This window comes from Pseudophryne corroboree, unplaced genomic scaffold (genome assembly GCF_028390025.1).
Source record: "Pseudophryne corroboree isolate aPseCor3 unplaced genomic scaffold, aPseCor3.hap2 scaffold_223, whole genome shotgun sequence".
Classification (NCBI taxonomy): domain Eukaryota; kingdom Metazoa; phylum Chordata; class Amphibia; order Anura; family Myobatrachidae; genus Pseudophryne; species Pseudophryne corroboree.
The window spans coordinates 864,455-1,001,446 of record NW_026968879.1 but is presented as its reverse complement, the minus strand read 5'-3'; the positions used below and the strand labels follow the sequence as shown (position 1 = coordinate 1,001,446).

Sequence of the window (136,992 nt, the reverse complement as noted above, 5' to 3'; positions counted from 1 at the left end):
TTCCAATGCCTATCTCTTTGCAAAAGAGAGATATCGGCAAGGAAAAGCTGCATTGTACTTTTACATTTTTCTCCCAAACGAAAGACACTAGAATGAAAATTTTAAAGCCTCCTGTTAGTGCTTCATCTACACGTTATAGCCCTGAATTTTCCAATGCCTATCTCTTTGCAAAAGAGAGATATCGGCAAGGAAAAGCTGCATTGTACTTTTACATTTTTCTCCCAAACGAAAGACACTAGAATGAAAATTTTAAAGCCTCCTTTTAGTGCTTCATCTACACGTAATAGCCCTGAATTTTCCAATGCCTATCTCTTTGCAAAAGAGAGATATCGGCAAGGAAATGCTGTATTGTACCTTTGCATTTTTCTCCCAAACGAAAGACACTAGAATGAAAATTTTAAAGCCTCCTGTTAGTGCTTCATCTACACGTTATAGCCCTGAATTTTCCAATGCCTTACTCTTTGCAAAAGAGAGATATTGGCAAGGAAAAGCTGTATTGTACCTTTGCATTTTTCTCCCAAACGAAGGACACTAGAATGAAAATTTTAAAGCCTCCTTTTAGTGCTTCATCTACACGTTATAGCCCTGAATTTTCCAATGCCTATCTCTTAGCAAAAGAGAGATATCGGCAAAGAAAAGCTGTATTGTACCTTTGCATTTTTCTCCCAAACGAAAGACACTAGAATGAAAATTTTAAAGCCTCCTGTTAGTGCTTCATATACACGTTATAGCCCTGAATTTTCCAATGCCTATCTCTTTGCAAAAGAGAGATATCGGCAAGGAAAAGCTGCATTGTACTTTTACATTTTTCTCCCAAACGAAAGACACTAGAATGAAAATTTTAAAGCCTCCTGTTAGTGCTTCATCTACACGTTATAGCCCTGAATTTTCCAATGCCTATCTCTTTGCAAAAGAGAGATATCGGCAAGGAAAAGCTGCATTGTACTTTTACATTTTTCTCCCAAACGAAAGACACTAGAATGAAAATTTTAAAGCCTCCTTTTAGTGCTTCATCTACACGTAATAGCCCTGAATTTTCCAATGCCTATCTCTTTGCAAAAGAGAGATATCGGCAAGGAAATGCTGTATTGTACCTTTGCATTTTTCTCCCAAACGAAAGACACTAGAATGAAAATTTTAAAGCCTCCTGTTAGTGCTTCATCTACACGTTATAGCCCTGAATTTTCCAATGCCTTACTCTTTGCAAAAGAGAGATATTGGCAAGGAAAAGCTGTATTGTACCTTTGCATTTTTCTCCCAAACGAAGGACACTAGAATGAAAATTTTAAAGCCTCCTGTTAGTGCTTCATCTACACGTTATAGCCCTGAATTTTCCAATGCCTATCTCTTTGCAAAAGAGAGATATCGGCAAGGAAAAACTGTATTGTACCTTTGCATTTTTCTCCCGAACGAAAGACACTAGAATGAAAATTTTAAAGCCTCCTGTTAGTGCTTCATCTACACGTTATAGCCCTGAATTTTCCAATGCCTAGCTCTTTGCAAAAGAGAGATATTGGCAAGGAAAAGCTGTATTGTACCTTTGCATTTTTCTCCCAAACGAAAGACACTAGAATGAAAATTTTAAAGTCTACTGTTAGTGCTTCATCTACACGTTATAGCCCTGAATTTTCCAATGCCTATCTCTTTGCAAAAGAGAGATATCGGCAAGGAAAAGCTGTATTGTACCTTTGCATTTTTCTCCCAAACGAAAGACACTAGAATGAAAATTTTAAAGCCTCCTGTTAGTGCTTCATCTACACGTTATAGCCCTGAATTTTCCAATGCCTAGCTCTTTGCAAAAGAGAGATATTGGCAAGGAAAAGCTGTATTGTACCTTTGCATTTTTCTCCCAAACGAAAGACACTAGAATGAAAATTTTAAAGTCTACTGTTAGTGCTTCATCTACACGTTATAGCCCTGAATTTTCCAATGCCTATCTCTTTGCAAAAGAGAGATATCGGCAAGGAAAAGCTGTATTGTACCTTTGCATTTTTCTCCCAAACGAAAGACACTAGAATGAAAATTTTAAAGCCTCCTGTTAGTGCTTCATATACACGTTATAGCCCTGAATTTTCCAATGCCTATCTCTTTGCAAAAGAGAGATATCGGCAAGGAAAAGCTGTATTGTACCTTTGCATTTTTCTCCCAAACGAAAGACACTAGAATGAAAATTTTAAAGCCTCCTGTTAGTGCTTCTTCTACACGTTATAGCCCTGAATTTTCCAATGCCTAGCTCTTTGCAAAAGAGAGATATCGGCAAGGAAAAGCTGTATTGTACCTTTGCATTTTTCTCCCAAACGAAAGACACTAGAATGAAAATTTTAAAGCCTCCTGTTAGTGCTTCATCTACACGTTATAGCCCTGAATTTTCCAATGCCTATCTCTTTGCAAAAGAGAGATATCGGCAAGGAAAAGCTGTATTGTACCTTTGCATTTTTCTCCCAAACGAAGGACACTAGAATGAAAATTTTATAACCTCCTATTAGTGCTTCATCTACACGTTATAGCCCTGAATTTTCCAATGCCTATCTCTTTGCAAAAGAGAGATATCGGCAAGGAAAAGCTGTATTGTACCTTTGCATTTTTCTCCCAAACGAAGTACACTAGAATGAAAATGTTAAAGCCTCCTGTTAGTGCTTCATCTACACGTTATAGCCCTGCATTTTCCAATGCCTATCTCTTTGCAAAAGAGAGATATCGGCAAGGAAAAGCTGCATTGTACTTTTGCATTTTTCTCCCAAACGAAAGACACTAGAATGAAAATTTTAAAGCCTCCTGTTAGTGCTTCATCTACACGTTATAGCCCTGAATTTTCCAATGCCTATCTCTTTGCAAAAGAGAGATATCGGCAAGGAAAAGCTGTATTGTACCTTTGCATTTTTCTCCCAAACGAAGGACACTAGAATGAAAAATTTAAAGCCTCCTGTTAGTGCTTCATCTACACGTTATAGCCCTGAATTTTCCAATGCCTATCTCTTTGCAAAAGAGAGATATCGGCAAGGAAAAGCTGTATTGTACCTTTGCATTTTTCTCCCAAACGAAAGACACTAGAATGAAAATTTTAAAGCCTCCTGTTAGTGCTTCATCTACACGTTATAGCCCTGAATTTTCCAATGCCTATCTCTTTGCAAAAGAGAGATATCGGCAAGGAAAAGCTGTATTGTACCTTTGCATTTTTCTCCCAAACGAAGGACACTAGAATGAAAAATTTAAAGCCTCCTGTTAGTGCTTCATCTACACGTTATAGCCCTGAATTTTCCAATGCCTAGCTCTTTGCAAAAGAGAGATATCGGCAAGGAAAAGCTGTATTGTACCTTTGCATTTTTCTCCCAAACGAAAGACACTAGAATGAAAATTTTAAAGCCTCCTGTTAGTGCTTCATCTACACGTTATAGCCCTGAATTTTCCAATGCCTATCTCTTTGCAAAAGAGAGATATCGGCAAGGAAAAGCTGTATTGTACCTTTGCATTTTTCTCCCAAACGAAGGACACTAGAATGAAAATTTTAAAGCCTCCTATTAGTGCTTCATCTACACGTTATAGCCCTGAATTTTCCAATGCCTATCTCTTTGCAAAAGAGAGATATCGGCAAGGAAAAGCTGTATTGTACCTTTGCATTTTTCTCCCAAACGAAGGACACTAGAATGAAAATTTTAAAGCCTCCTGTTAGTGCTTCATCTATACGTTATAGCCCTGAATTTTCAAATGCCTATCTCTTTGCAAAAGAGCAATATCGGCAAGGAAAAGCTGTATTGTACCTTTGCATTTTTCTCCCAAACGAAAGACACTAGAATGAAAATTTTAAAGCCTCCTGTTAGTGCTTCATCTACACGTTATAGCCCTGAATTTTCCAATGCCTATCTCTTTGCAAAAGAGAGATATCGGCAAGGAAAAGCTGTATTGTACCTTTGCATTTTTCTCCCAAACGAAGGACACTAGAATGAAAATGTAAAAGCCTCCTGTTAGTGCTTCATCTACACGGTATAGCCCTGAATTTTCCAATGCCTAGCTCTTTGCAAAAGAGAGATATTGGCAAGGAAAAGCTGTATTGTACCTTTGCATTTTTCTCCTAAACGAAGGACACTAGAATGAAAATTTTAAAGCCTCCTGTTAGTGCTTCATCTACACGTTATAGCCCTGAATTTTCCAATGCCTATCTCTTTGCAAAAGAGAGATATCGGCAAGGAAAAACTGTATTGTACCTTTGCATTTTTCTCCCAAGCGAAAGACACTAGAATGAAAATTTTAAAGCCTCCTGTTAGTTCTTCATCTACACGTTATAGCCCTGAATTTTCCAATGCCTAGCTCTTTGCAAAAGAGAGATATTGGCAAGGAAAAGCTGTATTGTACCTTTGCATTTTTCTCCCAAACGAAAGACACTAGAATGAAAATTTTAAAGCCTCCTGTTAGTGCTTCATCTACACGTTATAGCCCTGAATTTTCCAATGCCTAGCTCTTTGCAAAAGAGAGATATTGGCAAGGAAAAGCTGTATTGTACCTTTGCATTTTTCTCCCAAACGAAAGACACTAGAATGAAAATTTTAAAGCCTCCTGTTAGTGCTTCATCTACACGTTATAGCCCTGAATTTTCCAATGCCTAGCTCTTTGCAAAAGAGAGATATCGGCAAGGAAAAGCTGTATTGTACCTTTGCATTTTTCTCCCAAACGAAAGACACTAGAATGAAAATTTTAAAGCCTCCTGTTAGTGCTTCATCTACACGTTATAGCCCTGAATTGTCCAATGCCTAGCTCTTTGCAAAAGAGAGATATTGGCAAGGAAAAGCTGTATTGTACCTTTGCATTTTTCTCCCAAACGAAGGACACTAGAATGAAAATTTTAAAGCCTCCTGTTAGTGCTTCATCTACACGTTATAGCCCTGAATTTTCCAATGCCTATCTCTTTGCAAAAGAGAGATATCGGCAAGGAAAAACTGTATTGTACCTTTGCATTTTTCTCCCAAACGAAAGACACTAGAATGAAAATTTTAAAGCCTCCTGTTAGTGCTTCATCTACACGTTATAGCCCTGAATTTTCCAATGCCTAGCTCTTTGCAAAAGAGAGATATTGGCAAGGAAAAGCTGTATTGTACCTTTGCATTTTTCTCCCAAACGAAAGACACTAGAATGAAAATTTTAAAGCCTCCTGTTAGTGCTTCATCTACACGTTATAGCCCTGAATTTTCCAATGCCTAGCTCTTTGCAAAAGAGAGATATTGGCAAGGAAAAGCTGTATTGTACCTTTGCATTTTTCTCCCAAACGAAAGACACTAGAATGAAAATTTTAAAGCCTCCTGTTAGTGCTTCATCTACACGTTATAGCCCTGAATTTTCCAATGCCTAGCTCTTTGCAAAAGAGAGATATCGGCAAGGAAAAGCTGTATTGTACCTTTGCATTTTTCTCCCAAACGAAAGACACTAGAATGAAAATTTTAAAGCCTCCTGTTAGTGCTTCATCTACACGTTATAGCCCTGAATTGTCCAATGCCTATCTCTTTGCAAAAGAGAGATATCGGCAAGGAAAAGCTGTATTGTACCTTTGCATTTTTCTCCCAAACGAAGGACACTAGAATGAAAATTTTAAAGCCTCCTGTTAGTGCTTCATCTACACGTTATAGCCCTGAATTTTCCAATGCCTATCTCTTTGCAAAAGAGAGATATCGGCAAGGAAAAGCTGTATTGTACCTTTGCATTTTTCTCCCAAACGAAAGACACTAGAATGAAAATTTTAAAGCCTCCTGTTAGTGCTTCATCTACACGTTATAGCCCTGAATTTTCCAATGCCTAGCTCTTTGCAAAAGAGAGATATTGGCAAGGAAAAGCTGTAATGTACCTTTGCATTTTTCTCCCAAACGAAGGACACTAGAATGAAAATTTTAAAGCCTCCTGTTAGTGCTTCATCTACACGTTATAGCCCTGAATTTTCCAATGCCTATCTCTTTGCAAAAGAGAGATATCGGCAAGGAAAAGCAGCATTGTACTTTTGCATTTTTCTCCCAAACGAAAGACACTAGAATGAAAATTTTAAAGCCTCCTATTAGTGCTTCATCTACACGTTATAGCCCTGAATTTTCCAATGCCTAGCTCTTTGCAAAAGAGAGATATCGGCAAGGAAAAGCTGTATTGTACCTTTGCATTTTTCTCCCAAACGAAAGACACTAGAATGAAAATTTTAAAGCCTCCTGTTAGTGCTTCATCTACACGTTATAGCCCTGAATTTTCCAATGCCTATCTCTTTGCAAAAGAGAGATATCGGCAAGGAAAAGCTGTATTGTACCTTTGCATGTTTCTCCCAAACGAAGGACACTAGAATGAAAATTTTAAAGCCTCCTATTAGTGCTTCATCTACACGTTATAGCCCTGAATTTTCCAATGCCTATCTCTTTGCAAAAGAGAGATATCGGCAAGGAAAAGCTGTATTGTACCTTTGCATTTTTCTCCCAAACGAAGGACACTAGAATGAAAATTTTAAAGCCTCCTGTTAGTGCTTCATCTACACGTTATAGCCCTGAATTTTCAAATGCCTATCTCTTTGCAAAAGAGAGATATCGGCAAGGAAAAGCTGTATTGTACCTTTGCATTTTTCTCTCAAACGAAAGACACTAGAATGAAAATTTTAAAGCCTCCTGTTAGTGCTTCATCTACACGTTATAGCCCTGAATTTTCCAATGCCTATCTCTTTGCAAAAGAGAGATATCGGCAAGGAAAAACTGTATTGTACCTTTGCATTTTTCTCCCAAACGAAGGACACTAGAATGAAAATTTTAAAGCCTCCTATTAGTGCTTCATCTACACGTTATAGCCCTGAATTTTCCAATGCCTATCTCTTTGCAAAAGAGAGATATCGGCAAGGAAAAGCTGCATTGTACTTTTACATTTTTCTCCCAAACGAAAGACACTAGAATGAAAATTTTAAAGCCTCCTTTTAGTGCTTCATCTACACGTAATAGCCCTGAATTTTCCAATGCCTATCTCTTTGCAAAAGAGAGATATCGGCAAGGAAATGCTGTATTGTACCTTTGCATTTTTCTCCCAAACGAGAGACACTAGAATGAAAATTTTAAAGCCTCCTGTTAGTGCTTCATCTACACGTTATAGCCCTGAATTTTCCAATGCCTAGCTCTTTGCAAAAGAGAGATATCGGCAAGGAAAAGCTGTATTGTACCTTTGCATTTTTCTCCCAAACGAAAGACACTAGAATGAAAATTTTAAAGCCTCCTGTTAGTGCTTCATCTACACGTTATAGCCCTGAATTTTCCAATGCCTATCTCTTTGCAAAAGAGAGATATCGGCAAGGAAAAGCTGTATTGTACCTTTGCATTTTTCTCCCAAACGAAGGACACTAGAATGAAAATTTTAAAGCCTCCTATTAGTGCTTCATCTACACGTTATAGCCCTGAATTTTCCAATGCCTATCTCTTTGCAAAAGAGAGATATCGGCAAGGAAAAGCTGTATTGTACCTTTGCATTTTTCTCCCAAACGAAGGACACTAGAATGAAAATTTTAAAGCCTCCTTTTAGTGCTTCATCTACACGTTATAGCCCTGAATTTTCCAATGCCTATCTCTTAGCAAAAGAGAGATATCGGCAAAGAAAAGCTGTATTGTACCTTTGCATTTTTCTCCCAAACGAAAGACACTAGAATGAAAATTTTAAAGCCTCCTGTTAGTGCTTCATATACACGTTATAGCCCTGAATTTTCCAATGCCTATCTCTTTGCAAAAGAGAGATATCGGCAAGGAAAAGCTGCATTGTACTTTTACATTTTTCTCCCAAACGAAAGACACTAGAATGAAAATTTTAAAGCCTCCTGTTAGTGCTTCATCTACACGTAATAGCCCTGAATTTTCCAATGCCTATCTCTTTGCAAAAGAGAGATATCGGCAAGGAAATGCTGTATTGTACCTTTGCATTTTTCTCCCAAACGAAAGACACTAGAATGAAAATTTTAAAGCCTCCTGTTAGTGCTTCATCTACACGTTATAGCCCTGAATTTTCCAATGCCTTACTCTTTGCAAAAGAGAGATATTGGCAAGGAAAAGCTGTATTGTACCTTTGCATTTTTCTCCCAAACGAAGGACACTAGAATGAAAATTTTAAAGCCTCCTGTTAGTGCTTCATCTACACGTTATAGCCCTGAATTTTCCAATGCCTATCTCTTTGCAAAAGAGAGATATCGGCAAGGAAAAACTGTATTGTACCTTTGCATTTTTCTCCCGAACGAAAGACACTAGAATGAAAATTTTAAAGCCTCCTGTTAGTGCTTCATCTACACGTTATAGCCCTGAATTTTCCAATGCCTAGCTCTTTGCAAAAGAGAGATATTGGCAAGGAAAAGCTGTATTGTACCTTTGCATTTTTCTCCCAAACGAAAGACACTAGAATGAAAATTTTAAAGTCTACTGTTAGTGCTTCATCTACACGTTATAGCCCTGAATTTTCCAATGCCTATCTCTTTGCAAAAGAGAGATATCGGCAAGGAAAAGCTGTATTGTACCTTTGCATTTTTCTCCCAAACGAAAGACACTAGAATGAAAATTTTAAAGCCTCCTGTTAGTGCTTCATATACACGTTATAGCCCTGAATTTTCCAATGCCTATCTCTTTGCAAAAGAGAGATATCGGCAAGGAAAAGCTGTATTGTACCTTTGCATTTTTCTCCCAAACGAAAGACACTAGAATGAAAATTTTAAAGCCTCCTGTTAGTGCTTCATCTACACGTTATAGCCCTGAATTTTCCAATGCCTAGCTCTTTGCAAAAGAGAGATATCGGCAAGGAAAAGCTGTATTGTACCTTTGCATTTTTCTCCCAAACGAAAGACACTAGAATGAAAATTTTAAAGCCTCCTGTTAGTGCTTCATCTACACGTTATAGCCCTGAATTTTCCAATGCCTATCTCTTTGCAAAAGAGAGATATCGGCAAGGAAAAGCTGTATTGTACCTTTGCATTTTTCTCCCAAACGAAGGACACTAGAATGAAAATTTTATAACCTCCTATTAGTGCTTCATCTACACGTTATAGCCCTGAATTTTCCAATGCCTATCTCTTTGCAAAAGAGAGATATCGGCAAGGAAAAGCTGTATTGTACCTTTGCATTTTTCTCCCAAACGAAGTACACTAGAATGAAAATGTTAAAGCCTCCTGTTAGTGCTTCATCTACACGTTATAGCCCTGAATTTTCCAATGCCTATCTCTTTGCAAAAGAGAGATATCGGCAAGGAAAAGCTGCATTGTACTTTTACATTTTTCTCCCAAACGAAAGACACTAGAATGAAAATTTTAAAGCCTCCTGTTAGTGCTTCATCTACACGTTATAGCCCTGAATTTTCCAATGCCTATCTCTTTGCAAAAGAGAGATATCGGCAAGGAAAAGCTGCATTGTACTTTTACATTTTTCTCCCAAACGAAAGACACTAGAATGAAAATTTTAAAGCCTCCTTTTAGTGCTTCATCTACACGTAATAGCCCTGAATTTTCCAATGCCTATCTCTTTGCAAAAGAGAGATATCGGCAAGGAAATGCTGTATTGTACCTTTGCATTTTTCTCCCAAACGAAAGACACTAGAATGAAAATTTTAAAGCCTCCTGTTAGTGCTTCATCTACACGTTATAGCCCTGAATTTTCCAATGCCTTACTCTTTGCAAAAGAGAGATATTGGCAAGGAAAAGCTGTATTGTACCTTTGCATTTTTCTCCCAAACGAAGGACACTAGAATGAAAATTTTAAAGCCTCCTGTTAGTGCTTCATCTACACGTTATAGCCCTGAATTTTCCAATGCCTATCTCTTTGCAAAAGAGAGATATCGGCAAGGAAAAACTGTATTGTACCTTTGCATTTTTCTCCCGAACGAAAGACACTAGAATGAAAATTTTAAAGCCTCCTGTTAGTGCTTCATCTACACGTTATAGCCCTGAATTTTCCAATGCCTAGCTCTTTGCAAAAGAGAGATATTGGCAAGGAAAAGCTGTATTGTACCTTTGCATTTTTCTATCAAACGAAAGACACTAGAATGAAAATTTTAAAGTCTACTGTTAGTGCTTCATCTACACGTTATAGCCCTGAATTTTCCAATGCCTATCTCTTTGCAAAAGAGAGATATCGGCAAGGAAAAGCTGTATTGTACCTTTGCATTTTTCTCCCAAACGAAGGACACTAGAATGAAAATTTTAAAACCTCCTATTAGTGCTTCATCTACACGTTATAGCCCTGAATTTTCCAATGCCTATCTCTTTGCAAAAGAGAGATATCGGCAAGGAAAAGCTGTATTGTACCTTTGCATTTTTCTCCCAAACGAAGTACACTAGAATGAAAATGTTAAAGCCTCCTGTTAGTGCTTCATCTACACGTTATAGCCCTGAATTTTCCAATGCCTATCTCTTTGCAAAAGAGAGATATCGGCAAGGAAAAGCTGTATTGTACCTTTGCATTTTTCTCCCAAACGAAAGACACTAGAATGAAAATTTTAAAGCCTCCTGTTAGTGCTTCATCTACACGTTATAGCCCTGCATTTTCCAATGCCTATCTCTTTGCAAAAGAGAGATATCGGCAAGGAAAAGCTGCATTGTACTTTTGCATTTTTCTCCCAAACGAAAGACACTAGAATGAAAATTTTAAAGCCTCCTGTTAGTGCTTCATCTATACGTTATAGCCCTGAATTTTCCAATGCCTATCTCTTTGCAAAAGAGAGATATCGGCAAGGAAAAGCTGTATTGTACCTTTGCATTTTTCTCCCAAACGAAAGACACTAGAATGAAAATTTTAAAGCCTCCTGTTAGTGCTTCATCTACACGTTATAGCCCTGAATTTTCCAATGCCTAGCTCTTTGCAAAAGAGAGATATTGGCAAGGAAAAGCTGTATTGTACCTTTGCATTTTTCTCCCAAACGAAAGACACTAGAATGAAAATTTTAAAGCCTCCTGTTAGTGCTTCATCTACACGTTATAGCCCTGAATTTTCCAATGCCTAGCTCTTTGCAAAAGAGAGATATCGGCAAGGAAAAGCTGTATTGTACCTTTGCATTTTTCTCCCAAACGAAAGACACTAGAATGAAAATTTTAAAGCCTCCTGTTAGTGCTTCATCTACACGTTATAGCCCTGAATTGTCCAATGCCTATCTCTTTGCAAAAGAGAGATATCGGCAAGGAAAAGCTGTATTGTACCTTTGCATTTTTCTCCCAAACGAAGGACACTAGAATGAAAATTTTAAAGCCTCCTGTTAGTGCTTCATCTACACGTTATAGCCCTGAATTTTCCAATGCCTATCTCTTTGCAAAAGAGAGATATCGGCAAGGAAAAGCTGTATTGTACCTTTGCATTTTTCTCCCAAACGAAAGACACTAGAATGAAAATTTTAAAGCCTCCTGTTAGTGCTTCATCTACACGTTATAGCCCTGAATTTTCCAATGCCTAGCTCTTTGCAAAAGAGAGATATTGGCAAGGAAAAGCTGTAATGTACCTTTGCATTTTTCTCCCAAACGAAGGACACTAGAATGAAAATTTTAAAGCCTCCTGTTAGTGCTTCATCTACACGTTATAGCCCTGAATTTTCCAATGCCTATCTCTTTGCAAAAGAGAGATATCGGCAAGGAAAAGCAGCATTGTACTTTTGCATTTTTCTCCCAAACGAAAGACACTAGAATGAAAATTTTAAAGCCTCCTATTAGTGCTTCATCTACACGTTATAGCCCTGAATTTTCCAATGCCTAGCTCTTTGCAAAAGAGAGATATCGGCAAGGAAAAGCTGTATTGTACCTTTGCATTTTTCTCCCAAACGAAAGACACTAGAATGAAAATTTTAAAGCCTCCTGTTAGTGCTTCATCTACACGTTATAGCCCTGAATTTTCCAATGCCTATCTCTTTGCAAAAGAGAGATATCGGCAAGGAAAAGCTGTATTGTACCTTTGCATGTTTCTCCCAAACGAAGGACACTAGAATGAAAATTTTAAAGCCTCCTATTAGTGCTTCATCTACACGTTATAGCCCTGAATTTTCCAATGCCTATCTCTTTGCAAAAGAGAGATATCGGCAAGGAAAAGCTGTATTGTACCTTTGCATTTTTCTCCCAAACGAAGGACACTAGAATGAAAATTTTAAAGCCTCCTGTTAGTGCTTCATCTACACGTTATAGCCCTGAATTTTCAAATGCCTATCTCTTTGCAAAAGAGAGATATCGGCAAGGAAAAGCTGTATTGTACCTTTGCATTTTTCTCTCAAACGAAAGACACTAGAATGAAAATTTTAAAGCCTCCTGTTAGTGCTTCATCTACACGTTATAGCCCTGAATTTTCCAATGCCTATCTCTTTGCAAAAGAGAGATATCGGCAAGGAAAAACTGTATTGTACCTTTGCATTTTTCTCCCAAACGAAGGACACTAGAATGAAAATTTTAAAGCCTCCTATTAGTGCTTCATCTACACGTTATAGCCCTGAATTTTCCAATGCCTATCTCTTTGCAAAAGAGAGATATCGGCAAGGAAAAGCTGCATTGTACTTTTACATTTTTCTCCCAAACGAAAGACACTAGAATGAAAATTTTAAAGCCTCCTTTTAGTGCTTCATCTACACGTAATAGCCCTGAATTTTCCAATGCCTATCTCTTTGCAAAAGAGAGATATCGGCAAGGAAATGCTGTATTGTACCTTTGCATTTTTCTCCCAAACGAGAGACACTAGAATGAAAATTTTAAAGCCTCCTGTTAGTGCTTCATCTACACGTTATAGCCCTGAATTTTCCAATGCCTAGCTCTTTGCAAAAGAGAGATATCGGCAAGGAAAAGCTGTATTGTACCTTTGCATTTTTCTCCCAAACGAAAGACACTAGAATGAAAATTTTAAAGCCTCCTGTTAGTGCTTCATCTACACGTTATAGCCCTGAATTTTCCAATGCCTATCTCTTTGCAAAAGAGAGATATCGGCAAGGAAAAGCTGTATTGTACCTTTGCATTTTTCTCCCAAACGAAGGACACTAGAATGAAAATTTTAAAGCCTCCTATTAGTGCTTCATCTACACGTTATAGCCCTGAATTTTCCAATGCCTATCTCTTTGCAAAAGAGAGATATCGGCAAGGAAAAGCTGTATTGTACCTTTGCATTTTTCTCCCAAACGAAGGACACTAGAATGAAAATTTTAAAGCCTCCTTTTAGTGCTTCATCTACACGTTATAGCCCTGAATTTTCCAATGCCTATCTCTTAGCAAAAGAGAGATATCGGCAAAGAAAAGCTGTATTGTACCTTTGCATTTTTCTCCCAAACGAAAGACACTAGAATGAAAATTTTAAAGCCTCCTGTTAGTGCTTCATATACACGTTATAGCCCTGAATTTTCCAATGCCTATCTCTTTGCAAAAGAGAGATATCGGCAAGGAAAAGCTGCATTGTACTTTTACATTTTTCTCCCAAACGAAAGACACTAGAATGAAAATTTTAAAGCCTCCTGTTAGTGCTTCATCTACACGTTATAGCCCTGAATTTTCCAATGCCTATCTCTTTGCAAAAGAGAGATATCGGCAAGGAAAAGCTGCATTGTACTTTTACATTTTTCTCCCAAACGAAAGACACTAGAATGAAAATTTTAAAGCCTCCTTTTAGTGCTTCATCTACACGTAATAGCCCTGAATTTTCCAATGCCTATCTCTTTGCAAAAGAGAGATATCGGCAAGGAAATGCTGTATTGTACCTTTGCATTTTTCTCCCAAACGAAAGACACTAGAATGAAAATTTTAAAGCCTCCTGTTAGTGCTTCATCTACACGTTATAGCCCTGAATTTTCCAATGCCTTACTCTTTGCAAAAGAGAGATATTGGCAAGGAAAAGCTGTATTGTACCTTTGCATTTTTCTCCCAAACGAAGGACACTAGAATGAAAATTTTAAAGCCTCCTGTTAGTGCTTCATCTACACGTTATAGCCCTGAATTTTCCAATGCCTATCTCTTTGCAAAAGAGAGATATCGGCAAGGAAAAACTGTATTGTACCTTTGCATTTTTCTCCCGAACGAAAGACACTAGAATGAAAATTTTAAAGCCTCCTGTTAGTGCTTCATCTACACGTTATAGCCCTGAATTTTCCAATGCCTAGCTCTTTGCAAAAGAGAGATATTGGCAAGGAAAAGCTGTATTGTACCTTTGCATTTTTCTCCCAAACGAAAGACACTAGAATGAAAATTTTAAAGTCTACTGTTAGTGCTTCATCTACACGTTATAGCCCTGAATTTTCCAATGCCTATCTCTTTGCAAAAGAGAGATATCGGCAAGGAAAAGCTGTATTGTACCTTTGCATTTTTCTCCCAAACGAAAGACACTAGAATGAAAATTTTAAAGCCTCCTGTTAGTGCTTCATATACACGTTATAGCCCTGAATTTTCCAATGCCTATCTCTTTGCAAAAGAGAGATATCGGCAAGGAAAAGCTGTATTGTACCTTTGCATTTTTCTCCCAAACGAAAGACACTAGAATGAAAATTTTAAAGCCTCCTGTTAGTGCTTCATCTACACGTTATAGCCCTGAATTTTCCAATGCCTATCTCTTTGCAAAAGAGAGATATCGGCAAGGAAAAGCTGTATTGTACCTTTGCATTTTTCTCCCAAACGAAGGACACTAGAATGAAAATTTTATAACCTCCTATTAGTGCTTCATCTACACGTTATAGCCCTGAATTTTCCAATGCCTATCTCTTTGCAAAAGAGAGATATCGGCAAGGAAAAGCTGTATTGTACCTTTGCATTTTTCTCCCAAACGAAGTACACTAGAATGAAAATGTTAAAGCCTCCTGTTAGTGCTTCATCTACACGTTATAGCCCTGAATTTTCCAATGCCTATCTCTTTGCAAAAGAGAGATATCGGCAAGGAAAAGCTGCATTGTACTTTTACATTTTTCTCCCAAACGAAAGACACTAGAATGAAAATTTTAAAGCCTCCTGTTAGTGCTTCATCTACACGTTATAGCCCTGAATTTTCCAATGCCTATCTCTTTGCAAAAGAGAGATATCGGCAAGGAAAAGCTGCATTGTACTTTTACATTTTTCTCCCAAACGAAAGACACTAGAATGAAAATTTTAAAGCCTCCTTTTAGTGCTTCATCTACACGTAATAGCCCTGAATTTTCCAATGCCTATCTCTTTGCAAAAGAGAGATATCGGCAAGGAAATGCTGTATTGTACCTTTGCATTTTTCTCCCAAACGAAAGACACTAGAATGAAAATTTTAAAGCCTCCTGTTAGTGCTTCATCTACACGTTATAGCCCTGAATTTTCCAATGCCTTACTCTTTGCAAAAGAGAGATATTGGCAAGGAAAAGCTGTATTGTACCTTTGCATTTTTCTCCCAAACGAAGGACACTAGAATGAAAATTTTAAAGCCTCCTGTTAGTGCTTCATCTACACGTTATAGCCCTGAATTTTCCAATGCCTATCTCTTTGCAAAAGAGAGATATCGGCAAGGAAAAACTGTATTGTACCTTTGCATTTTTCTCCCGAACGAAAGACACTAGAATGAAAATTTTAAAGCCTCCTGTTAGTGCTTCATCTACACGTTATAGCCCTGAATTTTCCAATGCCTAGCTCTTTGCAAAAGAGAGATATTGGCAAGGAAAAGCTGTATTGTACCTTTGCATTTTTCTCCCAAACGAAAGACACTAGAATGAAAATTTTAAAGTCTACTGTTAGTGCTTCATCTACATGTTATAGCCCTGAATTTTCCAATGCCTATCTCTTTGCAAAAGAGAGATATCGGCAAGGAAAAGCTGTATTGTACCTTTGCATTTTTCTCCCAAACGAAAGACACTAGAATGAAAATTTTAAAGCCTCCTGTTAGTGCTTCATATACACGTTATAGCCCTGAATTTTCCAATGCCTATCTCTTTGCAAAAGAGAGATATCGGCAAGGAAAAGCTGTATTGTACCTTTGCATTTTTCTCCCAAACGAAAGACACTAGAATGAAAATTTTAAAGCCTCCTGTTAGTGCTTCATCTACACGTTATAGCCCTGAATTTTCCAATGCCTAGCTCTTTGCAAAAGAGAGATATCGGCAAGGAAAAGCTGTATTGTACCTTTGCATTTTTCTCCCAAACGAAAGACACTAGAATGAAAATTTTAAAGCCTCCTGTTAGTGCTTCATCTACACGTTATAGCCCTGAATTTTCCAATGCCTATCTCTTTGCAAAAGAGAGATATCGGCAAGGAAAAGCTGTATTGTACCTTTGCATTTTTCTCCCAAACGAAGGACACTAGAATGAAAATTTTATAACCTCCTATTAGTGCTTCATCTACACGTTATAGCCCTGAATTTTCCAATGCCTATCTCTTTGCAAAAGAGAGATATCGGCAAGGAAAAGCTGTATTGTACCTTTGCATTTTTCTCCCAAACGAAGTACACTAGAATGAAAATGTTAAAGCCTCCTGTTAGTGCTTCATCTACACGTTATAGCCCTGCATTTTCCAATGCCTATCTCTTTGCAAAAGAGAGATATCGGCAAGGAAAAGCTGCATTGTACTTTTGCATTTTTCTCCCAAACGAAAGACACTAGAATGAAAATTTTAAAGCCTCCTGTTAGTGCTTCATCTACACGTTATAGCCCTGAATTTTCCAATGCCTATCTCTTTGCAAAAGAGAGATATCGGCAAGGAAAAGCTGTATTGTACCTTTGCATTTTTCTCCCAAACGAAGGACACTAGAATGAAAAATTTAAAGCCTCCTGTTAGTGCTTCATCTACACGTTATAGCCCTGAATTTTCCAATGCCTATCTCTTTGCAAAAGAGAGATATCGGCAAGGAAAAGCTGTATTGTACCTTTGCATTTTTCTCCCAAACGAAAGACACTAGAATGAAAATTTTAAAGCCTACTGTTAGTGCTTCATCTACACGTTATAGCCCTGAATTTTCCAATGCCTAGCTCTTTGCAAAAGAGAGATATCGGCAAGGAAATGCTGTATTGTACCTTTGCATTTTTCTCCCAAACGAAAGACACTAGAATGAAAATTTTAAAGCCTCCTGTTAGTGCTTCATCTACACGTTATAGCCCTGAATTTTCCAATGCCTAGCTCTTTGCAAAAGAGAGATATTGGCAAGGAAAAGCTGTATTGTACCTTTGCATTTTTCTCCCAAACGAAAGACACTAGAATGAAAATTTTAAAGTCTACTGTTAGTGCTTCATCTACACGTTATAGCCCTGAATTTTCCAATGCCTATCTCTTTGCAAAAGAGAGATATCGGCAAGGAAAAGCTGTATTGTACCTTTGCATTTTTCTCCCAAACGAAAGACACTAGAATGAAAATTTTAAAGCCTCCTGTTAGTGCTTCATATACACGTTATAGCCCTGAATTTTCCAATGCCTATCTCTTTGCAAAAGAGAGATATCGGCAAGGAAAAGCTGTATTGTACCTTTGCATTTTTCTCCCAAACGAAAGACACTAGAATGAAAATTTTAAAGCCTCCTGTTAGTGCTTCATCTACACGTTATAGCCCTGAATTTTCCAATGCCTAGCTCTTTGCAAAAGAGAGATATCGGCAAGGAAAAGCTGTATTGTACCTTTGCATTTTTCTCCCAAACGAAAGACACTAGAATGAAAATTTTAAAGCCTCCTGTTAGTGCTTCATCTACACGTTATAGCCCTTAATTTTCCAATGCCTATCTCTTTGCAAAAGAGAGATATCGGCAAGGAAAAGCTGTATTGTACCTTTGCATTTTTCTCCCAAACGAAGGACACTAGAATGAAAATTTTATAACCTCCTATTAGTGCTTCATCTACACGTTATAGCCCTGAATTTTCCAATGCCTATCTCTTTGCAAAAGAGAGATATCGGCAAGGAAAAGCTGTATTGTACCTTTGCATTTTTCTCCCAAACGAAGTACACTAGAATGAAAATGTTAAAGCCTCCTGTTAGTGCTTCATCTACACGTTATAGCCCTGCATTTTCCAATGCCTATCTCTTTGCAAAAGAGAGATATCGGCAAGGAAAAGCTGCATTGTACTTTTGCATTTTTCTCCCAAACGAAAGACACTAGAATGAAAATTTTAAAGCCTCCTGTTAGTGCTTCATCTACACGTTATAGCCCTGAATTTTCCAATGCCTATCTCTTTGCAAAAGAGAGATATCGGCAAGGAAAAGCTGTATTGTACCTTTGCATTTTTCTCCCAAACGAAGGACACTAGAATGAAAAATTTAAAGCCTCCTGTTAGTGCTTCATCTACACGTTATAGCCCTGAATTTTCCAATGCCTATCTCTTTGCAAAAGAGAGATATCGGCAAGGAAAAGCTGTATTGTACCTTTGCATTTTTCTCCCAAACGAAAGACACTAGAATGAAAATTTTAAAGCCTACTGTTAGTGCTTCATCTACACGTTATAGCCCTGAATTTTCCAATGCCTAGCTCTTTGCAAAAGAGAGATATCGGCAAGGAAATGCTGTATTGTACCTTTGCATTTTTCTCCCAAACGAAAGACACTAGAATGAAAATGTTAAAGCCTACTGTTAGTGCTTCATCTACACGTTATAGCCCTGAATTTTCCAATGCCTAGCTCTTTGCAAAAGAGAGATATCGGCAAGGAAAAGCTGCATTGTACCTTTGCATTTTTCTCCCAAACGAAAGACACTAGAATGAAAATTTTAAAGCCTCCTGTTAGTGCTTCATCTACACGTTATAGCCCTGAATTTTCCAATGCCTATCTCTTTGCAAAAGAGAGATATCAGCAAGGAAAAGCTGTATTGTACCTTTGCATTTTTCTCCCAAACGAAGGACACTAGAATGAAAATTTTAAAGCCTCCTATTAGTGCTTCATCTACACGTTATAGCCCTGAATTTTCCAATGCCTATCTCTTTGCAAAAGAGAGATATCGGCAAGGAAAAACTGTATTGTAACTTTGCATTTTTCTCCCAAACGAAAGACACTAAAATGAAAATTTTAAAGCCTCCTGTTAGTGCTTCATCTACACGTTATAGCCCTGAATTTTCCAATGCCTATCTCTTTGCAAAAGAGAGATATCGGCAAGGAAAAGCTGTATTGTACCTTTGCATTTTTCTCCCAAACGAAAGATACTAGAATGAAAATTTTAAATCCTACTGTTAGTGCTTCATCTGCACGTTATAGCCCTGAATTTTCCAATGCCTAGCTCTTTGCAAAAGAGAGATATCGGCAAGGAAAAGCTGTATTGTACCTTTGCATTTTTCTCCCAAACGAAAGACACTAGAATGAAAATTTTAAAGCCTACTGTTAGTGCTTCATCTACACGTTATAGCCCTGAATTTTCCAATGCCTAGCTCTTTGCAAAAGAGAGATATCGGCAAGGAAAAGCTGTATTGTACCTTTGCATTTTTCTCCCAAACGAAAGACACTAGAATGAAAATTTTAAAGCCTCCTGTTAGTGCTTCATCTACACGTTATAGCCCTGAATTTTCCAATGCCTATCTCTTTTCAAAAGAGAGATATCGGCAAGGAAAAGATGTATTGTACCTTTGCATTTTTCTCCCAAACGAAGGATACTAGAATGAAAATGTTAAAGCCTCCTATTAGTGCTTCATCTACACGTTATAGCCCTGAATTTTCCAATGCCTATCTCTTTGCAAAAGAGAGATATCGGCAAGGAAAAGTGTATTGTACTTTTGCATTTTTCTCCCAAACGAAAGACACTAGAATGAAAATTTTAAAGCCTCCTGTTAGTGCTTCATCTACACGTTATAGCCCTGCATTTTCCAATGCCTATCTCTTTGCAAAAGAGAGATATCGGCAAGGAAAAGCTGCATTGTACTTTTGCATTTTTCTCCCAAACGAAAGACACTAGAATGAAAATTTTAAAGCCTCCTGTTAGTGCTTCATCTACACGTTATAGCCCTGAATTTTCCAATGCCTATCTCTTTGCAAAAGAGAGATATCGGCAAGGAAAAGCTGTATTGTGCCTTTGCATTTTTCTCCCAAACGAAAGACACTAGAATGAAAATGTTAAAGCCTACTGTTAGTGCTTCATCTACACGTTATAGCCCTGCATTTTCCAATGCCTAGCTCTTTGCAAAAGAGAGATATCGGCAAGGAAAAGCTGTATTGTACCTTTGCATTTTTCTCCCAAACGAAAGACACTAGAATGAAAATTTTAAAGCCTCCTGTTAGTGCTTCATCTACACGTTATAGCCCTGAATTTTCCAATGCCTATCTCTTTGCAAAAGAGAGATATCGGCAAGGAAAAGCTGTATTGTACCTTTGCATTTTTCTCCCAAACGAAGGACACTAGAATGAAAATTTTAAAGCCTCCTATTAGTGCTTCATCTACACGTTATAGCCCTGAATTTTCCAATGCCTATCTCTTTGCAAAAGAGAGATATCGGCAAGGAAAAACTGTATTGTACCTTTGCATTTTTCTCCCAAACGAAAGACACTAGAATGAAAATTTTAAAGCCTCCTGTTAGTGCTTCATCTACACGTTATAGCCCTGAATTTTCCAATGCCTATCTCTTTGCAAAAGAGAGATATCGGCAAGGAAAAGCTGTATTGTACCTTTGCATTTTTCTCCCAAACGAAAGACACTAGAATGAAAATTTTAAATCCTACTGTTAGTGCTTCATCTACACGTTATAGCCCTGAATTTTCCAATGCCTAGCTCTTTGCAAAAGAGAGATATCGACAAGGAAAAGCTGTATTGTACCTTTGCATTTTTCTCCCAAACGAAAGACACTAGAATGAAAATTTTAAAGCCTCCTGTTAGTGCTTCATCTACACGTTATAGCCCTGAATTTTCCAATGCCTATCTCTTTGCAAAAGAGAGATATCGGCAAGGAAAAGCTGTATTGTACCTTTGCATTTTTCTCCCAAACGAAGGACACTAGAATGAAAATTTTAAAGCCTCCTGTTAGTGCTTCATCTACACGTAATAGCCCTGAATTTTCCAATGCCTATCTCTTTGCAAAAGAGAGATATCGGCAAGGAAATGCTGTATTGTACCTTTGCATTTTTCTCCCAAACGAAAGACACTAGAATGAAAATTTTAAAGCCTCCTGTTAGTGCTTCATCTACACGTTATAGCCCTGCATTTTCCAATGCCTATCTCTTTGCAAAAGAGAGATATCGGCAAGGAAAAGTTGCATTGTACTTTTGCATTTTTCTCCCAAACGAAAGACACTAGAATGAAAATTGTAAAGCCTCCTGTTAGTGCTTCATCTACACGTTATAGCCCTGCATTTTCCAATGCCTATCTCTTTGCAAAAGAGAGATATCGGCAAGGAAAAGCTGTATTGTACCTTTGCATTTTTCTCCCAAACGAAAGACACTAGAATGAAAATGTTAAAGCCTACTGTTAGTGCTTCATCTACACGTTATAGCCCTGAATTTTCCAATGCCTATCTCTTTGCAAAAGAGAGATATCGGCAAGGAAAAGCTGTATTGTACCTTTGCATTTTTCTCCCAAACGAAAGACACTAGAATGAAAATTTTAAAGCCTCCTGTTAGTGCTTCATCTACACGTTATAGCCCTGAATTTTCCAATGCCTAGCTCTTTGCAAAAGAGAGATATCGGCAAGGAAAAGCTGTATTGTACCTTTGCATTTTTCTCCCAAACGAAAGACACTAGAATGAAAATTTTAAAGCCTCCTGGTAGTGCTTCATCTACACGTTATAGCCCTGAATTTTCCAATGCCTATCTCTTTGCAAAAGAGAGATATCGGCAAGGAAAAGCTGTATTGTACCTTTGCATTTTTCTCCCAAACGAAGGACACTAGAATGAAAATTTTAAAGCCTCCTATTAGTGCTTCATCTACACGTTATAGCCCTGAATTTTCCAATGCCTATCTCTTTGCAAAAGAGAGATATCGGCAAGGAAAAGCTGTATTGTACCTTTGCATTTTTCTCCCAAACGAAGTACACTAGAATGAAAATTTTAAAGCCTCCTGTTAGTGCTTCATCTACACGTTATAGCCCTGAATTTTCCAATGCCTATCTCTTTGCAAAAGAGAGATATCGGCAAGGAAATGCTGTATTGTACCTTTGCATTTTTCTCCCAAACGAAAGACACTAGAATGAAAATTTTAATGCCTCCTGTTAGTGCTTCATCTACACGTTATAGCCCTGCATTTTCCAATGCCTATCTCTTTGCAAAAGAGAGATATCGGCAAGGAAAAGCTGCATTGTACTTTTGCATTTTTCTCCCAAACGAAAGACACTAGAATGAAAATTTTAAAGCCTCCTGTTAGTGCTTCATCTAGACGTTATAGCCCTGAATTTTCCAATGCCTAGCTCTTTGCAAAAGAGAGATATTGGCAAGGAAAAGCTGTATTGTACCTTTGCATTTTTCTCCCAAACGAAAGACACTAGAATGAAAATTTTAAAGCCTCCTGTTAGTGCTTCATCTACACGATATAGCCCTGAATTTTCCAATGCCTATCTCTTTGCAAAAGAGAGATATCGGCAAGGAAAAGCTGTATTGTACCTTTGCATTTTTCTCCCAAACGACGGACACTAGAATGAAAATTTTAAAGCCTCCTGTTAGTGCTTCATCTACACGTTATAGCCCTGAATTTTCCAATGCCTATTTCTTTGCAAAAGAGAGATATCGGCAAGGAAAAGCTGTATTGTACCTTTGCATTTTTCTCCCAAACGAAAGACACTAGAATGAAAATTTTAAAGCCTACTGTTAGTGATTCATCTACACGTTATAGCCCTGAATTTTCCAATGCCTAGCTCTTTGCAAAAGAGAGATATCGGCAAGGAAAAGCTGTATTGTACCTTTGCATTTTTCTCCCAAACGAAAGACACTAGAATGAAAATTTTAAAGCCTCCTGTTAGTGCTTCATCTACACGTTATAGCCCTGAATTTTCCAATGCCTATCTCTTTGCAAAAGAGAGATATCGGCAAGGAAAAGCTGTATTGTACCTTTGTTTTTTTCTCCCAAACGAAAGACACTAGAATGAAAATTTTAAAGCCTCCTATTAGTGCTTCATCTACACGTTATAGCCCTGAATTTTCCAATGCCTATCTCTTTGCAAAAGAGAGATATCGGCAAGGAAAAGCTGCATTGTACTTTTGCATTTTTCTCCCAAACGAAAGACACTAGAATGAAAATTTTAAAGCCTCCTGTTAGTGCTTCATCTACACGTTATAGCCCTGAATTTTCCAATGCCTAGCTCTTTGCAAAAGAGAGATATTGGCAAGGAAAAGCTGTATTGTACCTTTGCATTTTTCTCCCAAACGAAAGACACTAGAATGAAAATTTAAAAGCCTCCTGTTAGTGCTTCATGTACGCGGTATAGCCCTGAATTTTCCAATGCCTAGCTCTTTGCAAAAGAGAGATATCGGCAAGGAAAAGCTGTATTGTACCTTTGCATTTTTCTCCCAAACGAAAGACACTAGAATGAAAATTTTAAAGCCTCCTGTTAGTGCTTCATCTACACGTTATAGCCCTGAATTTTCCAATGCCTATCTCTTTGCAAAAGAGAGATATCGGCAAGGAAATGCTGTATTGTACCTTTGCATTTTTCTCCCAAACGAAAGACACTAGAATGAAAATTTTAAAGCCTCCTGTTAGTGCTTCATCTACACGTTATAGCCCTGCATTTTCCAATGCCTATCTCTTTGCAAAAGAGAGATATCGGCAAGGAAAAGCTGCATTGTACTTTTGCATTTTTCTCCCAAACGAAAGACACTAGAATGAAAATTTTAAAGCCTCCTGTTAGTGCTTCATCTACACGTTATTGCCCTGAATTTTCCAATGCCTAGCTCTTTGCAAAAGAGAGATATTGGCAAGGAAAAGCTGTATTGTACCTTTGCATTTTTCTCCCAAACGAAAGACACTAGAATGAAAATTTTAAAGCCTCCTGTTAGTGCTTCATCTACACGTTATAGCCCTGAATTTTCCAATGCCTATCTCTTTGCAAAAGAGAGATATCGGCAAGGAAAAACTGTATTGTACCTTTGCATTTTTCTCCCAAACGAAAGACACTAGAATGAAAATTTTAAAGCCTCCTGTTAGTGCTTCATCTACACGTTATAGCCCTGAATTTTCCAATGCCTATCTCTTTGCAAAAGAGAGATATCGGCAAGGAAAAGCTGTATTGTACCTTTGCATTTTTCTCCCAAACGAAGGACACTAGAATGAAAATTTTAAAGCCTCCTATTAGTGCTTCATCTACACGTTATAGCCCTGAATTTTCCAATGCCTATCTCTTTGCAAAAGAGAGATATCGGCAAGGAAAAGCTGTATTGTACCTTTGCATTTTTCTCCCAAACGAAGTACACTAGAATGAAAATGTTAAAGCCTCCTGTTAGTGCTTCATCTACACGTTATAGCCCTGAATTTTCCAATGCCTATCTCTTTGCAAAAGAGAGATATCGGCAAGGAAAAGCTGTATTGTACCTTTGCATTTTTCTCCCAAACGAAAGACACTAGAATGAAAATTTTAAAGCCTCCTGTTAGTGCTTCATCTACACGTTATAGCCCTGAATTTTCCAATGCCTATCTCTTTGCAAAAGAGAGATATCGGCAAGGAAATGCTGTATTGTACCTTTGCATTTTTCTCCCAAACGAAAGACACTAGAATGAAAATTTTAAAGCCTCCTGTTAGTGCTTCATCTACACGTTATAGCCCTGCATTTTCCAATGCCTATCTCTTTGCAAAAGAGAGATATCGGCAAGGAAAAGCTGCATTGTACTTTTGCATTTTTCTCCCAAACGAAAGACACTAGAATGAAAATTTTAAAGCCTCCTGTTAGTGCTTCATCTACACGTTATAGCCCTGAATTTTCCAATGCCTAGCTCTTTGCAAAAGAGAGATATTGGCAAGGAAAAGCTGTATTGTACCTTTGCATTTTTCTCCCAAACGAAAGACACTAGAATGAAAATTTTAAAGCCTACTGTTAGTGCTTCATCTACACGTTATAGCCCTGAATTTTCCAATGCCTAGCTCTTTGCAAAAGAGAGATATCGGCAAGGAAAAGCTGTATTGTACCTTTGCATTTTTCTCCCAAACGAAAGACACTAGAATGAAAATTTTAAAGCCTCCTGTTAGTGCTTCATCTACACGTTATAGCCCTGAATTTTCCAATGCCTATCTCTTTGCAAAAGAGAGATATCGGCAAGGAAAAGCTGTATTGTACCTTTGCTTTTTTCTCCCAAACGAAAGACACTAGAATGAAAATTTTAAAGCCTTCTATTAGTGCTTCATCTACACGTTATAGCCCTGAATTTTCCAATGCCTATCTCTTTGCAAAAGAGAGATATCGGCAAGGAAAAGCTGCATTGTACTTTTGCATTTTTCTCCCAAACGAAAGACACTAGAATGAAAATTTTAAAGCCTCCTGTTAGTGCTTCATCTACACGTTATAGCCCTGAATTTTCCAATGCCTAGCTCTTTGCAAAAGAGAGATATTGGCAAGGAAAAGCTGTATTGTACCTTTGCATTTTTCTCCCAAACGAAAGACACTAGAATGAAAATTTAAAAGCCTCCTGTTAGTGCTTCATCTACACGGTATAGCCCTGAATTTTCCAATGCCTAGCTCTTTGCAAAAGAGAGATATCGGCAAGGAAAAGCTGTATTGTACCTTTGCATTTTTCTCCCAAACGAAAGACACTAGAATGAAAATTTTAAAGCCTCCTGTTAGTGCTTCATCTACACGTTATAGCCCTGAATTTTCCAATGCCTATCTCTTTGCAAAAGAGAGATATCGGCAAGGAAATGCTGTATTGTACCTTTGCATTTTTCTCCCAAACGAAAGACACTAGAATGAAAATTTTAAAGCCTCCTGTTAGTGCTTCATCTACACGTTATAGCCCTGCATTTTCCAATGCCTATCTCTTTGCAAAAGAGAGATATCGGCAAGGAAAAGCTGCATTGTACTTTTGCATTTTTCTCCCAAACGAAAGACACTAGAATGAAAATTTTAAAGCCTCCTGTTAGTGCTTCATCTACACGTTATTGCCCTGAATTTTCCAATGCCTAGCTCTTTGCAAAAGAGAGATATTGGCAAGGAAAAGCTGTATTGTACCTTTGCATTTTTCTCCCAAACGAAAGACACTAGAATGAAAATTTTAAAGCCTCCTGTTAGTGCTTCATCTACACGTTATAGCCCTGAATTTTCCAATGCCTATCTCTTTGCAAAAGAGAGATATCGGCAAGGAAAAACTGTATTGTACCTTTGCATTTTTCTCCCAAACGAAAGACACTAAAATGAAAATTTTAAAGCCTCCTGTTAGTGCTTCATCTACACGTTATAGCCCTGAATTTTCCAATGCCTATCTCTTTGCAAAAGAGAGATATCGGCAAGGAAAAGCTGTATTGTACCTTTGCATTTTTCTCCCAAACGAAGGACACTAGAATGAAAATTTAAAAGCCTCCTGTTAGTGCTTCATCTACACGGTATAGCCCTGAATTTTCCAATGCCTATCTCTTTGCAAAAGAGAGATATCGGCAAGGAAAAGCTGTATTGTACCTTTGCATTTTTCTCCCAAACGAAAGACACTAGAATGAAAATTTTAAAGCCTCCTGTTAGTGCTTCATCTACACGTTATAGCCCTGAATTTTCCAATGCCTAGCTCTTTGCAAAAGAGAGATATTGTGCTTCCTAGCTGTTTTTTATAAAATCACTTAATTAAATCTAACTCTGATTACGTCAGAGAAGGCCAGGTACCCTACACCATAAGAGGGGGTTTGAAATTTTGACTTGTCTACTTAAAGATCACCAAAATCTGATGACAAGGTCAATTACATCCCTGGGTGGGATTGAACCTCCAACCTTTTGGTTAATAGCCCATGTAAGTGCAAGAAATCCTGAAGCACTCACTCATCATGGGAAAGTACCAATGTGTATCTTGATTATTGACTTTTTAAAGTTTTTCTAGGAAACGTTCTAGATGAATGATTATTAGCCTTTGTCAGTATTGACTTTTGCAAGGTGTCTCTGTGGCGCAATCAGTTAGTGTGTAAGGCTATTAACCAAAAGGTTGGTGGTTCAATCCCACCCAGGGACTTAATTGACCTTGTTATCAGATTTTGGTGATCTTTAAGTAGACAAGTCAAAATTTCAAACCCACTGTTATGGTGTAGGGTACCTGGCCTTCTCTGATGTTTAGATTTGATTCAGTGATTTTATAAAAACAGCTAGGAAGCACAATTTAGCAGTGGGTTGCAGAGAAAAAGAAATATGCTGGCAGAAAAATCCAATTGAGTGATTAAACAGCTCTTCATTTTCTGGCTTTATTTTTATACTAACAAATTTGTTCTCTGAAAAGTGTCCACAAAGCCAAGTCTCTGATTAACACCTTTGTAGGGATGGTTTTTCACCTATTACTAAATTAAACTTGCTTCATTGGAAAGGCAGCAAGATGCATCCTCATTTCAATGTCTACTGAAATAATACAGGTTGACACCAGGAAACATTAACGCCACTGCATCCTTGCTGCTTTCGCATGTGGAAGTCTGTTTAATGTGAAAACAAGGTGATATCTAATTAGCACACAGGTAAGGAATTAAGAAAATCTTTATTTAAGGGTGAAGATGTTTCTCACAAAATCGTTGCCCCAATGCATCATTGAAATTCAAGCTGGAAAGATGATTTTAATATATCACTTGTACATTTTGCATTGCTCTTCTGGTGACAATGTAGTTTGTTTTGTCAATTACCATTTTAATAATCGGGTAAAGAAAATTAATTGGATTTTTGAAAGAAAACAATACTGTCAATATACTATTAAAACAAATTAAAATGGTAAAAGTTATTGTACTTTAAGTAAAAATAAAAGAGCAAAAATATCAATCCCAGTTTTTGATTACTTTAATTAACAAAAAAAAATGCACATAGCAGAGGATAGTTTCGATCAATCAACCTCTGGGTTATGGGCCCAGCATGCTTCCATTGCACTACTCTGCTGCTCATGGAAGTGTAAGAGATCCTGAAGACTAAATTGATTAAAGGCCTAAAAGTACTGGACTATAAGGAAAGACTTACTAGGCTGAATATTTATACACTAGAAAAGAGGTGCCTAAGAGGAGATATTATTAATATCTTCAAATATGTAAAGATACATAACAAAGAGTTATCAGAGGAATTATTTATTAAACGAACACGTGGTCACTCGCTGCGACTGGAGGAAAGTTCAGAACGCAATGGAGGAAAGGTTTCTTCACTGTTAGGGCAATCAGGATGTGGAATTCCCTGCCAGGGAAGGTGGTAATGGCGGACTCTGTAATTGGATTTAAAAAAGGAATGGATACATTTCTGAATGAAAAAGCTATCCAAGGTTATAATACTTAAAATATCAACATGGTTAATCCGGGGGTAACATGAGTTATAGTAGCTAACTAGTCATAAAACATTATACAGCAAGTATGTAGAATCATCACAACTTAAAACAGGTTGAACACGATGGGCAATTTGCCTCTATTCAACCTCAAAAACTATGTTACTATATTACTATGTTATTGTAGTATACAGAACACCACAATGCAATGAGCAGTGATAGTGAGCACTGATGAGGATACTAGAACTGACACTGAGCAGCAAGATGCAGCACTGGACTATTAGTAATGTACTGTAGTATGCTGAGCACCACAATGCAGCACAAGACAATGAGCAGTGATACTGAGCACTGATGAGGATACTACTGAGAACTGACACTGAGCAGGAGAGACACACTACTAGTATTACTGAGCAGCAATAAGTAACCACTGATACTGAGCACTGATATTGAGATTTCCACTGAGAGAACATAGCCACGTCCTCTCCGCTCTCTCTTCAATGCACGAGTAAAAATGGCAGCAACGCGCAGCTCTTTATATGGAATCCGAATCTCGCGAGAATCCGACAGCGGGATGATGACATTTTCCCTTGTTCAGGTTTTCCGAGTCAGGCGGGAACAACCGAGCCTGCCTCGGACCAGTGTAAACAACGTGGAGTTCGTGGGGAATTCGGTTCTCGGAGAACCGAACCCGCTCCTCTCTACCTTATACCCATCAATTTTTTTATTTTCAATCTAAGCCCCTGCAGTTTTCTGTAAGCATCTGCTTCGCTATGATGATCAACAAGTCACAAGGGCAAACACTCAGGGTTTGAGGCGTAGATCTTAGGACCAGCTGCTACAAGCATGGCAGAGGTGTCACTATCACTGGTGACACCCAGAGAGGTGGCGAGGGAGATTGTAATGCAGTGCGCGCAGATAAGCAGCGCAATGGTAAAAAGGAGGCATGGTTTCATAGGTAGGGGCGTGGCCTGGTGGCCTGAATCTACATTTTGTTGCTCCGGGTGTCCCGGGGGTTGGGGGCTGCACCCGGGGACTAGTGTGTGAGCGGTGCTGGCTCCTGCACAGTGACAGGGCATGGCCACCCAGCATGACGCCTCCCTTCTTGACCATGCTGTAATTGCAGTCGCACTGCAGTTCAGCGTGATCATAAAAAATGGTGTAGGCTCCTGCTGGTGCAGACTGTATGTGCGCGCAGGAAGCCGCCACCATTTTTGTGATCACAGCGGCTGAATGTGATGTCATACAGCCGCTGTGACCACGCCCCCTGTGTCTCCTCCGTTGCAGACCCCATTTTGAAGCCTTGCCCCCGCACCGCTCCATCCCTGACTTGGAAATGGAGTGTTGCTGACCCACCTCTCCCCCCCTTCCCCGCCCCGATTGACAGGCAGAGGCGATCACATTCTCTGCGGGGTGCCGCAGAAAATGCAGGCACATGCGTATGCTCTTAGCAATTTTTGCAGTTGGATCGCTTATTGCGATTGCAATCCAACCTGAATCAGGCCCTATTACCTATCACAATGCGCTGCGGGCAGTACAAAATTGGGTTAATATAGGAGAAAAACCCCCAGACCTGTGCTCCTTAACTGTACCTGGTGGCTAGTGGAGCGGCTGCCCAGTAATCAGTGTCCACCGCAGTGCGCACACGGCCCACCCCCTACGGCCTCGCTCCCCTTCATCAGCGGCCTCGTGATCCGGAAGGGTGGTGTGTGTGTGACTGACCTTAGGATGAAACCGGAGCCTCCGCTGCAGTGACCCAGCAACCAGGGCACGGGAGTATACAGCGCCGCTGGGAGTGATGAAGCTGCAGTAAAGATGTCTATTAGGCCTAGCCTGCTGCAGCCCTTGTAGATTCTCATAAAACAAGTTCTTCTTTTCTTGTCAAAATTAATAGCTAAGAATAGGCTGCCTGAGGCAGGCCCCTGTTAATTGGCCTGCTACTGAAGGCACCAACTACAAACTGAGCTCCCTGTTCATGGAAGCGGGGTTATAGAGGAGAATGCACTGAGCTTCTTGGGAACAGTCAAAAGCTTTGAGCCGGTTGGTGCCTCAGATCAAGATCCTACTCTACACCCCAATGTGAATCCTTGTGGAGTCCAGTGTACCCCACAGAAGAAATTAATGTGTCACACCCATTGGCAGCAACCTTAGAATAGCTGCTGACGGGCACAATTGAGAAAGGAAGGGGGGGGGGGGACATTTGAATCCAGCACATAGATGCAATTCAAATATGTAATTTGTACCTTCCTATTTTAAAATATAATGGATGAACCTCACCCTGTGAGAACAATCTTCATGATCAAGAGATCTAATATGTAAAATAAGTATGAGTTGGGATAGGGCTGGGGAGGGTGGCAGCTCGGGCAGCCCCTCCCCCGTCAAGTTAAGGAGATTCAACTGAGGAAGCACAAGGGAACTCTCGTCTGGGGACAACAACTGCAGGGAGACCACATCTTTTCAGATGAACATGGGAGGGCGGAAGGCTGCCTAATACTGAAGCACCATCAAATATCAAACCATATCCAACAACTAGTACAAGCATTCCTGGGGGAAGGTCTGCAGCAGACGGATTTGCATACGGTGATGTCATCCAAGCAGTGGGCCAAAGTTGGCTGGAACCCTCATCTGCATATAAAAAGAGAAAAGGGGCATGCAGGGCATGGCGGCCTTTTGCAGTGCTTGGATGACCCCTAGTTCGCATTAAACACCCCCACCCTCCTTTGGTGTGGGGCTCATGTTGGCCATGCCCCATCCCCTGAAGCATTCATGCTGATTTCTTGCAGCAGCTGGGCACTGTAACAGCTCCAGAGCTGCTCTGTAAGGCAAGTAAAAGGGTGTGGGCCCTGCAGCACCACCTGTAGTTCGCATTGTGCGTTGGAAGGCACAAAGTAAGCAGACGGGAGGAGAAGTCAGGATAGTACACAAGGGCATCCTTTTCTCTTAGTCCGTAGAGGATGCTGGGGTCACATTAAGAACCATGGGGTATAGACGGGATCCGCAAGAGACATGGGCACTTTAAGACTTTCAAAGGGTGTGAACTGGCTCCTCCCTCTATGCCCCTCCTCCAGACTCCAGTTATAGGAACTGTGCCCAGGGAGACGGACATTTCGAGGAAAGGATTTATTGTTAAACTAAGGTGAGCATCTTACCAGCTCACACCTTAAGCATGCCGCAGAACGTGGCATTCAACAGAACACAAGCCAACGGCATGAACAATTGCAGCAAAAAGCTGACCAGAACCGTAACACAACATGTGTATAACCACAAGTAATAACTGCAGACACAGTATGGACTGGGACGGGTGCCCAGCATCCTCTACGTACTAAGAGAAAAGGATTTACCGGTAGGTATTAAAATCCTATTTTCTCATACGACCTAGAGGATGCTGGGGTCACATTAAGAACCATGGGGTTATACCAAAGCTCTTGAACGGGTGGGAGAGTGCGTACGACTCTGCAGCACCGAATGACCCAACTTGAGGTTATCATCAGCCAAGGTATCAAACTTGTAAAACTTAGCAAAAGTGTTTACTAAATAGCTGCTCGGCAAAGTTGCAATGCCGAGACTCCCCGACCAGCTGCCCAGGATGAACCCACCTTTCTAGTAGAATGGGTCTTCACCTAATTCAGTAACGGCAATCCTGCCGTGGAATGAGCATGCTGAATCTTACCACAGATCCAGCGCATAATGGTCTGCATGGAAGCAGGACACCCAATCATGTTGGGAGCATACAGGACAAACAGAGCCTCTGTTTTCCTAATCTGAACCGTTCTGGTGACATAAATTTTCAAAGTTCTGACCACAGCCAGAGACTTTGACTCAACGAAGGTGTCAGTGGCCAAAGGCACCATGTGGAAAGATGAACCACCTTCGGCAGAAATTGTTGACGTGTCCTCAATTCTGCTCTATCTTCATGAAAGATCAAATAAAGGCTCTTGTGATACTGCATGGTTTGTACTGTTTTCCATGTGCTCCCAGATCTTTCAAGCAAGTAGCATGGTCAAGAAAGTTCTGTTTGAAAAGAAACAAACATTTACTGTCATTGTTATGCAAATAAACTTACATTAAAGCTAACAAGAAAGCACACTCGTTCTGTCTTTAAACTGATAAAAGAAACCCCAATAATATGGGGCATGCAAAAATTGAGATAAAACTCAGTTTTGCTCCTCTCCACGGAAATCTTTAATAAAAGGCGAAATATTTGTTAGTTCTGAAGAGAAACCAGAGCATGACCAAGATTCCACCTGTCGCCTGAGTGCCATGCCAGCAGTTCTCATTCAGCTCAAAGTGAGCACCCAATTTGAATGAAAGAAAGCAGATTTCTCACCAGGCTTCCCCTTGCTATAAACATGGTTTGTACTCTTTTCCATGTGCTCCCAGATCTTTCAAACAATTAGTGTGGTCAAGAAAGTTCTGTTTGAAAAGAAACAAACATTTACTGTCATTTCTATGCAAATGAGCTTACATTAAAGCACACTCGTTCTATCTTTAAACCAATAAAATAAAACCCCAATAAGATGGGGCATGCAAAAATTGAGATAAAACTCAGTTTTGCTCCTCTCCACGGAAATCTTTAGTAAAAGGCGAAAGATTTGTTCGTTCTGAAGAGAAACCACAGCATGACCAAGATTCTACCTGTCGCCTGAGTGCCATGCCAGCAGTCCTCATTCAGCTCAAAGTGAGCACCCAATTTGAAAGAAAGAAAGCAGATTTCTCACCAGGCTTCCCCTTGCTATAAACATGGTTTGTACTCTTTTCCATGTGCTCCCAGATCTTTCAAGCAATTAGTATAGTCAAGAAAGTTCTGTTTGAAAAGAAACAAACATTTACTGTCATTTCTACGCAAATGAGCTTACATTAAAGCACACTCGTTCTATCTTTAAACTGATAAAAGAAACCCCAATAAGACGGGGCATGCAAAAATTGAGATAAAACTCAGTTTTGCTCCTCTCCATGGAAATCTTTAGTAAAAGGCGAAAGATTTGTTCGTTCTGAAGAGAAACCAGAGCATGACCAAGATTCCACCTGTCGCCTGAGTGCCGTGCCAGCAGTCCTCATTCAGCTCAAAGTGAGCACCCAATTTGAAAGAAAGAAAGCAGATTTCTCACCAGGCTTCCCCTTGCTATAAGCATGGTTTGTACTCTTTTCCATGTGCTCCCAGATCTTTCAAGCAATTAGTATGGTCAAGAAAGTTCTGCTTGAAAAGAAACAGACATTTATTGTCATTGTTATGCAAATAAACTTACATTAAAGCTAACAAGAAAGCACACTCGTTCTGTCTTTAATCCGATAAAAGAAACCCCAATAATATGGGGCATGCAAAAATTGAGATAAAACTCAGTTTTGCTCCTCTCCACGGAAATCTTTAGTAAAAGGCGAAAGATTTGTTCGTTCTGAAGAGAAACCAGAGCATGACCAAGATTCCACCTGTCGCCTGAGTGCCGTGCCAGCAGTCCTTATTCAGATCAAAGTGAGCGCCCAATTTGAAAGAAAGCAGATTTCTCACCTGTCTTCTCCTTGCTATAAGCATGGTTTGTACTGTATTCCATGTGCTCCCAGATCTTTCAAGCAAGTAGCATGGTCAAGAAAGTTCTGTTTGAAAAGAAACAAACATTTACTGTCATTTCTATGCAAATGAGCTTACATTAAAGCACACTCATTCTATCTTTAAACCGATAAAAGAAACCCCAAAAAGATGGGGCATGCAAAAATTGAGATAAAACTCGGTTTTGCTCCTCTCCACGGAAATCTTTAGTAAAAGGCGAAAGATTTGTTCGTTCTGAAGAGAAACCAGAGCATGACCAAGATTTTTATCTGAAAATATGTGTTCTCCCTGCAGTTGTTGTCCCCAGATGAGAGTTCCCTTGTGCTGCCTCAGTTGAATCTCCTTTACTTGACAGGGGGATGCTCGAGCAGCGACCCTCCCCAGCTCTAGCCCAACTCCTACTTACCTGCCAGGTGAGATACTATGATCATGAAGGTGCTTCTCCCAGGGCAAGGCTCACCCATTGCACTCTGGGTGTGCTGCTTCTGCGATTTCCCCAAATGTGGGAAACTTGACTGCATAATTTGTGTTTCCCCTGGTCGGCTCTCGTATAATTCAGATCTCTTTGTCTCAGGTCTCTCTCCAGCCTAGTTTGCTGTTTGTTTCTACTTCTCTTTTCTTGAGCCGCTCCCTTCTATGCCCTTGCGCACTATCCTGACTTCTCCCGTCTGCTTACTTCGTGCCTTCCAACGCACAATGCAAACTACAGGTAGTGCTGCAGGACCCACACCCTTTTACTTGCCTTACAGAGCGTCTCTGGAGCAGTTACAGTGCCCAGCTGCTGCAAGAAATCAGCTTGAATGCTTCAGGGGCTGGGGAATAGCCAACATGAGCCCCACACCGAAGGAGGGTGGAGGTGTGTAATGCGAACTAGGGGTCATCCAAGCGCCGCAAAAGGCCGCCATGCCCTGCACGCCCCTTGTCTCTTTTCATATGCAGACGAGGGTTGAAGCCAACTTTGACCCACTGTTTGGATGACATCACCATATGCAAATCCATCTGCTGCAGGCCTTCCCCCAGGAATGCTTGCACTAGTTGTTGCATTTGGTTTGTTGTTTGGGGGTGCTTCAGTATTAGGCAGCCTTCTGCCCTCCCATGTTCATCTGAAAATATGTGTTCTCCCTGCAGTTGTTGTCCCCAGATGAGAGTTCCCTTGTGCTGCCTCAGTTGAATCTCCTTTACTTGACAGAGATGTGCCTGAGCAGCGGCCCTCCCCAGCCCTATCCCAAATCATACTTATTTTGCATAGGCGATACCATGGTCATGAAGATTGTTCTCCCAGGGTGAGGTTCATTCATTGCATTCTGGGTATGCTGACCCCTGTGATTTCCCCAAATGTGGGAAACTCGACTGCATTATTTGTGGTAGTGGGGGACTGTGTTTGTGCTTTCCTCTGGTCAGCTCTGGTAAAAATCAGATTTCTTTATCTCAGATCTTCCTCTAGCCTTGTTCTTCTTTCGAGAGTTCCCTTGTGCTGCCTCAGTTGGATCTCTTTCACTTGACAGGGGGGTGCCCGAGCAGCGACCCTCCCCAGCTCTAGCCCAACTCCTACTTACCTGCCAGGTGAGATACTATGATCATGAAGGTGCTTCTCCCAGGGCAAGGCTCACCCATTGCACTCTAGTTGTGCTGCCCCTGTGATTTCCCCAAATGTGGGAAACTTGACTGCATAATTTGTGTTTCCCTTGGTCGGCTCTCGTATAATTCAGATCTCTTTGTCTCAGGTCTCTCTCCAGCCTAGTTTGCTGTCTGTTTCCACTTCTCTTTTCTTGAGCCGCTCCCTTCTATGCCCTTGCGCACTATCCTGACTTCTCCCGTCTGCTTACTTCGTGCCTTCCAACGCACAATGCAAACTACAGGTAGTGCTGCAGGGCCCACACCCTTTTACTTGCCTTACAGAGCAGCTCTGGAGCAGTTACAGTGCCCAGCTGCTGCAAGAAATCAGCTTGAATGCTTCAGGGGCTGGGGCATAGCCAACATGAGCCCCACACCGAAGGAGGGTGGAGGTGTGTAATGCGAACTAGGGGTCATCCAAGCGCCGCAAAAGGCCGCCATGCCCTGCACGCCCCTTTTCTCTTTTCATATGCAGACGAGGGTTGAAGCCAACTTTGACCCACTGCTTGGATGGCATCACCATATGCAAATCCATCTGCTGCAGGCCTTCCCCCAGGAATGCTTGCACTAGTTGTTGCATTTGGTTTGTTGTTTGGGGGTGCTTCAGTATTAGGCAGCCTTCTGCCCTCCCATGTTCATCTGAAAATATGTGTTCTCCCTGCAGTTGTTGTCCCCAGATGAGAGTTCCCTTGTGCTGCCTCAGTTGAATCTCCTTTACTTGACAGAGATGTGCCTGAGCAGCGGCCCTCCCCAGCCCTATCCCAAATCATACTTATTTTGCATAGGAGAGACCATGGTCTTGAAGATTGTTCTCCCAGGGTGAGGTTCATTCATTGCATTCTGGGTATGCTGACCCATGTGATTTCCCCAAATGTGGGAAACTCAACTGCATTATTTGTGGTAGTGGGGGACTGTGTTTGTGCTTTCCTCTGGTCAGCTCTAGTAAAAGTCAGATTTCTTTGTTTCAGTTCTTCCTCTAGCCTTGTTCTTCTTTCGAGAGTTCCCTTGTGCTGCCTCAGTGTGTATGGTTATTAATCAAAAGGTTGGTGGTTCAATACCACTAAGGGACGTAATTGACCTTGTTATCAGATTTTGGTGATATTTAAGTAGACAAGTCAAAATTTCAAACCCCCTGTTATGGTGTAGGGTACCTGGCCTTCTCTGATGTAATCAGAGTTAGATTTGATTCAGTGATTTTATAAAAACAGCTAGGAAGCACAATTTAGCAGTGGGTTGCAGAGAAAAAGAAATATGCTGGCAAAAAAATCCAATTGAGTGATTAAACAGCTCTTCATTTTCTGGCTTTATTTTTATGCTAACAAATTTGTTCTCTGAAAAGTGTCCACAAAGCCAAGTCTCTGATTAACACCTTTGTAGGGATGGTTTTTCACCTATTACTAAATTAAACTTGCTTCATTGGAAAGGCAGCAAGATGCATCCTCATTTCAATGTCTACTGAAATAATACAGGTTGACACCAGGAAACATTAACGCCACTGCATCCTTGCTGCTTTCGCATGTGGAAGTCTGTTTAATGTGAAAACAAGGTGATATCTAATTAGCACACAGGTAAGGAATTAAGAAAATCTTTATTTAAGGGTGAAGGTGTTTCTCACAAAATCGTTGCCCCAATGCATCATTGAAATTCAAGCTGGAAAGATGATTTTAATATATCACTTGTACATTTTGTATTGCTCTTCTGGTGACAATGTAGTTTGTTTTTGTCAATTACCATTTTAATAATAGGGTAAAGAAAATTAAGTGGATTTTTGAAAGAAAACAATACTGTCAATATACTATTAAAACAAATTAAAATGGTAAAAGTTAGTGTACTTTAAGTAAAAATAAAAGAGCAAAAATATCAATCCCAGTTTTGGATTACTTTAATTAACAAAAAAAATGCATATAGCAGAGGATAGTTTCAATCTGCCTACCTCTGGGTTATGGGCCCAGCATTTTTCCATTGCAGTACTCTGCTGCACATGTAAGTGCAAGAGATCCTGAAGCACTCACTCATCATGGGAAAGTACCAATGTGTTTCTTCGTTGGTTGATGGAAGAAACATCTTACAAAAACTCTCCAGATTATTGACTTTTTAAAGTTTTTCTAGGAAACGTTCTAGATGAATGCTTATTAGCCTTTGTCAGTACGTACGTTTGTAAAGTGTCTCTGTGGCGCAATCTGTTAGTGTGTTTGGTTATTAATCAAAGGGTTGGTGGTTCAATCCCACCCAGGGATGTAATTGACCTTGTTATCAGATTTTGGTGATCTTTAAGTAGACAAGTCAAAATTTCAAACCCCCTTCTTATGGTGTAGGGTACCTGGCCTACTCTGATGTAATCAGAGTTAGATTTGAATCAGTGATTTTATAAAAAAAAACAGCTAGGAAGCACAATTTAGCAGTGGGTTGCAGAGAAAAAGAAATATGCTGGCAGAAAAATCCAATTGAGTGATTAAACAGCTCTTCATTTTCTGGCTTTATTTTTATGCTAACAAATTTGTTCTCTGAAAAGTGTCCACAAAGCTAAGTCTCTGATTAACACCTTTGTAGGGATGGTTTTTCACCTATTACTAAATTAAACTTGCTTCATTGGAAAGGCAGCAAGATGCATCCTCATTTCAATGTCTACTGAAATAATACAGGTTGACACCAGGAAACATTAACGCCACTGCATCCTTGCTGCTTTCGCATGTGGAAGTCTGTTTAATGTGAAAACAAGGTGATATCTAATTAGCACACAGGTAAGGAATTAAGAAAATCTTTATTTAAGGGTGAAGATGTTTCTCACAAAATCGTTGCCCCAATGCATCATTGAAATTCAAGCTGGAAAGATGATTTTAATATATCACTTGTACATTTTGTATTGCTCTTCTGGTGACAATGTAGTTTGTTTTTGTCAATTACCATTTTAATAATCGGGTAAAGAAAATTAATTGGATTTTTGAAAGAAAACAATACTGTCAATATACTATTAAAACAAATTAAAATGGTAAAAGTTATTGTACTTTAAGTAAAAATAAAAGAGCAAAAATATCAATCCCAGTTTTGGATTACTTTAATTAACAAAAAAAAAAATGCATATAGCAGAGGATAGTTTCAATCTGCCTACCTCTGGGTTATGGACCCAGCATGCTTCCATTACAGTACTCTGCTGCACATGTAAGTGCAAGAGGTCCTGAAGCACTCACTTATCATGGGAAAGTACCAATGTGTTTCTTCATTGGTTGATGGAAGAAACATCTTACAAAAACTCTCCACATTATTGACTTTTTAAAATGTTTCTAGGAAACGTTCTAGATGAATGCTTATTAGCCTTTGTCAGTATATACTTTTGCAAAGTGTCGCTGTGGCGCAATCAGTTAGTGTGTATGGTTATTAACCAAAAGGTTGGTGGTTCAATCCCACCCAGGGACGTAATTGACCTTGTTATCAGATTTTGGTGATCTTTAAGTAGACAAGTCAAAATTTCAAACCCCCTGTTATGGTGTAGGGTACCTGGCCTTCTCTGATGTAATCAGAGTTAGATTTGATTCAGTGATTTTATAAAAACAGCTAGGAAGCACAATTTAGCAGTGGGTTGCAGAGAAAAAGAAATATGCTGGCAAAAAAATCCAATTGAGTGATTAAACAGCTCTTCATTTTCTGGCTTTATTTTTATGCTAACAAATTTGTTCTCTGAAAAGTGTCCACAAAGCCAAGTCTCTGATTAACACCTTTGTAGGGATGGTTTTTCACCTATTACTAAATTAAACTTGCTTCATTGGAAAGGCAGCAAGATGCATCCTCATTTCAATGTCTACTGAAATAATACAGGTTGACACCAGGAAACATTAACGCCACTGCATCCTTGCTGCTTTCGCATGTGGAAGTCTGTTTAATGTGAAAACAAGGTGATATCTAATTAGCACACAGGTAAGGAATTAAGAAAATCTTTATTTAAGGGTGAAGGTGTTTCTCACAAAATCGTTGCCCCAATGCATCATTGAAATTCAAGCTGGAAAGATGATTTTAATATATCACTTGTACATTTTGTATTGCTCTTCTGGTGACAATGTAGTTTGTTTTTGTCAATTACCATTTTAATAATCGGGTAAAGAAAATTAATTGGATTTTTGAAAGAAAACAATACTGTCAATATACTATTAAAACAAATTAAAATGGTAAAAGTTATTGTACTTTAAGTAAAAATAAAAGAGCAAAAATATCAATCCCAGTTTTGGATTACTTTAATTAACAAAAAAAAATGCATATAGCAGAGGATAGTTTCAATCTGCCTACCTCTGGGTTATGGGCCCAGCATTTTTCCATTGCAGTACTCTGCTGCACATGTAAGTGCAAGAGATCCTGAAGCACTCACTCATCATGGGAAAGTACCAATGTGTTTCTTCGTTGGTTGATGGAAGAAACATCTTACAAAAACTCTCCAGATTATTGACTTTTTAAAGTTTTTCTAGGAAACGTTCTAGATGAATGCTTATTAGCCTTTGTCAGTATGTACGTTTGTAAAGTGTCTCTGTGGCGCAATCTGTTAGTGTGTTTGGTTATTAATCAAAGGGTTGGTGGTTCAATCCCACCCAGGGATGTAATTGACCTTGTTATCAGATTTTGGTGATCTTTAAGTAGACAAGTCAAAATTTCAAACCCCCTTCTTATGGTGTAGGGTACCTGGCCTACTCTGATGTAATCAGAGTTAGATTTGAATCAGTGATTTTATAAAAAAAACAGCTAGGAAGCACAATTTAGCAGTGGGTTGCAGAGAAAAAGAAATATGCTGGCAGAAAAATCCAATTGAGTGATTAAACAGCTCTTCATTTTCTGGCTTTATTTTTATGCTAACGAATTTGTTCTCTGAAAAGTGTCCACAAAGCCAAGTATCTGATTAACATATTTGTAGGGATGGTTTTTCACCTATTACTAAATTAAACTTGCTTCATTGGAAAGGCAGCAAGATGCATCCTCATTTCAATATCTACTGAAATAATACAGGTTGACACCCGGAAACATTAACGCAACTGCATCCTTGCTGCTTTCTCATGTGGAAGTCTGTTTAATGTGAAAACAAGGTGATATCTAATTAGCACACAGGTAAGGAATTAAGAAAATCTTTATTTAAGGGTGAAGATGTTTCTCACAAAATCGTTGCCCCAATGCATCATTGAAATTCAAGCTGGAAAGATGATTTTAATATATCACTTGTACATTTTGTATTGCTCTTCTGGTGACACTGTAGTTTGTTTTTGTCAATTACCATTTTAATAATCGGGTAAAGAAAATTAATTGGATTTTTGAAAGAAAACAATACTGTCAATATACTATTAAAACAAATTAAAATGGTAAAAGTTATTGTACTTTAAGTAAAAAAAAAAGCTAAAATATCAATCCCTGTTTTGGATTATTTTAATGAACAAAAAAAAATGCATATAGCAAAGGATAGTTTCAATCTGCCTACCTCTGGGTTATGGGCCCAGCATGCTTCCATTGCAGTACTCTGCTGCACATGTAAGTGCAAGAGATCCTGAAGCACTCACTCATCATGCGAAAGTAACAATGTGTTTCTTCATTGGTTGCTGGAAGAAACATCTTACAAAAACTCTCCAGATTATTGACTTTTTAAAGTTTTTCTAGGAAACGTTCTAGATGAATGCTTATTAGTCTTTGTCAGTATGTACTTTTCGCAAAGTGTCTCTGTGGCGCGATCGGTTAGTGTGTTCAGCTATTAATCAAAAGGTTGGTGGTTCAATCCCATCCAGGGACGTAATTGACCTTGTGATCAGATTTTGGTAATATTTAAGTAGACAAGTCAAAATTGCAAACCCCCTCTTATGGTGTAGGGTACCTGGCCTTCTCTGATGTAATCAGAGTTAGATTTGATTAAGTGATTTTATAAAAAAAACAGCTAGGAAGCACAATTTAGCAGTGGGTTGCAGAGAAAAAGAAAAATGCTGGCAGAAAAATCCAATTGAGTGATTAAACAGCTCTTCATTTTCTGGCTTTATTTTTATGATAACAAATTTGTTCTCTGAAAAGTGTCCACAAAGCCAAGTATCTGATTAACATCTTTGTAGGGATGGTTTTTCACCTATTACTAAATTAAACTTGCTTCATTGGAAAGGCAGCAAGATGCATCCTCATTTCAATATCTACGGAAATAATACAGGTTGACACCAGGAAACATTAACGCCACTGCATCTTTGCTGTTTTCTCATGTGGAAGTCTGTTTAATGTGAAAACAAGGTGATATCTAATTAGCACACAGGTAAGGAATTAAGAACATCTTTATTTAAGGGTGAAGATGTTTCTCACAAAATCGTTGCCCCAATGCATCATTGAAATTCAAGCTGGAAAGATGATTTTAATATATCACTTGTACATTTTGTATTGCTCTTCTGGTGACAATGTAGTTTGTTTTTGTCAATTACCATTTTAATAATCGGGTAAAGAAAATTAATAGGATTTTTGAAAGAAAACAATACTATTAAAACAAATTAAAATGGTAAAAGTTATTGTACTTTAAGTAAAAATAAAAGAGCAAAAATATCAATCCCAGTTTTGGATTACTTTAATTAACAAAAAAAATGCATATAGCAGAGGATAGTTTCAATCTGCCTACCTCTGGGTTATGGACCCAGCATGCTTCCATTACAGTACTCTGCTGCACATGTAAGTGCAAGAGATCCTGAAGCACTCACTCATCATGGGAAAGTACCAATGTGTTTCTTCATTGGTTGATGGAAGAAACATCTTACAAAAACTCTCCACATTATTGACTTTTTAAAATGTTTCTAGGAATCATTCTAGATGAATGCTTATTAGCCTTTGTCAGTAAGTACTTTTGCAAAGTGTCGCTGTGGCGCAATCAGTTAGTGTGTAAGGCTATTAACCAAAAGGTTGGTGGTTCAATCCCACCCAGGGACTTAATTGACCTTGTTATCAGATTTTGGTGATCTTTAAGTAGACAAGTCAAAATTTCAAACCCACTGTTATGGTGTAGGGTACCTGGCCTTCTCTGATGTTTAGATTTGATTCAGTGATTTTATAAAAACAGCTAGGAAGCACAATTTAGCAGTGGGTTGCAGAGAAAAAGAAATATGCTGGCAGAAAAATCCAATTGAGTGATTAAACAGCTCTTCATTTTCTGGCTTTATTTTTATACTAACAAATTTGTTCTCTGAAAAGTGTCCACAAAGCCAAGTCTCTGATTAACACCTTTGTAGGGATGGTTTTTCACCTATTACTAAATTAAACTTGCTTCATTGGAAAGGCAGCAAGATGCATCCTCATTTCAATGTCTACTGAAATAATACAGGTTGACACCAGGAAACATTAACGCCACTGCATCCTTGCTGCTTTCGCATGTGGAAGTCTGTTTAATGTGAAAACAAGGTGATATCTAATTAGCACACAGGTAAGGAATTAAGAAAATCTTTATTTAAGGGTGAAGATGTTTCTCACAAAATCGTTGCCCCAATGCATCATTGAAATTCAAGCTGGAAAGATGATTTTAATATATCACTTGTACATTTTGTATTGCTCTTCTGGTGACAATGTAGTTTGTTTTTGTCAATTACCATTTTAATAATCGGGTAAAGAAAATTAATTGGATTTTTGAAAGAAAACAATACTGTCAATATACTATTAAAACAAATTAAAATGGTAAAAGTTATTGTACTTTAAGTAAAAATAAAAGAGCAAAAATATCAATCCCAGTTTTGGATTACTTTAATTAACAAAAAAAAATGCATATAGCAGAGGATAGTTTCAATCTGCCTACCTCTGGGTTATGGACCCAGCATGCTTCCATTACAGTACTCTGTTGCACATGTAAGTGCAAGAGGTCCTGAAGCACTCACTTATCATGGGAAAGTACCAATGTGTTTCTTCATTGGTTGATGGAAGAAACATCTTACAAAAACTCTCCACATTATTGACTTTTTAAAATGTTTCTAGGAATCGTTCTAGATGAATGCTTATTAGCCTTTGTCAGTATGTTCTTTTGCAAAGTGTTGTTTTGGCGCAATCAGTTAGTGTGTAAGGCTATTAACCAAAAGGTTGGTGGTTCAATCAGGACTTAATTGACCTTGTTATCAGATTTTGGTGATCTTTAAGTAGACAAGTCAAAATTTCAAACCCCCTGTTATGGTGTAGGGTACCTGGCCTTCTCTAATGTAATCAGAGTTAGATTTGATTCAGTGATTTTATAAAAACAGCTAGGAAGAACAATTTAGCAGTGGGTTGCAGAGAAAAAGAAATATGCTGGCAGAAAAATCCAATTGAGTGATTAAACAGCTCTTCATTTTCTGGCTTTATTTTTACACTAACAAATTTGTTCTCTGAAAAGTGTCCACAAAGACAAGTCTCTGATTAACACCTTTGTAGGGATGGTTTTTCACCTATTACTAAATTAAACTTGCTTCATTGGAAAGGCAGCAAGATGCATCTTCATTTCAATGTCTACTGAAATAATACAGGTTGACACCAGGAAACATTAACGCCACTGCATCCTTGCTGCTTTCGCATGTGGAAGTCTGTTTAATGTGAAAACAAGGTGATATCTAATTAGCACACAGGTAAGGAATTAAGAAAATCTTTATTTAAGGGTGAAGATGTTTCTCACAAAATCGTTGCCCCAATGCATCATTGAAATTCAAGCTGGAAAGATGATTTTAATATATCACTTGTACATTTTGTATTGCTCTTCTGGTGACAATGTAGTTTGTTTTTGTCAATTACCATTTTAATAATCGGGTAAAGAAAATTAAGTGGATTTTTGAAAGAAAACAATACTATTAAAACAAATTAAAATGGTAAAAGTTATTGTACTTTAAGTAAAAATAAAAGAGCAAAAATATCAATCCCAGTTTTGGATTACTTTAATTAACAAAAAAAATGCATATAGCAGAGGATAGTTTCAATCTGCCTACCTCTGGGTTATGGACCCAGCATGCTTCCATTACAGTACTCTGCTGCACATGTAAGTGCAAGAGATCCTGAAGCACTCACTCATCATGGGAAAGTACCAATGTGTTTCTTCATTGGTTGATGGAAGAAACATCTTACAAAAACTCTCCACATTATTGACTTTTTAAAATGTTTCTAGGAATCATTCTAGATGAATGCTTATTAGCCTTTGTCAGTAAGTACTTTTGCAAAGTGTCGCTGTGGCGCAATCAGTTAGTGTGTAAGGCTATTAACCAAAAGGTTGGTGGTTCAATCCCACCCAGGGACTTAATTGACCTTGTTATCAGATTTTGGTGATCTTTAAGTAGACAAGTCAAAATTTCAAACCCACTGTTATGGTGTAGGGTACCTGGCCTTCTCTGATGTTTAGATTTGATTCAGTGATTTTATAAAAACAGCTAGGAAGCACAATTTAGCAGTGGGTTGCAGAGAAAAAGAAATATGCTGGCAGAAAAATCCAATTGAGTGATTAAACAGCTCTTCATTTTCTGGCTTTATTTTTATACTAACAAATTTGTTCTCTGAAAAGTGTCCACAAAGCCAAGTCTCTGATTAACACCTTTGTAGGGATGGTTTTTCACCTATTACTAAATTAAACTTGCTTCATTGGAAAGGCAGCAAGATGCATCCTCATTTCAATGTCTACTGAAATAATACAGGTTGACACCAGGAAACATTAACGCCACTGCATCCTTGCTGCTTTCGCATGTGGAAGTCTGTTTAATGTGAAAACAAGGTGATATCTAATTAGCACACAGGTAAGGAATTAAGAAAATCTTTATTTAAGGGTGAAGATGTTTCTCACAAAATCGTTGCCCCAATGCATCATTGAAATTCAAGCTGGAAAGATGATTTTAATATATCACTTGTACATTTTGTATTGCTCTTCTGGTGACAATGTAGTTTGTTTTTGTCAATTACCATTTTAATAATCGGGTAAAGAAAATTAATTGGATTTTTGAAAGAAAACAATACTGTCAATATACTATTAAAACAAATTAAAATGGTAAAAGTTATTGTACTTTAAGTAAAAATAAAAGAGCAAAAATATCAATCCCAGTTTTGGATTACTTTAATTAACAAAAAAAAATGCATATAGCAGAGGATAGTTTCAATCTGCCTACCTCTGGGTTATGGACCCAGCATGCTTCCATTACAGTACTCTGTTGCACATGTAAGTGCAAGAGGTCCTGAAGCACTCACTTATCATGGGAAAGTACCAATGTGTTTCTTCATTGGTTGATGGAAGAAACATCTTACAAAAACTCTCCACATTATTGACTTTTTAAAATGTTTCTAGGAATCGTTCTAGATGAATGCTTATTAGCCTTTGTCAGTATGTTCTTTTGCAAAGTGTTGTTTTGGCGCAATCAGTTAGTGTGTAAGGCTATTAACCAAAAGGTTGGTGGTTCAATCCCACCCAGGGACTTAATTGACCTTGTTATCAGATTTTGGTGATCTTTAAGTAGACAAGTCAAAATTTCAAACCCCCTGTTATGGTGTAGGGTACCTGGCCTTCTCTAATGTAATCAGAGTTAGATTTGATTCAGTGATTTTATAAAAACAGCTAGGAAGCACAATTTAGCAGTGGGTTGCAGAGAAAAAGAAATATGCTGGCAGAAAAATCCAATTGAGTGATTAAACAGCTCTTCATTTTCTGGCTTTATTTTTATGCTAACGAATTTGTTCTCTGAAAAGTGTCCACAAAGCCAAGTATCTGATTAACATATTTGTAGGGATGGTTTTTCACCTATTACTAAATTAAACTTGCTTCATTGGAAAGGCAGCAAGATGCATCCTCATTTCAATATCTACTGAAATAATACAGGTTGACACCCGGAAACATTAACGCCACTGCATCCTTGCTGCTTTCTCATGTGGAAGTCTGTTTAATGTGAAAACAAGGTGATATCTAATTAGCACACAGGTAAGGAATTAAGAAAATCTTTATTTAAGGGTGAAGATGTTTCTCACAAAATCGTTGCCCCAATGCATCATTGAAATTCAAGCTGGAAAGATGATTTTAATATATCACTTGTACATTTTGTATTGCTCTTCTGGTGACACTGTAGTTTGTTTTTGTCAATTACCATTTTAATAATCGGGTAAAGAAAATTAATTGGATTTTTGAAAGAAAACAATACTGTCAATATACTATTAAAACAAATTAAAATGGTAAAAGTTATTGTACTTTAAGTAAAAAAAAAAGCTAAAATATCAATCCCTGTTTTGGATTATTTTAATGAACAAAAAAAAATGCATATAGCAAAGGATAGTTTCAATCTGCCTACCTCTGGGTTATGGGCCCAGCATGCTTCCATTGCAGTACTCTGCTGCACATGTAAGTGCAAGAGATCCTGAAGCACTCACTCATCATGCGAAAGTAACAATGTGTTTCTTCATTGGTTGCTGGAAGAAACATCTTACAAAAACTCTCCAGATTATTGACTTTTTAAAGTTTTTCTAGGAAACGTTCTAGATGAATGCTTATTAGTCTTTGTCAGTATGTACTTTTCGCAAAGTGTCTCTGTGGCGCGATCGGTTAGTGTGTTCAGCTATTAATCAAAAGGTTGGTGGTTCAATCCCATCCAGGGACGTAATTGACCTTGTGATCAGATTTTGGTAATATTTAAGTAGACAAGTCAAAATTGCAAACCCCCTCTTATGGTGTAGGGTACCTGGCCTTCTCTGATGTAATCAGAGTTAGATTTGATTAAGTGATTTTATAAAAAAAACAGCTAGGAAGCACAATTTAGCAGTGGGTTGCAGAGAAAAAGAAAAATGCTGGCAGAAAAATCCAATTGAGTGATTAAACAGCTCTTCATTTTCTGGCTTTATTTTTATGATAACAAATTTGTTCTCTGAAAAGTGTCCACAAAGCCAAGTATCTGATTAACATCTTTGTAGGGATGGTTTTTCACCTATTACTAAATTAAACTTGCTTCATTGGAAAGGCAGCAAGATGCATCCTCATTTCAATATCTACGGAAATAATACAGGTTGACACCAGGAAACATTAACGCCACTGCATCTTTGCTGTTTTCTCATGTGGAAGTCTGTTTAATGTGAAAACAAGGTGATATCTAATTAGCACACAGGTAAGGAATTAAGAACATCTTTATTTAAGGGTGAAGATGTTTCTCACAAAATCGTTGCCCCAATGCATCATTGAAATTCAAGCTGGAAAGATGATTTTAATATATCACTTGTACATTTTGTATTGCTCTTCTGGTGACAATGTAGTTTGTTTTTGTCAATTACCATTTTAATAATCGGGTAAAGAAAATTAATAGGATTTTTGAAAGAAAACAATACTATTAAAACAAATTAAAATGGTAAAAGTTATTGTACTTTAAGTAAAAATAAAAGAGCAAAAATATCAATCCCAGTTTTGGATTACTTTAATTAACAAAAAAAATGCATATAGCAGAGGATAGTTTCAATCTGCCTACCTCTGGGTTATGGACCCAGCATGCTTCCATTACAGTACTCTGCTGCACATGTAAGTGCAAGAGATCCTGAAGCACTCACTCATCATGGGAAAGTACCAATGTGTTTCTTCATTGGTTGATGGAAGAAACATCTTACAAAAACTCTCCACATTATTGACTTTTTAAAATGTTTCTAGGAATCATTCTAGATGAATGCTTATTAGCCTTTGTCAGTAAGTACTTTTGCAAAGTGTCGCTGTGGCGCAATCAGTTAGTGTGTAAGGCTATTAACCAAAAGGTTGGTGGTTCAATCCCACCCAGGGACTTAATTGACCTTGTTATCAGATTTTGGTGATCTTTAAGTAGACAAGTCAAAATTTCAAACCCACTGTTATGGTGTAGGGTACCTGGCCTTCTCTGATGTTTAGATTTGATTCAGTGATTTTATAAAAACAGCTAGGAAGCACAATTTAGCAGTGGGTTGCAGAGAAAAAGAAATATGCTGGCAGAAAAATCCAATTGAGTGATTAAACAGCTCTTCATTTTCTGGCTTTATTTTTATACTAACAAATTTGTTCTCTGAAAAGTGTCCACAAAGCCAAGTCTCTGATTAACACCTTTGTAGGGATGGTTTTTCACCTATTACTAAATTAAACTTGCTTCATTGGAAAGGCAGCAAGATGCATCCTCATTTCAATGTCTACTGAAATAATACAGGTTGACACCAGGAAACATTAACGCCACTGCATCCTTGCTGCTTTCGCATGTGGAAGTCTGTTTAATGTGAAAACAAGGTGATATCTAATTAGCACACAGGTAAGGAATTAAGAAAATCTTTATTTAAGGGTGAAGATGTTTCTCACAAAATCGTTGCCCCAATGCATCATTGAAATTCAAGCTGGAAAGATGATTTTAATATATCACTTGTACATTTTGTATTGCTCTTCTGGTGACAATGTAGTTTGTTTTTGTCAATTACCATTTTAATAATCGGGTAAAGAAAATTAATTGGATTTTTGAAAGAAAACAATACTGTCAATATACTATTAAAACAAATTAAAATGGTAAAAGTTATTGTACTTTAAGTAAAAATAAAAGAGCAAAAATATCAATCCCAGTTTTGGATTACTTTAATTAACAAAAAAAAATGCATATAGCAGAGGATAGTTTCAATCTGCCTACCTCTGGGTTATGGACCCAGCATGCTTCCATTACAGTACTCTGTTGCACATGTAAGTGCAAGAGGTCCTGAAGCACTCACTTATCATGGGAAAGTGCCAATGTGTTTCTTCATTGGTTGATGGAAGAAACATCTTACAAAAACTCTCCACATTATTGACTTTTTAAAATGTTTCTAGGAATCGTTCTAGATGAATGCTTATTAGCCTTTGTCAGTATGTTCTTTTGCAAAGTGTTGTTTTGGCGCAATCAGTTAGTGTGTAAGGCTATTAACCAAAAGGTTGGTGGTTCAATCAGGACTTAATTGACCTTGTTATCAGATTTTGGTGATCTTTAAGTAGACAAGTCAAAATTTCAAACCCCCTGTTATGGTGTAGGGTACCTGGCCTTCTCTAATGTAATCAGAGTTAGATTTGATTCAGTGATTTTATAAAAACAGCTAGGAAGAACAATTTAGCAGTGGGTTGCAGAGAAAAAGAAATATGCTGGCAGAAAAATCCAATTGAGTGATTAAACAGCTCTTCATTTTCTGGCTTTATTTTTACACTAACAAATTTGTTCTCTGAAAAGTGTCCACAAAGACAAGTCTCTGATTAACACCTTTGTAGGGATGGTTTCTCACCTATTACTAAATTAAACTTGCTTCATTGGAAAGGCAGCAAGATGCATCTTCATTTCAATGTCTACTGAAATAATACAGGTTGACACCAGGAAACATTAACGCCACTGCATCCTTGCTGCTTTCGCATGTGGAAGTCTGTTTAATGTGAAAACAAGGTGATATCTAATTAGCACACAGGTAAGGAATTAAGAAAATCTTTATTTAAGGGTGAAGATGTTTCTCACAAAATCGTTGCCCCAATGCATCATTGAAATTCAAGCTGGAAAGATGATTTTAATATATCACTTGTACATTTTGTATTGCTCTTCTGGTGACAATGTAGTTTGTTTTTGTCAATTACCATTTTAATAATCGGGTAAAGAAAATTAAGTGGATTTTTGAAAGAAAACAATACTATTAAAACAAATTAAAATGGTAAAAGTTATTGTACTTTAAGTAAAAATAAAAGAGCAAAAATATCAATCCCAGTTTTGGATTACTTTAATTAACAAAAAAAATGCATATAGCAGAGGATAGTTTCAATCTGCCTACCTCTGGGTTATGGACCCAGCATGCTTCCATTACAGTACTCTGCTGCACATGTAAGTGCAAGAGATCCTGAAGCACTCACTCATCATGGGAAAGTACCAATGTGTTTCTTCATTGGTTGATGGAAGAAACATCTTACAAAAACTCTCCACATTATTGACTTTTTAAAATGTTTCTAGGAATCATTCTAGATGAATGCTTATTAGCCTTTGTCAGTAAGTACTTTTGCAAAGTGTCGCTGTGGCGCAATCAGTTAGTGTGTAAGGCTATTAACCAAAAGGTTGGTGGTTCAATCCCACCCAGGGACTTAATTGACCTTGTTATCAGATTTTGGTGATCTTTAAGTAGACAAGTCAAAATTTCAAACCCACTGTTATGGTGTAGGGTACCTGGCCTTCTCTGATGTTTAGATTTGATTCAGTGATTTTATAAAAACAGCTAGGAAGCACAATTTAGCAGTGGGTTGCAGAGAAAAAGAAATATGCTGGCAGAAAAATCCAATTGAGTGATTAAACAGCTCTTCATTTTCTGGCTTTATTTTTATACTAACAAATTTGTTCTCTGAAAAGTGTCCACAAAGCCAAGTCTCTGATTAACACCTTTGTAGGGATGGTTTTTCACCTATTACTAAATTAAACTTGCTTCATTGGAAAGGCAGCAAGATGCATCCTCATTTCAATGTCTACTGAAATAATACAGGTTGACACCAGGAAACATTAACGCCACTGCATCCTTGCTGCTTTCGCATGTGGAAGTCTGTTTAATGTGAAAACAAGGTGATATCTAATTAGCACACAGGTAAGGAATTAAGAAAATCTTTATTTAAGGGTGAAGATGTTTCTCACAAAATCGTTGCCCCAATGCATCATTGAAATTCAAGCTGGAAAGATGATTTTAATATATCACTTGTACATTTTGTATTGCTCTTCTGGTGACAATGTAGTTTGTTTTTGTCAATTACCATTTTAATAATCGGGTAAAGAAAATTAATTGGATTTTTGAAAGAAAACAATACTGTCAATATACTATTAAAACAAATTAAAATGGTAAAAGTTATTGTACTTTAAGTAAAAATAAAAGAGCAAAAATATCAATCCCAGTTTTGGATTACTTTAATTAACAAAAAAAAATGCATATAGCAGAGGATAGTTTCAATCTGCCTACCTCTGGGTTATGGACCCAGCATGCTTCCATTACAGTACTCTGTTGCACATGTAAGTGCAAGAGGTCCTGAAGCACTCACTTATCATGGGAAAGTACCAATGTGTTTCTTCATTGGTTGATGGAAGAAACATCTTACAAAAACTCTCCACATTATTGACTTTTTAAAATGTTTCTAGGAATCGTTCTAGATGAATGCTTATTAGCCTTTGTCAGTATGTTCTTTTGCAAAGTGTTGTTTTGGCGCAATCAGTTAGTGTGTAAGGCTATTAACCAAAAGGTTGGTGGTTCAATCCCACCCAGGGACTTAATTGACCTTGTTATCAGATTTTGGTGATCTTTAAGTAGACAAGTCAAAATTTCAAACCCCCTGTTATGGTGTAGGGTACCTGGCCTTCTCTAATGTAATCAGAGTTAGATTTGATTCAGTGATTTTATAAAAACAGCTAGGAAGAACAATTTAGCAGTGGGTTGCAGAGAAAAAGAAATATGCTGGCAGAAAAATCCAATTGAGTGATTAAACAGCTCTTCATTTTCTGGCTTTATTTTTACACTAACAAATTTGTTCTCTGAAAAGTGTCCACAAAGACAAGTCTCTGATAAACACCTTTGTAGGGATGGTTTTTCACCTATTACTAAATTAAACTTGCTTCATTGGAAAGGCAGCAAGATGCATCTTCATTTCAATGTCTACTGAAATAATACAGGTTGACACCAGGAAACATTAACGCCACTGCATCCTTGCTGCTTTCGCATGTGGAAGTCTGTTTAATGTGAAAACAAGGTGATATCTAATTAGCACACAGGTAAGGAATTAAGAAAATCTTTATTTAAGGGTGAAGATGTTTCTCACAAAATCGTTGCCCCAATGCATCATTGAAATTCAAGCTGGAAAGATGATTTTAATATATCACTTGTACATTTTGTATTGCTCTTCTGGTGACAATGTAGTTTGTTTTTGTCAATTACCATTTTAATAATCGGGTAAAGAAAATTAAGTGGATTTTTGAAAGAAAACAATACTGTCAATATACTATTAAAACAAATTAAAATGGTAAAAGTTATTGTACTTTAAGTAAAAATAAAAGAGCAAAAATATCAATCCCAGTTTTGGATTACTTTAATTAACAAAAAAAAATGCATATAGCAGAGGATAGTTTCAATTTGCCTACCTCTGGGTTATGGACCCAGCATGCTTCCATTACAGTACTCTGCTGCACATGTAAGTGCAAGAGGTCCTGAAGCACTCACTTATCATGGGAAAGTACCAATGTGTTTCTTCATTGGTTGATGGAAGAAACATCTTACAAAAACTCTCCACATTATTGACTTTTTAAAATGTTTCTAGGAATCGTTCTAGATGAATGCTTATTAGCCTTTGTCAGTATGTACTTTTGCTAAGTGTAGCTGTGGCGCAATCAGTTAGTGTGTAAGGCTATTAACCAAAAGGTTGGTTGTTCAATCCCACCCAGGGATTTAATTGACCTTGTTATCAGATTTTGGTGATCTTTAAGTAGACAAGTCAAAATTTCAAACCCCCTGTTATGGTGTAGGGTACCTGGCCTTCTCTGATGTAATCAGAGTTAGATTTGATTCAGTGATTTTATAAAAACAGCTAGGAAGCACAATTTGGCAGTGGGTTGCAGAGAAAAAGAAATATGCTGGCACAAAAATCCAATTGAGTGTTTAAACAGCTCTTCATTTTCTGGCTTTATTTTTATGCTAACTAATTTGTTCTCTGAAAAGTGTCCACAAAGCCAAGTATCTGATTAACATATTTGTAGGGATGGTTTTTCACCTATTACTAAATTAAACTTGCTTCATTGGAAAGGCAGCAAGATGTATCCTCATTTCAATATCTACTGAAATAATACAGGTTGACACCAGGAAACATTAACGCCACTGCATCCTTGCTGCTTTCTCATGTGGAAGTCTGTTTAATGTGAAAACAAGGTGATATCTAATTAGCACACAGGTAAGGAATTAAGAAAATCTTTATTTAAGGGTGAAGATGTTTCTCACAAAATCGTTGCCCCAATGCATCATTGAAATTCAAGCTGGAAAGATGATTTTAATATATCACTTGTACATTTTGTATTGCTCTTATGGTGACAATGTAGTTTGTTTTTGTCAATTACCATTTTAATAATAGGGTAAAGAAAATTAAGTGGATTTTTGAAAGAAAACAATACTGTCAATATACTATTAAAACAAATTAAAATGGTAAAAGTTATTGTACTTTAAGTAAAAATAAAAGCGAAAATATCAATCCCAGTTTTGGATTACTTTAATGAACAAAAAAAAAAATTCATATAGCAAAGGATAGTTTCAATCTGCCTACCTCTGGGTTATGGGCCCAGCATGCTTCCATTGCAGTACTCTGCTGCACATGTAAGTGCAAGAGATCCTGAAGCACTCACTCATCATGCGAAAGTACTAATGTGTTTCTTCATTGGTTGCTGGAAGAAACATCTTACAAAAACTCTCCAGATTATTGACTTTTTAAAGTTTTTCTAGGAAACGTTCTAGATGAATGCTTATTAGTCTTTGTCAGTATGTGCTTTTTGCAAAGTGTCGCTGTGGCGCAATCAGTTAGTGTGTATGGTTATTAACCAAAAGGTTGGTGGTTCAATCCCACCCAGGGACGTAATTGACCTTGTTATCAGATTTTGGTGATCTTTAAGTAGACAAGTCAAAATTTCAAACCCCCTGTTATGGTTTAGGGTACCTGGCCTTCTCTGATGTAATCAGAGTTAGATTTGATTCAGTGATTTTATAAAAACAGCTAGGAAGCACAATTTAGCAGTGGGTTGCAGAGAAAAAGAAATATGCTGGCAAAAAAATCCAATTGAGTGATTAAACAGCTCTTCATTTTCTGGCTTTATTTTTATGCTAACAAATTTGTTCTCTGAAAAGTGTCCACAAAGCCAAGTCTCTGATTAACACCTTTGTAGGGATGGTTTTTCACCTATTACTAAATTAAACTTGCTTCATTGGAAAGGCAGCAAGATGCATCCTCATTTCAATGTCTACTGAAATAATACAGGTTGACACCAGGAAACATTAACGCCACTGCATCCTTGCTGCTTTCGCATGTGGAAGTCTGTTTAATGTGAAAACAAGGTGATATCTAATTAGCACACAGGTAAGGAATTAAGAAAATCTTTATTTAAGGGTGAAGGTGTTTCTCACAAAATCGTTGCCCCAATGCATCATTGAAATTCAAGCTGGAAAGATGATTTTAATATATCACTTGTACATTTTGTATTGCTCTTCTGGTGACAATGTCGTTTGTTTTTGTCAATTACCATTTTAATAATAGGGTAAAGAAAATTAAGTGGATTTTTGAAAGAAAACAATACTGTCAATATACTATTAAAACAAATTAAAATGGTAAAAGTTATTGTACTTTAAGTAAAAATAAAAGAGCAAAAATATCAATCCCAGTTTTGGATTACTTTAATTAACAAAAAAAAATGCATATAGCAGAGGATAGTTTCAATCTGCCTACCTCTGGGTTATGGGCCCAGCATGTTTCCATTGCAGTACTCTGCTGCACATGTAAGTGCAAGAGATCCTGAAGCACTCACTCATCATGGGAAAGTACCAATGTGTTTCTTCGTTGGTTGATGGAAGAAACATCTTACAAAAACTCTCCAGATTATTGACTTTTTAAAGTTTTTCTAGGAAACGTTCTAGATGAATGCTTATTAGCCTTTGTCAGTATGTACATTTGTAAAGTGTCTCTGTGGCGCAATCTGTTAGTGTGTTTGGTTATTAATCAAAGGGTTGGTGGTTCAATCCCACCCAGGGATGTAATTGACCTTGTTATCAGATTTTGGTGATCTTTAAGTAGACAAGTCAAAATTTCAAACCCCCTTCTTATGGTGTAGGGTACCTGGCCTACTCTGATGTAATCAGAGTTAGATTTGAATAAGTGTTTTTATAAAAAAAACAGCTAGGAAGCACAATTTAGCAGTGGGTTGCAGAGAAAAAGAAATATGCTGGCAGAAAAATCCAATTGAGTGATTAAACAGCTCTTCATTTTCTGGCTTTATTTTTATGCTAACGAATTTGTTCTCTGAAAAGTGTCCACAAAGCCAAGTATCTGATTAACATATTTGTAGGGATGGTTTTTCACCTATTACTAAATTAAACTTGCTTCATTGGAAAGGCAGCAAGATGCATCCTCATTTCAATATCTACTGAAATAATACAGGTTGACACCAGGAAACATTAACGCCACTGCATCATTGCTGCTTTCTCATGTGGAAGTCTGTTTAATGTGAAAACAAGGTGATATCTAATTAGCACACAGGTAAGGAATTAAGAAAATCTTTATTTAAGGGTGAAGATGTTTCTCACAAAATCGTTGCCCCAATGCATCATTGAAATTCAAGCTGGAAAGATGATTTTAATATATCACTTGTACATTTTGTATTGCTCTTCTGGTGACAATGTAGTTTGTTTTTGTCAATTACCATTTTAATAATCGGGTAAAGAAAATTAATTGGATTTTTGAAAGAAAACAATACTGTCAATATACTATTAAAACAAATTAAAATGGTAAAAGTTATTGTACTTTAAGTAAAAATAAAAGCTAAAATATCAATCCCAGTTTTGGATTACTTTAATGAACAAAAAAAAAATGCATATAGCAAAGGATAGTTTCAATCTGCCTACCTCTGGGTTATGGGCCCAGCATGCTTCCATTGCAGTACTCTGCTGCACATGTAAGTGCAAGAGATCCTGAAGCACTCACTCATCATGCGAAAGTACCAATGTGTTTCTTCATTGGTTGCTGGAAGAAACATCTTACAAAAACTCTCCAGATTATTGACTTTTTAAAGTTTTTCTAGGAAACGTTCTAGATGAATGCTTATTAGTCTTTGTCAGTATGTACTTTTCGCAAAGTGTCTCTGTGGCGCAATCGGTTAGTGTGTTCAGCTATTAATCAAAAGGTTGGTGGTTCAATCCCATCCAGGGACGTAATTGACCTTGTGATCAGATTTTGGTAATATTTAAGTAGACAAGTCAAAATTGCAAACCCCCTCTTATGGTGTAGGGTACCTGGCCTTCTCTGATGTAATCAGAGTTAGATTTCATTAAGTGATTTTATAAAAAAACAGCTAGGAAGCACAATTTAGCAGTGGGTTGCAGAGAAAAAGAAAAATGCTGGCAGAAAAATCCAATTGAGTGGTTAAACAGCTCTTCATTTTCTGGCTTTATTTTTATGATAACAAATTTGTTCTCTGAAAAGTGTCCACAAAGCCAAGTATCTGATTAACATCTTTGTAGGGATGGTTTTTCACCTATTACTAAATTAAACTTGCTTCATTGGAAAGGCAGCAAGATGCATCCTCATTTCAATATCTACGGAAATAATACAGGTTGACACCAGGAAACATTAACGCCACTGCATCTTTGCTGTTTTCTCATGTGGAAGTCTGTTTAATGTGAAAACAAGGTGATATCTAATTAGCACACAGGTAAGGAATTAAGAACATCTTTATTTAAGGGTGAAGATGTTTCTCACAAAATCGTTGCCCCAATGCATCATTGAAATTCAAGCTGGAAAGATGATTTTAATATATCACTTGTACATTTTGTATTGCTCTTCTGGTGACAATGTAGTTTGTTTTTGTCAATTACCATTTTAATAATCGGGTAAAGAAAATTAATAGGATTTTTGAAAGAAAACAATACTGTCAATATACTATTAAAACAAATTAAAATGGTAAAAGTTATTGTACTTTAAGTAAAAATAAAAGAGCAAAAATATCAATCCCAGTTTTGGATTACTTTAATTAACAAAAAAAATGCATATAGCAGAGGATAGTTTCAATCTGCCTACCTCTGGGTTATGGACCCAGCATGCTTCCATTACAGTACTCTGCTGCACATGTAAGTGCAAGAGATCCTGAAGCACTCACTCATCATGGGAAAGTACCAATGTGTTTCTTCATTGGTTGATGGAAGAAACATCTTACAAAAACTCTCCACATTATTGACTTTTTAAAATGTTTCTAGGAATCGTTCTAGATGAATGCTTATTAGCCTTTGTCAGTATGTACTTTTGCAAAGTGTAGCTGTGGCGCAATCAGTTAGTGTGTAAGGCTATTAACCAAAAGGTTGGTGATTCAATCCCACCAAGGGACTTAATTGACCTTGTTATCAGATTTTGGTGATCTTTAAGTAGACAAGTCAAAATTTCAAACCCCCTATTATGGTGTAGGGTACCTGGCCTTCTCTAATGTAATCAGAGTTAGATTTGATTCAGTGATTTTATAAAAACAGCTAGGAAGAACAATTTAGCAGTGGGTTGCAGAGAAAAAGAAATATGCTGGCAGAAAAATCCAATTGAGTGATTAAACAGCTCTTCATTTTCTGGCTTTATTTTTATACTAACAAATTTGTTCTCTGAAAAGTGTCCACAAAGCCAAGTCTCTGATTAACACCTTTGTAGGGATGGTTTTTCACCTATTACTAAATTAAACTTGCTTCATTGGAAAGGCAGCAAGATGCATCTTCATTTCAATGTCTACTGAAATAATACAGGTTGACACCAGGAAACATTAACGCCACTGCATCCTTGCTGCTTTCGCATGTGGAAGTCTGTTTAATATGAAAACAAGGTGATATCTAATTAGCACACAGGTAAGGAATTAAGAAAATCTTTATTTAAGGGTGAAGATGTTTCTCACAAAATCGTTGCCCCAATGCATCATTGAAATTCAAGCTAGGCTGGAGAGAGACCTGAGACAAAGAGATCTGAATTATACGAGAGCCGACCAGGGGAAACACAAATTATGCAGTCAAGTTTCCCACATTTGGGGAAATCGCAGGAGCAGCACACCCAGAGTGCAATGGGTGAGCCTTGCCCTGGGAGAAGCACCTTCATGATCATAGTATCTCACCTGGCAGGTAAGTAGGAGTTGGGCTAGTGCTGGGGAGGGTCGCTGCTCGGGTACGCCCCTGTCAAGTGAAGGAGATCCAACTGAGGCAGCACAAGGGAACTCTCGAAAGAAGAACAAGGCTAGAGGAAGATCTGAGACAAAGAAATCTGACTTTTACCAGAGCTGACCAGAGGAAAGCACAAACACAGTACCCCACTACCACCAGGAAACATTAACGCCACTGCATCCTTGCTGCTTTCTCATGTGGTAGTCTATTTAATGTGAAAACAAGGTGATATCTAATTAGCACACAGAAAAGAAAATTAAGTGAATTTTTGAAAGAAAACAATACTGTCAATATACTATTAAAACAAATTAAAATGGTAAAAGTTATTGTACTTTAAGTAAAAATAAAAGCTAAAATATCAATCCCAGTTTTGGATTACTTTAATGAACAAAAAAAAAAATTCATATAGCAAAGGATAGTTTCAATCTGCCTACCTCTGGGTTATGGGCCCAGCATGCTTCCATTGCAGTACTCTGCTGCACATGTAAGTGCAAGAGATCCTGAAGCACTCACTCATCATGCGAAAGTACCAATGTGTTTCTTCATTGGTTGCTGGAAGAAACATCTTACAAAAACTCTCCAGATTATTGACTTTTTAAAGTTTTTCTAGGAAACGTTCTAGATGAATGCTTATTAGTCTTTGTCAGTATGTGCTTTTTGCAAAGTGTCTCTGTGGCGCAATCGGTTAGTGTGTTCAGCTATTTATCAAAAGGTTGGTGGTTCAATCCCACCCAGGGACGTAATTGACCTTGTGATCAGATTTTGGTGATATTTAAGTAGACAAGTCAAAATTGCAAACCCCCTCTTATGGTATAGGGTACCTGGCCTTCTCTGATGTAATCAGAGTTAGATTTGATTAAGTGATTTTATAAAAAAACAGCTAGGAAGCACAATTTAGCAGTGGGTTGCAGAGAAAAAGAAAAATGCTGGCAGAAAAATCCAATTGAGTGATTAAACAGCTCTTCATTTTCTGGCTTTATTTTTATGATTACAAATTTGTTCTCTGAAAAGTGTCCACAAAGCCAAGTATCTGATTAACATCTTTGTAGGGATGGTTTTTTACCTATTACTAAATTAAACTTGCTTCATTGGAAAGGCAGCAAGATGCATCCTCATTTCAATATCTACGGAAATAATACAGGTTGACACCAGGAAACATTAACGCCACTGCATCTTTGCTGTTTTCGCATGTGAAAGTCTGTTTAATGTGAAAACAAGGTGATATCTAATTAGCACACAGGTAAGGAATTAAGAAAATCTTTATTTAAGGGTGAAGGTGTTTCTCACAAAATCGTTGCCCCAATGCATCATTGAAATTCAAGCTGGAAAGATGATTTTAATATATCACTTGTACATTTTGTATTGCTCTTCTGGTGACAATGTAGTTTGTTTTTGTCAATTACCATTTTAATAATAGGGTAAAGAAAATTAAGTGGATTTTTGAAAGAAAACAATACTGTCAATATACTATTAAAACAAATTAAAATGGTAAAAGTTATTGTACTTTAAGTAAAAATAAAAGAGCAAAAATATCAATCCCAGTTTTGGATTACTTTAATTAACAAAAAAAAATGCATATAGCAGAGGATAGTTTCAATCTGCCTACCTCTGGGTTATGGGCCCAGCATTTTTCCATTGCAGTACTCTGCTGCACATGTAAGTGCAAGAGATCCTGAAGCACTCACTCATCATGGGAAAGTACCAATGTGTTTCTTCGTTGGTTGATGGAAGAAACATCTTACAAAAACTCTCCAGATTATTGACTTTTTAAAGTTTTTCTAGGAAACGTTCTAGATGAATGCTTATTAGCCTTTGTCAGTATGTACGTTTGTAAAGTGTCTCTGTGGCGCAATCTGTTAGTGTGTTTGGTTATTAATCAAAGGGTTGGTGGTTCAATCCCACACAGGGATGTAATTGACCTTGTTATCAGATTTTGGTGATCTTTAAGTAGACAAGTCAAAATTTCAAACCCCCTTCTTATGGTGTAGGGTACCTGGCCTACTCTGATGTAATCAGAGTTAGATTTGAATAAGTGATTTTATAAAAAAAACAGCTAGGAAGCACAATTTAGCAGTGGGTTGCAGAGAAAAAGAAATATGCTGGCAGAAAAATCCAATTGAGTGATTAAACAGCTCTTCATTTTCTGGCTTTATTTTTATGCTAACGAATTTGTTCTCTGAAAAGTGTCCACAAAGCCAAGTATCTGATTAACATATTTGTAGGGATGGTTTTTCACCTATTACTAAATTAAACTTGCTTCATTGGAAAGGCAGCAAGATGCATCCTCATTTCAATATCTACTGAAATAATACAGGTTGACACCAGGAAACATTAACGCCACTGCATCCTTGCTGCTTTCTCATGTGGAAGTCTGTTTAATGTGAAAACAAGGTGATATCTAATTAGCACACAGGTAAGGAATTAAGAAAATCTTTATTTAAGGGTGAAGATGTTTCTCACAAAATCGTTGCCCCAATGCATCATTGAAATTCAAGCTGGAAAGATGATTTTAATATATCCCTTGTACATTTTGTATTGCTCTTCTGGTGACAATGTAGTTTGTTTTTGTCAATTACCATTTTAATAATCGGGTAAAGAAAATTAATTGGATTTTTGAAAGAAAACAATACTGTCAATATACTATTAAAACAAATTAAAATGGTAAAAGTTATTGTACTTTAAGTAAAAATAAAAGCTAAAATATCAATCCCAGTTTTGGATTACTTTAATGAACAAAAAAAAAATGCATATAGCAAAGGATAGTTTCAATCTGCCTACCTCTGGGTTATGGGCCCAGCATGCTTCCATTGCAGTACTCTGCTGCACATGTAAGTGCAAGAGATCCTGAAGCACTCACTCATCATGCGAAAGTACCAATGTGTTTCTTCATTGGTTGCTGGAAGAAACATCTTACAAAAACTCTCCAGATTATTGACTTTTTAAAGTTTTTCTAGGAAACGTTCTAGATGAATGCTTATTAGTCTTTGTCAGTATGGACTTTTCGCAAAGTGTCTCTGTGGCGCAATCGGTTAGTGTGTTCAGCTATTAATCAAAAGGTTGGTGGTTCAATCCCATCCAGGGACGTAATTGACCTTGTGATCAGATTTTGGTAATATTTAAGTAGACAAGTCAAAATTGCAAACCCCCTCTTATGGTGTAGGGTACCTGGCCTTCTCTGATGTAATCAGAGTTAGATTTGATTAAGTGATTTTATAAAAAAACAGCTAGGAAGCACAATTTAGCAGTGGGTTGCAGAGAAAAAGAAAAATGCTGGCAGAAAAATCCAATTGAGTGATTAAACAGCTCTTCATTTTCTGGCTTTATTTTTATGATAACAAATTTGTTCTCTGAAAAGTGTCCACAAAGCCAAGTATCTGATTAACATCTTTGTAGGGATGGTTTTTCACCTATTACTAAATTAAACTTGCTTCATTGGAAAGGCAGCAAGATGCATCCTCATTTCAATATCTACGGAAATAATACAGGTTGACACCAGGAAACATTAACGCCACTGCATCTTTGCTGTTTTCTCATGTGGAAGTCTGTTTAATGTGAAAACAAGGTGATATCTAATTAGCACACAGGTAAGGAATTAAGAAAATCTTTATTTAAGGGTGAAGATGTTTCTCACAAAATCGTTGCCCCAATGCATCATTGAAATTCAAGCTGGAAAGATGATTTTAATATATCACTTGTACATTTTGTATTGCTCTTCTGGTGACAATGTAGTTTGTTTTTGTCAATTACCATTTTAATAATCGGGTAAAGAAAATTAATAGGATTTTTGAAAGAAAACAATACTGTCAATATACTATTAAAACAAATTAAAATGGTAAAAGTTATTGTACTTTAAGTAAAAATAAAAGAGCAAAAATATCAATCCCAGTTTTGGATTACTTTAATTAACAAAAAAAATGCATATAGCAGAGGATAGTTTCAATCTGCCTACCTCTGGGTTATGGACCCAGCATGCTTCCATTACAGTACTCTGCTGCACATGTAAGTGCAAGAGATCCTGAAGCACTCACTCATCATGGGAAAGTACCAATGTGTTTCTTCATTGGTTGATGGAAGAAACATCTTACAAAAACTCTCCACATTATTGACTTTTTAAAATGTTTCTAGGAATCGTTCTAGATGAATGCTTATTAGCCTTTGTCAGTATGTTCTTTTGAAAAGTGTCGCTGTGGCGCAATCAGTTAGTGTGTAAGGCTATTAACCAAAAGGTTGGTGGTTCAATCCCACCAAGGGACTTAATTGACCTTGTTATCAGATTTTGGTGATCTTTAAGTAGACAAGTCAAAATTTCAAACCCCCTGTTATGGTGTAGGGTACCTGGCCTTCTCTAATGTAATCAGAGTTAGATTTGATTCAGTGATTTTATAAAAACAGCTAGGAAGAACAATTTAGCAGTGGGTTGCAGAGAAAAAGAAATATGCTGGCAGAAAAATCCAATTGAGTGATTAAACAGCTCTTCATTTTCTGGCTTTATTTTTATACTAACAAATTTGTTCTCTGAAAAGTGTCCACAAAGCCAAGTCTCTGATTAACACCTTTGTAGGGATGGTTTTTCACCTATTACTAAATTAAACTTGCTTCATTGGAAAGGCAGCAAGATGCATCTTCATTTCAATGTCTACTGAAATAATACAGGTTGACACCAGGAAACATTAACGCCACTGCATCTTTGCTGTTTTCTCATGTGGAAGTCTGTTTAATGTGAAAACAAGGTGATATCTAATTAGCACACAGGTAAGGAATTAAGAAAATCTTTATTTAAGGGTGAAGATGTTTCTCACAAAATCGTTGCCCCAATGCATCATTGAAATTCAAGCTGGAAAGATGATTTTAATATATCACTTGTACATTTTGTATTGCTCTTCTGGTGACAATGTAGTTTGTTTTTGTCAATTACCATTTTAATAATCGGGTAAAGAAAATTAAGTGGATTTTTGAAAGAAAACAATACTGTCAATATACTATTAAAACAAATTAAAATGGTAAAAGTTATTGTACTTTAAGTAAAAATAAAAGAGCAAAAATATCAATCCCAGTTTTGGATTACTTTAATTAACAAAAAAAAATGCATATAGCAGAGGATAGTTTCAATCTGCCTACCTCTGGGTTATGGACCCAGCATGCTTCCATTACAGTACTCTGCTGCACATGTAAGTGCAAGAGGTCCTGACGCACTCACTTATCATGGGAAAGTACCAATGTGTTTCTTCATTGGTTGATGGAAGAAACATCTTACAAAAACTCTCCACATTATTGACTTTTTAAAATGTTTCTAGGAATCGTTCTAGATGAATGCTTATTAGCCTTTGTCAGTATGTACTTTTGCAAAGTGTAGCTGTGGCGCAATCAGTTAGTGTGTAAGGCTATTAACCAAAAAGTTGGTTGTTCAATCCCACCCAGGACTTAATTGACCTTGTTATCAGATTTTGGTGATCTTTAAGTAGACAAGTCAAAATTTCAAACCCCCTGTTATGGTGTAGGGTACCTGGCCTTCTCTGATGTAATCAGAGTTAGATTTGATTCAGTGATTTTATAAAAACAGCTAGGAAGCTCAATTTGGCAGTGGGTTGCAGAGAAAAAGAAATATGCTGGCAGAAAAATCCAATTGAGTGATTAAACAGCTCTTCATTTTCTGGCTTTATTTTTATGCTAACTAATTTGTTCTCTGAAAAGTGTCCACAAAGCCAAGTATCTGATTAACATATTTGTAGGGATGGTTTTTCACCTATTACTAAATTAAACTTGCTTCATTGGAAAGGCAGCAAGATGCATCCTCATTTCAATATCTACTGAAATAATACAGGTTGACACCAGGAAACATTAACGCCACTGCATCCTTGCTGCTTTCTCATGTGGAAGTCTGTTTAATGTGAAAACAAGGTGATATCTAATTAGCACACAGGTAAGGAATTAAGAAAATCTTTATTTAAGGGTGAAGATGTTTCTCACAAAATCGTTGCCCCAATGCATCATTGAAATTCAAGCTGGAAAGATGATTTTAATATATCACTTGTACATTTTGTATTGCTCTTATGGTGACAATGTAGTTTGTTTTTGTCAATTACCATTTTAATAATAGGGTAAAGAAAATTAAGTGGATTTTTGAAAGAAAACAATACTGTCAATATACTATTAAAACAAATTAAAATGGTAAAAGTTATTGTACTTTAAGTAAAAATAAAAGCTAAAATATCAATCCCAGTTTTGGATTACTTTAATGAACAAAAAAAAAAAATCATATAGCAAAGGATAGTTTCAATCTGCCTACCTCTGGGTTATGGGCCCAGCATGCTTCCATTGCAGTACTCTGCTGCACATGTAAGTGCAAGAGATCCTGAAGCACTCACTCATCATGCGAAAGTACCAATGTGTTTCTTCATTGGTTGCTGGAAGAAACATCTTACAAAAACTCTCCAGATTATTGACTTTTTAAAGTTTTTCTAGGAAACGTTCTAGATGAATGCTTATTAGTCTTTGTCAGTATGTGCTTTTTGCAAAGTGTCTCTGTGGCGCAATCGGTTAGTGTGTTCAGCTATTTATCAAAAGGTTGGTGGTTCAATCCCACCCAGGGACGTAATTGACCTTGTGATCAGATTTTGGTGATATTTAAGTAGACAAGTCAAAATTGCAAACCCCCTCTTATGGTATAGGGTACCTGGCCTTCTCTGATGTAATCAGAGTTAGATTTGATTAAGTGATTTTATAAAAAAAACAGCTAGGAAGCACAATTTAGCAGTGGGTTGCAGATAAAAAGAAAAATGCTGGCAGAAAAATCCAATTGAGTGATTAAACAGCTCTTCATTTTCTGGCTTTATTTTTATGATTACAAATTTGTTCTCTGAAAAGTGTCCACAAAGCCAAGTATCTGATTAACATCTTTGTAGGGATGGTTTTTCACCTATTACTAAATTAAACTTGTTTCATTGGAAAGGCAGCAAGATGCATCCTCATTTCAATATCTACGGAAATAATACAGGTTGACACCAGGAAACATTAACGCCACTGCATATTTGCTGTTTTCTCATGTGGAAGTCTGTTTAATGTGAAAACAAGGTGATATCTAATTAGCACACAGGTAAGGAATTAAGAAAATCTTTATTTAAGGGTGAAGATGTTTCTCACAAAATCGTTGCCCCAATGCATCATTGAAATTCAAGCTGGAAAGATGATTTTAATATATCACTTGTACATTTTGTATTGCTCTTCTGGTGACAATGTAGTTTGTTTTTGTCAATTACCATTTTAATAATCGGGTAAAGAAAATTAATTGGATTTTTGAAAGAAAACAATACTGTCAATATACTATTAAAACAAATTAAAATGGTAAAAGTTATTGTACTTTAAGTAAAAATAAAAGAGCAAAAATATCAATCCCAGTTTTGGATTACTTTAATTAACAAAAAAAAATGCATATAGCAGAGGATAGTTTCAATCTGCCTACCTCTGGGTTATGGACCCAGCAAGCTTCCATTACAGTACTCTGCTGCACATGTAAGTGCAAAAGATCCTGAAGCACTCACTCATCATGGGAAAGTACCAATGTGTTTCTTCATTGGTTGATGGAAGAAACATCTTACAAAAACTCTCCACATTATTGACTTTTTAAAATGTTTCTAGGAATCGTTCTAGATGAATGCTTATTAGCCTTTGTCAGTATGTACTTTTGCAAAGTGTCGCTGTGGCGCAATAAGTTAGTGTGTAAGGCTATTAACCAAAAGGTTGGTGGTTCAATCCCACCCAGGGACTTAATTGACCTTGTTATCAGATTTTGGTGATCTTTAAGTAGACAAGTCAAAATGTCAAACCCCCTGTTATGGTGTAGGGTACCTGGCCTTCTCTGATGTAATCAGAGTTAGATTTGATTCAGTGATTTTATAAAAACAGCTAGGAAGCACAATTTAGCAGTGGGTTGCAGAGAAAAAGAAATATGCTGGCAGAAAAATCCAATTGAGTGATTAAACAGCTCTTCATTTTCTGGCTTTATTTTTATGCTAACAAATTTGTGCTCTGAAAAGTGTCCACAAAGCCAAGTATCTGATTAACACCTTTGTAGGGATGGTTTTTCACCTATTATTAAATTAAACTTGCTTCATTGGAAAGGCAGCAAGTGATGTCATCCAAGCAGTGGGTCAAAGTTGGCTTCAAACCTCGTCTGCTTATGAAAAGAGAAAAGGGGTATGCAGGGCATGGTGGCCTTTTGCGGTGCTTGGATGACCCCTAGTTCGCATTAAATAATGCAGTCGAGTTTCCCACATTTGGGGAAATCACAGGGGTGAGCATACCCAGAATGCAATGAATGAACCGCACCCTGGGAGAACAGTCTTCATGACCATGGTATCTCCTATGCAAAATAAGTATGATTTGGGATAGGGCTGGGGAGGGCCGCTGCTCAGGCACATCTCTGTCAAGTAAAGGAGATTCAACTGAGGCAGCACAAGGGAACTCTCATCTGGGGACAACAACTGCAGGGAGAACACATATTTTCAGATGAACATGGGAGGGCAGAAGGCTGCCTAATACTGAAGCACCCCCAAACAACAAACCAAATGCAACAACTAGTGCAAGCATTCCTGGGGGAAGGCCTGCAGCAGATGGATTTGCATATGGCGATGTCATCCAAGCAGTGGGTCAAAGTTGGCTTCAACCCTCGTCTGCATATGAAAAGAGAAAAGGGGCGTGCAGGGCATGGCGGCCTTTTGCGGCACTTGGATGACCCCTAGTTCGCATTAAACACCTCCACCCTCCGTCGGTGTGGGGCTCATGTTGGCTATGCCCCAGCCCCTGAAGGATTCAAGCTGATTTCTTGCAGCAGCTGGGCACTGTAACAGCTCCAGAGCTGCTCTGTAAGGCAAGTAAAAGGGTGTGGGCCCTGCAGCACTACCTGTAGTTCGCATTGTGCGAGACCCCTAGTTCGCATTAAACACCCCCACCCTCCTTCGGTGTGGGGCTCATGTTGGCCATGCCCCAGCCCCTGAAGCATTCACGCTGATTTCTTGCAGCAGCTGGGCACTGTAACAGCTCAAGAGCTGCTCTATAAGGCAAGTAAAAGGGTGTGGGCCCTGCAGCACTACCTGTAGTTTGCATTGTGCATTGGAAGGCACAAAGTAAGCAGACGGGAGGAGAAGTCAGGATAGTGCACAAGGGTATAGACGGGAGGGGCTCAAGAAAAAAGAAGTGGAAACAGACAGCAAACTAGGCTTCCAATGCACAATGCAAACTACAGGTAGTGCTGCAGGGCCCACACCCTTTTACTTGCCTTACAGAGCAGCTCTGGAGCTGTTTAATCACTCGATTGGATTTTTCTGCCAGCATAATTTTTCTCTTACGTCCTAGAGGATGCTGGGGACTCCGTAAGGATAGACGGGCTCCGCAGGAGACATGGGCACTTTAAGAAAGACTTTAGATCTGGGTGTGCACTGGCTCCTCCCTCTATGCCCCTCCTCCAGACCTCAGTTTACTACTGTGCCCAGAGGAGACTGGGTGCTTTTCAGGGAGCTCTCCTGAGTTTCCTGACAGAAAGTATATTTGTTAGATTTTTTTATTTTCAGGGAGCCTGCTGGCAACAGACTCCCTGCATCGAGGGGCGGAGGGGAGAGATGCACACCTACTTCTGTGAGTTGATAGGCTCTGCTTCTTAGGCTACTGTACAGCATTAGCTCCAGAGGGATCGGTACGCAGGTCTCACCCTCGCCGTCCGTCCCAGAGCCGCGCCGCCGTCCCCCTCGCAGAGCCGGAAGATAGAAGCCGGGTGAGTATGAGAAGAAAAGAAGACTTCAGAGGCGGCGGAAGACTTCATGATCTTCACTGAGGTAACGCACAGCAGTAAAGCTGTGCTCCATTGCTCCAATACACCTCACACACGGCAGTCAGTGTAAGGGTGAAGGGCGCAGGGGGGACGCCCTGGGCAGCAATATAGACCTCTCTTTGGCAAAATAAATATATATGCAGCTAGGCACTGTATATATATATAAGAGCCCCCGCCATTTTTTTACTATATTTCAGCGGGACAGAAGCCCGTCGCTGAGGGGGTGGGGCTTCTCCCTCAGCACTCACCAGCACCATTTTCTCCACAGCACCGCTGAGGGGAAGCTCCACGGACTCTCCCCTGCTTATACCACGGTAGAAAGAGGGTCTTAAAGAAGAGGGGGGCACATAATTAGGCGCATATATATATGGAAATACAGCGCTACTGGGTAAACATAAAATTATTGTGTTTTTTTCCTGGGTCATATAGCGCTGGGGTGTGTGCTGGCATACTCTCTCTCTCTGTCTCTCCAAAGGGCCTTGTTGGGGAACTGTCCTCAGATAAGAGGATTCCCTGAGTGTATGGTGTGTCGGTACACGTGTGTCGACATGTCTGAGGTAGAAGGCTCTCCTAGAGAGGAGCAGGAGCAAATTAATGTGGTGTCTCCATCGACAACGCCGACACCTGACTGGATGGATATGTGGAATGTTTTAAGTGCTAATGTAAACTTATTACACAAGAGATTAGACAAAGCTGAAGCTAGGGAACAGTCAGGGAGTCAACCCATGCCTGTCCCTATGTCGCAGGGACCTTCGGGGTCTCAAAAGCGCCCACTATCCCAAATAGTTGACACAGATACCGACACAGATTCTGACTCCAGTGTCGACTACGATGATGCAAAGTTACAGCCAAAATTGGCTAAATGTATTCGATATATGATTATTGCAATAAAAGATGTTTTGCACATCACAGAGTCCCCTGTCCCTGACACGAGGGTACACATGTATAAGGGAAAGAAACCTGAGATAACCTTTCCCCCCTCACATGAGTTGAACGAATTATGTGAAAAAGCTTGGGAATCTCCAGACAAAAAGCTGCAGATTCCCAAAAGGATTCTTATGGCGTATCCTTTCCCGCCAATGGACAGGATACGGTGGGAATCCTCCCCTAGGGTGGATAAAGCATTGACACGCTTATCCAAAAAGGTAGCGCTGCCATCCCAGGATACGGCTACCATCAGGGACCCTGCTGACTGCAAGCAGGAGGTTACCCTAAAGTCCATTTACACACATTCTGGTACCTTACTCAGACCGGCAATTGCGTCGGCCGGGGTTGTAGCGCGGTGGCAGCATGGACAGATACCTTATCAGCAGAGATTGAGACCCTAGATAAGGATGCTATGTTATTGACCATAGGGCATATAAAAGATGCTGTCCTATATATGAGAGATGCTCAAAGTGACATTAGTCTACTGGGTTCTAGAATAAACGCTATGTCGATTTCTGCTAGACGAGTCCTATGGACCCGGCAATGGACAGGTGATGCCGACTCAAAAAGGCATATGGAGGTTTTACCTTACAGGGGTGAGGAATTGTTTGGGAAAGGTCTCTCGGACCTAGTCTCCACAGCTACAGCTGGTAAATCAAATTTTTTGCCTTATATTCCATCACAGCCTAAGAAAGCACCACATTATCAAATGCAGTCCTTTCGATCACAGAGAAACAAGAAAGTACGAGGTGCGTCCTTTCTTGCCAGAGGTAAGGGCAGAGGGAAGAAGCTGCACAACACAGCTAGTTCCCAGGAACAGAAGTCCTCCCCGGCCTCCACAAAATCCACCGCATGACGCTGGGGCTCCGCTAAAGGAGTCCGCCCAGTTGAGGGCACGTCTTCGAGTTTTCAGCCACATCTGGGTTCATTCGCAGGTGGATCCCTAGGCAATAGAAATTGTTTCTCAGGGTTACAAGCTGAAATTCGAAGAGGTGCCTCCTCGCCGGTTTTTCAAATCGGCCCTACCATCTTCTCCCCAGGAAAGGGAGATAGTGTTAAATGCAATTCACAAATTGTATCTTCAACATATGCAGATGAGGGTTCCAGCCAACTTTGGCCCACTGCTTGGATGACATCACCGTATGTAAATCCGTCTTCTGCAGACCTTCTCCCAGGAATGCTTGTACTAGTTGTTGCATTTGGTTTGTTGTTTGGGCGTGCTTCAGTATTAGGCAGCCTTCTGCCCTCCCATGTTCATCTGAAAATATGTGTTCTCCCGGCAGTTGTTGTCCCCAGATGAGAGTTCCCTTGTGCTGCCTCAGTTGAATCTCCTTTACTTGACAGAGATGTGCCTGAGCAGCGGCCCTCCCCAGCCCTATCTCAAATCATACTTATTTTGCATAGGAGATACCATGGTCATAAAGATTGTTCTCCCAGGGTGAGGTTCATTCATTGCATTCTGGGTATGCTGACCCCTGTGATTTCCCCAAATGTGGGAAACTCAACTGCATTATTTGTGGTAGTGGGGGACTGTGTTTGTGTTTTCCTCTTGTCAGCTCTGGTAAAAGTCAGATTTCTTTGTCTCAGATCTTCCTCTAGCCTTGTTCTTCTTTCGAGAGTTCCATTGTGCTGCCTCAGTTTGATCTCCTTCACTTGACAGGGGGGTACCCGAGCAGCGACCCTCCCCAGCTCTAGCCCAACTCCTACATACCTGCCAGGTGAGATACTATGATCATGAAGGTGCTTCTCCCAGGGCAAGGCTCACCCATTGCACTCTGGGTGTGCTGCTCCTGCGATTTCCCCAAATGTGGGAAACTTGACTGCATAATTTGTGTTTCCCCTGGTCGGCTCTCGTATAATTCAGATCTCTTTGTCTCAGGTCTCTCTCCAGCCTAGTTTGCTGTCTGTTTCCACTTCTGTTTTCTTGAGCCGCTCCCTTCTATGCCCTTGCGCACTATCCTGACTTCTCCCGTCTGCTTACTTTGTGCCTTCCAACGCACAATGCGAACTACAGGTAGTGCTGCAGGGCCCACACCCTTTTACTTGCCGTACAGAGCAGCTCTGGAGCTGTTACAGTGCCCAGCTGCTGCAAGAAATCAGCTTGAATGCTTCAGGGGCTGGGGCATAGCCAACATGAGCCCCACACCGAAGGAGGGTGGAGGTATTTAATGCGAACTAGGGGTCATCCAAGCACCGCAAAAGGCCGCCATGCCCTGCATAACCCTTTTCTCTTTTCATATGCAGATGAGGGTTCCAGCCAACTTTGGCCCACTGCTTGGATGACATCACCGTATGCAAATCCGTCTTCTGCAGACCTTCTCCCAGGAATGCTTTTACTAGTTGTTACATTTGGTTTGTTGTTTGGGGGTGCTTCAGTATTAGGCAGCCTTCTGCCCTCCCATGTTCATCTGAAAATATGTGTTCTCCCTGCAGTTGTTGTCCCCAGATGAGAGTTCCCTTGTGCTGCCTCAGTTGAATCTCCTTTACTTGACAGAGATGTGCCTGAGCAGCGGCCCTCCCCAGCCCTATCCCAAATCATACTTATTTTGCATAGGAGTTTCCATGGTCATGAAGATTGTTCTCCCAGGGTGAGGTTCATTCATTGCATTCTGGGTATGCTGACCCCTGTGATTTCCCCAAATGTGGGAAACTCGACTGCATTAATTGTGGTAGTGGGGGACTGTGTTTGTGCTTTCCTCTGGTCAGCTCTGGTAAAAGACAGATTTCTTTGTCTCAGATCTTCCTCTAGCCTTGTTCTTTTTTCGAGAGTTTCCTTGTGCTGCCTCAGTTGGATCTCCTTCACTTGACAGGGGGGTGCCCGAGCAGCGACCCTCCCCATCTCTAGCCCAACTCCTACTTACCTGCCAGGTGAGATACTATGATCATGAAGGTGCTTCTCCCAGGGCAAGGCTCACCCATTGCACTCTGGGTGTGCTGCTCCTACGATTTCCCCAAATGTGGGACCCTTGACTGCATAATTTGTGTTTCCTCTAGTCGGCTACTCGTATAATTCAGATCTCTTTGTCTCAGGTCTCTCTCCAGCCTAGTTTGCTGTCTGTTTCCACTTCTCTTTTCTTGAGCCGCTGCCTTCTATGCCCTTGTGCACTCTCCTGACTTCTCCTGTCTGCTTACTTTGTGCCTTCCAACGCACAATGCAAACTACAGGTAGTGCTGCAGGGCCCACACCCTTTTACTTGCCTTTCAGAGCAGCTCTGGAGCTGTTACAGTGCCCAGCTGCTGCAAGAAATCAGCTTGAATGCTTCAGGGGCTGGGGCATAGCCAACATGAGCCCCACACCGACGGAGGGTGGAGGTGTTTAATGCGAACTAAGGGTCATCCAAGCGCCGCAAAAGGCCGCCATGCCCTGCATACCCCTTTTCTCTTTTCATATGCAGATGAGGGTTCCAGACAACTTTGGCCCACTGCTTGGATGACATCACCGTATGCAAATCCGTCTTCTGCAGACCTTCCCCCAGGAATGCTTGTACTAGTTGTTGCATTTGGTTTGTTGTTTGGGGTGCTTCAGTATTAGGCAGCCTTCTGCTCTCCCATGTTCATCTGAAAATATGTGTTCTCCCTGCAGTTGTTGTCCCCAGATGAGAGTTCCCTTGTGCTGCCTCAGTTGAATCTCCTTTACTTGACAGAGATGTGCCTGAGCAGCGGCCCTCCCCAGCCCTATCCCAAATCATACTTATTTTGCATAGGAGATACCATGGTCATGAAGATTGTTCTCCCAGGGTGAGGTTCATTCATTGCATTCTGGGTATGCTGACCCCTGTGATTTCCCCAAATGTGGGAAACTCGACTGCATTATTTGTGGTAGTGGGGGACTGTGTTTGTGCTTTCCTCTGGTCAGCTCTGGTAAAAGTCAGATTTCTTTGTCTCAGATCTTCCTCTAGCCTTGTTTTTTTTCGAGAGTTTCCTTGTGCTGCCTCAGTTGGATCTCCTTCACTTGACAGGGGGGTATCCGAGCAGCGACCCTACCCAGCTCAAGCCCAACTCCTACTTACCTGCCAAGTGAGATACTATGATCAGGAAGGTGCTTCTACCAGGGCAAGGCTCACCCATTGCACTCTGGGTGTGCTGCTCCTACGATTTCCCCAAATGTGGGACACTTGACTGCATAATTTGTGTTTCCTCTGGTCGGCTACTCGTATAATTCAGATCTCTTTGTCTCAGGTCTCTCTCCAGCCTAGTTTGCTGTCTGTTTCCACTTCTCTTTTCTTGAGCCCCTGCCTTCTATGCCCTTGTGCACTCTCCTGACTTCTCCTGTCTGCTTACTTTGTGCCTTCCAACGCACAATGCAAACTACAGGTAGTGCTGCAGGGCCAACACCCTTTTACTTGCCTTACAGAGCAGCTCTGGAGCTGTTACAGTGCCCAGCTGCTGCAAGAAATCAGCTTGAATGCTTCAGGGGCTGGGGCATAGCCAACATGAGCAGCAAGATGCAGCACTGGACTATTAGTAATGTACTGTTGTATGCTGAGCACCACAATGCAGCACAAGACAATGAGCAGTGATACTGAGCACTGATGAGGATACTACAGAGAACTGACACTGAGCAGGAGAGACACACTACTAGTATTACTGAGCAGCAATAAGTAACCACTGATACTGGGCACTGATATTGAGATTTCCACTGAGAGAACATAGCCACGTCCTCTCCGCTCTCTCTTCAATGCACGAGTAAAAATGGCGGCAACGCGCAGCTCTTTATATGGAATCCGAATCTCGCGAGAATCCGACAGCGGGATGATGACATTTTCCCTTGTTCAGGTTTTCCGAGTCAGGCGGGAACAACCGAGCCTGCCTCGGACCAGTGTAAACCACGTGGAGTTCGTCGGGAATTCGGTTCTCGGAGAACCGAACCCGCTCCTCTATATATACTATATTACTATGTTACTGTAGTATACAGAACACCACAATGCAATGAGCAGTGATAGTGAGCACTGATGAGGATACTAGAACTGACACTGAGCAGCAAGATGCAGCACTGGACTATTAGTAATGTACTGTAGTATGCTGAGCACCACAATGCAGCACAAGACAATGAGCAGTGATACTGAGCACTGATGAGGATACTACTGAGAACTGACACTGAGCAGGAGAGACACACTACTAGTATTACTGAGCAGCAATAAGTAACCACTGATACTGAGCACTGATATTGAGATTTCCACTGAGAGAACATAGCCACGTCCTCTCCGCTCTCTCTTCAATGCACGAGTAAAAATGGCAGCAACGCGCAGCTCTTTATATGTTACAGTGCCCAGCTGCTGCAAGAAATCAGCTTGAATGCTTCAGGGGATGGGGCATGGCCAACATGAGCCCCACACCAAAGGAGGGTGGGGGTGTTTAATGCAAACTAGGGGTCATCCAAGCACTGCAAAAGGCCGCCATGCCCTGCATGCCCCTTTTCTCTATGGAATCCGAATCAGCATGAATGCTTCAGGGGATGGGGCATGGCCAACATGAGCCCCACACCAAAGGAGGGTGGGGGTGTTTAATGCGAACTAGGGGTCATCCAAGCACTGCAAAAGGCCGCCATGCCCTGCATGCCCCTTTTCTCTTTTTATATGCAGATGAGGGTTCCAGCCAACTTTGGCCCACTGCTTGGATGACATCACCGTATGCAAATCCTTCTGCTGCAGACCTTCCCCCAGGAATGCTTGTACTAGTTGTTGGATATGGTTTGATATTTGATGGTGCTTCAGTATTAGGCAGCCTTCCGCCCTCCCATGTTCATCTGAAAAGATGTGGTCTCCCTGCAGTTGTTGTCCCCAGACGAGAGTTCCCTTGTGCTTCCTCAGTTGAATCTCCTTAACTTGACGGGGGAGGGGCTGCCCGAGCTGCCACCCTCCCCAGCCCTATCCCAACTCATACTTATTTTACATATTAGATCTCTTGATCATGAAGATTGTTCTCACAGGGTGAGGTTCATCCATTATATTTTAAAATAGGAAGGTACAAATTACATATTTGAATTGCATCTATGTGCTGGATTCAAATGTCCCCCCCCCCCTTCCTTTCTCAATTGTGCCCGTCAGCAGCTATTCTAAGGTTGCTGCCAATGGGTGTGACACATTCATTTCTTCTGTGGGGTACACTGGACTCCACAAGGATTCACATTGGGGTGTAGAGTAGGATCTTGATCTGAGGCACCAACCGGCTCAAAGCTTTTGACTGTTCCCAAGAAGCTCAGTGCATTCTCCTCTATAACCCCGCTTCCATGAACAGGGAGCTCAGTTTGTAGTTGGTGCCTTCAGTAGCAGGCCAATTAACAGGGGCCTGCCTCAGGCAGCCTATTCTTAGCTATTAATTTTGACAAGAAAAGAAGAACTTGTTTTATGAGAATCTACAAGGGCTGCAGCAGGCTAGGTCTAATAGACATCTTTACTGCAGCTTCATCACTCCCAGCGGCGCTGTATACTCCCGTGCCCTGGTTGCTGGGTCACTGCAGCGGAGGCTCCGGTTTCATCCTAAGGTCAGTCACACACACACCACCCTTCCGGATCACGAGGCCGCTGATGAAGGGGAGCGAGGCCGTAGGGGGTGGGCCGTGTGCGCACTGCGGTGGACACTGATTACTGGGCAGCCGCTCCACTAGCCACCAGGTACAGTTAAGGAGCACAGGTCTGGGGGTTTTTCTCCTATATTAACCCAATTTTGTACTGCCCGCAGCGCATTGTGATAGGTAATAGGGCCTGATTCAGGTTGGATTGCAATCACAATAAGCGATCCAACTGCAAAAATTGCTAAGAGCATACGCATGTGCCTGCATTTTCTGCGGCACCCCGCAGAGAATGTGATCGCCTCTGCCTGTCAATCGGGGCGGGGAAGGGGGGGAGAGGTGGGTCAGCAACACTCCATTTCCAAGTCAGGGATGGAGCGGTGCGGGGGCAAGGCTTCAAAATGGGGTCTGCAACGGAGGAGACACAGGGGGCGTGGTCACAGCGGCTGTATGACATCACATTCAGCCGCTGTGATCACAAAAATGGTGGCGGCTTCCTGCGCGCACATACAGTCTGCACCAGCAGGAGCCTACACCATTTTTTATGATCACGCTGAACTGCAGTGCGACTGCAATTACAGCATGGTCAAGAAGGGAGGCGTCATGCTGGGTGGCCATGCCCTGTCACTGTGCAGGAGCCAGCACCGCTCACACACTAGTCCCCGGGTGCAGCCCCCAACCCCCGGGACACCCGGAGCAACAAAATGTAGATTCAGGCCACCAGGCCACGCCCCTACCTATGAAACCATGCCTCCTTTTTACCATTGCGCTGCTTATCTGCGCGCACTGCATTACAATCTCCCTCGCCACCTCTCTGGGTGTCACCAGTGATAGTGACACCTCTGCCATGCTTGTAGCAGCTGGTCCTAAGATCTACGCCTCACACCCTGAGTGTTTGCCCTTGTGACTTGTTGATCATCATAGCGAAGCAGATGCTTACAGAAAACTGCAGGGGCTTAGATTGAAAATAAAAAAAATGATGGGTATAAGGTAGAGAGGAGCGGGTTCGGTTCTCCGAGAACCGAATTCCCCACGAACTCCACGTGGTTTACACTGGTCCGAGGCAGGCTCGGTTGTTCCCGCCTGACTCGGAAAACCTGAACAAGGGAAAATGTCATCATCCCGCTGTCGGATTCTTGCGAGATTCGGATTCCATAGAGAAAAGGGGCATGCAGGGCATGGCGGCCTTTTGCAGTGCTTGGATGACCCCTTGTTCGCATTAAACACCCCCACCCTCCTTTGGTGTGGGGCTCATGTTGGCCATGCCCCATCCCCTGAAGCATTCAAGCTGATTTCTTGCAGCAGCTGGGCACTGTAACAGCTCCAGAGCTGCTCTGTAAGGCAAGTAAAAGGGTGTGGGCCCTGCAGCACCACCTGTAGTTCGCATTGTGCGTTGGAAGGCACAAAGTAAGCAGACGGGAGGAGAAGTCAGGATAGTACACAAGGGCATCCTTTTCTCTTAGTCCGTAGAGGATGCTGGGGTCACATTAAGAACCATGGGGTATAGACGGGATCCGCAAGAGACATGGGCACTTTAAGACTTTCAAAGGGTGTGAACTGGCTCCTCCCTCTATGCCCCTCCTCCAGACTCCAGTTATAGGAACTGTGCCCAGGGAGACGGACATTTCGAGGAAAGGATTTATAGTTAAACTAAGGTGAGCATCTTACCAGCTCACACCTTAAGCATGCCGCAGAACGTGGCATTCAACAGAACACAAGCCAACGGCATGAACAATTGCAGCAAAAAGCTGACCAGAACCGTAACACAACATGTGTATAACCACAAGTAATAACTGCAGACACAGTATGGACTGGGACGGGTGCCCAGCATCCTCTACGTACTAAGAGAAAAGGATTTACCGGTAGGTATTAAAATCCTATTTTCTCATACGACCTAGAGGATGCTGGGGTCACATTAAGAACCATGGGGTTATACCAAAGCTCTTGAACGGGTGGGAGAGTGCGTACGACTCTGCAGCACCGAATGACCCAACTTGAGGTTATCATCAGCCAAGGTATCAAACTTGTAAAACTTAGCAAAAGTGTTTACTAAATAGCTGCTCGGCAAAGTTGCAATGCCGAGACTCCCCGACCAGCTGCCCAGGATGAACCCACCTTTCTAGTAGAATGGGTCTTCACCTAATTCAGTAACGGCAATCCTGCCGTGGAATGAGCATGCTGAATCTTACCACAGATCCAGCGCATAATGGTCTGCATGGAAGCAGGACACCCAATCATGTTGGGAGCATACAGGACAAACAGAGCCTCTGTTTTCCTAATCTGAACCGTTCTGGTGACATAAATTTTCAAAGTTCTGACCACAGCCAGAGACTTTGACTCAACGAAGGTGTCAGTGGCCAAAGGCACCATGTGGAAAGATGAACCACCTTCGGCAGAAATTGTTGACGTGTCCTCAATTCTGCTCTATCTTCATGAAAGATCAAATAAAGGCTCTTGTGATACTGCATGGTTTGTACTGTTTTCCATGTGCTCCCAGATCTTTCAAGCAAGTAGCATGGTCAAGAAAGTTCTGTTTGAAAAGAAACAAACATTTACTGTCATTGTTATGCAAATAAACTTACATTAAAGCTAACAAGAAAGCACACTCGTTCTGTCTTTAAACTGATAAAAGAAACCCCAATAATATGGGGCATGCAAAAATTGAGATAAAACTCAGTTTTGCTCCTCTCCACGGAAATCTTTAATAAAAGGCGAAATATTTGTTAGTTCTGAAGAGAAACCAGAGCATGACCAAGATTCCACCTGTCGCCTGAGTGCCATGCCAGCAGTTCTCATTCAGCTCAAAGTGAGCACCCAATTTGAATGAAAGAAAGCAGATTTCTCACCAGGCTTCCCCTTGCTATAAACATGGTTTGTACTCTTTTCCATGTGCTCCCAGATCTTTCAAACAATTAGTGTGGTCAAGAAAGTTCTGTTTGAAAAGAAACAAACATTTACTGTAATTTCTATGCAAATGATCTTACATTAAAGCACACTCGTTCTATCTTTAAACCAATAAAATAAAACCCCAATAAGATGGGGCATGCAAAAATTGAGATAAAACTCAGTTTTGCTCCTCTCCACGGAAATCTTTAGTAAAAGGCGAAAGATTTGTTCGTTCTGAAGAGAAACCACAGCATGACCAAGATTCTACCTGTCGCCTGAGTGCCATGCCAGCAGTCCTCATTCAGCTCAAAGTGAGCACCCAATTTGAAAGAAAGAAAGCAGATTTCTCACCAGGCTTCCCCTTGCTATAAACATGGTTTGTACTCTTTTCCATGTGCTCCCAGATCTTTCAAGCAATTAGTATAGTCAAGAAAGTTCTGTTTGAAAAGAAACAAACATTTACTGTCATTTCTACGCAAATGAGCTTACATTAAAGCACACTCGTTCTATCTTTAAACTGATAAAAGAAACCCCAATAAGACGGGGCATGCAAAAATTGAGATAAAACTCAGTTTTGCTCCTCTCCACGGAAATCTTTAGTAAAAGGCGAAAGATTTGTTCGTTCTGAAGAGAAACCAGAGCATGACCAAGATTCCACCTGTCGCCTGAGTGCCATGCCAGCAGTCCTCATTCAGCTCAAAGTGAGCACCCAATTTGAAAGAAAGAAAGCAGATTTCTCACCAGGCTTCCCCTTGCTATAAGCATGGTTTGTACTCTTTTCCATGTGCTCCCAGATCTTTCAAGCAATTAGTATGGTCAAGAAAGTTCTGCTTGAAAAGAAACAGACATTTATTGTCATTGTTATGCAAATATACTTACATTAAAGCTAACAAGAAAGCACACTCGTTCTGTCTTTAATCCGATAAAAGAAACCCCAATAATATGGGACATGCAAAAATTGAGATAAAACTCAGTTTTGCTCCTCTCCACGGAAATCTTTAGTAAAAGGCGAAAGATTTGTTCGTTCTGAAGAGAAACCAGAGCATGACCAAGATTCCACCTGTCGCCTGAGTGCCGTGCCAGCAGTCCTCATTCAGATCAAAGTGAGCGCCCAATTTGAAAGAAAGCAGATTTCTCACCTGTCTTCTCCTTGCTATAAGCATGGTTTGTACTGTATTCCATGTGCTCCCAGATCTTTCAAGCAAGTAGCATGGTCAAGAAAGTTCTGTTTGAAAAGAAACAAACATTTACTGTCATTTCTATGCAAATGAGCTTACATTAAAGCACACTCATTCTATCTTTAAACCGATAAAAGAAACCCCAAAAAGATGGGGCATGCAAAAATTGAGATAAAACTCGGTTTTGCTCCTCTCCACGGAAATCTTTAGTAAAAGGCGAAAGATTTGTTCGTTCTGAAGAGAAACCAGAGCATGACCAAGATTTTTATCTGAAAATATGTGTTCTCCCTGCAGTTGTTGTCCCCAGATGAGAGTTCCCTTGTGCTGCCTCAGTTGAATCTCCTTTACTTGACAGGGGGATGCTCGAGCAGCGACCCTCCCCAGCTCTAGCCCAACTCCTACTTACCTGCCAGGTGAGATACTATGATCATGAAGGTGCTTCTCCCAGGGCAAGGCTCACCCATTGCACTCTGGGTGTGCTGCTTCTGCGATTTCCCCAAATGTGGGAAACTTGACTGCATAATTTGTGTTTCCCCTGGTCGGCTCTCGTATAATTCAGATCTCTTTGTCTCAGGTCTCTCTCCAGCCTAGTTTGCTGTCTGTTTCTACTTCTCTTTTCTTGAGCCGCTCCCTTCTATGCCCTTGCGCACTATCCTGACTTCTCCCGTCTGCTTACTTTGTGCCTTCCAACGCACAATGCAAACTACAGGTAGTGCTGCAGGACCCACACCCTTTTACTTGCCTTACAGAGCGTCTCTGGAGCAGTTACAGTGCCCAGCTGCTGCAAGAAATCAGCTTGAATGCTTCAGGGGCTGGGGAATAGCCAACATGAGCCCCACACCGAAGGAGGGTGGAGGTGTGTAATGCGAACTAGGGGTCATCCAAGCGCCGCAAAAGGCCGCCATGCCCTGCACGCCCCTTGTCTCTTTTCATATGCAGACGAGGGTTGAAGCCAACTTTGACCCACTGTTTGGATGACATCACCATATGCAAATCCATCTGCTGCAGGCCTTCCCCCAGGAATGCTTGCACTAGTTGTTGCATTTGGTTTGTTGTTTGGGGGTGCTTCAGTATTAGGCAGCCTTCTGCCCTCCCATGTTCATCTGAAAATATATGTTCTCCCTGCAGTTGTTGTCCCCAGATGAGAGTTCCCTTGTGCTGCCTCAGTTGAATCTCCTTTACTTGACAGAGATGTGCCTGAGCAGCGGCCCTCCCCAGCCCTATCCCAAATCATACTTATTTTGCATAGGCGATACCATGGTCATGAAGATTGTTCTCCCAGGGTGAGGTTCATTCATTGCATTCTGGGTATGCTGACCCCTGTGATTTCCCCAAATGTGGGAAACTCGACTGCATTATTTGTGGTAGTGGGGGACTGTGTTTGTGCTTTCCTCTGGTCAGCTCTGGTAAAAATCAGATTTCTTTATCTCAGATCTTCCTCTAGCCTTGTTCTTCTTTCGAGAGTTCCCTTGTGCTGCCTCAGTTGGATCTCTTTCACTTGACAGGGGGGTGCCCGAGCAGCGACCCTCCCCAGCTCTAGCCCAACTCCTACTTACCTGCCAGGTGAGATACTATGATCATGAAGGTGCTTCTCCCAGGGCAAGGCTCACCCATTGCACTCTGGTTGTGCTGCCCCTGTGATTTCCCCAAATGTGGGAAACTTGACTGCATAATTTGTGTTTCCCTTGGTCGGCTCTCGTATAATTCAGATCTCTTTGTCTCAGGTCTATCTCCAGCCTAGTTTGCTGTCTGTTTCCACTTCTCTTTTCTTGAGCCGCTCCCTTCTATGCCCTTGCGCACTATCCTGACTTCTCCCGTCTGCTTACTTCGTGCCTTCCAACGCACAATGCAATCTACAGGTAGTGCTGCAGGGCCCACACCCTTTTACTTGCCTTACAGAGCAGCTCTGGAGCAGTTACAGTGCCCAGCTGCTGCAAGAAATCAGCTTGAATGCTTCAGGGGCTGGGGCATAGCCAACATGAGCCCCACACCGAAGGAGGGTGGAGGTGTGTAATGCTAACTAGGGGTCATCCAAGCGCCGCAAAAGGCCGCCATGCCCTGCACGCCCCTTTTCTCTTTTCATATGCAGACGAGGGTTGAAGCCAACTTTGACCCACTGCTTGGATGGCATCACCATATGCAAATCCATCTGCTGCAGGCCTTCCCCCAGGAATGCTTGCACTAGTTGTAGCATTTGGTTTGTTGTTTGGGGGTGCTTCAGTATTAGGCAGCCTTCTGCCCTCCCATGTTCATCTGAAAATATGTGTTCTCCCTGCAGTTGTTGTCCCCAGATGAGAGTTCCCTTGTGCTGCCTCAGTTGAATCTCCTTTACTTGACAGAGATGTGCCTGAGCAGCGGCCCTCCCCAGCCCTATCCCAAATCATACTTATTTTGCATAGGAGAGACCATGGTCTTGAAGATTGTTCTCCCAGGGTGAGGTTCATTCATTGCATTCTGGGTATGCTGACCCCTGTGATTTCCCCAAATGTGGGAAACTCAACTGCATTATTTGTGGTAGTGGGGGACTGTGTTTGTGCTTTCCTCTGGTCAGCTCTGGTAAAAGTCAGATTTCTTTGTTTCAGTTCTTCCTCTAGCCTTGTTCTTCTTTCGAGAGTTCCCTTGTGCTGCCTCAGTTGGATCTCCTTCACTTGACAGGGGGGTGCCCGAGCAGCGACCCTCCCCAGCTCTAGCCCAACTTCTACTTACCTGCCAGGTGAGATACTATAATCATGAAGGTGCTTCTCCCAGGGCAAGGCTCACCCATTGCACTCTGGATTTGCTGCCCCTGCGATTTCCCCAAATGTGGGAAACTTGACTGCATAATTTGTGTTTCCCCTGGTCGGCTCTCGTATAATTCAGATCTCTTTGTCTCAGGTCTCTCTCCAGCCTAGTTTGCTGTCTGTTTCCACTTCTCTTTTCTTAAGCCGCTCCATTCTATGGCCTTGCGCACTATCCTTACTTCTCCCGTCTGCTTACTTTGTGCCTTCCAATGCACAATGCAAACTACAGGTAGTGCTGCAGGGCCCACACCCTTTTACTTGCTTTACAGAGCAGCTCTGGAGCTGTTACAGTGCCCAGCTGCTGCAAGAAATCAGCTTGAATGCTTCAGGGGCTGGGGCATAGCCAACATGAGCCCCACACCGAAGGAGGGTGGAGGTGTTTAATGCGAACTAGGGGTCATCCAAGCGCCGCAAAAGGCAGCCATGCCCTGCACACCCCTTTTTTATTTTCATATGCAGACGAGGGTTGAATCCAACTTTGACCCACTGCTTGGATGACATCACCATATGCAAATCCGTCTGCTGCAGGCCTTCCCCCAGGAATGCTTGCACTAGTAGTTGCATTTGGTTTGTTGTTTGGGGGTGCTTCAGTATTAGGCAGCCTTCTGCCCTCCCATGTTCATCTGAAAATATGTGTTCTCCCTGCAGTTGTTGTCCCCAGATGAGAGTTCCCTTGTGCTGCCTCAGTTGAATCTCCTTTACTTGACAGAGATGTGCCTGAGCAGCGGCCCTCCCCAGCCCTATCCCAAATCATACTTATTTTGCATAGGAGATACCATGGTCATGAAGATTGTTCTCCCAGGGTGAGGTTCATTCATTGCACTCTGGGTATGCTGACCCCTGTGATTTCCCCAAATGTGGGAAACTCGACTGCATTATTTGTGGTAGTGGGGGACTGTGTTTGTGCTTTCCTCTGGTCAGCTCTGGTAAAAGTCAGATTTCTTTGTCTCAGATCTTCCTCTAGCCTTGTTCTTCTTTCGAGAGTTCCCTTGTGCTGCCTCAGTTGGATCTCCTTCACTTGACAGGGGGTGCCCGAGCAGCAATCCTCCACAGCTCTAGCCCAACTCCTACTTACCTGCCAGGTGAGATACTATGATCTTCACTGTTAGGGCAATCAGGATGTGGAATTCCCTGCCAGGGAAGGTGGTAATGGCGGACTCTGTAATTGGATTTAAAAAAGGAATGGATACATTTCTGAATGAAAAAGCTATCCAAGGTTATAATACTTAAAATATCAACATGGTTAATCCGGGGGTAACATGAGTTATAGTAGCTAACTAGTCATAAAACATTATTCAGCAAGTATGTAGAATCATCACAACTTAAAACAGGTTGAACACGATGGGCAATTTGCCTCTATTCAACCTCAAAAACTATGTTACCATATGTTACTATATTACTATGTTACTGTAGTATACAGAACACCACAATGTAATGAGCAGTGATAGTGAGCACTGATGAGGATACTAGAACTGACACTGAGCAGCAAGATGCAGCACTGGACTATTAGTAATGTACTGTAGTATGCTGAGCACCACAATGCAGCACAAGACAATGAGCAGTGATACTGAGCACTGATGAGGATACTACTGAGAACTGACACTGAGCAGGAGAGACACACTACTAGTATTACTGAGCAGCAATAAGTAACCACTGATACTGAGCACTGATATTGAGATTTCCACTGAGAGAACATAGCCACGTCCTCTCCGCTCTCTCTTCAATGCACGAGTAAAAATGGCGGCAACGCGCAGCTCTTTATATGGAATCCGAATCTCGCGAGAATCCGACAGCGGGATGATGACATTTTCCCTTGTTCAGGTTTTCCGAGTCAGGCGGGAACAACCGAGCCTGCCTCGGACCAGTGTAAACCACGTGGAGTTCGTCGGGAATTCGGTTCTCGGAGAACCGAACCCGCTCCTCTATATATACTATATTACTATGTTACTGTAGTATACAGAACACCACAATGCAATGAGCAGTGATAGTGAGCACTGATGAGGATACTAGAACTGACACTGAGCAGCAAGATGCAGCACTGGACTATTAGTAATGTACTGTAGTATGCTGAGCACCACAATGCAGCACAAGACAATGAGCAGTGATACTGAGCACTGATGAGGATACTACTGAGAACTGACACTGAGCAGGAGAGACACACTACTAGTATTACTGAGCAGCAATAAGTAACCACTGATACTGAGCACTGATATTGAGATTTCCACTGAGAGAACATAGCCACGTCCTCTCCGCTCTCTCTTCAATGCACGAGTAAAAATGGCAGCAACGCGCAGCTCTTTATATGGAATCCGAATCTCACGAGAATCTGACAGCGGGATGATGACATTTTCCCTTGTTCAGGTTTTCCGAGTCAGGCAGGAACAACCGAGCCTGCCTCGGACCAATGTAAACCACGTGGAGTTCGTGGGGAATTCGGTTCTCGGAGAACCGAACCCGCTCCTCTCTACCTTATACCCATCAATTGTTTTTATTTTCAATCTAAGCCCCTGCAGTTTTCTGTAAGCATCTGCTTCGCTATGATGATCAACAAGTCACAAGGGCAAACACTCAGGGCTTGAGGCGTAGATCTTAGGACCAGCTGCTACAAGCATGGCAGAGGTGTCACTATCACTGGTGACACCCAGAGAGGTGGCGAGGGAGATTGTAATGCAGTGCGCGCAGATAAACAGCGCAATGGTAAAAAGGAGGCATGGTTTCATAGGTAGGGGCGTGGCCTGGTGGCCTGAATCTACATTTTGTTGCTCCGGGTGTCCCGGGGGTTGGGGGCTGCACCCGGGGACTAGTGTGTGAGCGGTGCTGGCTCCTGCACAGTGACAGGGCATGGCCACCCAGCATGACGCCTCCCTTCTTGACCATGCTGTAATTGCAGTCGCACTGCAGTTCAGCGTGATCATAAAAAATGGTGTAGGCTCCTGCTGGTGCAGACTGTAGAGAAAAGCTGCTGTGACCACGCCCCCTGTGTCTCCTCCGTTGCAGACCCCATTTTGAAGCCTTGCCCCCGGACTAAGAGAAAAGAATGCCCTTGCACACTATCCTGACTTCTCCTCCCGTCTGCTTAATTTGTGCCTTCCAACGCACAATGCGAACAACAGGTGGTGCTGCAGGGCCCACACCCTTTTACTTGCCTTACAGAACAGCTCTGGAGCTGTTACAGTGCCCAGCTGCTGCAAGAAATCAGCTTGAATGCATCAGGGGATGGGGCATGGCCAACATGAGCCCCACACCAAAGGAGGGTGGAGGTGTTTAATGCGAACTAGGGGTCATCCAAGCACTGCAAAAGGCCGCCATGCCCTGCATGCCCCTTTTCTCTTTTCATATGCAGATGAGGGTTCCAGTCAACTTTGGCCCACTGCTTGGATTTACATCACCGTATGCAAATCCGTCTGCTGCAGACCTTCCCCCAGGAGTGCTTGTACTAGTTGTTGCATATGGGCCCTCATTCCGAGTCGTTCGCTCTGTAAATTTCATCGCATCGCAGTGAAATTCTGCTTAGTACGCATGCGCAATATTCGCACTGCGACTGCGCCAAGTAATTTTACAATGAAGAAAGTATTTTTACTCACGGCTTTTTCTTCGCTCCGGCGATCGTAATGTGATTGACAGGAAATGGGTGTTACTGGGCGGAAACAGGCCGTTTTATGGGCGTGTGGGAAAAAACGCTACAGTTTCCGGAAAAAACGCAGGAGTGGCCGGAGAAACGGGGGAGTGTCTGGGCGAACTCTGGGAGTGTTTGTGACGTCAAACCAGGAACGACAAGCACTGAACTGATCGCAGATGCCGAGTAAGTCTGAAGCTACTCTGAAACTGCTAAGTAGTTTGTAATCGCAATATTGCGAATACATCGGTCGCAATTTTAAGAAGCTAAGATTCACTCCCAGTAGGCGGCGGCTTAGCGTGTGTAACTCTGCTAAAATCGCCTTGCGAGCGATCAACTCGGAATGAGGGCCATGGTTTGATATTTGATGGTGCTTCAGTATTAGGCTGCCTTCCGCCCTCCCATGTTCATCTGAAAAGATGTGGTCTCCCTGCAGTTGTTGTCCCCAGATGAGAGTTCCCTTGTGCTGCCTCAGTTGAATCTCCTTTACTTGACAGAGATGTGCCTGAGCAGCGGCCCTCACCAGCCCTATCCCAAATCATACTTATTTTGCATAGGAGATACCATGGTCATGAAGATTGTTCTCCCAGGGTGAGGTTCATTCATTGCATTCTGGGTATGCTGACCCCTGTGATTTTCCCAAATGTGGGAAACTCGACTGCATTATTTGTGGTAGTGGGGGACTGTGTTTGTGCTTTCCTCTGGTCAGCTCTGGTAAAAGTCAGAATTCTTTGTCTCAGATCTTCCTCTAGCCTTGTTCTTCTTTCGAGAGTTCCCTGGTGCTGCTTCAGTTGGATCTCCTTCACTTCACAGGGGGGAACCCGAGCAGCGACCCTCCCCAGCTCTAGCCCAACTCCTACTTACCTGCCAGGTGAGATACTATGATCATGAAGGTGCTTCTCCCAGGGCAAGGCTCAACCATTGCACTCTGGGTGTGCTGCTCCTGCGATTTCCCCAAATGTGGGAAACTTGACTGCATAATTTGTGTTTCCCCTCGTCGGCTCTCGTATAATTCAGATCTCTTTGTCTCAGGTCTCTCTCCAGCCTAGTTTGCTGTCTGTTTCCACTTCTCTTTTCTTGAGCCGCTCCCTTCTATGCCCTTGCGCACTATCCTGACTTCTCCCGTCTGCTTACTTCGTGCCTTCCAACGCACAATGCGAACTACAGGTAGTGCTGCAGGGCCCACACCCTTTTACTTGCCTTACAGAGTAGCTCTGGAGCAGTTACAGTGCCCAGCTGCTGCAAGAAATCAGCTTGAATGCTTCAGGGGCTGGGGCATAGCCAACATGAGCCCCACACCGAAGGAGGGAGGAGGTGTGTAATGCAAACTAGGGGTCATCCAAGCGCTGCAAAAGGCCGCCATGCCCTGCACGCCCCTTTTCTCTTTTCATATGCAGACGAGGGTTGAAGCCAACTTTGACCCACTGCTTGGATGACATCACCATATGCAAATCCATCTGCTGCAGGCCTTCCCCCAGGAATGCTTGCACTAGTTGTTGCATTTGGTTTGTTGTTTGGGGGTGCTTCAGTATTAGGCAGCCTTCTGCCCTCACATGTTCATCTGAAAATATGTGTTCTCCCTGCAGTTGTTGTCCCCAGATGAGAGTTCCCTTGTGCTGCCTCAGTTGAATCTCCTTTACTTGACAGAGATGTGCCTGAGCAGCGGCCCTCCCCAGCCCTATCCCAAATCATACTTATTTTGCATAGGCGATACCATGGTCATGAAGATTGTTCTCCCAGGGTGAGGTTCATTCATTGCATTCTGGGTATGCTGACCCCTGTGATTTCCCCAAATGTGGGAAACTCGACTGCATTATTTGTGGTAGTGGGGGACTGTGTTTGTGCTTTCCTCTGGCCAGCTCTGGAAAAAGTCAGATTTCTTTGTCTCAGATCTTCCTCTAGCCTTGTTCTTCTTTCGAGAGTTCCCTTGTGCTGCCTCAGTTGGATCTCTTTCACTTGACAGGTGGGTGCCCGAACAGCGACCCTCCCCAGCTCTAGCCCAACTCCTACTTACCTGCCAGGTGAGATACTATGATCATGAAGGTGCTTCTCCCAGGGCAAGGCTCACCCATTGCACTCTGGGTGTGCTGCCCCTGCGATTTCCCCAAATGTGGGAAACTTGACTGCATAATTTGTGTTTCCCTTGGTCGGCTCTCGTATAATTCAGATCTCTTTGTCTCAGGTCTCTCTCCAGCCTAGTTTGCTGTCTGTTTCCACTTCTCTTTTCTTCAGCCGCTCCCTTCTATACCCTTGTGCACTATCCTGACTTCTCCTCCCGTCTGCTTACTTTGTGCCTTCCAATGCACAATGCAAACTACAGGTAGTGCTGCAGGGCCCACACCCTTTTACTTGCCTTACAGAGCAGCTCTGGAGCTGTTACAGTGCCCAGCTGCTGCAAGAAATCAGCTTGAATGCTTCAGGGGATGGGGCATGGCCAACATGAGCCCCACACCAAAGGAGGGTGGAGGTGTTTAATGCGAACTAGGGGTCATCCAAGCACCGCAAAAGGCCGCCATGCCCTGCACGCCCCTTTTCTCTTTTCATATGCAGATGAGGGTTGAAGCCAACTTTGACCCACTGCTTGGATGACATCACCGTATGCAAATCCGTCTTCTGCAGAACTTCCCCCAGGAATGCTTGCACTAGTTGTTGCATTTGGTTTGTTGTTTGGGGGTGCTTCAGTATTAGGCAGCCTTCTGCCCTCCCATGTTCATCTGAAAATATGTGTTCTCCCTGCAGTTGTTGTCCCCAGATGAGAGTTCCCTTGTGCTGCCTCAGTTAAATCTCCTTTACTTGACAGAGATGTGCATGAGCAGCGGCCCTCCCCAGCCCTATTCCAAATCATACTTATTTTGCATAGGAGATACCATGGTCATGAAGATTTTTCTCCCAGGGTGAGGTTCATTCATTGCATTTTGGGTATGCTGACCCCTGTGATTTCCCCAAATGTGGGAAACTCAGCTGCATTATTTGTGGTAGTGGGGGACTGTGTTTGTGCTTTCCTCTGGTCAGCTCTGGTAAAAGTCAGATTTCTTTGTCTCAGATTTTCCTCTAGCCTTGTTCTTCTTTCGAGAGTTCCCTTGTGCTGCCTTAGTTGGATCTCCTTCACTTTACAGGGGGGTACCCGAGCAGCGACCCTCCCCAGCTCTAGCCCAACTCCTACTTACCTGCCAGGTGAGATACTATGATCATGAAGGTGCTTCTCCCAGGGCAAGGCTAACCCTTTCCACTCTGGGTGTGCTGCTCCTGCGATTTCCCCAAATGTGGGAAACTTGACTGTATAATTTGTGTTTCCCCTGGTCGGCTCTCGTATAATTCAGATCTCTTTGTCTCAGGTCTCTCTCCAGCCTAGTTTGCTGTCTGTTTCCACTTCTCTTTTCTTGAGCCGCTCCCTTCTATGCCCTTGCGCACTATCCTGACTTCTCCTCCTGTCTGCTTACTTTGTGCCTTCCAACGCACAATGCGAACTACAGGTAGTGCTGCAGGGCCCACACCCTTTTACTTGCCTTACAGAGCAGCTCTGGAGCTGTTACAGTGCCCAGCTGCTGCAAGAAATCAGCTTGAATGCTTCAGGGGCTGGGGCATAGCCAACATGAGCCCCACACCAAAGGAGGGTGGAGGTGTTTAATGCAAACTAGGGGTCAGCCAAGCGCCGCAAAAGGCCACCATGCCCTGCACGCCCCTTTTCTCTTTTCATATGCAGACGAGGGTTGAAGCCAACTTTGACCCACTGCTTGGATGACATCACCATATGCAAATCCATCTGCGGCAGGCCTTCCCCCAGGAATGCTTGCACTAGTTGTTGCATTTGGTTTGTTGTTTGGGGGTGCTTCAGTATTAGGCAGTCTTCTGCCCTCCCATGTTCATCTGAAAATATATGTTCTCCCTGCAGTTGTTGTCCCAAGATGAGAGTTCCCTTGTGCTGCCTCAGTTGAATCTCCTTTACTTGACAGAGATGTGCATGAGCAGCGGCCCTCCCCAGCCCTATTCCAAATCATACTTATTTTGCATAGGAGATACCATGGTCATGAAGATTTTTCTCCCAGGGTGAGGTTCATTCATTGCATTTTGGGTATGCTGACCCCTGTGATTTCCCCAAATGTGGGAAACTTGACTGCATTATTTGTGGTAGTGGGAGACTGTGTTTGTGCTTTCCTCTGGTCAGCTCTGGTAAAAGTCAGATTTCTTTGTCTCAGATCTTCCTCTAGCCTTGTTCTTCTTTCAAGAGTTCCCTGGTGCTGCCTCAGTTGGATCTCCTTCACTTCACAGGGGGGAACCCGAGCAGCGACCCTCCCCAGCTCTAGCCCAACTCCTACTTACCTGCCAGGTGAGATACTATGATCATGAAGGTGCTTCTCCCAGGGCAAGGCTCAACCATTGCACTCTGGGTGTGCTGCTCCTGCGATTTCCCCAAATGTGGGAAACTTGACTGCATAATTTGTGTTTCCCCTCGTCGGCTCTCGTATAATTCAGATCTCTTTGTCTCAGGTCTCTCTCCAGCCTAGTTTGCTGTCTATTTCCACTTCTCTTTTCTTGAGCCGCTCCCTTCTATGCCCTTGCGCACTATCCTGACTTCTCCCGTCTGCTTACTTCGTGCCTTCCAACGCACAATGCGAACTACAGGTAGTGCTGCAGGGTCCACACCCTTTTACTTGCCTTACAGAGTAGCTCTGGAGCAGTTACAGTGCCCAGCTGCTGCAAGAAATCAGCTTGAATGCTTCAGGGGCTGGGGCATAGCCAACATGAGCCCCACACCGAAGGAGGGTGGAGGTGTGTAATGCGAACTAGGGGTCATCCAAGCGCTGCAAAAGGCCGCCATGCCCTGCACGCCCCTTTTCTCTTTTCATATGCAGACGAGGGTTGAAGCCAACTTTGACCCACTGCTTGGATGACATCACCATATGCAAATCCATCTGCTGCAGGCCTTCCCCCAGGAATGCTTGCACTAGTTGTTGCATTTGGTTTGTTGTTTGGGGGTGCTTCAGTATTAGGCAGCCTTCTGCCCTCACATGTTCATCTGAAAATATGTGTTCTCCCTGCAGTTGTTGTCCCCAGATGAGAGTTCCCTTGTGCTGCCTCAGTTGAATCTCCTTTACTTGACAGAGATGTGCCTGAGCAGCGGCCCTCCCCAGCCCTATCCCAAATCATACTTATTTTGCATAGGCGATACCATGGTCATGAAGATTGTTCTCCCAAGGTGAGGTTCATTCATTGCATTCTGGGTATGCTGACCCCTGTGATTTCCCCAAATGTGGGAAACTCGACAGCATTATTTGTGGTAGTGGGGGACTGTGTTTGTGCTTTCCTCTGGTCAGCTCTGGAAAAAGTCAGATTTCTTTGTCTCAGATCTTCCTCTAGCCTTGTTCTTCTTTCGAGAGTTCCCTTGTGCTACCTCAGTTGGATCTCCTTCACTTCACAGGGGGGTGCCCGAACAGCGACCCTCCCCAGCTCTAGCCCAACTCCTACTTACCTGCCAGGTGAGATACTATGATTATGAAGGTGCTTCTCCCAGGGCAAGGCTCACCCATTGCACTCTGGGTGTGCTGCCCCTGCGATTTCCCCAAATGTGGGAAACTTGACTGCATAATTTGTGTTTCCCCTGGTCGGCTCTCGTATAATTCAGATCTCTTTGTCTCAGGTCTCTCTCCAGCCTAGTTTGCTGTCTGTTTCCACTTCTCTTTTCTTGAGCCGCTCCCTTCTATGCCCTTGCGCACTATCCTGACTTCTCCTCCTGTCTGCTTACTTTGTGCCTTCCAACGCACAATGCGATCTACAGGTAGTGCTGCAGGGCCCAGACCCTTTTACTTGCCTTACAGAGCAGCTCTGGAGCTGTTACAGTGCCCAGCTGCTGCAAGAAATCAGCTTGAATGCTTCAGGGGCTGGGGCATAGCCAACATGAGCCCCACACCAAAGGAGGGTGGAGGTGTTTAATGCAAACTAGGGGTCAGCCAAGCGCCGCAAAAGGCCACCATGCCCTGCACGCCCCTTTTCTCTTTTCATATGCAGACGAGGGTTGAAGCCAACTTTGACCCACTGCTTGGATGACATCACCATATGCAAATCCATCTGCGGCAGGCCTTCCCCCAGGAATGCTTGCACTAGTTGTTGCATTTGGTTTGTTGTTTGGGGGTGCTTCAGTATTAGGCAGCCTTCTGCCCTCCCATGTTCATCTGAAAATATATGTTCTCCCTGCAGTTGTTGTCCCAAGATGAGAGTTCCCTTGTGCTGCCTCAGTTGAATCTCCTTTACTTGACAGAGATGTGCATGAGCAGCGGCCCTCCCCAGCCCTATTCCAAATCATACTTATTTTGCATAGGAGATACCATGGTCATGAAGATTTTTCTCCCAGGGTGAGGTTCATTCATTGCATTTTGGGTATGCTGACCCCTGTGATTTCCCCAAATGTGGGAAACTTGACTGCATTATTTGTGGTAGTGGGAGACTGTGTTTGTGCTTTCCTCTGGTCAGCTCTGGTAAAAGTCAGATTTCTTTGTCTCAGATTTTCCTTTAGCCTTGTTCTTCTTTCGAGAGTTCCCTTGTGCTGCCTCAGTTGGATCTCCTTCACTTTACAGGGGGGTGCCCGAGCAGCGACCCTCCCCAGCTCTAGCCCAACTCCTACTTACCTGCCAGGTGAGATACTATGATCATGAAGGTGCTTCTCCCAGGGCAAGGCTCACCCATTGTACTCTGGGTGTGCTGCTCCTGCGATTTCCCCAAATGTGGGAAACTTGACTGCATAATTTGTGTTTCCCCTGGTCGGCTCTCGTATAATTCAGATCTCTTTGTCTCAGGTCTCTCTCCAGCCTAGTTTGCTGTCTGTTTCCACTTCTCTTTTCTTCAGCCGCTCCCTTCTATACCCTTGTGCACTATCCTGACTTCTCCTCCCGTCTGCTTACTTTGTGCCTTCCAATGCACAATGCAAACTACAGGTAGTGCTGCAGGGCCCACACCCTTTTACTTGCCTTACAGAGCAGCTCTGGAGCTGTTGCAGTGCCAAGCTGCTGCAAGAAATCAGCTTGAATGCTTCAGGGGCTGGGGCATAGCCAACATGAGCCCCACACCGAAGGAGGGAGGAGGTGTGTAATGCAAACTAGGGGTCATCCAAGCGCTGCAAAAGGCCGCCATGCCCTGCACGCCCCTTTTCTCTTTTCATATGCAGACGAGGGTTGAAGCCAACTTTGACCCACTGCTTGGATGACATCACCATATGCAAATCCATCTGCTGCAGGCCTTCCCCCAGGAATGCTTGCACTAGTTGTTGCATTTGGTTTGTTGTTTGGGGGTGCTTCAGTATTAGGCAGCCTTCTGCCCTCACATGTTCATCTGAAAATATGTGTTCTCCCTGCAGTTGTTGTCCCCAGATGAGAGTTCCCTTGTGCTGCCTCAGTTGAATCTCCTTTACTTGACAGAGATGTGCCTGAGCAGCGGCCCTCCCCAGCCCTATCCCAAATCATACTTATTTTGCATAGGCGATACCATGGTCATGAAGATTGTTCTCCCAGGGTGAGGTTCATTCATTGCATTCTGGGTATGCTGACCCCTGTGATTTCCCCAAATGTGGGAAACTCGACTGCATTATTTGTGGTAGTGGGGGACTGTGTTTGTGCTTTCCTCTGGCCAGCTCTGGAAAAAGTCAGATTTCTTTGTCTCAGATCTTCCTCTAGCCTTGTTCTTCTTTCGAGAGTTCCCTTGTGCTGCCTCAGTTGGATCTCTTTCACTTGACAGGGGGGTGCCCGAACAGCGACCCTCCCCAGCTCTAGCCCAACTCCTACTTACCTGCCAGGTGAGATACTATGATCATGAAGGTGCTTCTCCCAGGGCAAGGCTCACCCATTGCACTCTGGGTGTGCTGCCCCTGCGATTTCCCCAAATGTGGGAAACTTGACTGCATAATTTGTGTTTCCCTTGGTCGGCTCTCGTATAATTCAGATCTCTTTGTCTCAGGTCTCTCTCCAGCCTAGTTTGCTGTCTGTTTCCACTTCTCTTTTCTTCAGCCGCTCCCTTCTATACCCTTGTGCACTATCCTGACTTCTCCTCCCGTCTGCTTACTTTGTGCCTTCCAATGCACAATGCAAACTACAGGTAGTGCTGCAGGGCCCACACCCTTTTACTTGCCTTACAGAGCAGCTCTGGAGCTGTTACAGTGCCCAGCTGCTGCAAGAAATCAGCTTGAATGCTTCAGGGGATGGGGCATGGCCAACATGAGCCCCACACCAAAGGAGGGTGGAGGTGTTTAATGCGAACTAGGGGTCATCCAAGCACCGCAAAAGGCCGCCATGCCCTGCACGCCCCTTTTCTCTTTTCATATGCAGATGAGGGTTGAAGCCAACTTTGACCCACTGCTTGGATGACATCACCGTATGCAAATCCGTCTTCTGCAGAACTTCCCCCAGGAATGCTTGCACTAGTTGTTGCATTTGGTTTGTTGTTTGGGGGTGCTTCAGTATTAGGCAGCCTTCTGCCCTCCCATGTTCATCTGAAAATATGTGTTCTCCCTGCAGTTGTTGTCCCCAGATGAGAGTTCCCTTGTGCTGCCTCAGTTAAATCTCCTTTACTTGACAGAGATGTGCATGAGCAGCGGCCCTCCCCAGCCCTATTCCAAATCATACTTATTTTGCATAGGAGATACCATGGTCATGAAGATTTTTCTCCCAGGGTGAGGTTCATTCATTGCATTTTGGGTATGCTGACCACTGTGATTTCCCCAAATGTGGGAAACTCAGCTGCATTATTTGTGGTAGTGGGGGACTGTGTTTGTGCTTTCCTCTGGTCAGCTCTGGTAAAAGTCAGATTTCTTTGCCTCAGATTTTCCTCTAGCCTTGTTCTTTCGAGAGTTCCCTTGTGCTGCCTTAGTTGGATCTCCTTCACTTTACAGGGGGGTACCCGAGCAGCGACCCTCCCCAGCTCTAGCCCAACTCCTACTTACCTGCCAGGTGAGATACTATGATCATGAAGGTGCTTCTCCCAGGGCAAGGCTAACCCATTGCACTCTGGGTGTGCTGCTCCTGCGATTTCCCCAAATGTGGGAAACTTGACTGTATAATTTGTGTTTCCCCTGGTCGGCTCTCGTATAATTCAGATCTCTTTGTCTCAGGTCTCTCTCCAGCCTAGTTTGCTGTCTGTTTCCACTTCTCTTTTCTTGAGCCGCTCCCTTCTATGCCCTTGCGCACTATCCTGACTTCTCCTCCTGTCTGCTTACTTTGTGCCTTCCAACGCACAATGCGAACTACAGGTAGTGCTGCAGGGCCCACACCCTTTTACTTGCCTTACAGAGCAGCTCTGGAGCTGTTACAGTGCCCAGCTGCTGCAAGAAATCAGCTTGAATGCTTCAGGGGCTGGGGCATAGCCAACATGAGCCCCACACCAAAGGAGGGTGGAGGTGTTTAATGCAAACTAGGGGTCAGCCAAGCGCCGCAAAAGGCCACCATGCCCTGCACGCCCCTTTTCTCTTTTCATATGCAGACGAGGGTTGAAGCCAACTTTGACCCACTGCTTGGATGACATCACCATATGCAAATCCATCTGCGGCAGGCCTTCCCCCAGGAATGCTTGCACTAGTTGTTGCATTTGGTTTGTTGTTTGGGGGTGCTTCAGTATTAGGCAGCCTTCTGCCCTCCCATGTTCATCTGAAAATATATGTTCTCCCTGCAGTTGTTGTCCCAAGATGAGAGTTCCCTTGTGCTGCCTCAGTTGAATCTCCTTTACTTGACAGAGATGTGCATGAGCAGCGGCCCTCCCCAGCCCTATTCCAAATCATACTTATTTTGCATAGGAGATACCATGGTCATGAAGATTTTTCTCCCAGGGTGAGGTTCATTCATTGCATTTTGGGTATGCTGACCCCTGTGATTTCCCCAAATGTGGGAAACTTGACTGCATTATTTGTGGTAGTGGGAGACTGTGTTTGTGCTTTCCTCTGGTCAGCTCTGGTAAAAGTCAGATTTCTTTGTCTCAGATCTTCCTCTAGCCTTGTTCTTCTTTCAAGAGTTCCCTGGTGCTGCCTCAGTTGGATCTCCTTCACTTCACAGGGGGGAACCCGAGCAGCGACCCTCCCCAGCTCTAGCCCAACTCCTACTTACCTGCCAGGTGAGATACTATGATCATGAAGGTGCTTCTCCCAGGGCAAGGCTCAACCATTGCACTCTGGGTGTGCTGCTCCTGCGATTTCCCCAAATGTGGGAAACTTGACTGCATAATTTGTGTTTCCCCTCGTCGGCTCTCGTATAATTCAGATCTCTTTGTCTCAGGTCTCTCTCCAGCCTAGTTTGCTGTCTGTTTCCACTTCTCTTTTCTTGAGCTGCTCCCTTCTATGCCCTTGCGCACTATCCTGACTTCTCCCGTCTGCTTACTTCGTGCCTTCCAACGCACAATGCGAACTACAGGTAGTGCTGCAGGGTCCACACCCTTTTACTTGCCTTACAGAGTAGCTCTGGAGCAGTTACAGTGCCCAGCTGCTGCAAGAAATCAGCTTGAATGCTTCAGGGGCTGGGGCATAGCCAACATGAGCCCCACACCGAAGGAGGGTGGAGGTGTGTAATGCGAACTAGGGGTCATCCAAGCGCTGCAAAAGGCCGCCATGCCCTGCACGCCCCTTTTCTCTTTTCATATGCAGACGAGGGTTGAAGCCAACTTTGACCCACTGCTTGGATGACATCACCATATGCAAATCCATCTGCTGCAGGCCTTCCCCCAGGAATGCTTGCACTAGTTGTTGCATTTGGTTTGTTGTTTGGGGGTGCTTCAGTATTAGGCAGCCTTCTGCCCTCACATGTTCATCAGAAAATATGTGTTCTCCCTGCAGTTGTTGTCCCCAGATGAGAGTTCCCTTGTGCTGCCTCAGTTGAATCTCCTTTACTTGACAGAGATGTGCCTGAGCAGCGGCCCTCCCCAGCCCTATCCCAAATCATACTTATTTTGCATAGGCGATACCATGGTCATGAAGATTGTTCTCCCAAGGTGAGGTTCATTCATTGCATTCTGGGTATGCTGACCCCTGTGATTTCCCCAAATGTGGGAAACTCGACAGCATTATTTGTGGTAGTGGGGGACTGTGTTTGTGCTTTCCTCTGGTCAGCTCTGGAAAAAGTCAGATTTCTTTGTCTCAGATTTTCCTTTAGCCTTGTTCTTCTTTCGAGAGTTCCCTTGTGCTGCCTCAGTTGGATCTCCTTCACTTTACAGGGGGGTGCCCGAGCAGCGACCCTCCCCAGCTCTAGCCCAACTCCTACTTACCTGCCAGGTGAGATACTATGATCATGAAGGTGCTTCTCCCAGGGCAAGGCTCACCCATTGTACTCTGGGTGTGCTGCTCCTGCGATTTCCCCAAATGTGGGAAACTTGACTGCATAATTTGTGTTTCCCTGGTCGGCTCTCGTATAATTCAGATCTCTTTGTCTCAGGTCTCTCTCCAGCCTAGTTTGCTGTCTGTTTCCACTTCTCTTTTCTTCAGCCGCTCCCTTCTATACCCTTGTGCACTATCCTGACTTCTCCTCCCGTCTGCTTACTTTGTGCCTTCCAATGCACAATGCAAACTACAGGTAGTGCTGCAGGGCCCACACCCTTTTACTTGCCTTACAGAGCAGCTCTGGAGCTGTTGCAGTGCCAAGCTGCTGCAAGAAATCAGCTTGAATGCTTCAGGGGCTGGGGCATAGCCAACATGAGCCCCACACCGAAGGAGGGTGGAGGTGTTTAATGCAAACTAGGGGTCAGACAAGCGCAGCAAAAGGCCACCATGCCCTGCACGCCCCTTTTCTGTTTTCATATGCAGACGAGGGTTGAAGCCAACTTTGACCCACTGCTTGGATGACATCACCATATGCAAATCCATCTGCGGCAGGCCTTCCCCCAGGAATGCTTGCACTAGTTGTTGCATTTGGTTTGTTGTTTGGGGGTGCTTCAGTATTAGGCAGCCTTCTGCCCTCCCATGTTCATCTGAAAATATGTGTTCTCCCTGCAGTTGTTGTCCCTAGATGAGAGTTCCCTTGTGCTGCCTCAGTTGAATCTCCTTAACTTGACAGAGATGTGCCTGAGCAGCGGCCCTCCCCAGCTCTATCCCAAATCATACTTATTTTGCATAGGAGATACCATGGTCATGAAGATTATTCTCCCAGGGTGAGGTTCATTCATTGCATTCTGGGTATGCTGACCCCTGTGATTTCCCCAAATGTGGGAAACTCGACTGCTTTATTTGTGGTAGTGGGGGACTGTGTTTGTGTTTTCCTCTGGTCAGCTCTGGTAAAAGTCAGATTTCTTTGTTTCAGAGCCTTGTTCTTCTTTTGAGAGTTCCCTTGTGCTGCCTCAGTTGGATCTCCTTCACTTGACAGGGGGGTGCCCGAGCAGAGACCCTCCCCAGCTCTAGCCCAACTCCTACTTACCTGCCAGGTGAGATACTATGATCATGAAGGTGCTTCTCCCAGGGCAAGGCTCACCCATTGCACTCTGGGTGTGCTGCCCCTGCGATTTCCCCAAATGTGGGAAACTTGACTGCATAATTTGTGTTTCCCCTGGTCGGCTCTCGTATAATTCAGATCTCTTTGTCTCAGGTCTCTCTCCAGCCTAGTTTGCTGTCTGTTTCCACTTCTCTTTTCTTCAGCCGCTCCCTTCTATGCCCTTGTGCACTATCCTGACTTCCCCGTCTGCTTACTTTGTGCCTTCCAACGCACAATGCAAACTACAGGTAGTGCTGCAGGGCCCACACCCTTTTACTTGCTTTACAGAGCAGCTCTGGAGCTGTTACAGTGCCCAGCTGCTGCAAGAAATCAGCTTGAATGCTTCAGGGGCTGGGGCATAGCCAACATGAGCCCCACACCGAAGGAGGGTGGAGGTGTTTAATGCGAACTAGGGGTCATCCAAGCGCCGCAAAAGGCAGCCATGCCCTGCACACCCCTTTTTTATTTTCATATGCAGACGAGGGTTGAAGCCAACTTTGACCCACTGCTTGGATGACATCACCATATGCAAATCCGTCTGCTGCAGGCCTTCCCCCAGGAATGCTTGCACTAGTAGTTGCATTTGGTTTGTTGTTTGGGGGTGCTTCAGTATTAGGCAGCCTTCTGCCCTCCCATGTTCATCTGAAAATATGTGTTCTCCCTGCAGTTGTTGTCCCCAGATGAGAGTTCCCTTGTGCTGCCTCAGTTGAATCTCCTTTACTTGACAGAGATGTGCCTGAGCAGCGGCCCTCCCCAGCCCTATCCCAAATCATACTTATTTTGCATAGGAGATACCATGGTCATGAAGATTGTTCTCCCAGGGTGAGGTTCATTCATTGCACTCTGGGTATGCTGACCCCTGTGATTTCCCCAAATGTGGGAAACTCGACTGCATTATTTGTGGTAGTGGGGGACTGTGTTTGTGCTTTCCTCTGGTCAGCTCTGGTAAAAGTCAGATTTCTTTGTCTCAGATCTTCCTCTAGCCTTGTTCTTCTTTCGAGAGTTCCCTTGTGCTGCCTCAGTTGGATCTCCTTCACTTGACAGGGGGTGCCCGAGCAGCAATCCTCCACAGCTCTAGCCCAACTCCTACTTACCTGCCAGGTGAGATACTATGATCTTCACTGTTAGGGCAATCAGGATGTGGAATTCCCTGCCAGGGAAGGTGGTAATGGCGGACTCTGTAATTGGATTTAAAAAAGGAATGGATACATTTCTGAATGAAAAAGCTATCCAAGGTTATAATACTTAAAATATCAACATGGTTAATCCGGGGGTAACATGAGTTATAGTAGCTAACTAGTCATAAAACATTATTCAGCAAGTATGTAGAATCATCACAACTTAAAACAGGTTGAACACGATGGGCAATTTGCCTCTATTCAACCTCAAAAACTATGTTACCATATGTTACTATATTACTATGTTACTGTAGTATACAGAACACCACAATGTAATGAGCAGTGATAGTGAGCACTGATGAGGATACTAAAACTGACACTGAGCAGCAAGATGCAGCACTGGACTATTAGTAATGTACTGTAGTATGCTGAGCACCACAATGCAGCACAAGACAATGAGCAGTGATACTGAGCACTGATGAGGATACTACTGAGAACTGACACTGAGCAGGAGAGACACACTACTAGTATTACTGAGCAGCAATAAGTAACCACTGATACTGAGCACTGATATTGAGATTTCCACTGAGAGAACATAGCCACGTCCTCTCCGCTCTCTCTTCAATGCACGAGTAAAAATGGCGGCAACGCGCAGCTCTTTATATGGAATCCGAATCTCGCGAGAATCCGACAGCGGGATGATGACATTTTCCCTTGTTCAGGTTTTCCGAGTCAGGCAGGAACAACCGAGCCTGCCTCGGACCAGTGTAAACCACGTGGAGTTCGTCGGGAATTCGGTTCTCGGAGAACCGAACCCGCTCCTCTATATATACTATATTACTATGTTACTGTAGTATACAGAACACCACAATGCAATGAGCAGTGATAGTGAGCACTGATGAGGATACTAGAACTGACACTGAGCAGCAAGATGCAGCACTGGACTATTAGTAATGTACTGTAGTATGCTGAGCACCACAATGCAGCACAAGACAATGAGCAGTGATACTGAGCACTGATGAGGATACTACTGAGAACTGACACTGAGCAGGAGAGACACACTACTAGTATTACTGAGCAGCAATAAGTAACCACTGATACTGAGCACTGATATTGAGATTTCCACTGAGAGAACATAGCCACGTCCTCTCCGCTCTCTCTTCAATGCACGAGTAAAAATGGCAGCAACGCGCAGCTCTTTATATGGAATCCGAATCTCACGAGAATCTGACAGCGGGATGATGACATTTTCCCTTGTTCAGGTTTTCCGAGTCAGGCAGGAACAACCGAGCCTGCCTCGGACCAATGTAAACCACGTGGAGTTCGTGGGGAATTCGGTTCTCGGAGAACCGAACCCACTCCTCTCTACCTTATACCCATCAATTGTTTTTATTTTCAATCTAAGCCCCTGCAGTTTTCTGTAAGCATCTGCTTCGCTATGATGATCAACAAGTCACAAGGGCAAACACTCAGGGCTTGAGGCGTAGATCTTAGGACCAGCTGCTACAAGCATGGCAGAGGTGTCACTATCACTGGTGACACCCAGAGAGGTGGCGAGGGAGATTGTAATGCAGTGCGCGCAGATAAACAGCGCAATGGTAAAAAGGAGGCATGGTTTCATAGGTAGGGGCGTGGCCTGGTGGCCTGAATCTACATTTTGTTGCTCCGGGTGTCCCGGGGGTTGGGGGCTGCACCCGGGGACTAGTGTGTGAGCGGTGCTGGCTCCTGCACAGTGACAGGGCATGGCCACCCAGCATGACGCCTCCCTTCTTGACCATGCTGTAATTGCAGTCGCACTGCAGTTCAGCGTGATCATAAAAAATGGTGTAGGCTCCTGCTGGTGCAGACTGTAGAGAAAAGCTGCTGTGACCACGCCCCCTGTGTCTCCTCCGTTGCAGACCCCATTTTGAAGCCTTGCCCCCGGACTAAGAGAAAAGAATGCCCTTGCGCACTATCCTGACTTCTCCTCCCGTCTGCTTAATTTGTGCCTTCCAACGCACAATGCGAACAACAGGTGGTGCTGCAGGGCCCACACACTTTTACTTGCCTTACAGAACAGCTCTGGAGCTGTTACAGTGCCCAGCTGCTGCAAGAAATCAGCTTGAATGCATCAGGGGATGGGGCATGGCCAACATGAGCCCCACACCAAAGGAGGGTGGGGGTGTTTAATGCGAACTAGGGGTCATCCAAGCACTGCAAAAGGCCGCCATGCCCTGCATGCCCCTTTTCTCTTTTCATATGCAGATGAGGGTTCCAGTCAACTTTGGCCCACTGCTTGGATTTACATCACCGTATGCAAATCCGTCTGCTGCAGACCTTCCCCCAGGAGTGCTTGTACTAGTTGTTGCATATGGGCCCTCATTCCGAGTCGTTCGCTCTGTAAATTTCATCGCATCGCAGTGAAATTCTGCTTAGTACGCATGCGCAATATTCGCACTGCGACTGCGCCAAGTAATTTTACAATGAAGAAAGTATTTTTACTCACGGCTTTTTCTTCGCTCCGGCGATCGTAATGTGATTGACAGGAAATGGGTGTTACTGGGCGGAAACAGGCCGTTTTATGGGCGTGTGGGAAAAAACGCTACAGTTTCCGGAAAAAACGCAGGAGTGGCCGGAGAAACGGGGGAGTGTCTGGGCGAACTCTGGGAGTGTTTGTGACGTCAAACCAGGAACGACAAGCACTGAACTGATCGCAGATGCAGAGTAAGTCTGAAGCTACTCTGAAACTGCTAAGTAGTTTGTAATCGCAATATTGCGAATACATCGGTCGCAATTTTAAGAAGCTAAGATTCACTCCCAGTAGGCGGCGGCTTAGCGTGTGTAACTCTGCTAAAATCGCCTTGCGAGCGATCAACTCGGAATAAGGGCCATGGTTTGATATTTGATGGTGCTTCAGTATTAGGCAGCCTTCCGCCCTCCCATGTTCATCTGAAAAGATGTGGTCTCCCTGCAGTTGTTGTCCCCAGATGAGAGTTCCCTTGTGCTGCCTCAGTTGAATCTCCTTTACTTGACAGAGATGTGCCTGAGCAGCGGCCCTCACCAGCCCTATCCCAAATCATACTTATTTTGCATAGGAGATACCATGGTCATGAAGATTGTTCTCCCAGGGTTAGGTTCATTCATTGCATTCTGGGTATGCTGACCCCTGTGATTTTCCCAAATGTGGGAAACTCGACTGCATTATTTGTGGTAGTGGGGGACTGTGTTTGTGCTTTCCTCTGGTCAGCTCTGGTAAAAGTCAGATTTCTTTGTCTCAGATCTTCCTCTAGCCTTGTTCTTCTTTCGAGAGTTCCCTGGTGCTGCTTCAGTTGGATCTCCTTCACTTCACAGGGGGGAACCCGAGCAGCGACCCTCCCCAGCTCTAGCCCAACTCCTACTTACCTGCCAGGTGAGATACTATGATCATGAAGGTGCTTCTCCCAGGGCAAGGCTCAACCATTGCACTCTGGGTGTGCTGCTCCTGCGATTTCCCCAAATGTGGGAAACTTGACTGCATAATTTGTGTTTCCCCTCGTCGGCTCTCGTATAATTCAGATCTCTTTGTCTCAGGTCTCTCTCCAGCCTAGTTTGCTGTCTGTTTCCACTTCTCTTTTCTTGAGCCGCTCCCTTCTATGCCCTTGCGCACTATCCTGACTTCTCCCGTCTGCTTACTTCGTGCCTTCCAACGCACAATGCGAACTACAGGTAGTGCTGCAGGGCCCACACCCTTTTACTTGCCTTACAGAGTAGCTCTGGAGCAGTTACAGTGCCCAGCTGCTGCAAGAAATCAGCTTTAATGCTTCAGGGGCTGGGGCATAGCCAACATGAGCCCCACACAGAAGGAGGGAGGAGGTGTGTAATGCAAACTAGGGGTCATCCAAGCGCTGCAAAAGGCCGCCATGCCCTGCACGCCCCTTTTCTCTTTTCATATGCAGACGAGGGTTGAAGCCAACTTTGACCCACTGCTTGGATGACATCACCATATGCAAATCCATCTGCTGCAGGCCTTCCCCCAGGAATGCTTGCACTAGTTGTTGCATTTGGTTTGTTGTTTGGGGGTGCTTCAGTATTAGGCAGCCTTCTGCCCTCACATGTTCATCTGAAAATATGTGTTCTCCCTGCAGTTGTTGTCCCCAGATGAGAGTTCCCTTGTGCTGCCTCAGTTGAATCTCCTTTACTTGACAGAGATGTGCCTGAGCAGCGGCCCTCCCCAGCCCTATCCCAAATCATACTTATTTTGCATAGGCGATACCATGGTCATGAAGATTGTTCTCCCAGGGTGAGGTTCATTCATTGCATTCTGGGTATGCTGACCCCTGTGATTTCCCCAAATGTGGGAAACTCGACTGCATTATTTGTGGTAGTGGGGGACTGTGTTTGTGCTTTCCTCTGGCCAGCTCTGGAAAAAGTCAGATTTCTTTGTCTCAGATCTTCCTCTAGCCTTGTTCTTCTTTCGAGAGTTCCCTTGTGCTGCCTCAGTTGGATCTCTTTCACTTGACAGGGGGGTGCCCGAACAGCGACCCTCCCCAGCTCTAGCCCAACTCCTACTTACCTGCCAGGTGAGATACTATGATCATGAAGGTGCTTCTCCCAGGGCAAGGCTCACCCATTGCACTCTGGGTGTGCTGCCCCTGCGATTTCCCCAAATGTGGGAAACTTGACTGCATAATTTGTGTTTCCCTTGGTCGGCTCTCGTATAATTCAGATCTCTTTGTCTCAGGTCTCTCTCCAGCCTAGTTTGCTGTCTGTTTCCACTTCTCTTTTCTTCAGCCGCTCCCTTCTATACCCTTGTGCACTATCCTGACTTCTCCTCCCGTCTGCTTACTTTGTGCCTTCCAATGCACAATGCAAACTACAGGTAGTGCTGCAGGGCCCACACCCTTTTACTTGCCTTACAGAGCAGCTCTGGAGCTGTTACAGTGCCCAGCTGCTGCAAGAAATCAGCTTGAATGCTCCAGGGGATGGGGCATGGCCAACATGAGCCCCACACCAAAGGAGGGTGGAGGTGTTTAATGCGAACTAGGGGTCATCCAAGCACCGCAAAAGGCCGCCATGCCCTGCACGCCCCTTTTCTCTTTTCATATGCAGATGAGGGTTGAAGCCAACTTTGACCCACTGCTTGGATGACATCACCGTATGCAAATCCGTCTTCTGCAGAACTTCCCCCAGGAATGCTTGCACTAGTTGTTGCATTTGGTTTGTTGTTTGGGGGTGCTTCAGTATTAGGCAGCCTTCTGCCCTCCCATGTTCATCTGAAAATATGTGTTCTCCCTGCAGTTGTTGTCCCCAGATGAGAGTTCCCTTGTGCTGCCTCAGTTAAATCTCCTTTACTTGACAGAGATGTGCATGAGCAGCGGCCCTCCCCAGCCCTATTCCAAATCATACTTATTTTGCATAGGAGATACCATGGTCATGAAGATTGTTCTCCCAGGGTTAGGTTCATTCATTGCATTTTGGGTATGCTGACCCCTGTGATTTCCCCAAATGTGGGAAACTCGACTGCATTATTTAATGCGAACTAGGGGTCATCCAAGCACCGCAAAAGGCCGCCATGCCCTGCATACCCCTTTTCTCTTTTCATAAGCAGACGAGGTTTGAAGCCAACTTTGACCCAATGCTTGGATGACATCACTTGCTGCCTTTCCAATGAAGCAAGTTTAATTTAATAATAGGTGAAAAACCATCCCTACAAAGGTGTTAATCAGATACTTGGCTTTGTGGACACTTTTCAGAGCACAAATTTGTTAGCATAAAAATAAAGCCAGAAAATGAAGAGCTGTTTAATCACTCAATTGGATTTTTCTGCCAGCATATTTCTTTTTCTCTGCAACCCACTGCTAAATTGTGCTTCCTAGCTGTTTTTATAAAATCACTGAATCAAATCTAACTCTGATTACATCAGAGAAGGCCAGGTACCCTACACCATAACAGGGGGTTTGAAATTTTGACTTGTCTACTTAAAGATCACCAAAATCTGATAACAAGGTCAATTAAGTCCCTGGGTGGGATTGAACCACCAACCTTTTGGTTAATAGCCTTACACACTAACTGATTGCGCCACAGCGACACTTTGCAAAAGTACATACTGACAAAGGCTAATAAGCATTCATCTAGAACGATTCCTAGAAACATTTTAAAAAGTCAATAATGTGGAGAGTTTTTGTAAGATGTTTCTTCCATCAACCAATGAAGAAACACATTGGTACTTTCCCATGATGAGTGAGTGCTTCAGGATCTTTTGCACTTACATGTGCAGCAGAGTACTGTAATGGAAGCATGCTGGGTCCATAACCCAGAGGTAGGCATATTGAAACTATCCTCTGCTATATGCATTTTTTTTTGTTAATTAAAGTAATCCAAAACTGGGATTGATATTTTTGCTCTTTTATTTTTACTTAAAGTACAATAACTTTTACCATTTTAATTTGTTTTAATAGTATATTGACAGTATTGTTTTCTTTCAAAAATCCAATTAATTTTCTTTACCCGATTATTAAAATGGTAATTGACAAAAACAAACTACATTGTCACCAGAAGAGCAATACAAAATGTACAAGTGATATATTAAAATCATCTTTCCAGCTTGAATTTCAATGATGCATTGGGGCAACGATTTTGTGAGAAACATCTTCACCCTTAAATAAAGATTTTCTTAATTCCTTACCTGTGTGCTAATTAGATATCACCTTGTTTTCACATTAAACAGACTTCCACATGAGAAAACAGCAAAGATGCAGTGGCGTTAATGTTTCCTGGTGTCAACCTGTATTATTTCCGTAGATATTGAAATGAGGATGCATCTTGCTGCCTTTCCAATGAAGCAAGTTTAATTTAGTAATAGGTGAAAAACCATCCCTACAAAGATGTTAATCAGATACTTGGCTTTGTGGACACTTTTCAGAGAACAAATTTGTAATCATAAAAATAAAGCCAGAAAATGAAGAGCTGTTTAATCACTCAATTGGATTTTTCTGCCAGCATTTTTCTTTTTCTCTGCAACCCACTGCTAAATTGTGCTTCCTAGCTGTTTTTTTATAAAATCACTTAATCAAATCTAACTCTGATTACATCAGAGAAGGCCAGGTACCCTATACCATAAGAGGGGGTTTGCAATTTTGACTTGTCTACTTAAATATCACCAAAATGTGATCACAAGGTTAATTACGTCCCTGGGTGGGATTGAACCACCAACCTTTTGATAAATAGCTGAACACACTAACCGATTGCGCCACAGAGACACTTTGCAAAAAGCACATACTGACAAAGACTAATAAGCATTCATCTAGAACGTTTCCTAGAAAAACTTTAAAAAGTCAATAATCTGGAGAGTTTTTGTAAGATGTTTCACCAGCAACCAATGAAGAAACACATTAGTACTTTCGCATGATGAGTGAGTGCTTCAGGATCTCTTGCACTTACATGTGCAGCAGAGTACTGCAATGGAAGCATGCTGGGCCCATAACCCAGAGGTAGGCAGATTGAAACTATCCTTTGCTATATGCATTTTTTTTTTGTTCATTAAAGTAATCCAAAACTGGGATTGATATTTTAGCTTTTATTTTTACTTAAAGTACAATAACTTTTACCATTTTAATTTGTTTTAATAGTATATTGACAGTATTGTTTTCTTTCAAAAATCCAATTAATTTTCTTTATCCGATTATTAAAATGGTAATTGACAAAAACAAACTACATTGTCACCAGAAGAGCAATACAAAATGTACAAGTGATATATTAAAATCATCTTTCCAGCTTGAATTTCAATGATGCATTGGGGCAACGATTTTGTGAGAAACATCTTCACCCTTAAATAAAGATTTTCTTAATTCCTTACCTGTGTGCTAATTAGATATCACCTTGTTTTCACATTAAACAGACTTCCACATGAGAAAGCAGCAAGGATGCAGTGGCGTTAATGTTTCCTGGTGTCAACCTGTATTATTTCAGTAGATATTGAAATGAGGATGCATCTTGCTGCCTTTCCAATGAAGCAAGTTTAATTTAGTAATAGGTGAAAAACCATCCCTACAAATATGTTAATCAGATACTTGGCTTTGTGGACACTTTTCAGAGAACAAATTCGTTAGCATAAAAATAAAGCCAGAAAATGAAGAGCTGTTTAATCACTCAATTGGATTTTTCTGCCAGCATATTTCTTTTTCTCTGCAACCCACTGCTAAATTGTGCTTCCTAGCTGTTTTTTTTATAAAATCACTGATTCAAATCTAACTCTGATTACATCAGAGTAGGCCAGGTACCCTACACCATAAGAAGGGGGTTTGAAATTTTGACTTGTCTACTTAAAGATCACCAAAATCTGATAACAAGGTCAATTACATCCCTGGGTGGGATTGAACCACCAACCCTTTGATTAATAACCAAACACACTAACAGATTGCGCCACAGAGACACTTTACAGACGTACATACTGACAAAGGCTAATAAGCATTCATCTAGAACGTTTCCTAGAAAAACTTTAAAAAGTCAATAATCTGGAGAGTTTTTGTAAGATGTTTCTTCCATCAACCAACGAAGAAACACATTGGTACTTTCCCATGATGAGTGAGTGCTTCATGATCTCTTGCACTTACATGTGCAGCAGAGTACTGCAATGGAAAAATGCTGGGCCCATAACCCAGAGGTAGGCAGATTGAAACTATCCTCTGCTATATGCATTTTTTTTGTTAATTAAAGTAATCCAAAACTGGGATTGATATTTTTGCTCTTTTATTTTTACTTAAAGTACAATAACTTTTACCATTTTAATTTGTTTTAATAGTATATTGACAGTATTGTTTTCTTTCAAAAATCCACTTAATTTTCTTTACCCTATTATTAAAATGGTAATTGACAAAAACAAACTACATTGTCACCAGAAGAGCAATACAAAATGTACAAGTGATATATTAAAATCATCTTTCCAGCTTGAATTTCAATGATGCATTGGGGCAACGATTTTGTGAGAAACACCTTCACCCTTAAATAAAGATTTTCTTAATTCCTTACCTGTGTGCTAATTAGATATCACCTTGTTTTCACATTAAACAGACTTCCACATGCGAAAGCAGCAAGGATGCAGTGGCGTTAATGTTTCCTGGTGTCAACCTGTATTATTTCAGTAGACATTGAAATGAGGATGCATCTTGCTGCCTTTCCAATGAAGCAAGTTTAATTTAGTAATAGGTGAAAAACCATCCCTACAAAGGTGTTAATCAGAGACTTGGCTTTGTGGACACTTTTCAGAGAACAAATTTGTTAGCATAAAAATAAAGCCAGAAAATGAAGAGCTGTTTAATCACTCAATTGGATTTTTTTGCCAGCATATTTCTTTTTCTCTGCAACCCACTGCTAAATTGTGCTTCCTAGCTGTTTTTATAAAATCACTGAATCAAATCTAACTCTGATTACATCAGAGAAGGCCAGGTACCCTACACCATAACAGGGGGTTTGAAATTTTGACTTGTCTACTTAAAGATCACCAAAATCTGATAACAAGGTCAATTACGTCCCTGGGTGGGATTGAACCACCAACCTTTTGGTTAATAACCATACACACTAACTGATTGCGCCACAGCGACACTTTGCAAAAAGCACATACTGACAAAGACTAATAAGCATTCATCTAGAACGTTTCCTAGAAAAACTTTAAAAAGTCAATAATCTGGAGAGTTTTTGTAAGATGTTTCTTCCAGCAACCAATGAAGAAACACATTAGTACTTTCGCATGATGAGTGAGTGCTTCAGGATCTCTTGCACTTACATGTGCAGCAGAGTACTGCAATGGAAGCATGCTGGGCCCATAACCCAGAGGTAGGCAGATTGAAACTATCCTTTGCTATATGAATTTTTTTTTTTGTTCATTAAAGTAATCCAAAACTGGGATTGATATTTTCGCTTTTATTTTTACTTAAAGTACAATAACTTTTACCATTTTAATTTGTTTTAATAGTATATTGACAGTATTGTTTTCTTTCAAAAATCCACTTAATTTTCTTTACCCTATTATTAAAATGGTAATTGACAAAAACAAACTACATTGTCACCATAAGAGCAATACAAAATGTACAAGTGATATATTAAAATCATCTTTCCAGCTTGAATTTCAATGATGCATTGGGGCAACGATTTTGTGAGAAACATCTTCACCCTTAAATAAAGATTTTCTTAATTCCTTACCTGTGTGCTAATTAGATATCACCTTGTTTTCACATTAAACAGACTTCCACATGAGAAAGCAGCAAGGATGCAGTGGCGTTAATGTTTCCTGGTGTCAACCTTTATTATTTCAGTAGATATTGAAATGAGGATACATCTTGCTGCCTTTCCAATGAAGCAAGTTTAATTTAGTAATAGGTGAAAAACCATCCCTACAAATATGTTAATCAGATACTTGGCTTTGTGGACACTTTTCAGAGAACAAATTAGTTAGCATAAAAATAAAGCCAGAAAATGAAGAGCTGTTTAAACACTCAATTGGATTTTTGTGCCAGCATATTTCTTTTTCTCTGCAACCCACTGCCAAATTGTGCTTCCTAGCTGTTTTTATAAAATCACTGAATCAAATCTAACTCTGATTACATCAGAGAAGGCCAGGTACCCTACACCATAACAGGGGGTTTGAAATTTTGACTTGTCTACTTAAAGATCACCAAAATCTGATAACAAGGTCAATTAAATCCCTGGGTGGGATTGAACAACCAACCTTTTGGTTAATAGCCTTACACACTAACTGATTGCGCCACAGCTACACTTAGCAAAAGTACATACTGACAAAGGCTAATAAGCATTCATCTAGAACGATTCCTAGAAACATTTTAAAAAGTCAATAATGTGGAGAGTTTTTGTAAGATGTTTCTTCCATCAACCAATGAAGAAACACATTGGTACTTTCCCATGATAAGTGAGTGCTTCAGGACCTCTTGCACTTACATGTGCAGCAGAGTACTGTAATGGAAGCATGCTGGGTCCATAACCCAGAGGTAGGCAAATTGAAACTATCCTCTGCTATATGCATTTTTTTTTGTTAATTAAAGTAATCCAAAACTGGGATTGATATTTTTGCTCTTTTATTTTTACTTAAAGTACAATAACTTTTACCATTTTAATTTGTTTTAATAGTATATTGACAGTATTGTTTTCTTTCAAAAATCCACTTAATTTTCTTTACCCGATTATTAAAATGGTAATTGACAAAAACAAACTACATTGTCACCAGAAGAGCAATACAAAATGTACAAGTGATATATTAAAATCATCTTTCCAGCTTGAATTTCAATGATGCATTGGGGCAACGATTTTGTGAGAAACATCTTCACCCTTAAATAAAGATTTTCTTAATTCCTTACCTGTGTGCTAATTAGATATCACCTTGTTTTCACATTAAACAGACTTCCACATGCGAAAGCAGCAAGGATGCAGTGGCGTTAATGTTTCCTGGTGTCAACCTGTATTATTTCAGTAGACATTGAAATGAAGATGCATCTTGCTGCCTTTCCAATGAAGCAAGTTTAATTTAGTAATAGGTGAAAAACCATCCCTACAAAGGTGTTAATCAGAGACTTGTCTTTGTGGACACTTTTCAGAGAACAAATTTGTTAGTGTAAAAATAAAGCCAGAAAATGAAGAGCTGTTTAATCACTCAATTGGATTTTTCTGCCAGCATATTTCTTTTTCTCTGCAACCCACTGCTAAATTGTTCTTCCTAGCTGTTTTTATAAAATCACTGAATCAAATCTAACTCTGATTACATTAGAGAAGGCCAGGTACCCTACACCATAACAGGGGGTTTGAAATTTTGACTTGTCTACTTAAAGATCACCAAAATCTGATAACAAGGTCAATTAAGTCCCTGGGTGGGATTGAACCACCAACCTTTTGGTTAATAGCCTTACACACTAACTGATTGCGCCAAAACAACACTTTGCAAAAGAACATACTGACAAAGGCTAATAAGCATTCATCTAGAACGATTCCTAGAAACATTTTAAAAAGTCAATAATGTGGAGAGTTTTTGTAAGATGTTTCTTCCATCAACCAATGAAGAAACACATTGGTACTTTCCCATGATAAGTGAGTGCTTCAGGACCTCTTGCACTTACATGTGCAACAGAGTACTGTAATGGAAGCATGCTGGGTCCATAACCCAGAGGTAGGCAGATTGAAACTATCCTCTGCTATATGCATTTTTTTTTGTTAATTAAAGTAATCCAAAACTGGGATTGATATTTTTGCTCTTTTATTTTTACTTAAAGTACAATAACTTTTACCATTTTAATTTGTTTTAATAGTATATTGACAGTATTGTTTTCTTTCAAAAATCCAATTAATTTTCTTTACCCGATTATTAAAATGGTAATTGACAAAAACAAACTACATTGTCACCAGAAGAGCAATACAAAATGTACAAGTGATATATTAAAATCATCTTTCCAGCTTGAATTTCAATGATGCATTGGGGCAACGATTTTGTGAGAAACATCTTCACCCTTAAATAAAGATTTTCTTAATTCCTTACCTGTGTGCTAATTAGATATCACCTTGTTTTCACATTAAACAGACTTCCACATGCGAAAGCAGCAAGGATGCAGTGGCGTTAATGTTTCCTGGTGTCAACCTGTATTATTTCAGTAGACATTGAAATGAGGATGCATCTTGCTGCCTTTCCAATGAAGCAAGTTTAATTTAGTAATAGGTGAAAAACCATCCCTACAAAGGTGTTAATCAGAGACTTGGCTTTGTGGACACTTTTCAGAGAACAAATTTGTTAGTATAAAAATAAAGCCAGAAAATGAAGAGCTGTTTAATCACTCAATTGGATTTTTCTGCCAGCATATTTCTTTTTCTCTGCAACCCACTGCTAAATTGTGCTTCCTAGCTGTTTTTATAAAATCACTGAATCAAATCTAAACATCAGAGAAGGCCAGGTACCCTACACCATAACAGTGGGTTTGAAATTTTGACTTGTCTACTTAAAGATCACCAAAATCTGATAACAAGGTCAATTAAGTCCCTGGGTGGGATTGAACCACCAACCTTTTGGTTAATAGCCTTACACACTAACTGATTGCGCCACAGCGACACTTTGCAAAAGTACTTACTGACAAAGGCTAATAAGCATTCATCTAGAATGATTCCTAGAAACATTTTAAAAAGTCAATAATGTGGAGAGTTTTTGTAAGATGTTTCTTCCATCAACCAATGAAGAAACACATTGGTACTTTCCCATGATGAGTGAGTGCTTCAGGATCTCTTGCACTTACATGTGCAGCAGAGTACTGTAATGGAAGCATGCTGGGTCCATAACCCAGAGGTAGGCAGATTGAAACTATCCTCTGCTATATGCATTTTTTTTGTTAATTAAAGTAATCCAAAACTGGGATTGATATTTTTGCTCTTTTATTTTTACTTAAAGTACAATAACTTTTACCATTTTAATTTGTTTTAATAGTATTGTTTTCTTTCAAAAATCCACTTAATTTTCTTTACCCGATTATTAAAATGGTAATTGACAAAAACAAACTACATTGTCACCAGAAGAGCAATACAAAATGTACAAGTGATATATTAAAATCATCTTTCCAGCTTGAATTTCAATGATGCATTGGGGCAACGATTTTGTGAGAAACATCTTCACCCTTAAATAAAGATTTTCTTAATTCCTTACCTGTGTGCTAATTAGATATCACCTTGTTTTCACATTAAACAGACTTCCACATGCGAAAGCAGCAAGGATGCAGTGGCGTTAATGTTTCCTGGTGTCAACCTGTATTATTTCAGTAGACATTGAAATGAAGATGCATCTTGCTGCCTTTCCAATGAAGCAAGTTTAATTTAGTAATAGGTGAAAAACCATCCCTACAAAGGTGTTAATCAGAGACTTGTCTTTGTGGACACTTTTCAGAGAACAAATTTGTTAGTGTAAAAATAAAGCCAGAAAATGAAGAGCTGTTTAATCACTCAATTGGATTTTTCTGCCAGCATATTTCTTTTTCTCTGCAACCCACTGCTAAATTGTTCTTCCTAGCTGTTTTTATAAAATCACTGAATCAAATCTAACTCTGATTACATTAGAGAAGGCCAGGTACCCTACACCATAACAGGGGGTTTGAAATTTTGACTTGTCTACTTAAAGATCACCAAAATCTGATAACAAGGTCAATTAAGTCCTGATTGAACCACCAACCTTTTGGTTAATAGCCTTACACACTAACTGATTGCGCCAAAACAACACTTTGCAAAAGAACATACTGACAAAGGCTAATAAGCATTCATCTAGAACGATTCCTGGAAACATTTTAAAAAGTCAATAATGTGGAGAGTTTTTGTAAGATGTTTCTTCCATCAACCAATGAAGAAACACATTGGTACTTTCCCATGATAAGTGAGTGCTTCAGGACCTCTTGCACTTACATGTGCAACAGAGTACTGTAATGGAAGCATGCTGGGTCCATAACCCAGAGGTAGGCAGATTGAAACTATCCTCTGCTATATGCATTTTTTTTTGTTAATTAAAGTAATCCAAAACTGGGATTGATATTTTTGCTCTTTTATTTTTACTTAAAGTACAATAACTTTTACCATTTTAATTTGTTTTAATAGTATATTGACAGTATTGTTTTCTTTCAAAAATCCAATTAATTTTCTTTACCCGATTATTAAAATGGTAATTGACAAAAACAAACTACATTGTCACCAGAAGAGCAATACAAAATGTACAAGTGATATATTAAAATCATCTTTCCAGCTTGAATTTCAATGATGCATTGGGGCAACGATTTTGTGAGAAACATCTTCACCCTTAAATAAAGATTTTCTTAATTCCTTACCTGTGTGCTAATTAGATATCACCTTGTTTTCACATTAAACAGACTTCCACATGCGAAAGCAGCAAGGATGCAGTGGCGTTAATGTTTCCTGGTGTCAACCTGTATTATTTCAGTAGACATTGAAATGAGGATGCATCTTGCTGCCTTTCCAATGAAGCAAGTTTAATTTAGTAATAGGTGAAAAACCATCCCTACAAAGGTGTTAATCAGAGACTTGGCTTTGTGGACACTTTTCAGAGAACAAATTTGTTAGTATAAAAATAAAGCCAGAAAATGAAGAGCTGTTTAATCACTCAATTGGATTTTTCTGCCAGCATATTTCTTTTTCTCTGCAACCCACTGCTAAATTGTGCTTCCTAGCTGTTTTTATAAAATCACTGAATCAAATCTAAACATCAGAGAAGGCCAGGTACCCTACACCATAACAGTGGGTTTGAAATTTTGACTTGTCTACTTAAAGATCACCAAAATCTGATAACAAGGTCAATTAAGTCCCTGGGTGGGATTGAACCACCAACCTTTTGGTTAATAGCCTTACACACTAACTGATTGCGCCACAGCGACATTTTGCAAAAGTACTTACTGACAAAGGCTAATAAGCATTCATCTAGAATGATTCCTAGAAACATTTTAAAAAGTCAATAATGTGGAGAGTTTTTGTAAGATGTTTCTTCCATCAACCAATGAAGAAACACATTGGTACTTTCCCATGATGAGTGAGTGCTTCAGGATCTCTTGCACTTACATGTGCAGCAGAGTACTGTAATGGAAGCATGCTGGGTCCATAACCCAGAGGTAGGCAGATTGAAACTATCCTCTGCTATATGCATTTTTTTTTGTTAATTAAAGTAATCCAAAACTGGGATTGATATTTTTGCTCTTTTATTTTTACTTAAAGTACAATAACTTTTACCATTTTAATTTGTTTTAATAGTATTGTTTTCTTTCAAAAATCCTATTAATTTTCTTTACCCGATTATTAAAATGGTAATTGACAAAAACAAACTACATTGTCACCAGAAGAGCAATACAAAATGTACAAGTGATATATTAAAATCATCTTTCCAGCTTGAATTTCAATGATGCATTGGGGTAACGATTTTGTGAGAAACATCTTCACCCTTAAATAAAGATGTTCTTAATTCCTTACCTGTGTGCTAATTAGATATCACCTTGTTTTCACATTAAACAGACTTCCACATGAGAAAACAGCAAAGATGCAGTGGCGTTAATGTTTCCTGGTGTCAACCTGTATTATTTCCGTAGATATTGAAATGAGGATGCATCTTGCTGCCTTTCCAATGAAGCAAGTTTAATTTAGTAATAGGTGAAAAACCATCCCTACAAAGATGTTAATCAGATACTTGGCTTTGTGGACACTTTTCAGAGAACAAATTTGTTATCATAAAAATAAAGCCAGAAAATGAAGAGCTGTTTAATCACTCAATTGGATTTTTCTGCCAGCATTTTTCTTTTTCTCTGCAACCCACTGCTAAATTGTGCTTCCTAGCTGTTTTTTTTATAAAATCACTTAATCAAATCTAACTCTGATTACATCAGAGAAGGCCAGGTACCCTACACCATAAGAGGGGGTTTGCAATTTTGACTTGTCTACTTAAATATTACCAAAATCTGATCACAAGGTCAATTACGTCCCTGGATGGGATTGAACCACCAACCTTTTGATTAATAGCTGAACACACTAACCGATCGCGCCACAGAGACACTTTGCGAAAAGTACATACTGACAAAGACTAATAAGCATTCATCTAGAACGTTTCCTAGAAAAACTTTAAAAAGTCAATAATCTGGAGAGTTTTTGTAAGATGTTTCTTCCAGCAACCAATGAAGAAACACATTGTTACTTTCGCATGATGAGTGAGTGCTTCAGGATCTCTTGCACTTACATGTGCAGCAGAGTACTGCAATGGAAGCATGCTGGGCCCATAACCCAGAGGTAGGCAGATTGAAACTATCCTTTGCTATATGCATTTTTTTTTTGTTCATTAAAATAATCCAAAACAGGGATTGATATTTTAGCTTTTTTTTTTACTTAAAGTACAATAACTTTTACCATTTTAATTTGTTTTAATAGTATATTGACAGTATTGTTTTCTTTCAAAAATCCAATTAATTTTCTTTACCCGATTATTAAAATGGTAATTGACAAAAACAAACTACAGTGTCACCAGAAGAGCAATACAAAATGTACAAGTGATATATTAAAATCATCTTTCCAGCTTGAATTTCAATGATGCATTGGGGCAACGATTTTGTGAGAAACATCTTCACCCTTAAATAAAGATTTTCTTAATTCCTTACCTGTGTGCTAATTAGATATCACCTTGTTTTCACATTAAACAGACTTCCACATGAGAAAGCAGCAAGGATGCAGTGGCGTTAATGTTTCCGGGTGTCAACCTGTATTATTTCAGTAGATATTGAAATGAGGATGCATCTTGCTGCCTTTCCAATGAAGCAAGTTTAATTTAGTAATAGGTGAAAAACCATCCCTACAAATATGTTAATCAGATACTTGGCTTTGTGGACACTTTTCAGAGAACAAATTCGTTAGCATAAAAATAAAGCCAGAAAATGAAGAGCTGTTTAATCACTCAATTGGATTTTTCTGCCAGCATATTTCTTTTTCTCTGCAACCCACTGCTAAATTGTGCTTCCTAGCTGTTTTTTTTATAAAATCACTGATTCAAATCTAACTCTGATTACATCAGAGTAGGCCAGGTACCCTACACCATAAGAAGGGGGTTTGAAATTTTGACTTGTCTACTTAAAGATCACCAAAATCTGATAACAAGGTCAATTACATCCCTGGGTGGGATTGAACCACCAACCCTTTGATTAATAACCAAACACACTAACAGATTGCGCCACAGAGACACTTTACAAACGTACATACTGACAAAGGCTAATAAGCATTCATCTAGAACGTTTCCTAGAAAAACTTTAAAAAGTCAATAATCTGGAGAGTTTTTGTAAGATGTTTCTTCCATCAACCAACGAAGAAACACATTGGTACTTTCCCATGATGAGTGAGTGCTTCAGGATCTCTTGCACTTACATGTGCAGCAGAGTACTGCAATGGAAAAATGCTGGGCCCATAACCCAGAGGTAGGCAGATTGAAACTATCCTCTGCTATATGCATTTTTTTTTGTTAATTAAAGTAATCCAAAACTGGGATTGATATTTTTGCTCTTTAATTTTTACTTAAAGTACAATAACTTTTACCATTTTAATTTGTTTTAATAGTATATTGACAGTATTGTTTTCTTTCAAAAATCCAATTAATTTTCTTTACCCGATTATTAAAATGGTAATTGACAAAAACAAACTACATTGTCACCAGAAGAGCAATACAAAATGTACAAGTGATATATTAAAATCATCTTTCCAGCTTGAATTTCAATGATGCATTGGGGCAACGATTTTGTGAGAAACACCTTCACCCTTAAATAAAGATTTTCTTAATTCCTTACCTGTGTGCTAATTAGATATCACCTTGTTTTCACATTAAACAGACTTCCACATGCGAAAGCAGCAAGGATGCAGTGGCGTTAATGTTTCCTGGTGTCAACCTGTATTATTTCAGTAGACATTGAAATGAGGATGCATCTTGCTGCCTTTCCAATGAAGCAAGTTTAATTTAGTAATAGGTGAAAAACCATCCCTACAAAGGTGTTAATCAGAGACTTGGCTTTGTGGACACTTTTCAGAGAACAAATTTGTTAGCATAAAAATAAAGCCAGAAAATGAAGAGCTGTTTAATCACTCAATTGGATTTTTTTGCCAGCATATTTCTTTTTCTCTGCAACCCACTGCTAAATTGTGCTTCCTAGCTGTTTTTATAAAATCACTGAATCAAATCTAACTCTGATTACATCAGAGAAGGCCAGGTACCCTACACCATAACAGGGGGTTTGAAATTTTGACTTGTCTACTTAAAGATCACCAAAATCTGATAACAAGGTCAATTACGTCCCTGGGTGGGATTGAACCACCAACCTTTTGGTTAATAACCATACACACTAACTGATTGCGCCACAGCGACACTTTGCAAAAGTACATACTGACAAAGGCTAATAAGCATTCATCTAGAACGTTTCCTAGAAACATTTTAAAAAGTCAATAATGTGGAGAGTTTTTGTAAGATGTTTCTTCCATCAACCAATGAAGAAACACATTGGTACTTTCCCATGATAAGTGAGTGCTTCAGGACCTCTTGCACTTACATGTGCAGCAGAGTACTGTAATGGAAGCATGCTGGGTCCATAACCCAGAGGTAGGCAGATTGAAACTATCCTCTGCTATATGCATTTTTTTTTTGTTAATTAAAGTAATCCAAAACTGGGATTGATATTTTTGCTCTTTTATTTTTACTTAAAGTACAATAACTTTTACCATTTTAATTTGTTTTAATAGTATATTGACAGTATTGTTTTCTTTCAAAAATCCAATTAATTTTCTTTACCCGATTATTAAAATGGTAATTGACAAAAACAAACTACATTGTCACCAGAAGAGCAATACAAAATGTACAAGTGATATATTAAAATCATCTTTCCAGCTTGAATTTCAATGATGCATTGGGGCAACGATTTTGTGAGAAACATCTTCACCCTTAAATAAAGATTTTCTTAATTCCTTACCTGTGTGCTAATTAGATATCACCTTGTTTTCACATTAAACAGACTTCCACATGCGAAAGCAGCAAGGATGCAGTGGCGTTAATGTTTCCTGGTGTCAACCTGTATTATTTCAGTAGACATTGAAATGAGGATGCATCTTGCTGCCTTTCCAATGAAGCAAGTTTAATTTAGTAATAGGTGAAAAACCATCCCTACAAAGGTGTTAATCAGAGACTTAGCTTTGTGGACACTTTTCAGAGAACAAATTTGTTAGCATAAAAATAAAGCCAGAAAATGAAGAGCTGTTTAATCACTCAATTGGATTTTTCTGCCAGCATATTTCTTTTTCTCTGCAACCCACTGCTAAATTGTGCTTCCTAGCTGTTTTTTTTTATAAAATCACTGATTCAAATCTAACTCTGATTACATCAGAGTAGGCCAGGTACCCTACACCATAAGAAGGGGGTTTGAAATTTTGACTTGTCTACTTAAAGATCACCAAAATCTGATAACAAGGTCAATTACATCCTTGGGTGGGATTGAACCACCAACCCTTTGATTAATAACCAAACACACTAACAGATTGCGCCACAGAGACACTTTACAAACGTACGTACTGACAAAGGCTAATAAGCATTCATCTAGAACGTTTCCTAGAAAAACTTTAAAAAGTCAATAATCTGGAGAGTTTTTGTAAGATGTTTCTTCCATCAACCAACGAAGAAACACATTGGTACTTTCCCATGATGAGTGAGTGCTTCAGGATCTCTTGCACTTACATGTGCAGCAGAGTACTGCAATGGAAAAATGCTGGGCCCATAACCCAGAGGTAGGCAGATTGAAACTATCCTCTGCTATATGCATTTTTTTTGTTAATTAAAGTAATCCAAAACTGGGATTGATATTTTTGCTCTTTTATTTTTACTTAAAGTACACTAACTTTTACCATTTTAATTTGTTTTAATAGTATATTGACAGTATTGTTTTCTTTCAAAAATCCACTTAATTTTCTTTACCCTATTATTAAAATGGTAATTGACAAAAACAAACTACATTGTCACCAGAAGAGCAATACAAAATGTACAAGTGATATATTAAAATCATCTTTCCAGCTTGAATTTCAATGATGCATTGGGGCAACGATTTTGTGAGAAACACCTTCACCCTTAAATAAAGATTTTCTTAATTCCTTACCTGTGTGCTAATTAGATATCACCTTGTTTTCACATTAAACAGACTTCCACATGCGAAAGCAGCAAGGATGCAGTGGCGTTAATGTTTCCTGGTGTCAACCTGTATTATTTCAGTAGACATTGAAATGAGGATGCATCTTGCTGCCTTTCCAATGAAGCAAGTTTAATTTAGTAATAGGTGAAAAACCATCCCTACAAAGGTGTTAATCAGAGACTTGGCTTTGTGGACACTTTTCAGAGAACAAATTTGTTAGCATAAAAATAAAGCCAGAAAATGAAGAGCTGTTTAATCACTCAATTGGATTTTTTTGCCAGCATATTTCTTTTTCTCTGCAACCCACTGCTAAATTGTGCTTCCTAGCTGTTTTTATAAAATCACTGAATCAAATCTAACTCTGATTACATCAGAGAAGGCCAGGTACCCTACACCATAACAGGGGGTTTGAAATTTTGACTTGTCTACTTAAATATCACCAAAATCTGATAACAAGGTCAATTACGTCCCTTAGTGGGATTGAACCACCAACCTTTTGATTAATAACCATACACACTGAGGCAGCACAAGGGAACTCTCGAAAGAAGAACAAGGCTAGAGGAAGAACTGAAACAAAGAAATCTGACTTTTACTAGAGCTGACCAGAGGAAAGCACAAACACAGTCCCCCACTACCACAAATAATGCAGTTGAGTTTCCCACATTTGGGGAAATCACATGGGTCAGCATACCCAGAATGCAATGAATGAACCTCACCCTGGGAGAACAATCTTCAAGACCATGGTCTCTCCTATGCAAAATAAGTATGATTTGGGATAGGGCTGGGGAGGGCCGCTGCTCAGGCACATCTCTGTCAAGTAAAGGAGATTCAACTGAGGCAGCACAAGGGAACTCTCATCTGGGGACAACAACTGCAGGGAGAACACATATTTTCAGATGAACATGGGAGGGCAGAAGGCTGCCTAATACTGAAGCACCCCCAAACAACAAACCAAATGCAACAACTAGTGCAAGCATTCCTGGGGGAAGGCCTGCAGCAGATGGATTTGCATATGGTGATGCCATCCAAGCAGTGGGTCAAAGTTGGCTTCAACCCTCGTCTGCATATGAAAAGAGAAAAGGGGCGTGCAGGGCATGGCGGCCTTTTGCGGCGCTTGGATGACCCCTAGTTCGCATTACACACCTCCACCCTCCTTCGGTGTGGGGCTCATGTTGGCTATGCCCCAGCCCCTGAAGCATTCAAGCTGATTTCTTGCAGCAGCTGGGCACTGTAACTGCTCCAGAGCTGCTCTGTAAGGCAAGTAAAAGGGTGTGGGCCCTGCAGCACTACCTGTAGTTTGCATTGTGCGTTGGAAGGCACGAAGTAAGCAGACGGGAGAAGTCAGGATAGTGCGCAAGGGCATAGAAGGGAGCGGCTCAAGAAAAGAGAAGTGGAAACAGACAGCAAACTAGGCTGGAGAGAGACCTGAGACAAAGAGATCTGAATTATACGAGAGCCGACCAAGGGAAACACAAATTATGCAGTCAAGTTTCCCACATTTGGGGAAATCACAGGGGCAGCACAACTAGAGTGCAATGGGTGAGCCTTGCCCTGGGAGAAGCACCTTCATGATCATAGTATCTCACCTGGCAGGTAAGTAGGAGTTGGGCTAGAGCTGGGGAGGGTCGCTGCTCGGGCACCCCCCTGTCAAGTGAAAGAGATCCAACTGAGGCAGCACAAGGGAACTCTCGAAAGAAGAACAAGGCTAGAGGAAGATCTGAGATAAAGAAATCTGATTTTTACCAGAGCTGACCAGAGGAAAGCACAAACACAGTCCCCCACTACCACAAATAATGCAGTCGAGTTTCCCACATTTGGGGAAATCACAGGGGTCAGCATACCCAGAATGCAATGAATGAACCTCACCCTGGGAGAACAATCTTCATGACCATGGTATCGCCTATGCAAAATAAGTATGATTTGGGATAGGGCTGGGGAGGGCCGCTGCTCAGGCACATCTCTGTCAAGTAAAGGAGATTCAACTGAGGCAGCACAAGGGAACTCTCATCTGGGGACAACAACTGCAGGGAGAACACATATTTTCAGATGAACATGGGAGGGCAGAAGGCTGCCTAATACTGAAGCACCCCCAAACAACAAACCAAATGCAACAACTAGTGCAAGCATTCCTGGGGGAAGGCCTGCAGCAGATGGATTTGCATATGGTGATGTCATCCAAACAGTGGGTCAAAGTTGGCTTCAACCCTCGTCTGCATATGAAAAGAGACAAGGGGCGTGCAGGGCATGGCGGCCTTTTGCGGCGCTTGGATGACCCCTAGTTCGCATTACACACCTCCACCCTCCTTCGGTGTGGGGCTCATGTTGGCTATTCCCCAGCCCCTGAAGCATTCAAGCTGATTTCTTGCAGCAGCTGGGCACTGTAACTGCTCCAGAGACGCTCTGTAAGGCAAGTAAAAGGGTGTGGGTCCTGCAGCACTACCTGTAGTTTGCATTGTGCGTTGGAAGGCACGAAGTAAGCAGACGGGAGAAGTCAGGATAGTGCGCAAGGGCATAGAAGGGAGCGGCTCAAGAAAAGAGAAGTAGAAACAGACAGCAAACTAGGCTGGAGAGAGACCTGAGACAAAGAGATCTGAATTATACGAGAGCCGACCAGGGGAAACACAAATTATGCAGTCAAGTTTCCCACATTTGGGGAAATCGCAGAAGCAGCACACCCAGAGTGCAATGGGTGAGCCTTGCCCTGGGAGAAGCACCTTCATGATCATAGTATCTCACCTGGCAGGTAAGTAGGAGTTGGGCTAGAGCTGGGGAGGGTCGCTGCTCGAGCATCCCCCTGTCAAGTAAAGGAGATTCAACTGAGGCAGCACAAGGGAACTCTCATCTGGGGACAACAACTGCAGGGAGAACACATATTTTCAGATAAAAATCTTGGTCATGCTCTGGTTTCTCTTCAGAACGAACAAATCTTTCGCCTTTTACTAAAGATTTCCGTGGAGAGGAGCAAAACCGAGTTTTATCTCAATTTTTGCATGCCCCATCTTTTTGGGGTTTCTTTTATCGGTTTAAAGATAGAATGAGTGTGCTTTAATGTAAGCTCATTTGCATAGAAATGACAGTAAATGTTTGTTTCTTTTCAAACAGAACTTTCTTGACCATGCTACTTGCTTGAAAGATCTGGGAGCACATGGAATACAGTACAAACCATGCTTATAGCAAGGAGAAGACAGGTGAGAAATCTGCTTTCTTTCAAATTGGGCGCTCACTTTGATCTGAATACGGACTGCTGGCACGGCACTCAGGCGACAGGTGGAATCTTGGTCATGCTCTGGTTTCTCTTCAGAACGAACAAATCTTTCGCCTTTTACTAAAGATTTCCGTGGAGAGGAGCAAAACTGAGTTTTATCTCAATTTTTGCATGCCCCATATTATTGGGGTTTCTTTTATCGGATTAAAGACAGAACGAGTGTGCTTTCTTGTTAGCTTTAATGTAAGTTTATTTGCATAACAATGACAATAAATGTCTGTTTCTTTTCAAGCAGAACTTTCTTGACCATACTAATTGCTTGAAAGATCTGGGAGCACATGGAAAAGAGTACAAACCATGCTTATAGCAAGGGGAAGCCTGGTGAGAAATCTGCTTTCTTTCTTTCAAATTGGGTGCTCACTTTGAGCTGAATGAGGACTGCTGGCACGGCACTCAGGCGACAGGTGGAATCTTGGTCATGCTCTGGTTTCTCTTCAGAACGAACAAATCTTTCGCCTTTTACTAAAGATTTCCATGGAGAGGAGCAAAACTGAGTTTTATCTCAATTTTTGCATGCCCCGTCTTATTGGGGTTTCTTTTATCAGTTTAAAGATAGAACGAGTGTGCTTTAATGTAAGCTCATTTGCGTAGAAATGACAGTAAATGTTTGTTTCTTTTCAAACAGAACTTTCTTGACTATACTAATTGCTTGAAAGATCTGGGAGCACATGGAAAAGAGTACAAACCATGTTTATAGCAAGGGGAAGCCTGGTGAGAAATCTGCTTTCTTTCTTTCAAATTGGGTGCTCACTTTGAGCTGAATGAGGACTGCTGGCATGGCACTCAGGCGACAGGTAGAATCTTGGTCATGCTGTGGTTTCTCTTCAGAACGAACAAATCTTTCGCCTTTTACTAAAGATTTCCGTGGAGAGGAGCAAAACTGAGTTTTATCTCAATTTTTGCATGCCCCATCTTATTGGGGTTTTATTTTATTGGTTTAAAGATAGAACGAGTGTGCTTTAATGTAAGCTCATTTGCATAGAAATGACAGTAAATGTTTGTTTCTTTTCAAACAGAACTTTCTTGACCACACTAATTGTTTGAAAGATCTGGGAGCACATGGAAAAGAGTACAAACCATGTTTATAGCAAGGGGAAGCCTGGTGAGAAATCTGCTTTCTTTCATTCAAATTGGGTGCTCACTTTGAGCTGAATGAGAACTGCTGGCATGGCACTCAGGCGACAGGTGGAATCTTGGTCATGCTCTGGTTTCTCTTCAGAACTAACAAATATTTCGCCTTTTATTAAAGATTTCCGTGGAGAGGAGCAAAACTGAGTTTTATCTCAATTTTTGCATGCCCCATATTATTGGGGTTTCTTTTATCAGTTTAAAGACAGAACGAGTGTGCTTTCTTGTTAGCTTTAATGTAAGTTTATTTGCATAACAATGACAGTAAATGTTTGTTTCTTTTCAAACAGAACTTTCTTGACCATGCTACTTGCTTGAAAGATCTGGGAGCACATGGAAAACAGTACAAACCATGCAGTATCACAAGAGCCTTTATTTGATCTTTCATGAAGATAGAGCAGAATTGAGGACACGTCAACAATTTCTGCCGAAGGTGGTTCATCTTTCCACATGGTGCCTTTGGCCACTGACACCTTCGTTGAGTCAAAGTCTCTGGCTGTGGTCAGAACTTTGAAAATTTATGTCACCAGAACGGTTCAGATTAGGAAAACAGAGGCTCTGTTTGTCCTGTATGCTCCCAACATGATTGGGTGTCCTGCTTCCATGCAGACCATTATGCGCTGGATCTGTGGTAAGATTCAGCATGCTCATTCCACGGCAGGATTGCCGTTACTGAATTAGGTGAAGACCCATTCTACTAGAAAGGTGGGTTCATCCTGGGCAGCTGGTCGGGGAGTCTCGGCATTGCAACTTTGCCGAGCAGCTATTTAGTAAACACTTTTGCTAAGTTTTACAAGTTTGATACCTTGGCTGATGATAACCTCAAGTTGGGTCATTCGGTGCTGCAGAGTCGTACGCACTCTCCCACCCGTTCAAGAGCTTTGGTATAACCCCATGGTTCTTAATGTGACCCCAGCATCCTCTAGGTCGTATGAGAAAATAGGATTTTAATACCTACCGGTAAATCCTTTTCTCTTAGTACGTAGAGGATGCTGGGCACCCGTCCCAGTCCATACTGTGTCTGCAGTTATTACTTGTGGTTATACACATGTTGTGTTACGGTTCTGGTCAGCTTTTTGCTGCAATTGTTCATGCCGTTGGCTTGTGTTCTGTTGAATGCCACGTTCTGCGGCATGCTTAAGGTGTGAGCTGGTAAGATGCTCACCTTAGTTTAACAATAAATCCTTTCCTCGAAATGTCCGTCTCCCTGGGCACAGTTCCTATAACTGGAGTCTGGAGGAGGGGCATAGAGGGAGGAGCCAGTTCACACCCTTTGAAAGTCTTAAAGTGCCCATGTCTCTTGCGGATCCCGTCTATACCCCATGGTTCTTAATGTGACCCCAGCATCCTCTACGGACTAAGAGAAAAGGATGCCCTTGTGTACTATCCTGACTTCTCCTCCCGTCTGCTTACTTTGTGCCTTCCAACGCACAATGCGAACTACAGGTGGTGCTGCAGGGCCCACACCCTTTTACTTGCCTTACAGAGCAGCTCTGGAGCTGTTACAGTGCCCAGCTGCTGCAAGAAATCAGCATGAATGCTTCAGGGGATGGGGCATGGCCAACATGAGCCCCACACCAAAGGAGGGTGGGGGTGTTTAATGCGAACTAGGGGTCATCCAAGCACTGCAAAAGGCCGCCATGCCCTGCATGCCCCTTTTCTCTTTTTATATGCAGATGAGGGTTCCAGCCAACTTTGGCCCACTGCTTGGATGACATCACCGTATGCAAATCCGTCTGCTGCAGACCTTCCCCCAGGAATGCTTGTACTAGTTGTTGGATATGGTTTGATATTTGATGGTGCTTCAGTATTAGGCAGCCTTCCGCCCTCCCATGTTCATCTGAAAAGATGTGGTCTCCCTGCAGTTGTTGTCCCCAGACGAGAGTTCCCTTGTGCTTCCTCAGTTGAATCTCCTTAACTTGACGGGGGAGGGGCTGCCCGAGCTGCCACCCTCCCCAGCCCTATCCCAACTCATACTTATTTTACATATTAGATCTCTTGATCATGAAGATTGTTCTCACAGGGTGAGGTTCATCCATTATATTTTAAAATAGGAAGGTACAAATTACATATTTGAATTGCATCTATGTGCTGGATTCAAATGTCCCCCCCCCCCCTTCCTTTCTCAATTGTGCCCGTCAGCAGCTATTCTAAGGTTGCTGCCAATGGGTGTGACACATTAATTTCTTCTGTGGGGTACACTGGACTCCACAAGGATTCACATTGGGGTGTAGAGTAGGATCTTGATCTGAGGCACCAACCGGCTCAAAGCTTTTGACTGTTCCCAAGAAGCTCAGTGCATTCTCCTCTATAACCCCGCTTCCATGAACAGGGAGCTCAGTTTGTAGTTGGTGCCTTCAGTAGCAGGCCAATTAACAGGGGCCTGCCTCAGGCAGCCTATTCTTAGCTATTAATTTTGACAAGAAAAGAAGAACTTGTTTTATGAGAATCTACAAGGGCTGCAGCAGGCTAGGCCTAATAGACATCTTTACTGCAGCTTCATCACTCCCAGCGGCGCTGTATACTCCCGTGCCCTGGTTGCTGGGTCACTGCAGCGGAGGCTCCGGTTTCATCCTAAGGTCAGTCACACACACACCACCCTTCCGGATCACGAGGCCGCTGATGAAGGGGAGCGAGGCCGTAGGGGGTGGGCCGTGTGCGCACTGCGGTGGACACTGATTACTGGGCAGCCGCTCCACTAGCCACCAGGTACAGTTAAGGAGCACAGGTCTGGGGGTTTTTCTCCTATATTAACCCAATTTTGTACTGCCCGCAGCGCATTGTGATAGGTAATAGGGCCTGATTCAGGTTGGATTGCAATCGCAATAAGCGATCCAACTGCAAAAATTGCTAAGAGCATACGCATGTGCCTGCATTTTCTGCGGCACCCCGCAGAGAATGTGATCGCCTCTGCCTGTCAATCGGGGCGGGGAAGGGGGGGAGAGGTGGGTCAGCAACACTCCATTTCCAAGTCAGGGATGGAGCGGTGCGGGGGCAAGGCTTCAAAATGGGGTCTGCAACGGAGGAGACACAGGGGGCGTGGTCACAGCGGCTGTATGACATCACATTCAGCCGCTGTGATCACAAAAATGGTGGCGGCTTCCTGCGCGCACATACAGTCTGCACCAGCAGGAGCCTACACCATTTTTTATGATCACGCTGAACTGCAGTGCGACTGCAATTACAGCATGGTCAAGAAGGGAGGCGTCATGCTGGGTGGCCATGCCCTGTCACTGTGCAGGAGCCAGCACCGCTCACACACTAGTCCCCGGGTGCAGCCCCCAACCCCCGGGACACCCGGAGCAACAAAATGTAGATTCAGGCCACCAGGCCACGCCCCTACCTATGAAACCATGCCTCCTTTTTACCATTGCGCTGCTTATCTGCGCGCACTGCATTACAATCTCCCTCGCCACCTCTCTGGGTGTCACCAGTGATAGTGACACCTCTGCCATGCTTGTAGCAGCTGGTCCTAAGATCTACGCCTCAAACCCTGAGTGTTTGCCCTTGTGACTTGTTGATCATCATAGCGAAGCAGATGCTTACAGAAAACTGCAGGGGCTTAGATTGAAAATAAAAAAATTGATGGGTATAAGGTAGAGAGGAGCGGGTTCGGTTCTCCGAGAACCGAATTCCCCACGAACTCCACGTTGTTTACACTGGTCCGAGGCAGGCTCGGTTGTTCCCGCCTGACTCGGAAAACCTGAACAAGGGAAAATGTCATCATCCCGCTGTCGGATTCTCGCGAGATTCGGATTCCATATAAAGAGCTGCGCGTTGCTGCCATTTTTACTCGTGCATTGAAGAGAGAGCGGAGAGGACGTGGCTATGTTCTCTCAGTGGAAATCTCAATATCAGTGCTCAGTATCAGTGGTTACTTATTGCTGCTCAGTAATACTAGTAGTGTGTCTCTCCTGCTCAGTGTCAGTTCTCAGTAGTATCCTCATCAGTGCTCAGTATCACTGCTCATTGTCTTGTGCTGCATTGTGGTGCTCAGCATACTACAGTACATTACTAATAGTCCAGTGCTGCATCTTGCTGCTCAGTGTCAGTTCTAGTATCCTCATCAGTGCTCACTATCACTGCTCATTGCATTGTGGTGTTCTGTATACTACAATAACATAGTAATATAGTAACATAGTTTTTGAGGTTGAATAGAGGCAAATTGCCCATCGTGTTCAACCTGTTTTAAGTTGTGATGATTCTACATACTTGCTGTATAATGTTTTATGACTAGTTAGCTACTATAACTCATGTTACCCCCGGATTAACCATGTTGATATTTTAAGTATTATAACCTTGGATAGCTTTTTCATTCAGAAATGTATCCATTCCTTTTTTAAATCCAATTACAGAGTCCGCCATTACCACCTTCCCTGGCAGGGAATTCCACATCCTGATTGCCCTAACAGTGAAGAAACCTTTCCTCCATTGCGTTCTGAACTTTCCTCCAGTCGCAGCGAGTGACCACGTGTTCGTTTAATAAATAATTCCTCTGATAACTCTTTGTTATGTATCTTTACATATTTGAAGATATTAATAATATCTCCTCTTAGGCACCTCTTTTCTAGTGTATAAATATTCAGCCTAGTAAGTCTTTCCTTATAGTCCAGTACTTTTAGGCCTTTAATCAATTTAGTCTTCAGGATCTCTTACACTTCCATGAGCAGCAGAGTAGTGCAATGGAAGCATGCTGGGCCCATAACCCAGAGGTTGATTGATCGAAACTATCCTCTGCTATGTGCATTTTTTTTTGTTAATTAAAGTAATCAAAAACTGGGATTGATATTTTTGCTCTTTTATTTTTACTTAAAGTACAATAACTTTTACCATTTTAATTTGTTTTAATAGTATATTGACAGTATTGTTTTCTTTCAAAAATCCAATTAATTTTCTTTACCCGATTATTAAAATGGTAATTGACAAAACAAACTACATTGTCACCAGAAGAGCAATGCAAAATGTACAAGTGATATATTAAAATCATCTTTCCAGCTTGAATTTCAATGATGCATTGGGGCAACGATTTTGTGAGAAACATCTTCACCCTTAAATAAAGATTTTCTTAATTCCTTACCTGTGTGCTAATTAGATATCACCTTGTTTTCACATTAAACAGACTTCCACATGCGAAAGCAGCAAGGATGCAGTGGCGTTAATGTTTCCTGGTGTCAACCTGTATTATTTCAGTAGACATTGAAATGAGGATGCATCTTGCTGCCTTTCCAATGAAGCAAGTTTAATTTAGTAATAGGTGAAAAACCATCCCTACAAAGGTGTTAATCAGAGACTTGGCTTTGTGGACACTTTTCAGAGAACAAATTTGTTAGTATAAAAATAAAGCCAGAAAATGAAGAGCTGTTTAATCACTCAATTGGATTTTTCTGCCAGCATATTTCTTTTTCTCTGCAACCCACTGCTAAATTGTGCTTCCTAGCTGTTTTTATAAAATCACTGAATCAAATCTAAACATCAGAGAAGGCCAGGTACCCTACACCATAACAGTGGGTTTGAAATTTTGACTTGTCTACTTAAAGATCACCAAAATCTGATAACAAGGTCAATTAAGTCCCTGGGTGGGATTGAACCACCAACCTTTTGGTTAATAGCCTTACACACTAACTGATTGCGCCACAGAGACACCTTGCAAAAGTCAATACTGACAAAGGCTAATAATCATTCATCTAGAACGTTTCCTAGAAAAACTTTAAAAAGTCAATAATCAAGATACACATTGGTACTTTCCCATGATGAGTGAGTGCTTCAGGATTTCTTGCACTTACATGGGCTATTAACCAAAAGGTTGGAGGTTCAATCCCACCCAGGGATGTAATTGACCTTGTCATCAGATTTTGGTGATCTTTAAGTAGACAAGTCAAAATTTCAAACCCCCTCTTATGGTGTAGGGTACCTGGCCTTCTCTGACGTAATCAGAGTTAGATTTAATTAAGTGATTTTATAAAAAACAGCTAGGAAGCACAATATCTCTCTTTTGCAAAGAGCTAGGCATTGGAAAATTCAGGGCTATAACGTGTAGATGAAGCACTAACAGGAGGCTTTAAAATTTTCATTCTAGTGTCTTTCGTTTGGGAGAAAAATGCAAAGGTACAATACAGCTTTTCCTTGCCGATATCTCTCTTTTGCAAAGAGATAGGCATTGGAAAATTCAGGGCTATACCGTGTAGATGAAGCACTAACAGGAGGCTTTTAAATTTTCATTCTAGTGTCCTTCGTTTGGGAGAAAAATGCAAAGGTACAATACAGCTTTTCCTTGCCGATATCTCTCTTTTGCAAAGAGATAGGCATTGGAAAATTCAGGGCTATAACGTGTAGATGAAGCACTAACAGGAGGCTTTAAAATTTTCATTTTAGTGTCTTTCGTTTGGGAGAAAAATGCAAAGGTACAATACAGTTTTTCCTTGCCGATATCTCTCTTTTGCAAAGAGATAGGCATTGGAAAATTCAGGGCTATAACGTGTAGATGAAGCACTAACAGGAGGCTTTAAAATTTTCATTCTAGTGTCTTTCGTTTGGGAGAAAAATGCAAAGGTACAATACAGCTTTTCCTTGCCAATATCTCTCTTTTGCAAAGAGCTAGGCATTGGAAAATTCAGGGCAATAACGTGTAGATGAAGCACTAACAGGAGGCTTTAAAATTTTCATTCTAGTGTCTTTCGTTTGGGAGAAAAATGCAAAAGTACAATGCAGCTTTTCCTTGCCGATATCTCTCTTTTGCAAAGAGATAGGCATTGGAAAATGCAGGGCTATAACGTGTAGATGAAGCACTAACAGGAGGCTTTAAAATTTTCATTCTAGTGTCTTTCGTTTGGGAGAAAAATGCAAAGGTACAATACAGCATTTCCTTGCCGATATCTCTCTTTTGCAAAGAGATAGGCATTGGAAAATTCAGGGCTATAACGTGTAGATGAAGCACTAACAGGAGGCTTTAAAATTTTCATTCTAGTGTCTTTCGTTTGGGAGAAAAATGCAAAGGTACAATACAGCTTTTCCTTGCCGATATCTCTCTTTTGCAAAGAGCTAGGCATTGGAAAATTCAGGGCTATACCGTGTAGATGAAGCACTAACAGGAGGCTTTTAAATTTTCATTCTAGTGTCTTTCGTTTGGGAGAAAAATGCAAAGGTACAATACAGCTTTTCCTTGCCAATATCTCTCTTTTGCAAAGAGCTAGGCATTGGAAAATTCAGGGCTATAACGTGTAGATGAAGCACTAACAGGAGGCTTTAAAATTTTCATTCTAGTGTCTTTCGTTTGGGAGAAAAATGCAAAAGTACAATGCAGCTTTTCCTTGCCGATATCTCTCTTTTGCAAAGAGATAGGCATTGGAAAATTCAGGGCTATAACGTGTAGATGAAGCACTAATAGAAGGCTTTAAAATTTTCATTCTAGTGTCTTTCGTTTGGGAGAAAAAAGCAAAGGTACAATACAGCTTTTCCTTGCCGATATCTCTCTTTTGCAAAGAGATAGGCATTGGAAAATTCAGGGCTATAACGTGTAGATGAAGCACTAACAGGAGGCTTTAAAATTTTCATTCTAGTGTCTTTCGTTTGGGAGAAAAATGCAAAGGTACAATACAGCTTTTCCTTGCCGATATCTCTCTTTTGCAAAGAGCTAGGCATTGGAAAATTCAGGGCTATAACGTGTAGATGAAGCACTAACAGTAGGCTTTAAAATTTTCATTCTAGTGTCTTTCGTTTGGGAGAAAAATGCAAAGGTACAATACAGCTTTTCCTTGCCAATATCTCTCTTTTGCAAAGAGCTAGGCATTGGAAAATTCAGGGCTATAACGTGTAGATGAAGCACTAACAGGAGGCTTTAAAATTTTCATTCTAGTGTCTTTCGTTTGGGAGAAAAATGCAAAAGTACAATGCAGCTTTTCCTTGCCGATATCTCTCTTTTGCAAAGAGATAGGCATTGGAAAATGCAGGGCTATAACGTGTAGATGAAGCACTAACAGGAGGCTTTAAAATTTTCATTCTAGTGTCTTTCGTTTGGGAGAAAAATGCAAAGGTACAATACAGCATTTCCTTGCCGATATCTCTCTTTTGCAAAGAGATAGGCATTGGAAAATTCAGGGCTATAACGTGTAGATGAAGCACTAACAGGAGGCTTTAAAATTTTCATTCTAGTGTCTTTCGTTTGGGAGAAAAATGCAAAGGTACAATACAGCTTTTCCTTGCCGATATCTCTCTTTTGCAAAGAGATAGGCATTGGAAAATTCAGGGCTATAACGTGTAGATGAAGCACTAACAGGAGGCTTTAACATTTTCATTCTAGTGTACTTCGTTTGGGAGAAAAATGCAAAGGTACAATACAGCTTTTCCTTGCCGATATCTCTCTTTTGCAAAGAGATAGGCATTGGAAAATTCAGGGCTATAACGTGTAGATGAAGCACTAATAGGAGGCTTTAAAATTTTCATTCTAGTGTCCTTCGTTTGGGAGAAAAATGCAAAGGTACAATACAGCTTTTCCTTGCCGATATCTCTCTTTTGCAAAGAGATAGGCATTGGAAAATTCAGGGCTATAACGTGTAGATGAAGCACTAACAGGAGGCTTTAAAATTTTCATTCTAGTGTCTTTCGTTTGGGAGAAAAATGCAAAGGTACAATACAGTTTTTCCTTGCCGATATCTCTCTTTTGCAAAGAGATAGGCATTGGAAAATTCAGGGCTATAACGTGTAGATGAAGCACTAACAGGAGGCTTTAAAATTTTCATTCTAGTGTCTTTCGTTTGGGAGAAAAATGCAAAGGTACAATACAGCTTTTCCTTGCCAATATCTCTCTTTTGCAAAGAGCTAGGCATTGGAAAATTCAGGGCAATAACGTGTAGATGAAGCACTAACAGGAGGCTTTAAAATTTTCATTCTAGTGTCTTTCGTTTGGGAGAAAAATGCAAAAGTACAATGCAGCTTTTCCTTGCCGATATCTCTCTTTTGCAAAGAGATAGGCATTGGAAAATGCAGGGCTATAACGTGTAGATGAAGCACTAACAGGAGGCTTTAAAATTTTCATTCTAGTGTCTTTCGTTTGGGAGAAAAATGCAAAGGTACAATACAGCATTTCCTTGCCGATATCTCTCTTTTGCAAAGAGATAGGCATTGGAAAATTCAGGGCTATAACGTGTAGATGAAGCACTAACAGGAGGCTTTAAAATTTTCATTCTAGTGTCTTTCGTTTGGGAGAAAAATGCAAAGGTACAATACAGCTTTTCCTTGCCGATATCTCTCTTTTGCAAAGAGCTAGGCATTGGAAAATTCAGGGCTATACCGCGTACATGAAGCACTAACAGGAGGCTTTTAAATTTTCATTCTAGTGTCTTTCGTTTGGGAGAAAAATGCAAAGGTACAATACAGCTTTTCCTTGCCAATATCTCTCTTTTGCAAAGAGCTAGGCATTGGAAAATTCAGGGCTATAACGTGTAGATGAAGCACTAACAGGAGGCTTTAAAATTTTCATTCTAGTGTCTTTCGTTTGGGAGAAAAATGCAAAAGTACAATGCAGCTTTTCCTTGCCGATATCTCTCTTTTGCAAAGAGATAGGCATTGGAAAATTCAGGGCTATAACGTGTAGATGAAGCACTAATAGGAGGCTTTAAAATTTTCATTCTAGTGTCTTTCGTTTGGGAGAAAAAAACAAAGGTACAATACAGCTTTTCCTTGCCGATATCTCTCTTTTGCAAAGAGATAGGCATTGGAAAATTCAGGGCTATAACGTGTAGATGAAGCACTAACAGGAGGCTTTAAAATTTTCATTCTAGTGTCTTTCGTTTGGGAGAAAAATGCAAAGGTACAATACAGCTTTTCCTTGCCGATATCTCTCTTTTGCAAAGAGCTAGGCATTGGAAAATTCAGGGCTATAACGTGTAGATGAATCACTAACAGTAGGCTTTAAAATTTTCATTCTAGTGTCTTTCGTTTGGGAGAAAAATGCAAAGGTACAATACAGCTTTTCCTTGCCGATATCTCTCTTTTGCAAAGAAATAGGCATTGGAAAATTCAGGGCTATAACGTGTAGATGAAGCACTAACAGGAGGCTTTAAAATTTTCATTCTAGTGTCCGTCGTTTGGGAGAAAAATGCAAAGGTACAATACAGCTTTTCCTTGCCGATATCTCTCTTTTGCAAAGAGATAGGCATTGGAAAATTCAGGGCTATATCGTGTAGATGAAGCACTAACAGGAGGCTTTAAAATTTTCATTCTAGTGTCTTTCGTTTGGGAGAAAAATGCAAAGGTACAATACAGCTTTTCCTTGCCAATATCTCTCTTTGGCAAAGAGCTAGGCATTGGAAAATTCAGGGCTATAACGTCTAGATGAAGCACTAACAGGAGGCTTTAAAATTTTCATTCTAGTGTCTTTCGTTTGGGAGAAAAATGCAAAAGTACAATGCAGCTTTTCCTTGCCGATATCTCTCTTTTGCAAAGAGATAGGCATTGGAAAATGCAGGGCTATAACGTGTAGATGAAGCACTAACAGGAGGCTTTAAAATTTTCATTCTAGTGTCTTTCGTTTGGGAGAAAAATGCAAAGGTACAATACAGCATTTCCTTGCCGATATCTCTCTTTTGCAAAGAGATAGGCATTGGAAAATTCAGGGCTATAACGTGTAGATGAAGCACTAACAGGAGGCTTTAAAATTTTCATTCTAGTGTACTTCGTTTGGGAGAAAAATGCAAAGGTACAATACAGCTTTTCCTTGCCGATATCTCTCTTTTGCAAAGAGATAGGCATTGGAAAATTCAGGGCTATAACGTGTAGATGAAGCACTAATAGGAGGCTTTAAAATTTTCATTCTAGTGTCCTTCGTTTGGGAGAAAAATGCAAAGGTACAATACAGCTTTTCCTTGCCGATATCTCTCTTTTGCAAAGAGATAGGCATTGGAAAATTCAGGGCTATAACGTGTAGATGAAGCACTACCAGGAGGCTTTAAAATTTTCATTCTAGTGTCTTTCGTTTGGGAGAAAAATGCAAAGGTACAATACAGCTTTTCCTTGCCGATATCTCTCTTTTGCAAAGAGCTAGGCATTGGAAAATTCAGGGCTATAACGTGTAGATGAAGCACTAACAGGAGGCTTTAAAATTTTCATTCTAGTGTCTTTCGTTTGGGAGAAAAATGCAAAGGTACAATACAGCTTTTCCTTGCCGATATCTCTCTTTTGCAAAGAGATAGGCATTGGAAAATTCAGGGCTATAACGTGTAGATGAAGCACTAACAGTAGGCTTTAACATTTTCATTCTAGTGTCTTTCGTTTGGGAGAAAAATGCAAAGGTACAATACAGCTTTTCCTTGCCGATATCTCTCTTTTGCAAAGAGATAGGCATTGGAAAATGCAGGGCTATAACGTGTAGATGAAGCACTAACAGGAGGCTTTACAATTTTCATTCTAGTGTCTTTCGTTTGGGAGAAAAATGCAAAAGTACAATGCAACTTTTCCTTGCCGATATCTCTCTTTTGCAAAGAGATAGGCATTGGAAAATGCAGGGCTATAACGTGTAGATGAAGCACTAACAGGAGGCTTTAAAATTTTCATTCTAGTGTCTTTCGTTTGGGAGAAAAATGCAAAGGTACAATACAGCATTTCCTTGCCGATATCTCTCTTTTGCAAAGAGCTAGGCATTGGAAAATTCAGGGCTATAACGTGTAGATGAAGCACTAACAGTAGGATTTAAAATTTTCATTCTAGTGTCTTTCGTTTGGGAGAAAAATGCAAAGGTACAATACAGCTTTTCCTTGCCGATATCTCTCTTTTGCAAAGAGATAGGCATTGGAAAATTCAGGGCTATAACGTGTAGATGAAGCACTAACAGGAGGCTTTAAAATTTTCATTCTAGTGTCTTTCGTTTGGGAGAAAAATGCAAAGGTACAATACAGTTTTTCCTTGCCGATATCTCTCTTTTGCAAAGAGATAGGCATTGAAAAATTCAGGGCTATAACGTGTAGATGAAGCACTAATAGGAGGCTTTAAAATTTTCATTCTAGTGTCCTTCGTTTGGAAGAAAAATGCAAAGGTACAATACAGCTTTTCCTTGCCGATATCTCTCTTTTGCAAAGAGATAGGCATTGGAAAATTCAGGGCTATAACGTGTAGATGAAGCACTAACAGGAGGCTTTAAAATTTTCATTCTAGTGTCTTTCGTTTGGGAGAAAAATGCAAAGGTACAATACAGCTTTTCCTTGCCGATATCTCTCTTTTGCAAAGAGCTAGGCATTGGAAAATGCAGGGCTATAACGTGTAGATGAAGCACTAACAGTAGGCTTTAACATTTTCATTCTAGTGTCTTTCGTTTGGGAGAAAAATGCAAAGGCACAATACAGCTTTTCCTTGCCGATATCTCTCTTTTGCAAAGAGATAGGCATTGGAAAATTCAGGGCTATAACGTGTAGATGAAGCACTAACAGGAGGCTTTAAAATTTTCATTCTAGTGTCTTTCGTTTGG

General features: G+C 41.1%; 59 non-coding genes and 6 pseudogenes across 59 annotated transcripts; 49 read left to right on the top strand and 16 right to left on the bottom strand.

Annotated features, from left to right (window-relative positions):
* Positions 1-32,319: 32,319 nt before the first annotated feature.
* On the bottom strand, positions 32,320-32,435 carry LOC135008960 (U5 spliceosomal RNA). Its single transcript, XR_010208560.1, has one exon. It is a non-coding gene; the product is annotated as a U5 spliceosomal RNA (small nuclear RNA).
* Positions 32,436-32,710: 275 nt separating this feature from the next.
* LOC135008941 (U5 spliceosomal RNA) lies at positions 32,711-32,826 on the bottom strand. Its single transcript, XR_010208542.1, has one exon. It is a non-coding gene; the product is annotated as a U5 spliceosomal RNA (small nuclear RNA).
* Positions 32,827-33,100: 274 nt separating this feature from the next.
* LOC135008943 (U5 spliceosomal RNA) lies at positions 33,101-33,216 on the bottom strand. Its single transcript, XR_010208544.1, has one exon. It is a non-coding gene; the product is annotated as a U5 spliceosomal RNA (small nuclear RNA).
* A 286-nt stretch (positions 33,217-33,502) lies between these two features.
* Positions 33,503-33,618, bottom strand: LOC135008906 (U5 spliceosomal RNA). The gene has a single exon (XR_010208508.1). It is a non-coding gene; the product is annotated as a U5 spliceosomal RNA (small nuclear RNA).
* Positions 33,619-33,888: 270 nt separating this feature from the next.
* LOC135008913 (U5 spliceosomal RNA) lies at positions 33,889-34,004 on the bottom strand. Its single transcript, XR_010208515.1, has one exon. It is a non-coding gene; the product is annotated as a U5 spliceosomal RNA (small nuclear RNA).
* A 144-nt stretch (positions 34,005-34,148) lies between these two features.
* Positions 34,149-34,311, top strand: LOC135008776 (U1 spliceosomal RNA). The gene has a single exon (XR_010208423.1). It is a non-coding gene; the product is annotated as a U1 spliceosomal RNA (small nuclear RNA).
* A 671-nt stretch (positions 34,312-34,982) lies between these two features.
* Positions 34,983-35,146, top strand: LOC135008594 (U1 spliceosomal RNA). The gene has a single exon (XR_010208248.1). It is a non-coding gene; the product is annotated as a U1 spliceosomal RNA (small nuclear RNA).
* A 152-nt stretch (positions 35,147-35,298) lies between these two features.
* On the top strand, positions 35,299-35,461 carry LOC135008885 (U1 spliceosomal RNA). The gene has a single exon (XR_010208497.1). It is a non-coding gene; the product is annotated as a U1 spliceosomal RNA (small nuclear RNA).
* A 671-nt stretch (positions 35,462-36,132) lies between these two features.
* Positions 36,133-36,296, top strand: LOC135008613 (U1 spliceosomal RNA). Its single transcript, XR_010208266.1, has one exon. It is a non-coding gene; the product is annotated as a U1 spliceosomal RNA (small nuclear RNA).
* Positions 36,297-58,012: 21,716 nt separating this feature from the next.
* Positions 58,013-58,175, bottom strand: LOC135008733 (U1 spliceosomal RNA). Its single transcript, XR_010208382.1, has one exon. It is a non-coding gene; the product is annotated as a U1 spliceosomal RNA (small nuclear RNA).
* An 8,228-nt stretch (positions 58,176-66,403) lies between these two features.
* LOC135008896 (U1 spliceosomal RNA) lies at positions 66,404-66,582 on the bottom strand (annotated as a pseudogene).
* A 3,761-nt stretch (positions 66,583-70,343) lies between these two features.
* LOC135008553 (U1 spliceosomal RNA) lies at positions 70,344-70,507 on the top strand. The gene has a single exon (XR_010208208.1). It is a non-coding gene; the product is annotated as a U1 spliceosomal RNA (small nuclear RNA).
* A 152-nt stretch (positions 70,508-70,659) lies between these two features.
* LOC135008790 (U1 spliceosomal RNA) lies at positions 70,660-70,822 on the top strand. Its single transcript, XR_010208437.1, has one exon. It is a non-coding gene; the product is annotated as a U1 spliceosomal RNA (small nuclear RNA).
* Positions 70,823-71,493: 671 nt separating this feature from the next.
* On the top strand, positions 71,494-71,657 carry LOC135008619 (U1 spliceosomal RNA). The gene has a single exon (XR_010208272.1). It is a non-coding gene; the product is annotated as a U1 spliceosomal RNA (small nuclear RNA).
* A 152-nt stretch (positions 71,658-71,809) lies between these two features.
* On the top strand, positions 71,810-71,973 carry LOC135008860 (U1 spliceosomal RNA). Its single transcript, XR_010208478.1, has one exon. It is a non-coding gene; the product is annotated as a U1 spliceosomal RNA (small nuclear RNA).
* A 670-nt stretch (positions 71,974-72,643) lies between these two features.
* Positions 72,644-72,807, top strand: LOC135008789 (U1 spliceosomal RNA). Its single transcript, XR_010208436.1, has one exon. It is a non-coding gene; the product is annotated as a U1 spliceosomal RNA (small nuclear RNA).
* A 151-nt stretch (positions 72,808-72,958) lies between these two features.
* Positions 72,959-73,122, top strand: LOC135008880 (U1 spliceosomal RNA). Its single transcript, XR_010208493.1, has one exon. It is a non-coding gene; the product is annotated as a U1 spliceosomal RNA (small nuclear RNA).
* Positions 73,123-78,100: 4,978 nt separating this feature from the next.
* LOC135008959 (U5 spliceosomal RNA) lies at positions 78,101-78,216 on the bottom strand. The gene has a single exon (XR_010208559.1). It is a non-coding gene; the product is annotated as a U5 spliceosomal RNA (small nuclear RNA).
* A 275-nt stretch (positions 78,217-78,491) lies between these two features.
* On the bottom strand, positions 78,492-78,607 carry LOC135008940 (U5 spliceosomal RNA). Its single transcript, XR_010208541.1, has one exon. It is a non-coding gene; the product is annotated as a U5 spliceosomal RNA (small nuclear RNA).
* A 274-nt stretch (positions 78,608-78,881) lies between these two features.
* Positions 78,882-78,997, bottom strand: LOC135008919 (U5 spliceosomal RNA). Its single transcript, XR_010208521.1, has one exon. It is a non-coding gene; the product is annotated as a U5 spliceosomal RNA (small nuclear RNA).
* Positions 78,998-79,283: 286 nt separating this feature from the next.
* On the bottom strand, positions 79,284-79,399 carry LOC135008923 (U5 spliceosomal RNA). Its single transcript, XR_010208524.1, has one exon. It is a non-coding gene; the product is annotated as a U5 spliceosomal RNA (small nuclear RNA).
* A 270-nt stretch (positions 79,400-79,669) lies between these two features.
* LOC135008912 (U5 spliceosomal RNA) lies at positions 79,670-79,785 on the bottom strand. Its single transcript, XR_010208514.1, has one exon. It is a non-coding gene; the product is annotated as a U5 spliceosomal RNA (small nuclear RNA).
* Positions 79,786-79,929: 144 nt separating this feature from the next.
* Positions 79,930-80,092, top strand: LOC135008775 (U1 spliceosomal RNA). Its single transcript, XR_010208422.1, has one exon. It is a non-coding gene; the product is annotated as a U1 spliceosomal RNA (small nuclear RNA).
* Positions 80,093-80,763: 671 nt separating this feature from the next.
* LOC135008593 (U1 spliceosomal RNA) lies at positions 80,764-80,927 on the top strand. The gene has a single exon (XR_010208247.1). It is a non-coding gene; the product is annotated as a U1 spliceosomal RNA (small nuclear RNA).
* A 152-nt stretch (positions 80,928-81,079) lies between these two features.
* LOC135008848 (U1 spliceosomal RNA) lies at positions 81,080-81,242 on the top strand. The gene has a single exon (XR_010208473.1). It is a non-coding gene; the product is annotated as a U1 spliceosomal RNA (small nuclear RNA).
* A 671-nt stretch (positions 81,243-81,913) lies between these two features.
* On the top strand, positions 81,914-82,077 carry LOC135008976 (U1 spliceosomal RNA). The gene has a single exon (XR_010208576.1). It is a non-coding gene; the product is annotated as a U1 spliceosomal RNA (small nuclear RNA).
* Positions 82,078-82,229: 152 nt separating this feature from the next.
* LOC135008863 (U1 spliceosomal RNA) lies at positions 82,230-82,392 on the top strand. Its single transcript, XR_010208481.1, has one exon. It is a non-coding gene; the product is annotated as a U1 spliceosomal RNA (small nuclear RNA).
* A 671-nt stretch (positions 82,393-83,063) lies between these two features.
* LOC135008588 (U1 spliceosomal RNA) lies at positions 83,064-83,227 on the top strand. Its single transcript, XR_010208242.1, has one exon. It is a non-coding gene; the product is annotated as a U1 spliceosomal RNA (small nuclear RNA).
* Positions 83,228-86,467: 3,240 nt separating this feature from the next.
* LOC135008938 (U1 spliceosomal RNA) lies at positions 86,468-86,631 on the top strand. Its single transcript, XR_010208539.1, has one exon. It is a non-coding gene; the product is annotated as a U1 spliceosomal RNA (small nuclear RNA).
* Positions 86,632-86,783: 152 nt separating this feature from the next.
* Positions 86,784-86,919, top strand: LOC135008836 (U1 spliceosomal RNA; annotated as a pseudogene).
* Positions 86,920-87,617: 698 nt separating this feature from the next.
* On the top strand, positions 87,618-87,781 carry LOC135008592 (U1 spliceosomal RNA). The gene has a single exon (XR_010208246.1). It is a non-coding gene; the product is annotated as a U1 spliceosomal RNA (small nuclear RNA).
* A 152-nt stretch (positions 87,782-87,933) lies between these two features.
* On the top strand, positions 87,934-88,096 carry LOC135008746 (U1 spliceosomal RNA). Its single transcript, XR_010208394.1, has one exon. It is a non-coding gene; the product is annotated as a U1 spliceosomal RNA (small nuclear RNA).
* A 674-nt stretch (positions 88,097-88,770) lies between these two features.
* LOC135008551 (U1 spliceosomal RNA) lies at positions 88,771-88,934 on the top strand. The gene has a single exon (XR_010208206.1). It is a non-coding gene; the product is annotated as a U1 spliceosomal RNA (small nuclear RNA).
* Positions 88,935-89,086: 152 nt separating this feature from the next.
* Positions 89,087-89,249, top strand: LOC135008882 (U1 spliceosomal RNA). The gene has a single exon (XR_010208495.1). It is a non-coding gene; the product is annotated as a U1 spliceosomal RNA (small nuclear RNA).
* Positions 89,250-89,923: 674 nt separating this feature from the next.
* LOC135008671 (U1 spliceosomal RNA) lies at positions 89,924-90,087 on the top strand. The gene has a single exon (XR_010208324.1). It is a non-coding gene; the product is annotated as a U1 spliceosomal RNA (small nuclear RNA).
* Positions 90,088-90,239: 152 nt separating this feature from the next.
* Positions 90,240-90,375, top strand: LOC135008835 (U1 spliceosomal RNA; annotated as a pseudogene).
* A 698-nt stretch (positions 90,376-91,073) lies between these two features.
* LOC135008683 (U1 spliceosomal RNA) lies at positions 91,074-91,237 on the top strand. The gene has a single exon (XR_010208335.1). It is a non-coding gene; the product is annotated as a U1 spliceosomal RNA (small nuclear RNA).
* Positions 91,238-91,389: 152 nt separating this feature from the next.
* On the top strand, positions 91,390-91,552 carry LOC135008782 (U1 spliceosomal RNA). Its single transcript, XR_010208429.1, has one exon. It is a non-coding gene; the product is annotated as a U1 spliceosomal RNA (small nuclear RNA).
* Positions 91,553-92,226: 674 nt separating this feature from the next.
* LOC135008669 (U1 spliceosomal RNA) lies at positions 92,227-92,390 on the top strand. The gene has a single exon (XR_010208322.1). It is a non-coding gene; the product is annotated as a U1 spliceosomal RNA (small nuclear RNA).
* A 152-nt stretch (positions 92,391-92,542) lies between these two features.
* LOC135008765 (U1 spliceosomal RNA) lies at positions 92,543-92,705 on the top strand. Its single transcript, XR_010208411.1, has one exon. It is a non-coding gene; the product is annotated as a U1 spliceosomal RNA (small nuclear RNA).
* Positions 92,706-93,379: 674 nt separating this feature from the next.
* Positions 93,380-93,543, top strand: LOC135008591 (U1 spliceosomal RNA). The gene has a single exon (XR_010208245.1). It is a non-coding gene; the product is annotated as a U1 spliceosomal RNA (small nuclear RNA).
* Positions 93,544-93,695: 152 nt separating this feature from the next.
* LOC135008744 (U1 spliceosomal RNA) lies at positions 93,696-93,858 on the top strand. Its single transcript, XR_010208393.1, has one exon. It is a non-coding gene; the product is annotated as a U1 spliceosomal RNA (small nuclear RNA).
* A 674-nt stretch (positions 93,859-94,532) lies between these two features.
* Positions 94,533-94,696, top strand: LOC135008608 (U1 spliceosomal RNA). Its single transcript, XR_010208262.1, has one exon. It is a non-coding gene; the product is annotated as a U1 spliceosomal RNA (small nuclear RNA).
* A 149-nt stretch (positions 94,697-94,845) lies between these two features.
* Positions 94,846-95,008, top strand: LOC135008810 (U1 spliceosomal RNA). The gene has a single exon (XR_010208456.1). It is a non-coding gene; the product is annotated as a U1 spliceosomal RNA (small nuclear RNA).
* A 674-nt stretch (positions 95,009-95,682) lies between these two features.
* On the top strand, positions 95,683-95,846 carry LOC135008668 (U1 spliceosomal RNA). Its single transcript, XR_010208320.1, has one exon. It is a non-coding gene; the product is annotated as a U1 spliceosomal RNA (small nuclear RNA).
* Positions 95,847-95,998: 152 nt separating this feature from the next.
* Positions 95,999-96,134, top strand: LOC135008834 (U1 spliceosomal RNA; annotated as a pseudogene).
* Positions 96,135-96,832: 698 nt separating this feature from the next.
* On the top strand, positions 96,833-96,996 carry LOC135008681 (U1 spliceosomal RNA). The gene has a single exon (XR_010208333.1). It is a non-coding gene; the product is annotated as a U1 spliceosomal RNA (small nuclear RNA).
* Positions 96,997-97,148: 152 nt separating this feature from the next.
* LOC135008758 (U1 spliceosomal RNA) lies at positions 97,149-97,309 on the top strand. Its single transcript, XR_010208405.1, has one exon. It is a non-coding gene; the product is annotated as a U1 spliceosomal RNA (small nuclear RNA).
* Positions 97,310-97,984: 675 nt separating this feature from the next.
* On the top strand, positions 97,985-98,148 carry LOC135008630 (U1 spliceosomal RNA). Its single transcript, XR_010208282.1, has one exon. It is a non-coding gene; the product is annotated as a U1 spliceosomal RNA (small nuclear RNA).
* Positions 98,149-98,290: 142 nt separating this feature from the next.
* Positions 98,291-98,453, top strand: LOC135008714 (U1 spliceosomal RNA). The gene has a single exon (XR_010208365.1). It is a non-coding gene; the product is annotated as a U1 spliceosomal RNA (small nuclear RNA).
* A 670-nt stretch (positions 98,454-99,123) lies between these two features.
* On the top strand, positions 99,124-99,287 carry LOC135008577 (U1 spliceosomal RNA). Its single transcript, XR_010208231.1, has one exon. It is a non-coding gene; the product is annotated as a U1 spliceosomal RNA (small nuclear RNA).
* A 3,240-nt stretch (positions 99,288-102,527) lies between these two features.
* On the top strand, positions 102,528-102,691 carry LOC135008571 (U1 spliceosomal RNA). The gene has a single exon (XR_010208225.1). It is a non-coding gene; the product is annotated as a U1 spliceosomal RNA (small nuclear RNA).
* Positions 102,692-102,843: 152 nt separating this feature from the next.
* On the top strand, positions 102,844-102,979 carry LOC135008832 (U1 spliceosomal RNA; annotated as a pseudogene).
* A 698-nt stretch (positions 102,980-103,677) lies between these two features.
* LOC135008590 (U1 spliceosomal RNA) lies at positions 103,678-103,841 on the top strand. The gene has a single exon (XR_010208244.1). It is a non-coding gene; the product is annotated as a U1 spliceosomal RNA (small nuclear RNA).
* Positions 103,842-103,993: 152 nt separating this feature from the next.
* On the top strand, positions 103,994-104,156 carry LOC135008743 (U1 spliceosomal RNA). The gene has a single exon (XR_010208392.1). It is a non-coding gene; the product is annotated as a U1 spliceosomal RNA (small nuclear RNA).
* Positions 104,157-104,830: 674 nt separating this feature from the next.
* On the top strand, positions 104,831-105,009 carry LOC135008870 (U1 spliceosomal RNA; annotated as a pseudogene).
* Positions 105,010-120,748: 15,739 nt separating this feature from the next.
* Positions 120,749-120,912, bottom strand: LOC135008612 (U1 spliceosomal RNA). Its single transcript, XR_010208265.1, has one exon. It is a non-coding gene; the product is annotated as a U1 spliceosomal RNA (small nuclear RNA).
* Positions 120,913-121,583: 671 nt separating this feature from the next.
* On the bottom strand, positions 121,584-121,746 carry LOC135008884 (U1 spliceosomal RNA). The gene has a single exon (XR_010208496.1). It is a non-coding gene; the product is annotated as a U1 spliceosomal RNA (small nuclear RNA).
* A 152-nt stretch (positions 121,747-121,898) lies between these two features.
* Positions 121,899-122,062, bottom strand: LOC135008589 (U1 spliceosomal RNA). Its single transcript, XR_010208243.1, has one exon. It is a non-coding gene; the product is annotated as a U1 spliceosomal RNA (small nuclear RNA).
* A 671-nt stretch (positions 122,063-122,733) lies between these two features.
* Positions 122,734-122,896, bottom strand: LOC135008774 (U1 spliceosomal RNA). The gene has a single exon (XR_010208421.1). It is a non-coding gene; the product is annotated as a U1 spliceosomal RNA (small nuclear RNA).
* Positions 122,897-123,040: 144 nt separating this feature from the next.
* LOC135008911 (U5 spliceosomal RNA) lies at positions 123,041-123,156 on the top strand. The gene has a single exon (XR_010208513.1). It is a non-coding gene; the product is annotated as a U5 spliceosomal RNA (small nuclear RNA).
* Positions 123,157-123,426: 270 nt separating this feature from the next.
* LOC135008904 (U5 spliceosomal RNA) lies at positions 123,427-123,542 on the top strand. The gene has a single exon (XR_010208507.1). It is a non-coding gene; the product is annotated as a U5 spliceosomal RNA (small nuclear RNA).
* A 286-nt stretch (positions 123,543-123,828) lies between these two features.
* On the top strand, positions 123,829-123,944 carry LOC135008942 (U5 spliceosomal RNA). The gene has a single exon (XR_010208543.1). It is a non-coding gene; the product is annotated as a U5 spliceosomal RNA (small nuclear RNA).
* Positions 123,945-124,218: 274 nt separating this feature from the next.
* LOC135008939 (U5 spliceosomal RNA) lies at positions 124,219-124,334 on the top strand. Its single transcript, XR_010208540.1, has one exon. It is a non-coding gene; the product is annotated as a U5 spliceosomal RNA (small nuclear RNA).
* Positions 124,335-124,609: 275 nt separating this feature from the next.
* LOC135008958 (U5 spliceosomal RNA) lies at positions 124,610-124,725 on the top strand. Its single transcript, XR_010208558.1, has one exon. It is a non-coding gene; the product is annotated as a U5 spliceosomal RNA (small nuclear RNA).
* Positions 124,726-136,992: the final 12,267 nt, after the last annotated feature.